The sequence below is a fragment of the Pogoniulus pusillus genome, chromosome 3 (assembly GCF_015220805.1).
Source record: "Pogoniulus pusillus isolate bPogPus1 chromosome 3, bPogPus1.pri, whole genome shotgun sequence".
Classification (NCBI taxonomy): Eukaryota; Metazoa; Chordata; class Aves; order Piciformes; family Lybiidae; genus Pogoniulus; species Pogoniulus pusillus.
This window is the reverse complement of record NC_087266.1, coordinates 11321856-11465411: the sequence shown is the minus strand read 5'-3', so window position 1 is coordinate 11465411 and position 143556 is coordinate 11321856. Positions and strand designations below refer to the sequence as shown.

Here is a 143556-nt window from a genome sequence, read left to right as displayed (position 1 = left end):
AAGAAACAATGCAAGTGGTTAAAACTCTTCCAAAGCCAGAATTGCCTCGCTGCTGGGTGAACCCTTTGCACACTGTGCTAGCTCAGTAGATAGAGGATAAATACATGTTCCTAAGAATAAACTAACTATGGAATAACAAAGGATAACTAAAGGTTATCACACTGGTTAAGAGAACTCACTGCTAGCTGCTAACAGCTAGAATCTTCGTAGGTAGAAAACTGTGATACACGCATACAAACAACATCTTTGGAGGAGGTGAGGACCAGAGCCAATGGCTGATCTCCTCTTTCATGAATTTAAGGACTGCTGGAAAGGAACCTGAATTGTGTTTTAACTTGTCAGGGTGACACTTAGCTGGTTAACTCTTCTTCTTACTCTCCTGGTTTGGAGACTCCAGATAAGTTATGAGAGTCTGTGTTTCCATGGTGGCTTCTCTATTCCATACAGCCCCATTTATATAAAAAAAAATTTAAGTGGCATCCCAAAGATTTGAGTAGGAGAAATTTTAAATCCAGAAGGATATCATCTAATCTAACCTCAAATTTGGAACAAAACTGCTTATGTTGTTTTACTTTGCACCTTCAACATCTTCTACCTGCCTTTATAGAGTATTAATGTAGCACAAGGAGGATTCTCTGACATTGCCCAAGACAAGTGAGTGAATCACACCACAGAGGAACCTGTCACTGTGCACTGAACAGAAAAGGAGCCTTAAATATTTGCTTGGAGCTCTGTAAGAGTTCTCCTCGAAGTTAAGGGAGAGTAGCACAACAGCTGAAGGCTGACTCAGACAGAAAGCACTAAAATATTAAAACTGATGGAAAAAACTTGGAGTGACATGGGTACCATCTTGCTGCTATTGCTCAGTTACAGCTGCAGCTTATTTTTACAGCATCAAGAACATTCTTCACTCCCTCCTGCCTGACTTGCTCACTATGGAATACTTCATTGGTTTCTTCATCCCACATCTACAAGGAGAAGCTGTGGGAAAACAAGCATGTCCAAAGCCAGAGCCACTGTGGTGTGTGCACAGCTGGCCCTTCCTTCTGTGTAACACCAGTGTTTCAGAGTCGGCATTGTGCTAATGAGACTCCTCCCAGCCAGCCCAAGTCATCAGCAGCCAGCAATAAGAAAGGGATAAAAATAGCCTTAGCTATTAGTAGAAATGTTTGTCTAATAAATAAAACAGAGGGACATTTTTTTGCTTAACAGTGGATGCAACCATAGACAGAGGTATGTCCTGGCTGCTCGCCTGAATGTAAATACTGCATGGCTAAAATCGTTTGCTTTGTCCAAGCTTAAAAAAAACCAACAACAAAACAACCCCAAACAATTCAGTAGAAACAAGAGAGCCTCCATGCAGCTGAGTGTGCATCCAAGACTGTGAGGCCAGGAAGCGTGAGCTGTGTGTGTCAGGGCATCACTCTTTCCTCCAGCACCCCCCCCCCCCCCCTCATGTCCCCGAGTGCCTTTCAGCTGACATCACATCTCATGTTGAAAGAGCACTGAGATCTCAGCGGCGAGCCACAAGCACAGGGAAGCAGAGAAAGACACAGCAAACAGAACATGCATTCAAAACCAGCATGTCAGACCTGCAGCACTGGTCCAGCTCGTTTAATGGTCGGTGAGGGATCCACAGTCTGCTGTGTACGACAAAGGTCATCACAGCCTTGGGTGGGATCCAGGTCCCTTACCCTGTGCCTTTTCTTGCAGGGAATTCCTGCAGACTCCTGGGATTTTTCCTTTATTACGAATGTGTTACAAGGTTTTTCCCTTGCTGCAAAGCCAACGTTCACAGCCGCTAAATCCACTTGGAATCGGAGCACCGAGAACATAAAGGGAGGCAGCAGCCCAGCAGATGGTGTGGAGCACAGAAGCAGAAAATTGGAAAGACAGTGCATTGAGAGGTGGCAGGGAAGAAGCTAAGGACTAGGATAACTATGTGAATAGTGAGAAGCAGCAGCACAAAGTTTTTGCTGCCCCATGGCAGCAGGGAGGGTGTGAAGGAGAGTTAAATAGTGCAGCGTGGCCTCATCAGAAAACAGCCCCTGCTGACTCACTGGCTGAGTCACAGCCTTGCCCAGCCTCTATTCTTTTCCCTATCAAGGAAACAGCAACTTCCCACTAACTTCTTTTAAGGTTGCTGTTCAGATGCTGAGCATTCCTGCACCAAACCTCTCCTCTTGACAATCCCCGGTGCCCTGCTCTGTCTGCAGCCTAGTGAGAGGCATGATCCTTCAAAGCACACAGTGTCCCGTGTGTGCTATGGCCTCTTCTAAGCACAAATGGAATTTACTGATTGGAATGGAATTCCAGTGGAATTCCATTTAGTGATGTTTGGCTCATGCAGGCTGTGCCCTGAACAGCAAAAGACACAAGTGTTGCTGGAATGGAGACAAAGGGGAAAATCAAGACAGAAGGTTTCCATTGTGACACTCAGTCACTGCCCTGCTGGAGGAAAATGCTGATTTTCCTGTACTAGTCTGTGTTAAAAGAGAGGATGCACACTGTGGTGCTGTACTGTAAGAGTGGGCAGAAGACAGCCCCAGAGTCTACAGTGGGAGACCCAAACATTCAGGAAAGGAAACTGCTTCCATTAACTTCCCATCTGGAGTCAGAAACCATTGGTGAAAAGCTCCAATTAAGAATAATGTTATAGATGGAAGTGAGGGGAACCAGATAGCAAAGAGCATACATGACAAGCTTTAAAGAACAGAGATTATTACACAGAAAATGGGGGGGGGGGGGGGGGGGGGGGGGGGGGGGAGAATTTTCTGCATTGGCAAGGCTATGAGGGAGCTTTTTAAAGTCCAGTAGGAACGTAAGCAATCTTCATAACACCACAGGCTAAGAAGTAGATGAGAAAAACATTAACAAGGTCTCAAATAGGCATGAGGGTTTTATAAATGTTTCTGTTCTCTCTCAGGACATGATGTCTTTTGCAGTCTTACAATAATCTGAGAGAAGGACCAGAATTTAGGAGAGATGTGCATCCAAAGAATGTTTGTCTCCTGGTATGATCCACAAGGCAAACATAAAACTGATAATAAGTATGGGTGCCACAAAGAATTTGGGGTGGTAACTAAGAGGCCATGCCAGTGACACCAGTGAAGGTTTTCTTTTTAAGAGTGATGCCTTTAACACAGCCAAATATGGAATTTTGTAATGCAGAAAGCAACAATCCTGAGAAGGATTCAAGAGTCATCATGCACTCAAGCCCAGTGCAATGATGTGAGGAAAATGCAAGCATGGTCCTTGGGTAGATTAAAAATGTGTAGAAAGCTGGGGGAGGAAAGTGATTTTACTTCTCACATTAGGGGAGCTGACACTGAAACTGTTATGATTGATGTTGATAAATGTAATATAGAGCAAGAAAAAGCCAAATAATTGGTAGGAGAGAGGAAACCATTCTAAGAGATTTAGCAGAGTTCAGTCTTCAACATCCAAAGGCAGCTGCAAGACTAGATTACAAAGAGTAAATATCTGGTGAGAAAATAAGCCTTTAAAATTACCAGAGAAAGGCACAACAGGCACTTGTGGTTGGGAATCAAGCCAACTGAAATTAAAAATAAGTGCAGCTTTAAATTGTGAGGATAATTAATCACTGGAGGGAACGACCAAGTGGTGACTTCTCCTGCTTTTCATGTTTTCCATACAGTACAAAATACTTTTATAAGGGCTGCCACAGCCAAATTGCTCAGCAGAGGAACATCTGAGGGTGCCAGTTACTGTGTACAGAGGTTTAAGGCTTAACATGCCATAGGAAGAAATAAGTCTTCAGCTTTGAGCTGATCTGTGATTGGAGCAGCGATGGAAAGGAGGAAGATCTGGGATTTTGTCATTGTCTAGTTGTTTACACTGTCTCATGACATTCTAATGCATACTCTGGAATCTAGAAATTCCCACTTGCTGCCTGTACCATTGAACTTGACTGGTGCTCCCTTCTGCACACATGCTCTTTTCCTCAATGAACCCTTAGTTTCTTCCCTTAGGCTCAGCTAGTCAGCATCAAAGACATGGGAAGAGTGTCCCTAAATATCAAAGCAGCGTAGAGCTGCCTGACTGATGTGGTAAGGATTCTCTACATGCAGTCAGCCCTGCTCATCAAAGGGCTATAGGATGTGGTCTGGAGAAGCTGAGGAGCTGACTGTGATATCCGTGAGTGCTGGACATGCTCTGACAATAATAACAGGATGACAGCTCTCTGAGCACTTGAGCTGGGGGATATATATTTATTAAGCCCTGGTGCAAACATGATGCTAAACTTTGTAGATCTAAACAAATCCAAACAAGTTCAAGACTGAAGAAAAGTCTCTATTTAGAGATCTTCAAACCCCAAAGTTGTGGACCTCTGCAGATTAGGTGGCTCTGCAACAATACCAAGTAAGGATTTTCAGGAAGCTGGACCTGGATACCTCTATTCCACCAATATTCTTCTTTAGTGCCCAAGTCTTCTAAGGAAACCAATGCTCTATCTGCAAAACACAATTGTAGCTGTTTGTACTTCACATTGGTACATACAAGATGTGGGAAAAGAAGTGCCTTGGGGTTATGGCAAATAATTTTGACCAAAGACTCTAAGCCGTTCCTTTGTTATTTGAAGAATCACTGTGTCTGTTCAGAGCAGGGACTGTGCTAGTTTTTTATCTCTCATCTTGTGGTGGTTTGGGTGTTCCCCGCCCCTGCACACTTTGGAAATCACCCAGACTAGACTCAGCCAGCTCTGGAAATTTGAGTGAAGCTTATATTTACAGCTTAGCTCAATATACAAGCAGATATTTACAGTATATACAGTTATATACAGAAATATACAAGGTAAAAGGTAATACAGAAACACAACTCCCCTCCCAGAAACCTGAGTCCCCAGGAGGGGCTCCCAACCACCCTTCCACCTTCTCCCACCCCTCTCATCCTTACCCCAGTCCCAAGGAAGAATGGAGGTTCGACCAGGGGGTTAGGAAGCAAAGTGGATTAGTCAGAGACAGCAGAGAGGCTAGAGAGAGAAAAATGCAGCTCAGAGCTCCCAAGCAGAAGTGCAACTCCCTTATCTGTGTTTGGATTCTTGTTCTTATACACCTCAGCAAGCCTATAAGTGAAGTAGACATCAGCACTGTTTCTCTTTCACAGCCTGTGATCTAATCCTTCTCACCAAAACATTCTAGCTAGCTTCAAACTAGCACACATCTTCAAGTAATGCTACACACAGGGAATGTTTGCCATTCCCTCTAACTCAACAGCAGCAGAAGTCTCTTCAGTTCATGAGGTCTTTAATCAAGACTTGATGATACTTTCTGCCAGACAGATACTACAACTAAGCAGCAGGCATTGCCTTCAGGACAGGACACTGAGCAAAACACAACACTCTGCTGCCCCACAAAAGTCAAATTAACATTAACAGTTTCTCCTGCTTTTAAAGTCCAGAGATTTATAATCTATGACTAGGATGCACTTTCACAGGGCAACACACTGATTTCATGCTGCTGTGATCTGCAAGCCCAACATCGCTGAATTCCCAGCCACCCAACTGGGAAGCCACACTCCTCTTCCAGGTCTGACCTTGTGTCTGAACGGCTTGCAGTGGAATCAATCATAAACCCATTTCACAGGGTGTGGACTGAGCCTTGCAGATAAGAAAATGCAGTGGTAGATGTTTAGTTACATACAGGTGTAGCTCCTAAGAGACGACACCGTAATTACTGTTGTTATTATTTAGCTGACTTCTAGACGAAGCCAAACATCGATGGCAAGACGCTTAAATAATTGGTTCCTCTGTATACCAAGGGCCCATTTCTGCCAAGTGCTGTCTCCGACGGCTCGCCGAGCCCAAGAGGGTAATTTCGGTTGCGCTGTAACTCTCTGGCTAGCAGCTATCTTTGGGGACCTCTTGTGGACTCTCTTTTGAATTGCACGTCGGGTGAAGTGCGTTCAGGAGTTTCTGTGGTAAAATCGTAGTAGGAACCCTAAACATCATCTAGTTCCGACCTCCTGCCATGGACAGGTGCACTTCCTACTAGACCAGGTTGCTCAGGACCTCGTTCAGGCTGGCTTGGAACATAACTCAAATGGTGGTGGAGTCACCGTCCCTGGAAGTAGAATCATAGAATCATAAAATCAACCCAGTTGGAAGAGACCTCCAAGACCTCCAACCTATCACCCAGCCCTGTCCAATCAACTAGACCATGGCACTAAGTGCCTCAGCCAGGCTTTTCTTGAACACCTCCAGGGACGGTGACTCCACCACCTCCCTGGGCAGCCCATTCCAATGGGAAATCACTCTCTCTGTGAAGAACTTCTTCCTAATATCCAGCCTATACTTTCCCCAGCACAACTTGAGACTGTGTCCCCTTGTTCTATTGCTGGTTACCTGGGAGAAGAGGCCACCCCCCACTTGGCCACAATGCCCCTTCAGGTAGTTGTAGACAGCAATGAGGTCACCCCTGAGCCTCCTCTTCTCCAGGCTAAACAACCCCAGCTCCCTCAGCCTCTCCTCATAGGGTTTGTGTTCCAGGCCCCTCATCAGCTTTGTTGCCCTTCTCTGGACACATTCCAGCACCTCAACATCTCTCTTGAATTGAGCCCAGAACTGGACACAGCACTCAAGGTGTGGTCTGACCAGTGCTGAGTACAGGGGAAGAACAACCTCCCTTGTCCTACTGGCTACACTGTTCCTGATGCAGGCCAGGATGCCATTGGCTCTCTTGGCCACCTGGGCACACTGCTGGCTCATCTTCAGCTTACTGTCTATCAGTACCCCCAGGTCCTTTTCTTCCTGGCTGCTCTCCAGCCACTCAGTCCCCAGCCTGTAGCGCTGCTTGGGGTTGTTGTGGCCAAAGTGCAGAACCCTGCACTTGGCCTTGTTCAGTCTCATCCCATTGGCCTCTGCCCACCCATCCAGCCTGGCCAGGTCCCTCTGCAGGGCTCTCCTACCTTCCAGGTGTTCAAGAAAAGACTGGATGAGGCATTTAGTGCCATGGTCTAGATGACTGGATAGGGCTGGGTGTTAGGTTGGACTGGATGATCTTGGAGGTCTCTTCCAACCTGGTCGATTCTATGATTCTATGGAATACTGCTATCAGAATACAACAAACTTCAGGGAAGGCAGTTTTCTTGAAGACCTCCAGGGACGGTGCCTCCACCACCTCCCTGGGCAGCCCATTCCAATGCCAATCACTCTCTCTGGGAAGAACTTCTTCCTAATATCCAGCCTATACCTACCCTGGCACAACTTGAGACTGTGTCCCCTTGTTCTATTGCTGGTTGCCTGGGAGAAGAGGCCACCCCCCACCTGGCTACAATGCCCCCTCAGGTAGTTGTAGACAGTAATAAGATCACCCCTGAGCCTCCTCTTCTCCAGGTTAAACAGGCCCAGCTCCCTCAGCCTCTCCTCATAGGATTTGTGCTCCAGGCCCCTCTTCTTCCAAGCTCAAATCAGAGCATCCCAGCAAGTAGGAAATAGAGGAAGTGGGCCAGGAGACCGGCACGTTTCAGTGAGGAACTGCTGAGCAAACGTCAGTGGAAGAAGGGAGTCTACAGCTCGGGAAGATGGGGCTGGCTGCTTGGGAGGAGTATAGAACTGTTTGTCAGAGGATGTAGGGAGGCAACTAGGAAGGCTAAGGCCTCGTTGGATCGCAACAGCACTGAAACAGGCTGCCCAGGGGGACTGTGGAGTCTCTGCGTCTGGAGAAAGTCAAAACCCGCCCGGACAGGTTCCTGTGTGAGCTGGTCTAGGTGATCCTGCTCTGGCATTTCTGAGTCTGTCATCTTGGAGCCAGCTCCCCTTTCAGAGAAACCCGGAGCCCGCAAGACCTCCAGGACTCCTGTTCTGAGCTGAGCTCACCCAGCCCGGCCTGAAGAGCGAACAAAGGTCAGGAGGAAGGCGCCGTTACTAAGCAGGCAGCGGCACTGCCACAGCGGCCGCGGCCGCCTCGGCAACCGCCGCTGCGGGCAGCGCTCCTCCCTCACTTGACACTGAGCTGCCCTCTCTATGGTAAATTCCCCGCCTCCGGCGCTCCCTCCCGTGTCTCTATGGTTCCCGCGCGGTGCTTTGTGGGAGCTTGGCGGAATCATGGTGGTGTAGGGGCTGGTTGCGCAGGGTGGGAAGAGCTTGAGCTGTAAGTAGCCCGGGGAGGTGGTGTGTGAGCGAGCCGACAGGCTTGGCTAGAGGAGAAGGGGGGAGCGCCAGAGAGGGCTGCAGTGCGGTCCGGGAAGGGGAAAGTGGCAGCCGTGGGGATGTTAACGGGGGAGGTCTGTATGAGGGGACGGGCTGTGGCGTGTCCGGAGGCCGGGACGCCAAGAGGGTCCTGGGGGGATACTGGTGCGGGCGGGAGGGAGCGTTTCTGTGAAGAGCGAAGGGTGGTTGGGCTGGGGAATAAGGGGGCAGCCAGCGAGCCTCACGGCTGGGCTCCGAGCCGCGCGGGGACAGTGGCGGAGCCCGGTGGGTCTTAGCGAGAGTAGCGCCGCGCCTGCTGTTGGCCGAGGTTTCTGTAGGGTGAAGCTGTCACGGGTTGTCGCCAGGTCCGGTGCTTAGGTTCAGGCTGCTCCGTGCAGACGGTCAGAAGGGGCCGGCCGTAGCGCAGCCGTGTGTAGTCAGGGCTCCAGACTGAGCTCAGTTACATTCTCTTGGCTGATTACCGTTGCGTGGCTTGTTCTACTTTCGTGTAGCACTTAAGAAGTTTCTCCAGGGCTATTCCTGAACCTGCAAAGGTTAGTCTGACGTTTTCTGAGTGGTTTCACATTGGGACCTTTAAGGTCAAGCCAAATACAAACTGGCTTAAGAGAAGCAGAGATCGTTTCCAGGGAATTAGTTAATGCTTCATGAAGCTGTGCAGCCACATTAGATCGAGTTCTTAACCTAAATTCATGGATCCTTCTATTACATATAATTAGCACAGAGGACTTAGGAGAGCAAATTACTGTCTTGGATCTCAGATCTGGCAAAGCTGTGCCAAGAGAGAGATGAAATGACTTGCTGAGCTCCAGTGGACTTGTACAGTGTCATTGAAAAACAATCCTTGGTCAATAAGCCAAGGCTAGCTACTGCCTCACTTCCTTATAAAGTGTTTCTGTCTGTTAATTTTGTTTTCTAAGTAATAATTCAAGTAGGAACTGAGTCCAGCCTCATGGGATGTCACTTTGACCAACAAATTATTTAGTAATTTTAGCAATGAAATCGTGTTTTGTGATTTCATTAAAAGTGGGGAAAAAATCCCAAATAATACAACTAGAGCGTAAGTAGAATCATAGAATCAACCAGGTTGGAAGAGACCTCCAAGATCATCCAGTCCAACCTAGCACCCAGCCCTAGCCAGTCAACTAGACCATGGCACCAAGTGCCTCATCCAGTCTTTTCAGTGCCTCCACCACCCCCCTGGGCAGCCCATTCCAATGGGAAATCACTCTCTCTGTGAAGAACTTCCTCCTAACATCCAGCCTATACTTTCCCCTGGCACAATTTGAGACTATGTCCCTTTGTCTTATTGCTGGTTGACTGGGAGAAGAGACCACTCCCCACCTGGCTACAGCCTCCCTTCAGGTAGTTGTAGACAGCAATGAGGTCCCCCCTGAGCCTCTTCTTCTCCAGGCTGCACACTCCCAGCTCTCTCAACCTCTCCTCATAGGGTTTGTGTTCCAGGTCTTTCACCAGCTTTGTCACCCTTCTCTGGACACGTTCATCACAAAAGCATATGAAGCAATACTGGCTTTTTTTCTCTGCTATTTAATGTATTTTTTAACATGTTATTTTGTTATCTTCTAACGTCCAACCTTCTGCTTGGTAGGACCAGTGTATTTATGAGTCTCTGCAGATGTATCTCTCTTCAGTCTTGCGTATCTGTGGTTAACGAATGTGTGTATCTCAGTGAAGCAAAAATGAACATAGTTTCAGATAGTAGCTTCAAGATGGTGCTGGTTGATCATGCGGGGGATCTTGGCACTAGTTAACTGCCTTAAACTCTTGGTAGAGTAGTTTGGGATTTCAAGATCTCTAGGTCCTGACCAGCAGTGCTGAGCACAGTACGTGCTGACAGGGTGTTGGTATGGCTAGGATGGTTGGAATCTTTCACTCTTTTGCTGCTAAGAGTTGACAATAGTGATGTTGGGATGTCAGCTACTGTCCTCTTCTTAGGACAGTTTCTAAGTGAGAGCTGATGAAAAATTCTGCATTTGTCTGAGCTTTTTAATTTCATTTTGCTTACATGAGGGTAAAGCTATCAGCCTTGTGCTACCATGGAGACATTAGCTCTTCAGAAGACTTCACTGACAGGCTGAAGCTCCACAGGTCAATCCCAAAGGATACTGACACTGCTGTAGTACAAGTTAAAGTGCTGTGTTGTGCTAGAGAACTTAACAGAGACATTATTAGGGCCAGAGTGTTCAATTCATGTGTTCTTCATCAGTGAGCAGTTATCATTGGCATCCTAGACATGTTATGGTCTGTGTTAGCCAGCATTTCTGGTGACGATGCCTAGATACAATTTGAGGACTAATGGAGGGGTCATTCTCCTTAGGCAGTCATTTTTGGCTGTCATTTTTGAAGAGTGGTAAGAGTTTAGTTACAAGACTATATGGTTTGCATTAAGGATAGGAGACCAGCTCCTGTCTGGTTTTATTTACTTCATAAGTGTGTAAAGACTCTTGTGAAAGTCTGGGTATTGTTTTCCAAGCATGTTGAGAGACTTCTGTTTTGGAAATCTGAATAGATTCTGTCAATAAAAAGCTCCTTAGATTTTAAGGATTGTGAGCTGAGTGATAGCTGGTATTTTGCAGTGGGACTTGGCATTGCTTCTACAGTTCTAGAGACAAAGTAGCTTTTGGTGAATTTCTTTTACTGTGAGCTGCAGTAACAACTGCTTTTATCTGTTGATTCTGCTGTAGTTAAAATGACGACAGCAGCACGGCCGACGTTTGAACCTGCGAGAGGAGGAAGAGGAAAAGGTGAAGGAGACTTAAGTCAACTATCCAAGCAGTACTCCAGCAGAGACCTTCCTTCTCATACTAAAATCAAATACAGGTTAGTATTGGAGGGTTTGTCTTACAACAGAACAGACTAGGAATTATTTTTTGTTATGAGAAGGACTCAGAAATTTTTGCAGGTGTTGATGTGCTTAACGCTGAGTGGGCTGAAAACCTGCATCTCAAAAGCAGACCTAGGAGACTGAACACGTTACAAGTAATTGGAGAGGTTTCATTTCAGTGATACTTGTTACTGCTTCTGAGAGCGAACTGTCAGAAAGTGGTGAGCTTTGGAGAGCAAGCATTTCAGGCAGAGCAGTGGAAAATAGGTTGGCATTGGGACTGAATCAGAGAATGCTGGTGCTAGCAGAGCAAGATGGGACAAGAGGACCAAAGTTAAGTGTGTCTTAAAAGCAGGAAGCCCACATCATGTATTTGATAAAAGAGCATTGGGAAGGGTATTAAGAGGAGGCAAGGAAATAATGGAACAGCACTCAGGCAGCAGTATGTGTTGAAAGAACTGCTGTTAAACACTGCAAGTTCATGCAGGCCTTGGCAGAGGAAAATGCTTTAATCAGTAGAAAAGATGATAGGTTCTTTGGAAGATTTTCCTCCGTTTGAAATTCATAACAAATGTTCATTATGCTTTAGAAAGATTACATGAGCTATGAAGTGAATATGATACTAGAATTTAAATAGAAGGTGTTACTCCTGTCAGGGAAGATTTTACATCTTAAGGTTTTACATTTGCACTTTCGTATGCAAATATTTACCCTTTCACCTCTTACCTCCTGTCCCTTTGTTTTTTAGGAATACTTGCAGATAAGGAAGTTGGAGTGTTTTGGAGAATACTAAAATTAGCAGCACAAGAAGTGCAGTCAAATGCCTTTTGGCATTATGGGGAAAGTTGCTGATGGTTTGTTTCTTTAAAAAAAAGTGGGATATGGAACCCCAACCTGTTGCTTTGAAAGAAGTGCTTGGGGACAAATATGTACAGGAGTATACAGTGTATGTTTTATTATATCCCTCTGTGTGCATGAGAAGGAGATGAAGAGAGCATTAAGTGTCTTCTGTGCTTTCTCCCAGATACCTAATACAGAGTTGTCTTTGTTTAATTGCCAAGGCTGCGTCGTTGCCTGAAACATTCAGTGTTTCAATCCCACTGATGTTTGCTTGAATGACATGGGGTTTGGGAGGGATTTTGAAGCTGTATCAGGGATTCCAAGTTCAGGTTTTTAATTACAAAAGCAAATGAAATACTTCATCATAAAGACAGGCTGTGCACACAATGTGTTTATAATGGCTCAAGTCTAGGTTTCTTCCAGACGCTCTTTATTTCCAGCTCTGGGTTCACAGAAAGGTGAAAGGAGTTGCTGCTTGTTTTTATTCATTAGTACTTTTCAAGATTTCCAGAGAAAATTCAGCATGCTTTAGAAGGAACTTAGTGTGACTCAGATATAAACAGTCTGTTACTTTTGGCCAGCATATATTACATAAAAGAGGGGAAAGCATGTATTTGCAATATGTTTCACTAAAGCTAGGGTCTTGACTGTTCTCCCAGCTTTTTTTTTTTTAATGGTCATGGGAGATTGTCTGGATTTCCCCTCTGGAAGAGGAAAAAGGTTATGGAAAGTGTGATCTAGTCTTGGTCTTATCTGTAAGCCTTAGATACTGGCTTTGCAGCGGTGACTTTGGACAATGAAACGGTGAGCAAAGTTGGCCATAATGCTTTTGGATGTCTAATACGACAGTAGACTTGAACTACTGGAGAACAGATGATTCAGACATAGCAGTGAAAGATAGATTTATTCATCCTGCTTTTGTAGGAATTTATGTAAGGTCTTAATTACTTTGAGAGCCACTGAAAGGAGCATGTGTGTGGCATTGTGTCTCTGTGTGTAATGCATACAGAAAGGAGGGCCAATGGAGAACAAACAAATGTGTCTACATAGTACCGAGTCATTACTCTCAGTAGGTTCCTGTTCACGGTAAGATTTATTGGCCTCCTTTAAAAAAAATGCTCCTAGCTGCAGACTCTCAATCTCAGCTTTTTTTCCTGCCCCCTCATGTTGTTTTAGACAGGCCACTCAGGATGCTCCTGAAGAGGTTCGTAACCGTGATTTCAGAAGGGAGCTCGAGGAGCGAGAACGAGTCGCTGCAAGAGAAAAGAATAGAGACAGACCAACCAGAGGTAAAACAAAGACAACTTTGTGTGACACTGCTCTTGCACAAAACTTGGTGTTGTAAGATGTTTGTATATTGCAGACAGTGCATCAAGAGAGTAGAATTCAGGGTATTGGTCAGAGAGATCAGAACTATTGACCTGCAAGGGAATGTCCCACTGGCTTTCATGCTAGCTTCATGCTAGGTGAAGTCTAGGCCAACCAGTAGAATGGTGTAGACCATCATGCAGGCCAGCTGATACAGTATGATTGTAATATATTTGCAACAGGTATGTACAACTAATAAAGGGGTAATAATGGGCTTTTTTTAAACTCAGGTTAAAAAAATCAGAAGGGAGGAGGATAAAAACTCATATTCTAGAGTTACAGCATTGGTGCAACAACAAATCCTTTTTTGAAGGATATAATTCTCTTCAGGTATAGTGAAGTAGTAGTGAAAATGGCAGTTAACAGCTTTTTTTGGTGAAATACTGGGGTTTAGTACTAAGCTTCACAGAATTTAAGTAATTTAGGTTTAGGCATGATGGTATTGTGAGACTCTTAAATTTGCAGATGAAAGCAGATGTGGTACAGACCAATCTTAGCTAACAGCAATGCTTTGGAACGGTCCTCAGCAGGAACCTTACAATAGTGTATATGCAAAAAAGATATTTCTCCACAGCATTTTCTTGGGAAAAGAAAAAACGGAATGACAACCCCAAAACTCAACAACTTCTGGAGGCCAAATTTTGATTTTTGACATGTTATTGTTTCCCTTGAGGATACTCACAGAGGAGGACTCAGCATGGGCATTAAGGTTGAAAAGTGAGGAAGAAGAAAGCATGAACTTGTATCTCTGATGCAAGATGTTGTCTGTGAACATTTTTGGTTTCTGACATTAGATGCTCTTCAGTGAATGAAGTGACTTAGATGCTTTTTTTTTAATCCTATGCTGTAGAACACACAACATCATCTTCTGTGTCGAAGAAGCCTCGCCTAGACCAGATTCCTGCAGCAAATCTTGATGCAGATGATCCTCTTACTGATGTATGTACCTTTTTCCTGTCTGTTCTTCTTTCATTGTCCTGCCTTCAAGATTTGCTGTTGACAGAATATGTACTTTCAGATCTACTAGAGATTTAAGATGAGTTCCAAGATACCTTCCTGCTGCAGTTGCTGTACTGTGGTGGAAGTCCAGTGGTTCAGAGGATTCTGGGCCGTGCCATAACCTTATTCTTTGAAAGCACACAAAAACCAGGGAACTGAAAATACCACTTCAAGTGTGGAGAATGGGTGACTTTTTAGGTTCAGTCAAGTACTGGATTCGTTAGAATTTCCCAAAGCTATAACTGTTGGGATGCACCAGCTGTCTTCATGAGCAGTGGATTCTTGCTCTTGGCTTTTCTCCTTGTGCTGACATCTAGGAGTTAGGTCTGAGATTTCACACTAAACTTATTTACATCCTGTAATATTTAGTCCCAGCAATATTGGATGAGGTATTCATGCATGCTGCTATCATAATGATTCCATGTTACAATGGTTAAAAGAATGATTGAGGACAGCCATTCTGTGGAATCTGTCTGCTATGTAGCATATGAATTACAACAATTGCACCCATCTAAAAGGCACAAACATTTTTGTCTTGACTTTACTGCACAAGAGCAAGTAAACCATTTGTATTGTATCTGCTACTGCTGCAATCACACAAGTACTTTTGTGGCTTTAGCGGGACAGACCAGGACTGGTTTTCTTAAATGTAATGAACAATCTGCTGCTTATTTTCCTGTGTTGCCATTAGGAAGATGATGAAGATGAGGACTTGGAAGACAGTGATGATGATGATACTGCAGCTCTTCTGGCTGAACTAGAAAAGATCAAGAAAGAGCGAGCTGAGGAGCAAGCTCGAAAGGTAAAATAAAATTTCTCCCATTAAAGAGCATCACTTTTTTTGCAGACTGATGTTTATTAGATCTGGTGTGCCTGAAGTGCTTGGGATGAGTAAGAACTGGTAAACAAAATGCCCTTCAAAATTCTTCTCAGAGTTGATGGGTTCTGTCTCATAATTGTTGTCAAGAGTATTTTTCTTCGGTAGATGTACTAAACACTTTATGCACTTTGTAGAGGCAATGAGTCAAGATAATCTTGCTTTTCATATGTAAATACTTCTGAAGACAGCTGTCATACCAAACTGTATGTCATTAGTGAGCTACATACTATCCAGTGTAATTTCATTTGTTAAATAGTTTTTATGAAACAAGAAATACAGCTTTTATTTATGAAATAAAAATGAGTGGGTTTTGATGCTTTTATTGTGACTTCAAGTTGTATGCAGTAACTGCTCTTTCACAGCGTTGGTGCTGTTGCCTTGGCAAGGAACACCAGCTGTAAGCATAAAAACAGAACTGTTTTGTGTGGTTATACACAAATGAGTAATCATGCATCAGTCTTTTTAGAACTTGGAAAGCCAGCTCACATGTAGCCTTCATACCTCCTTATAATCTCTTGCCTTACAGATAGAAACACCATGTTCTGCCCTTGAAAAGAGAGGGAACTCTCCCTGTAGTTGAAGATGTGTTTTCTTGTGAGTGAGATCAGATCCTATGCTGTTGGCTCCCATGCCTCCTTGGTCTAAGAGAGATTGTTGGGATGGAGTGCATTAGCAAAATCCTTGATTGGTGAATGGACTTCTAGGAATTGTTTCTGGGAGTAATTTGTGTGGTTAAACTAATCAGGACTTAGGCTGAACTTTGCTGGCTCTGATGTTGCATTGCAGCAGAATTTACTCTCAAGTATTTTTCTTTGGTACTACTGAAACACTCTGCCTTTGGTATAGTGGAAGTTGTGAATATGGGCAGCATTCCTTCCTCTGCTTTTATTAAGTGCTTTGGGTCATTTTTGAGAAGGGCTTAAATTGTTTTAGTGCTTTTGAAAAATACTGCAAACTTCAGTTTGAGCACATTCTTCATTAGTGTAAAAAACCAACCAACCAACCCCCCCCCTCAAAAACCCCCCAAACCACCCACAAAACCAAAACAAGCCCCCAAACCCAACACAAACAACTTAAAGCAATCAAACCCACATCTAACCCCCCGGCCAAGAAAAGCCACCTGTTACCTTTGTGTAAGGTAATCTGAGATGTTTTTTACAGCATGTTTTATATATATACTCACATACATATGTATGTTTTTACAGCATGTTTATATATATATATTTACATGTATATATATGTTAAATATTGATCAGGAAGCTAATTAAAAGCTGCTGTGACAATGTTTTGTTGCCTCCAAACTACTCATAAACTTTCCTGTAGTTAAAGTGTTTTTCATGAGTAACTCCAATACAGTCAACTAGCAGTGTGGCAGACACAAGAAACATTTGGGAGGAAACCCTGTTTTAACTGCCATAGGCAGTGGTGTAGTTCTTGACTGTTCTTGGTTAATAATACAGAATTTACCTTAAGAATCATCAGGGCCAGCAAAAACAGCGAGCTCTGTAGTTTTGGAGTTAAGTGTTTTGGAGGCTAAAAGCTGTACTGTGGTGTTCAATGCAGAAATACTGCGTGCAGAAGGCTATTGATACTGATTATCCCCCTGGTCAGTGACTGGTTTTTTACATTAAAATGTCTGAAAATGTCACTGGTCTGCTTAACTAGGCATTTGAAGCACATCACACAGCAGTGAAATTGTGTTCTGCAGTAATAACATGGTGAAAAGTATTTAAAATCACAGGTAGAAATTTCTTCATGAATAAGAACACGAAATGTAAAATACAAATTCAAGGTAGCAGTGTGTAGGAAAGATTTCTATCACAGAATTTTAGTTGGAAGGACCTCCAGAGAACATCAAGTCCAGCTATCTTGCCAAAAGCAGGATCACTTAGGGCAGCCTGCACAGGAGTGCATCCCAGGTGGGTTTTGAAGGTCTCCAGAGAAGGAGACTCCACAACCTCTCTGGGCAGCCTGTTCCAGGGCTCTGTCATCTGCACTGTAAAGAAGTTTTTCCTCCTGTTGAGCTGAAGCCTTCTATGTTCAAGTTTGTATCCGTTGTTCCTTGTCTTATTATTGTGCACTGCTGAAAAGAGATTGGCCCCTTCCACTTGACACTCGCCTTTCACATATTTATAGACATTGATCATCTCTCCTCTCAGTCTTCTCTTCTCAAGACTAGACAGTCTCAGGTCTCTCAGTCTCTTTTCACAGGGGAGATGCTCAAGATCCTCATGGCTCCTAGATCCTCATGGCTCTGTTCATCTGTCTTTGCACAGTGCTGAAGATGAGAGCTTAGGTTTTGCCGAACACTTTACCTAACAGTTGAAATTATACATTTGACTTAAACAGTGTAACTTGTCACATTTCAGTGTAGAAAACTTGCATTAGGAATAAAGGAAGTAAATTGCAACACAATCAATTAAGTGCATGCTTTTCTATTCACATGTATCTGTTGAGGTGTAGAAAGCAGAAATGACCAGCTGAAAGAATTGGTGCTGTTCTGCCTGGAGAGGAGACGGCTCTGGGCAGACCTTCTAGGTACATTTCAGTATCTGCAGGGGACCTGCAGGAAGGCTGGGGAAGGGCTGTTTAGAAGGGCTTGTAGCAACAGCAAGAGAGGTAATGCTTTTAAAGTGGAGCAGGGTAGATTTAGATCAGACAGAAGTTCTGTGCAATGAGTGGTAAAATACTGGAACAAGTTGCTCAGGGTTGTGATTGAGGTCCCATCCCTGGAGACATTCAAGACTATACTTGATGGGGCTCTGGGCAGCATTCTGTAGTTGGAGGTGTCCCTGCTGACTGCAAGGGGGTTTGGAGAAGATGATCTTTGAGGGTCCCTTCCAAGCCAACATAAGCTATGAATCTGTAAGTTGTTATTGTGTCACTAGAGGGTGCTAAAGGCTATAAAGTATTTATTTTGGTTTATTTACTGTCTCTTAGATGATCTTATTTTTTCATCTTCGTGGATATTCTTCCATATATTTGTTTCTTTCTAAAAATGAGTTGTTTACTTGCAACAGTGTGCACTACTGCACACTCACTGCCTGTTCTGTTCATTCTGGCACTGGTTGGTGGCAGATGGGCTGTCGTAAAGGCTGACCTCTTTGGTAAACAACTGGGGGCTCTACAGGTACTTGAAATTTTATTTTCTTGGAGTTTTTCTGAAAGAAGGAAGCTAAGACTATGGTTATGGAAAAACTGAAAAAACTAGATGGGCAGCAGCTTGGTAAAATAATCTTTAGGAGTAAGGATCTGCCCAGGGAAAATCACTTGCACATGTTGGCTTAGGACTGCAGTCAGTTTAGATTGTGCCTTGTTTTCCATGGCTTTGAAATACAGCATTACTGGCAAAGCATTTTGTACCCATTTTACATAAATCCTTTTTTCTTTCAGATTAAATACATGGGATTTTCATACTACTATGTATTGCAAACTGTAATTTAAAACGAGTTTTGTAAGTAACCTCATTTTAATCATCCAGCTGACTTCAGGATCGTGTTTTGTGTAAAGCCACAGTTGTGCAGTCACTCTTTGTCCTGATCCCTGTACAGGGATGGTTTACCTGTTGAAATGCTGCACTCCTAAGTAGACTGTGTGGGGAAACCAGCTGCAAGAGAAAGGGAAGCTGCAGTCAACACCTCTGCACTCTTCTGCACGTTGTCCCATTATCTCTTTGTTGTTCTGCAGACATATTGATGTATTTCTGCATGTTCTTGGAACGTGTCAGAGTCCTTAACAGGATGAAGTGGGTAAAATGCAGTAATGTGCTCCACAGATTTGTGCTATATATAGTTTTTTTTATGATACTTCAGTTACTTTGATTTATGGAAGTATTAGTCCAGTTTCTGAGAATTCATTCCAGGTGAACTGTATTTTTGTAATTTGTCTTCACTACTTGCTCTGATAGCCAATATTGTGACTGCCATGAAAGTAGGACTTTTAAAACTCATCTGTAGTGAGATGGCAGTTAAAATATGAGAATCTGCCTCTTTTTTTTAATTATTGAGATCATCATACTGTCTGTTAACATCCCTTAGGTGGCAATATCCATTTCCATTAAAATCCTCTACATCTAATTTTAACAAGTAATGGCATTGAAAGCTTCTGCCTTCCTTCATATTGATACTTCCCTGTAATCTGTGATGCAGATAGATTGTCAACTTAAAAAGCAATTTCTGTCTAATCTTGTCAACTTCTCCAAATGCTTAAATTCTCTTCTGTAAAAATACTGCAAGTGTTTTTAGAAAATGGTTGAGTGTGGGAGTGCCCTCAACTTTTCTCCTGCCCTCCACAATTTTACTCTCTCAGGCTGTTTCTAATAGACACCAAAGTGACCAGGAAATTTTAGTTTTGAAAACCATTTCTGTGTAACAGTTCTAGAACTGTACAAACTCTAGGTTTGCTGTCTCTGTGAACAGTCCATGGACAGGTTTCATGGAAGCATTTCAGTATTCAAATTCAGCATTACAGTGCTCTCAATTTTCAAGTACTTCCATAAAAGGTAAATCAAAATAATTAAAAGTAAGATTCACACTGGTGAGCAGCTGAATCTACATCTGCAGTTCCAGCTAAGCTATTTTAACATCCTGCCAAGTCATGCTTGCTTGAGAAAAGACTGGAAAGTTTTTTGTTTCTTTCCCTAACACTTTTATATCACAAAACATTAGTGATTGGAAGGGACCTTCAGATATCAAGTCCAGCCCCCTCCTGCCAAAGTAGGATCACCTAGGGCAGGCTGCACAGGAACACATCCAGGCGGGTTTGGAAGTCACTAGAGAAGGAGACTCTGCAACTTCTCTGGGCAGCCTTTTCCAGTGCTCTGTCACCCTCACCATAAAGAAGCATATCTTTGTGTTGAGCTGAGATCTCCTGTATGCTAGCTTGTACCTTGTCCTGTCACTGGGGACCATTGAAAATAGACTGGCACCATCATCTTGACACCCACCCCTCAGATATTTATAGATGTTAATAAGATCCTCTCTCAAGACTAAACAACCCCAGTTCTCTCAGTAGCTCTTCACAGGAGGGATGTTCTGGTCCCACAATCATCCTCATACCTCTTCAGTGGACTGTCTCCAGCAGATCCCTTTCTCACTTGAACTGGGGAGCCCAAAACTGGCTACAGCATTTGTGGTGTGGTCTCACCAGGGCAGAGTAGCAAGCAACCTCCCTAGACCTGCTGGACAGAGTTTTCTTAATGCACCTCAGGATGCCATTGGCCTTGTTGGCCAGTCGGGCGCATAGGTGTACTATGGATAACTTACTCACCACTAGGGCTCCAAGATCTTTCTCTGTGGAGCTGCATTCCAGCAGGATGACCCCTAGTCTGTACTGGTGCCTGATGCTGCTCCTCCCCAAAGCAGGGCTCTGCACTTGTGGTTACTGAATCTCATGAGGTTCACCTTTGCCCACCTCTCCAGCCTGTCCAGATCTTTTTGGATGACAGCACAGCCTTCCAGTGCATCAGCCCCCACCCCCCAGTTTTGTATCATCAGTGAACTTGCTGAGGTTACACAAAATCCTCTAATCCAGGTGTTTCTCTGTAACTGAATATGTTACTTTACCATGGTCAAAGTAGATCTTGGCTCTGTCCTGTGTTTTGGCCTTGTCACTGACTTTAAAACCTTTAGAAAATGGACCTTGATAGTAAACTTTTATTAAGAGTCAAACTAGAACTAGACTGTCAGATGAGTTATTAAGCAAATTTCATTGGAGAGGCAAAAGGTCATTGTAGAGAGGTTGGTGCTGGTCTCTTCTCAAGGTTAGTTAGGGATAGAGAATGGCCTCAACCTGCAACAGGGTAAGTTTAGACTGGACATTAGTCAGGGTCTTCTCCCAGGCAAATAGTGACAAGATAAGAGGGTGTGGTCTGAAGCTGCACCAAGAGAGGTTTAGGCTGGAATTAGGAAGTACTTCCTCACAGAAAGGATGATTAGGCACTGAAACAGACTGCCTGGGGAGGTGGTGGAGTCACCATCCCTGGAAGTCTTTAAGAAAAGATTGGATGGGGCACTTGGTGGCATGGTTTAGCTGATGTCATGGTGTTAGGTCATAGGCCAGTCTTGATCTCAGAGGTCTTTTCCAGCCTCTGTGATTAGGAAAAGTTTTTTTTTTCCACAGAAAGTGTAGTCAGGCATTGGAATGGACTGCCTGGGGAGGTGGTTAAGTCACCATCCCTGGATGTGTTTAAAGGTCATTTAGATGTGGTGCTTGGGGATATGGCTTAGGAGTGAACTAAGCAGACTAGGGTCAGTGGTTGGACTTGGTGATTCCAGGGGTCTTTTTCAACCTGCATGATTCTATGATTTCTTCATTAAATGTTTGAGATGTGCTAGCTGTGGTTATCCTTTCCAAGCACTAATGATAATGTCCCCTTCCCTGGGGGCAAAATGACAGCAAATCTGCAGATAGACAATACAGTTGTGATTTACTCTCTCCTCTTATTTTTCTGAACTTTAAATGAGTTATTTCAATTGTGTGGCACTTGGCATAGGAATAGCTGGGGTGGATCTTTGCATTATGATGTTTCGTTCACTGCTGCTAAAGGCAGTGCTGTCATTCAAGAATTAGCACTTAAGGCTATCTGCTGGTTTTTGGTTTTTTTTTCCCAACCTTCAATGAAATGTGGTTATTTCAGGTTTTCTTTCAGCTACTCAACATCTATAAAATCTGAGTGTGATAACTTAGTTTAATACAATGGAATTGTTTCAGGAATTTCAGCAGTTCCTGTAAAAAAAGTCCTGCTTTGTGCTAAAGTAAGAACTATACTGAAGGAGTAACCATGGTAACAGTAATGTTTTCCTTTGTGGCCAGAAACAAATACACCAAGGGATTGTTATTTTTATAGCAAGATAAGGAATAAATGTTCAGTTAAGATTAGTACAGTTTTGTCTGCTGCTTTTTTCCATTTTTATTTCTCTTCTGTCTTCCCTGTCTGTGATGCCACACGTTCAGTGAGGGCTTGCTGTAAAATCCAATTCACACAGCAGCATCTCCATCTGCTTTCCTGGGATGTGGAACTCCCTCTGCCAGTCTAGTCTTAATCTCCACACCATAATATTCCTGTTCTGTTGCCTCTGTCTCTAATGACGTAGGCGACATTGATTCATCTCTGCAGCTAGTTAGTGCAACACACTGTCCTTCAAAAGTACATCATTGCACTCTGTAGTGATGAAATGATCTGGAGAAGTGAAGCCTGAGGAAAGACCTCATCGTTCTCTACAACTGTCTGAATCATAGAATCAGAATCAACCATGTTGGAAGAGACCTCCAAGATCATCCAGTCCAACCTAGCACCCAGCTCTAGCCAGTCAACTAGACCATGGCACTAAGTGCCTCATCGAGTCTGAAGGGAGGTTGGAGTGAGGAGGAAGCCAGTCTCTTCTCCTTGGTGTCAAGCAGCATGAGGTTCAGGCTGGATATTAGGAAATATTTTCTCACAGAGAGGGTTATCAAACTCTGAAATGGTCTGCCCAAGGCACTAGTGGAATCACTGTCCCTGGAGGTGTTTAAGCAGTGTGTGGACCTGGCACGTAGGGACATGGTTTAGTGTTGACCCTTCAGTGCAGGGTCAAGGGTTGGACTGGATGATCTTTGAGGTCTCTTCTAACTGGATGTTTTCTGTGATCTGTGTTGTGGTGCTTTGTTGAAATGGCTGAGGGAAAAAAATAAGAGTTGTATACCTCATCTGGCAGAATGGAAGGCCAGGCAAAGAGGCATTATTTTAGAAAGGATGGAGTGTATATAGATGTATTATTTGCCCCTTTAGGCTTTTCTTCTGTGTTGTGGGTTTGCTGTATCCATAGTGTTTTAGCTTAATGAGCCTTTGTTCCTCCACACAAAAGAACAACCGGAGTCACTTATGTTGTGAACAGCTGTGCTTGATCGTGCCTCAGAGGTGTGAAGCTCAGACAGCTATGATGGTTATGTCTGGTCTGTTTGGTTTGATACAACCCATGCTCCATCCCCTGGAACGTCCTGGCTTTCAGTGGAGGAGTGGGCAGTGAGAGATTTATGTGGAAAATTCTGAAACATAATGGAAACTTCTTTTGGTTGGAAAATGGAGGATTCTGCAGCTCTAGCCAAAATGTAGAGCTTAGCTGAAGTGTAAATGTCAACTTTACACCACTGTGAGTTACAGTTAGTATTTCCTCCATGCCTTCTCTCTAAGATACAGAACTTGGTAACAATTATCTTCTTTTAAAATCTTTAATACTTTCTTTTGGAGGATTTAGTGAACCTAAATGATTTTTTTTAATGTTCAGAACAAATCTTCAGCATTAGGCTGCCTACTAAAATTTGCAGCAAATGTGTTGAAACGAAATCCAACCTAGAAGAGCTTTGAAAAACTGACTTGCATAAACAAGTTACCAGGTGTGCTGAGTCTTCTTTGTGAAGTGTCTAAAAGCAGCATTGCCTCATTCAACAGATGCGTTCCCTGTTTGCATTCAGACTTTAATCCATCACTCCTTAATGACAAAGACAAGGTTATGCAGTTTGCTACTATTTCTAGTTGTTCTGCCTCTGTGGGTCTAAAAAACAGCAAAGTTCTGTTTGTGAACAGAGCTGAGAAACAGTGAAGGGTCACACAAACTGGGGCTCTTACTGTGAGTATGGAAAATCAGCATTTGAAAACAGGATTCATTGAAGTGTTCTGTAACTGATGCACTATAATAGAGTGTCAGCCTCTGTTAGCATTGTGTCCATAACTGGTTTTAATAATTTAGTAGTTGCAAAAATGATCTTTTGAAATGCCCAATATTGCCCCTACGGCTTCTTTTAATTACTGTGCAGTTTTTGCTACCCGCCAGTCATCCAGAATTGTAGCTGACTTGAGTTAATGTAGTTTTTTGCAAGCAGATAGCAGTTTTGGACAGAATTCAGTTGAGTTGAAAATGCCAAGGCGTTAGGGGTCAATGCACCAATTGCATATCCTGGCATTCATACTGGTGCAATGGTGATGCAGTCAGTAGAACTTGAAGCATGGTTGGTCTTCTGTGAAGATGGCAGAAGAGCCATCTTGACTCCTTAGTGTATTTTCAAGATCTCTTCCAAGAAGATGAGCCAGCAGTGTGCCCAGGTGGCCAAGAGAGCCAATGGCATCCTGGCCTGCATCAGGAACAGTGTGGCCAGCATGACGAGGAAGGTTATTCTTCCCCTGTATTCAGTCCTGCTCAGGCCACACCTTGAGTACTGTGTCCAGTTCTGGGCCCCTCAATTCAAGAGAGATGTTGAGGTGCTGGAATGTGTCCAGAGAAGGGCAACAAAGCTGGTGAGAGGCCTGGAACACAAACCCTATGAGGAGATGCTGAGGGAGCTGGGGTTGTTTAGCCTGGGGAAGAGGAGGCTCAGGGGTGATCTCATTGCTGTCTACAGCTACCTGAAGGGAGGCTGTAGCCAGGTGGGGGGACAGTCTGTTCTCCCAGGTAACCAGCAACAGAACAAGGGGACACAGTCTCAAGTTGTGCCAGGGGACGTCTAGGCTGAATGTTAGGAGGAAGTTGTTGGCAGAGAGAGTGATTGGCATTGGAATGGGCTGCCCAGGGAGGTGGTGGAGTCACCGTCCCTGGAGGTGTTCAAGAAAAGACTGGATGAGGCACTTGGTGCCATGGTCTAATTGATTGGCTAGGGCTGGGTGCTAGGTTGGACTGGATGATGTTGGAGGTCTCTTCCAACCTGGTTGATTCTATGATTCTGAGTGAGCTCAGGTGCCTGAAAGCAGATCAGAGTCACAGAGTAGTAGGGGTCAGAAGGGACTTCTGGAGATCACCTAGTCCAGCCTCCCAGGTTCACCCAGATCAGCTTGCACATCTAGGCAGGTTTTGAAAGTCTTTAGACAAAGAGGCTTCACAGCCTTTCTGGGCAACCAGTTCCAGTGCTTTGTCACCTTCACAGTAAAGAAGTTTTTCCTTATGCTTAGATGTAGGTGTCTTAATCTTGAGCTGAGTCTTACTCTTAGTCGTATACTACTGTTTGTAGTGTAAAACCTCTTGAAAGTCTTATTGCAGTTTTTTTTTTCTTATCACCACATTCTATCACTTCAATCTGATAATGCTTTTTTTTTTCATTTTCAGAAAGTGAACTAGTGTCAGTCTGTGTCTGAAAGGTATTGCATTGGTTATGTAGATAATAGGATGATGCTTAGCATGTCTTAGAAAAAAATCGGTGTGCATCTGTGTGTAATAAAAACACAGGAGTACTGTAGGCATGTTTTTTTAAATGACTCTTAATACTGGTTCTATATTCCTCTGATGATTCTGAATGTTTACAATTCAAACAACTGTTTGAATGTTTTTCACTGTCCTACTCTTCATGCTGGAACTATTGAGATTAAATCTGAAATGGTGGAAGGGAGAGATGAACTGTAATTGCTACTGTGCCCCAGATAAAGCCATGCATGAAGCACAGGTTCAGTAACTTTGGATCACAGACAAGGCTAATGTCTTAGTAATTTGAGAGAGAGACTGTGCCGTGCTCTGGTGGCCACCTTGAGCAGGGTTCCCCTGGAGTTCAGCTCTCAAATGCAGTGCTGCTGTGTCTGTTTACATAGACAGGACTTGGAAGAAATCCTCCCTACAGAAGTGTTTGTCAAGAGGGGAGTATTCTTACAATGCCCTATTTAGTGCTACCTTCTCTGGAGTATAGCCCAGTAAGCATTTTTATATTGTAGCATTCTTACTTTTAAGATTTGTCCCAGACCTCTTGTTTTTTTCAGAGTTTTGCTTTTAATGGAGCATCAGACATTAAATATAAAGATGCAGAGCCCACCTAATTTTGGGCAATTCAGAGAGCACTTCACATGCTGGCATCCTGTTGTAAATTTGCCTGATGGGCTTAAAGAGACTCTGCTCACATCCCAGGAGTACCTGAAGATCAGTACTGATTTTGCTTGGTTTCAATGTAGTACTTTGAATGTGTGTGCTGTGGTCTGAGGGCTCCTTGACCTCTGGTGGGAGCATACAACACAAACTACAGTAACTCAGATTTCACTGTTGTTGGCTCCTCCATGTTACAGGGAAAGAAGAGGGTAAATCAAAGGTTGGCATGCTGTGCAGAAGGGGCTGCATACCTTTCTTGTCTGTAATCCACAGAGGAAAGATGTGCAATTTGAAATTGTATTTCTAATTTGGGGAAAATTGCTGTTCCATACCAAGTATTTTTTTGCTCTCTGTGTTTCTTTATTTACTGGGCTGATGATAACAACTGAAGTGGGAATGCAAACGTTGGATTAAAGCTATGCTTGAAAATGCAAAACTTTAGCTTGTGTTAATAGCTTTTAACTGCTGCTGTTTGTGTTTAAGGCTCCATGGATACAGCAGGAGTTCGTTTTGCCTGCACACATGTTTTAATCAAGCCATTACAGGGCTTGTCCTGAATATGTGCCATGCTTTTAAGCAGTGTGTCCTTATGGAGAGCTTTTCCCATCCCACTGGCAAATAATTGCAGCTGGTTCCTTAGTTCTGTTAATGAGAAGCAGTGTAGTAGTAAGTGAAGTTTTTTTCATAACTAGATTTTGAAAGGTAAAATCTTTACCAGTGGTCCTCCCTCATCTGGTATTTGTATGTATGTTAAGGTGGTACTGGTCTTAAAGAGAGCATCTAAAGTATTCAGTAGGAATATTCCACATACCTCATCAGTCAAATTGGAAAACACTGTATATTGTAGATAGTTTTAGTAGTCTATCACTTAGTATTAATCAAATACTGTGGACGGGGCCAATCTCTTTTCAATGGTGCACAGTAGTAAGACAAGAATGGATAAAAACTTGGATGTGTAAGGTTTCACCTCAACATGAGGAGAAACTTCTTTAGAGTGAGGGTGACAGAGCACTGGAATAGGCTGCCCAGAGAGATTGTGGAGTCTCCTTCTCCAGAAACTTTCAAAATCCACCTGAATGCATTCTTCTGCGGATTACCCTAAGTGATCCTGCTTTTGGCTGGGGGTGTGGTTTGGACTCAATGATCTCGGGGGGTCCCTTCTAACCTGAACATTCTGTGATTCTGTGAAATATTTGAAGATAGAGAACTTTAACTAGCATCAGCGTTCAAATTTAGTGCTTAGACCTTATAAATGCTATCAAGTAAAACATTTCTAAGATCCCACAGCAGCCCTCAGCCATGAATTTTCTGCAGTCTGGGGAAAAAATGTGATTTCTCTGTCTTTAGTTTATATAATTTTTAAAATCTATGTGTGCTGGTTTGAAGCTAGCTAGAATGTTTTGTTGAGAAGAATTAGGTTACAGGCTGTGAGAAGAAAACAGTGGTGATGTCTACTTCACTCACAGGCTTGCTGAGATGTATAAGAACAAGAACATAAATATAGATAACAGAGTTTCTCTCTGGGCTTTGTGGACTGCACTTCTCTCTCTAACCTAACCTGCCTTCTGTGTGACTAATCCATCTGCTTCCTAACCCAAATCTACCTTGGGCATAAGGCAAAGATCTAGGGTAAGGTAGAGGGGCAAGAAGGTGGAAGGGTGGTTGGGAGCCCCTCCTGGGAACTCAGGTTTCTGGGAGGGCTGTTGTGTTTCTGTATTGCTTTTTAACTTGTGTATTTCTGTCTATAACTTTATATATTGTAAATACCTGATTGTATACTGTGCTAAGCTGTAAATATAAAGCTTCATTCAATTTCCAGAGCTGCTGAGTCTACTCTGGGTGATTTTCCAAAGTGTGGGGGGGTGGGTGACACCCAAACCATCACACTATGGTATGAGTCTCAAGCAGCACTAACGAGGCTTGAGTGAAAAACTTAACTACAATGTCTTCAGACCACCCTTCAGCATACAGGGAGGGGGAGACCTGGTTAGTCATCCAATTTAGGGCTATCTGTTGTGGGTCTGGTGTGTTTTTTTTCCTTCTGGTACTCTCATTAAAGAGCAATCCTTAATACATTTGAAAGGTCATGAGTAGGTATGTTAATGTGACATCAATATGACATATTTATTTTGAAGTCTGTGAACACTGAAGTCACTAAATATATTAATACATCTTGGAAGCATGGGCAGTGAAGCCTGGTAGTGCAGTGCTTCACTTGGGTTTGAGTTACATGCTTTTGGCAGTATAAGACCATTTTTTTCCCTAATATTGGAAGTCTTAAATAGTCTAGGATATCTACTGCTCAGTTTCATCTTAAATTTCTCAATATTCTTTTTAATTTGTCCCTAGAGAAGTCATAGTTGTAAAACTCAACAAATTGCTGTAGATGATAGTTTCAGCATGCTATAAGGTTTCTTCCACCTAATGAATATTGTATAATGTGTTCTCTTTTCTCATGAGGATAAAGAAAATCTTCCTGTCTGTACAGACTTTTAATGTAATAAATATGCAAATGGTAAAACTAGAATTTAACTGAATATTTAATGCAGCTTCAGAGGTAAGAAGAGCAGATATGAGTGTTGCTGGATTGACAGTTTATTAGCAGTGTTAAGCTCTTTAGAATGTCTCTGCTTCCGCCCTTATTTTACTCATATGCAAGCATCAAGCAGTCTGAAAAGTCTGAACTAGGAAATAAAGCTATATTTGTGTGAGTGTTCACAACTAAGTAATGTTGATCTCTACCAACTAGAGGAGAAAAATGGCCCAGAAAAGTAATATATCCATTTCTGGTTCTCAGGAACAAGAGCAAAAAGCTGAAGAGGAAAGAATTCGGATGGAGAACATTCTGAGTGGTAATCCATTGCTGAACCTTACCGGCCCAGCACAGCCTCAAGCAAACTTCAAAGTGAAAAGGAGGTACAGTGAAATCCATACTGAGATATCCATTCTTGTTACTCAGAGTCTGAAAATGTCATCACTGCCATTGGCTTTTATTTCTTTCCTCAGATCTTGTCATAAGCACTGTAATGTGGAATTGGGGTGCTGATGCACACTGTGATAGCCTTGTGCATTGCTCTGAACAAAGCATCCTGCTAATTTCCTGCTTAAAAAAGAGACAGAGAGATTGAGAACTGTGTTTGTCTGAAATTGTTCATAATACAAAACAGGACCAAATATTCTCAAGGAGTGGGACATTATGCTCCTCTTTAAAATCTAGCTGGTCTGGGGAGTTTATTTGGGTTTTTCAGTATACCTAGAATTAATAAATAACAGCCTTTCCCAAATACAATCCTTGTTTAAAGGTATTCCAGTTACTGCTGTGTTTAGAATCATAGAATGAACCAGGTTGGAAGAGACCTCCAAGATCATCCAGGCCAACCTAGCACCCAGCCCTATCCAATCAACTAGACCATGGCACTAAGTGCCTCATCCAGGCTTTGCTTGAACACCTCCAGGGACAGAGACTCCACCACCTCACTGGGCAGCCCATTCCAATGCCAATCACTCTCTCTGGCAAGAACTTCCTCCTAACATCCAGCCTATACTTTCCCCAGCACAACTTGAGACTGTGTCCCCTTGTTCTGTTGCTGATTGCCTGGCAGAAGAGGCCAACCCCCACCTGGCTACAATGTCCCTTCAGGTAGTTTAGCAAAATTAGGGACATTACACTCAAGGGGTTTGTTCTTCTGTGTTCTGTAACAATAAAATAACCTGCTTGATACTCATCCTGCCTCTAATTCATAAGCATGTAGGAGGTGACCTGGATTAGAAAAATAGATCTGTTTAATCCTAAAGACATAGTCAATCTCAGTACATTTAAATAGGAGGCCAGGCTTAATGTACCTATATGCGTCAATTGCACCTAGTTTTCATCGAGGCTTACTGGAGTTCAAAACTTTTGTTTGCAGATGGGATGATGATGTTGTCTTCAAGAACTGTGCCAAGGGGATAGATGAAACCAAAAAGGACAAAAGATTTGTGAACGATACTCTGCGATCAGAATTTCACAAGAAGTTCATGGAAAAATACATCAAGTAGTACACTTCTGCCTGCAGTGCTGCTGAAGGACTTGCTTCTTCCCTCCCTGTCCCGCAGAATTCAAGTCCAAGTACTTGGTCATGAATTCCCAGATGCTTTTCCAAGATCATCATTAGGTTCATAATTAGTAATTGCTATGTTTCTGGAGTTTTTATTCCTGCAGTATGTTTTCCCTTTGAGTTTTAATTAAATCAGTTTGTGGTTCATGAATGTTTTCATAGTTCACATGTGTTGACTTACTGCTTACTGGCCGCCTTGTAGAAGAGAGAAGCTGGTTTGCAATAAATACTTATCATAGTTTAAACTGCTTTCCTGAGCAACCTGTATTTGTAGTGATGGTGGTTTGTAACTTAACCAACTACTTAAATGTCAGTGTTAATCAAAGACAGGAAATAGTTGAGTGTGATAAGCATGTGAACAGGGAGCTCTACTTGCCATAGCAAATTAGACTTCTGTCCTCTGAATAGCTACCTGGAAACGTAGGAATTTTCTTTTTTAGTTTTTTTTCTTGCTGTTAACCACCTTATGGTTTGGTGAGGTAGCTCCAGGTTCTTAACAGTGCTGCTTTCTGGGATGTCTTGGCTCAGCACTTGTGGGATGACACCATATAATGTGTGGTGAAACATGAGAGGGAAATGCTCTGTGGAGCTGTCAAGGTTTTTCTTCCGTAATAAACCACTGCAGTTCTTAGTCCCTTTGCCTCAGCCATGTGGCCAAAAGGTTCAGTCTGCAATGGTTCAATAGTAATAGTGTTGTCAAACTTGCAAGTGAGTGTTTTTATTAAATGAGTGATCTCAAGATACTGCAGTACACTTTGTTCACTTCTTAAATCTCCAATTTATTCTTCAGTCATTCATATTTTATACTGTCTGAATATCTTCATTATGAAAAGATACTATTTCTACACATACCCCCTCCCCCTGTCATCTTGGTTGCATTTAAAATCTTGGCCAAGTGATGCACTGGATATGTGCCTAATGTGAAAAATGTAGTTGCCTCTCTGTCTAGAAGGCTACAGTGGCAGAGCTTGGATGTGTTTATTCTTGCCCTTTTTCCTTGCCTATGTTACACTCAGCCTAGGTCATTCTTACAGGCACTGTTTCACAGTAACGTTATTTTCAAGTTCTTTGTTTGAAAATAGATCTGATTTTCTGAGAGTAAATACAGAGCACAATGTTTCATATTTCTGTTAGGCACGACTCTGGTATCCTGTACAAGTTTTCATTAGCTTTAGCTGTATTTTCCATCCTCTTGTTAAGCTCTGCATAGTGTACTAATGCCAGCAGCTAATGCCTATATTTACTTGGAAGCAAGATTTTCTGCATGCTCAAAGTCACGTGAACTACAGCTACTGGAGGAATATATGTTTGTGTTGCTTGTGCCTCATGACAGTAATGATTCTTGGGAAGCAGACAAGGGGGTGTTGTTTGTAACTCTCTTTCTTTAGATTAAAGCTACTGAAATCTTGGTGTGTGTGTAGGCAATGTATGTAGACAGAAGAAAATATCAAGAGCTGTACTTGTCAGAGTCTGACAGTGAAGAAGCCAGCTGCTGCTTTAGGTCTGACCTAACAGCATAGTTGTCATGGCAACAGCAAAAAATACCTTGGTCTCTCAGTATTACAAGATACAATCACTGTGCCAAGGCAGCAAGTGCGCCCACGGTTTTATTGGAGGGGGGAGGCATAGCTGAAACGCCAGTTCAATGCCTTCATGGAAATCAGAAGTGCATAATGCCATAATTTGTGTGCCTGAAGTAATGTAACTCTCTTCTTGCAGAAAATAGTACTTCTAGGAAGTCAGATGGCTTGGGTCAGATGGCTTGGGTGAGCTCTTCAGCTATGCAGGCAGTTGTTCTCCACACCCACAGAAGCATCCCTTCCGTAAACTTTTGCATAGCTCATAGGTGTACTCAAGTCTTTTTTTCCCTCTCTCCTTCCCTGGTTCTGGAGAAAGAGCTGTAGGGGCTGTGTGGTTCCAAGCTTCAGTTTTATTTGTTGGCATTGTTCAACTCCACCAAAGAATTTGCAGATCCTATCTGTAACCTCGCTCCCCTCAAAGATTTTGTATCTTAGCCTCCTGCAGTGTAAGCTGACCCACAATCTGACGACTCAGCATTGCACAAATGCAGTATGATAATTAAGGAATCTCAAGCCTTATCTCTTGGTGGGTTGGACATCATTAACTACTGACTTCTCATCAGTACTGGAAAACCAAAGCTGTATTTTTGACTGGGGAATAACCCTGTGCTTTCAGCATTAATGTGGGATTGATGTTTAATGTTCTACAGCGCTTCTTGTACTCATCTAGAAAGAGACAAGCAGGTCATTTGTTGTAAAACCGCAGTGTGACTGTGAGTTCTTCCAGCCACACTCTGATGTTCTACTCATCTGCTCCCAGCATAGCTCTTTTCCAGGAGCCTTTGTTCATTGTGACACATAATTTTCAACAAAGGCAGTGAAGCTGGCAGGGCAGCTGCCACAGGAGGGGAAGTGGAAGAAAGCTAACATTCGGCACTTCAAGGAATGCAATATTTTACAGCTTTGTTTAGTTTTACAGGATTGTTTAATCCTGTGCTTTTGTAAGCAACACCTGAACCCTCTGTAGCTTAAAACAAAGCCACTTAGTGTGGCCAGCAGGTCAAGGGAGATGATTCTTCCCCTCGACTCTGCTCTGGTGAGATCTCACTTGGAATACTGCATCCAGTTCTGGAGCCCCCATTACAAGAAGGATGTGGACCTGCTGGAGCATGTCCAGAGAAAGGCCATGAGGATGATGAGAGGGCTGGAGCACCTCTTCTGTGAGGACAGACTGAAAGAGTTGGGGCTGTTCAGGCTGGAGAAGAGGAGGCTCCCAGGTGACCTTCTTGTGGCCTTCCAGTATCCAAAGGGAGCCTACAAAAAAGCTGGGGAGGGACTTTTTAGTGTATCAGGTAGTGACAGGACTAGGGGGAATGGAGCAAAGCTGGGGAGATTCAGACTGGACGTGAGGATGGAGTTTTTCAGCATGCAAGTGGTGAGACCCTGGAATAAGTTGTCCAGGGAGGTGATTGAGGCCCTATGCCTGGAGGTGTTTAAGGCCAGTCTGGATGAGGCTGTGGGCAGCCTGCTCTAGGGTAGGGTGTCCCTGGGCACAGCAGGGGGGTTGGAAGTAGATGGTCCTTGTGGTCCCAACCCTGACTGGTTCTATGATTGTATATTAACAGTTCCCCCCATTTATGATTGTCTTTACTGTTGCATTGGACCTGAAAACCAGGATCTCTTTTTCCATGGGGACTAACAGTTAAACTGGCAGGGCATTTGTGTGTTTTTTAAGTCTTTGCCTTTCAAATTTTTGCTAGGAATATGTTTTATATTTCTAAAGGGATTAATAGTGCAAGGGATAAAGCTGAAGTCCCACAGCTGGAAATAATTGTGTGTAGACGAGGTTCTAAATGTTTAGCAGCTATTTGTCTTCTTTGAGTAGGTGGCTGACTATTAAAGGCTTCATGCTGAAAGTCACAAAATGGCTGTGTCTGTTTTCCAGGAATTCCATGTAGTCCTAGGTACCACATAGGCATCCTGTCCATGTCTGGAAGGAGAATTTTGGATTGCCCTGCTGCTCTCAACTTGGATGTTGTTTGAAACAAAACCCAGGGCAGAGATGATGTGGTAACTTGCTCTGGTCACCTATGAGTGCCTCCTGGGTAGCTCAGCTGGTGCCTGGGGTGTTGACAGCCTGGTGTCTTCTTTCAGCCACACGTGGGTCGATTCCCATTGAGCTGCTGAAATTTCTGTCTGCCTTTTTTTTTGTTCCTCCTTGCAACTGCAAATACCTTAAAGTGTCTCATACTGGAGGCGAGATCTGAGCACAGGGTCAAACCATCAAGTGGATGGGCGATGCTGCCTTGAAGTGCTTCACTTCAAAGGAAGATGTGTAGGATTCAAGCCTTGGAGGGACGTGCTGATGTTGAGATTTCTTCAGGCTTAAGTGTTTATTAATATCTGCAGTCATGGCTAGTTGGAGCCTGAAGCCTTAATTCTCTTCTAAGGAGAGTCAGAATCATATAGGGGCTTCTCTGATTTATTATTTCCTCAGTGCCTACTGCTCTGCAATGCAGATTCGTGAGGGGGGGAAAGAAAATACTCATCCATGGAAGTCCTTACATCTCCTTTAGACATTCAGGGTGAAATTTAGTTACTTGATGGTCAAGAACAAAACTTCTTGCTGATTTGGGAGAAAACTTTTGAATGCTTTTTCAAAGAAATGAATTCTTCATTTTGTATAAGTTCAGCTGCTTTTTTTCTTAGGCAGGCTGATAGATCATCATGTTTACTGATAAAAGCAAATACAACCTCATTGCCAGACTTCATGTCCCTCAGGATCTGTTTCAAGCAGAGCATAAATAGGCACATTTGGAAAAGTCACGTTGCCTAAGAAAGGCTCCTCTGAGCACTCTTTTTGAGCTGGAGGTAAGCAGAAAGTAGAATAATCATAGAATCAACCAGGTTGGAAGAGGCCTCCAAGATCATCCAGTTCAACCTATCCCCCAGCCCTGTCCAAGCAACTAGACCATGGCACTGAGTGCCTCATCCAGGCTTTTCCTGAACACCTCCAGTGACGGTGACTCCAAATCTCTCATTTGAAATGAATTAGCACTGAATTCTTATGTTGTTTAATCGTGGATACATTTTAACATGGTGCTGCTTTCCTCCTTTGAAATCATGCAGCTTAGCTTTTATGAATTTCAGACTTGACTCTTTTCTTGTCATAGGTGGGTGTATCATGGGATGTAATCAAAGCCATAATACTGTGTCTGGCAGGGAAATAGGATCGAAAATGAAATAGTGCCTGTGTCTAGCTTTTTAATTGCTTTGGTTCAAAGAGTTGGAATGCAACTAAAGGGTAAGATAAAAGTGTCTGTGAAGTGTGGGATTTCCCCCCTCTTTGTAGCATCTGAGCAGTGGTTCAGGAGCAGAAGCTTAGTGCCACTGATCTTAGCAAAATCATAGAATTCATAGAATGGTCTGTGTTGGATGCGACCTCCAAAAGTCACCTAGTCCAACCCCTCTGCAGTCAGCAGGGACATCTTCAACTCGACTGTGGCTTCAAACTAGAGAAGAGCAGATTTAAATTGGAACAGGTTCTTAACTATGAGGGTGATCGACCACTGGAACAGGTTGCCCCATCCCTGGAGATAAGGCGAGGCTTGACAGGGCTCTGGGCAACCTGATCTAGCTGAGGATGCCCCTGCAGACTGCAGGGCAGGTTGGACTAGATGACTTTTAGAGGTCCCTTCCAACCCAGACCATTCTATGATTTGGTGATTCTGTGACCTCCCTTAATGCATCTAATAGCCTCAGTGTTTGCAATGGAGGTGCAGAAGGTCTGTATTAATGTTGCTCTAAGTCCCTTTGGTAAATTCATGGGTTATGCACCTGTGAGTAGCTCAGGCTGGAGGCCACCCCTGGTCCTGAAGCAAGACCTGGGCAGTGATGTCTTCTGCCGGTATGTGTGGAACACTGAAGTGAGATGAAGTAAATACAGTCCCTGGTAGAGAAAAGTGCTTGTTGGCATCAACAGTAGCTGCACCACACTTCTGTGGTGGGCAGTGGTTACCCACTGGGACATGTCTGGGGTAGCACTAGCCCATCAACTAGTTATTGGAGATAAGAGGCTTTATGGATGAAACCTTTCCTTTTTGTACTACTGCAGCCTGCCTGCCTGGCTCCTCTACAGCATTTAATTGTTTGGAGTGGGTTTGTTATTTAATTTGTTTTTTTTTTTTCCCCAAGACCTCCTTGCAAGAATATCAGACCTGACAACTGGAATGAGCACATTGCAAGACAATGGACAGATGCTACGAGGCACCTTGGTGCAAGGGAATGCAAGGAGGGGCTTGACAGGAGACCTGGGGGGCTTTTGGGCCATACTCAATTAGAGACAGACACACTGCAGGACTAGCAGATGCAGAAAGAGAAAGAAGGAACATAACAAAACTGTGAAGTGCAACGAAGGGAAGAAACCAAGGGACAGGAAGGAGTGTGATGGATGAGCAGAAAGATGAGCAGAGTAATGTAGGCAGAAGAGAAGCTCTTCCCACTCCTGTGCCTTAGCTGAAGAGGTGATAACTCACTAACTAGGACCAGATGGACTCATTTGTCTGCTCTCACAGCTCAGCAGAACTTGTTTCAGCTGCCACCAAGGATGAGTTTAAGAGTCTCAGCACAGACCATTGCTCTTTTGACAACCAGTTCAGGGGCCTGTCAGCAGGTTTTCCAAAGCACTCAGCATCTGTGACAAAATGCTGGGCAATGTCTGAAATTGCAGTCAGTTAAGAAGGGAGCTGGAAGCTTTTGGAGATCTAATTTCTGTCCCAGGATGTTTGAAAACCAATGCTCTGAGCAATTAATCCTGTGACTGCCATGGCTCTGGCTTTATCCCAGCATTATGCTGCTGGCTGCCATGGAGTCATTCTTGGTCTTTGCTGTTGTAAATGGAAGAGCAAGACCAACATGTTTCTAAATACTTGGAATTCTTTTCTTAGTGAAGTGTGTTTTCTAAATGGAAATTAGAATAAACCAAAGACTATTTTGGAATATCCTAAGCATCCTAAAAGTCAGTTGTGTCTTTTCCTGGTCACGAAAACATTTTTCTCTTTTTTTTCCCCTTGCTTGGAAGCATTTGGATTCCAAATCCAAGCCTCAGGCCTGCTCAGTTGCATCTTTCTAATCCTTTAACGCTACCCCTGCAGGATGCAGAGACCACAGAGAAGACAGAACAGGCTCACTTGCCCATCAGGGATCTTTCTTGCAATGGCCTCTTTGTTGTTTCAGCCCAGGGAACTCTTTCACCTTAGAGGCTGCAAGACATAGCATGATGGGTCAAGGCAAGGCCAGAGAACCCAAGAGAAAGAAGCAAACCCAAGCTCCTCTCATATAAACTAGATCTGTTCTTGTGCCCACTCCATTTACACGCTGCATTTTTGACTCCTCTCTTGTGAGCAGTGTTTATCTGGCAAGGGACAGCTCTCATCAGCAATCAGAGGCAGCATCAGTTTTTTCTGTGCCTTGTCTAGAGAGTGTCTGTTGCTGGTGTTTTAAAATGGTTGAGCAAATGGCTCAAATGAGGCAAGACCACAGCACCCTGCTCCCTTTCCTGGTGCCTCCAACTACTCTAAAAGTTTGAGGGAAAATAAAACATGGAGTCAGGTGAAAGGTTTTAGCTTACTGATTCAGAAGGGTCAAAGCAAAACTATCTCCTGCAGACAAAAAAAGAAGCAACAAGCTTTCAGCTTCTCTTGACCCCCCTGGCTGTCCTTTGTGACAGATGCTGGGTTCTGGAAATGCAGACTGATATTTTAATAATATTTAGAATAATCTCTGTTTACAAAAGAGTTGTGTTTTATGTGAAGGTCACTTTCATTAAGTCAGTGTCTTTTCCAAGAATAGAACTCCCTTTCTTTGGAAAACCAGAGGAAGAGCTTATTTATACAAGGCTGAGCAGTTCTGGTACTCTTCTCAGCTCTGGGGTGGCTGAGGGCTGGAGGGGCAGCCAGCAGGATAATCGTTGCCCTGCTGGACTAGCCCACACAGTGCTAAGCCTTCCCATTATGTCCTTATGCCAAAGAAATCATTTTTTCCCAGTTCTTTTCTTCTCCCCACTCCCATTCGGTGATGTTCCAGAGACAAGCACCTCACTCTGGGCCATCCAGGCTGTAGGGAAGATTTGCTTTGCTGGCTTTCAGAAACAATGAGCTTGTTTTGGAGCTAAGGGCCTCTTGGCAGCCCTGGTATCTCACCCAGGAATCACTACAGTTCTGCTAGGGGCATCTCTCTCCCTGCTCAGACCCCATCCTGTGCCAAAGTCTTTCCCTGCCCATAGGTTATGTCTCCATCCCAGCTCTGTCCCCCTCTGCTGTAATGCTCTGGTTGAGTATCACTGACAGTAAGGCACAATCTTCCTCCCACACAACAGTGGCCACGCTCTCTGTCTGGGTCAAATCTTGAGGATCTTGGCTCAGTTTTTGCTGGCTTCTGGAACATCTCTGGGCCCCCCAGTTTAGGAAGGATATTCAGATGCTTGAGTGTGTCCAGAGAAGGGTGACGAGGCTGGTGAGAGGCCTTGAGCACAGCCCTACGAGGAGAGGCTGAGGGAGCTGGGATTGTTTAGCCTGGAGAAGAGGAGGCTCAGGGGAGACCTTATTGCTGTCTACAGCTACCTGAGGGGTGGTTGTGGCCAGGAGGAGGTTGCTCTCTTCTCTCAGGTGGCCAGCACCAGAACGAGAGGACACAGCCTCAGGCTGCGCCAGGGGAAATTTAGGCTGGAGGTGAGGAGAAAGTTCTTCACTGAGAGAGTCATTGGACACTGGAATGGGCTGCCCGGGGAGGTGGTGGAGTCGCCGTCCCTGGAGCTGTTCAAGGCAAGGTTGGATGTGGCACTTGGTGCCATGGTCTAGCCTTGAGCTCTGTGGTAAAGGGTTGGACTTGATGATCTGTGAGGTCTCTTCCAAACTTGGTGATACTGTGAAATCCTACTCCTATATTTGGTACTGCACTCCCAGCATCACTTTGTGCATCTAAAAGCTCAGTCATTAGCACCACGGCAGGCAGTGAGCAGGACAGCACTCTTGCACATAAGTGATTATGAACTAAGGGCTTGCCTCCAGTAAACTGAAGGCTCCATAGTGCTGCTCCTCCTGCATCTTCCTCTTCCTCTTTCTCATCCCCCAGCAGCCCCTGTGTGGGCCGGGGTCTCGGCTCCTCCCAAGCTCTCAGCCTCCTTCATCTCCTGCGGCTCTTGTGGCCAGTGGCTTTGCGCTGGCCCCTCTGCCAGTCCCCACCTCCTGCTCCTCCAAAGGACACTTCATCAGACCATTTTCATAGCCTGGGCAAATGCCCACATGTGCTGCTGCCCGTGGACCTAGGGAGCTGTGTCTTGGCAGTGCACCACCCAGGTAACATTCAGCACCTGCTTCCCACTATCTCCTGACCAAGACCATAAGGCTGGACCAGTGCTAGGGGATGGACGGATTCTGCCAGGCCAGCTTAGCAGGACACAACTCATCCACCTGTGTCTGTGCTGAGTGAAGATGTGTGGCTGGGCCACAGGGGCATGGCCGTGTGGCCCAGCAGAAGGGTGACAGGTGCTGTGAATGCCTCCACTCCCAGGGCTTGTTCTCTCCTATACGACCACTGCTCTCCCACCTGGACCTTCAGGTAACTGTCATCCACAGCACTCCTGGGGCTCACAGGCATTATTTTGACACTTTGATGGGGGGCTTTTTTAGTTTTTATTCAAGTTTCTACCATAAAGTAAGAGGTGTTCCTTAACCTCCTTGACTGGGGTTTTCCTAGCACAAGGCTGAGGAGCGCTGCATGTCTGGGTGGTGGGTCACAAGCACATGTGGGTGTTTGAGAGCATGAAGTCTGCTGTAATAGCAAGGAAGAAGAAGCCAGGCTGTGAAGATCTGGCCATGAGCCTTTTGTGTGTGGCCTCTGCAATGTACTCAGAGCTGGGCTGTGTTTTCAGCCTGGGCAGAGCAGGTTGAAGCTTGCCACAGTGGAGAGGGCCAGCAGGCAAATAATATTGCCTTGTGGACAGCTGGAGGTCCAAGGTTTGAGCTTCCCCTCTGCCTGCATTTTTTTGGGGTGTAACATCCAAGGTGGGGCTACTCTAGTGTTTACACTCAGGTGGCATTTAGGTACTTACCTTCCTGCTCCTTAGGTGCTCCTTCTACTTCCTACATCTGGTGTGGAGGTCTCCATGGGACGCAGGCTGGACCTGGTATGAGGTGCAGGAGACACGCCAAGGGGTGACATTGCTGAGAGTGAAAAGGAGGATCCCAAACTCAGGACCTCTCAGGAGTTCTCCATCTCCTCTTCAAGAGCTATTTTCATAGCTCTGTGGATGAAAAATAAAAGGTTTGTGATTTACCCACAGCCTAAGACAGGTGACATCCCTCAGGGGAACAGTGCTGCTTAACATCTTTGTCTGTGACATGGACAGAGGAATCGAGTGCATCCTCAGCAAGCTTGCAAATGGCACCAAGCTGTTTGGCACAGTCGACTTGCTAGAGGGCAGGGATGCCATCCAGAGGGACCTGGACAGGCTGAAGAGGTGGGCCCAGGACAACCTCATGAGCTTCAATAAGGCCAAGTGTAAGGTCCTGCACCTGGGTCAGCCCAAGCACAGGTACAGGCTGGGTGGTGAATGGCTGAGAGCAGCCCTGAGGAAAAGGACCTGGGGGTCTGGGTTGATGAAAAGCTCAACATGAGCTGGCAGTGTGCATGTGCAGCCCAGACAGCAGCTGTGTGCTGGGCTGCAGCAAGAGCAGTGTGGGCATCAGGGCAAGGGAGGGGATTCTCCCCCTTTACTCTGCTCTCCTCAGACCCCACCTGGAGCACTGTGTGCAGTTCTGGAGCCCCCAGCACAAGAAGGACATGGAACTGTTGGACTAAGTCCAGAGGAGGGCCAAGAAGATGCTCAGAGGGCTGAAGCACCTCCGCTATGAGGACAGGCTACAAGAGTTGAGGCTCTTCAGCCTAGAGAAGACTTCAAGGAGACTTTATCGTGGCCTTCCAGTATCTGAAGGGAGCCTACAGGAAGGCTGAGGAGGGACTATTTACAAGGTCTTGTAATGACAGGACAAGGGGTAATGGATTTAAACTGGCAGAAAGGAGGTTCAAACTAGATGTTAGGAAAGGGTTCTTCACAGAAGGAGGTTCAAACTAGATGTTAGGAAAGGGTTCTTCACAGTGAGGGTGGTGAAACACTGCAACAGGTTGCCCAGGGAGGTGTTCAAGGCCAGGCTGGATGAAGCCTTGAACAGCCTGTTCTAGTGGGAGGTGTCCTTGCCTATTGGGGGGGGTGGGGGGGTGGGGGGGGGTGTTGGAACTGGATGATCCTTGAGGTCCCTTCCAACCTAAACTATTCTATGATTCTATAAGGCAAGCTGGAGAGCTGATCCCTGTTCAGCTCCCAGGTGAGCTGGGACAGCTCTTTGCTTAGGTATCAAGGACAGCAAATACAACCACTTAAGTGGCAGGCTTGCTCCCAGCCTTGCTGGCTGCCCTGAGGTGTGCAGATGGTGCTAGCAGGAGCCAGGACAAATTTTGCACCTTCCAGAGGACAACACAGATTACAGGGCCTAGCTTTGAGCATTTTTCTTCCCAGGATGACAAGCAGCTGCCTCTTTAGGATGCCACGGAATTAGGTCCCTTTGCCTTGGGGAAGTGCTCAGTGATCCTTGGGTGGATTTTTGCAGTGGAAATGTTACACATCATGATACATTTGCACATCCCTCCTCAATTCTGCTCTGAGAGACAGCAGATCATGTTGCCACGTTGCCTATAGCAACATCTCTGGGTTGAAAATAAGTGAGCTGTGACAAATGGATGGATTTTCTGGTGGGTATGTAAGGATGGTTGATATCATTACTGTTATTATTGCTGCAAGTATTATTGCTGCCGCTGTTATTTACAGCTCTGGGGGCCTTGCAGCATCTGGTTTTGGTTAGGGGTGCAGCAGGGTGCAATTTAAAGACAGCATCACTCATATCACACCTCCACAAGCCTCAGGGTGCCCCAGACTGGGGTGAAGAGTCTGAAGTCACAGCAGATTTGATTCTCTTCTCTTGCTTTAGCAACTGCTTTGCTTGGCAGGACTCTGGTGGAAGAAGGTCTACAGCATGAGCAGGGAATCTTTTTTCCTGGGAAAAATGTCTATGTGTCAGTGTGTCCAGGGCAGTTGGATGCTGCAGTGAGCTCAGGCTGTGTGATGTGCTGCTGATCTCTAGGGATGGTGCTGCTCAGCAAGATGCCCACTCACCAGCTCAGGACCCTTGCTCTATGGCACACAACTCAGAGGGATGGGCTGAGCTACACAGAGAAAGTTCTTCACTGAGAGAGTCATTGGACACTGGAATGGGCTGCCCGGGGAGGTGGTGGAGTCGCCGTCCCTGGGGCAGTTCAAGGTAGGACTGGACGTGGCACTTGGTGCCATGGTCTAGCCTTGGGCTCTGTGGTAAAGGGTTGGACTTGATGATCTGTGAGGTCTCTTCCAACCTTGGTGATACTGTGATACTATGACTCACAGCTTAGGATGTCTTAGTGTCTGGGTGGCCCTTTTTGGGTTATTTCACTGTACTCTTGACTTTCATTGCTAATTCATGTTTCAGGGAGCTCACCAAATCCTGTGGTTCAGTGCTCCAGGGGGCAGAGATACCTTCTTGTGGGCTCTGCATCCAGACCACAGTGTGCTGGCAAGTAATAATTTGTTTCAGAAGAAGCTGTTTTTTGAGGAAGAGTCCATAGTCACTGCAGGGGAAACCCTTTGACCTCATAAACTTTAATTTTTGATCATTTTCCTGCTGACTACTGACCTTTAGGCCATTTACTTTGCTCTCTGAGGCTGAGGTTAAAAGAAGGATATGGCTGACATGTGGCTCTTGTGCTCCTCTCCAGTCACTCAGCACAATCAAACATCCTAGGTGGGGGTCAGAAGTCATTGCACCAGTCTACAGTTTTCCTGGGATTTCTTCTTTGCAGCATGTTTTTCCAAAAGTGCCAGAAAGCCTTCTGGAAGAAGTCTGGGAAAGCACCAAATCTTTGGTCAGCCTCTGCTCCACCACCCTGGGACCTGCTGACCTCTGCAGTGCTGTCCACTCAAGAGGATGGAAACAATCACCCTGTTCCCCAAGGAGGGCTTGTCCAAAACATTCTCACTTCAAGGTAAGGAGGAAAACCCAATGGCATTTAAATAGCCTTCATGTGGTTTCCATTAATCTGGGGCTGGTTTCCATCATCCTGGTTTGCTGCTGTGGATTGGTGCTCAGCCATTCACTGCCAGGTCACCTCCTGAGCCCAAGGACATCTTGGTGGGAGGTGGCCTCTTCTCCCAGGCAACCAGCAATAGAACAAGGGGACACAGTCTCAAGTTGTGCCAGGGTAGGTATAGGCTGGATGTTAGGAGGAAGTTCTTGCCAGAGAGAGTGATTGGCATTGGGATGGGCTGCCCAGGGAGGTGGTGGAGTCACCATCCCTGGAGGTGTTCAAGGAAAGCCTGGCTGAGGCACTTAGTGCCATGGTCTAGTTGAGTGGCTAGGGCTGGGTGCTAGGTTGGGCTGGATGATCTTGGAGGTCTCTTCCAACCTGGTTGATTCTATGATTCTATGATCTTGAGTTTGGTTTGAGCTTCAGCATCCACTTCTTCCCAAAGCCTGACAACAAAGAGTTACATTGTTTGAGGGATGTAACCTGGAACTGGTTCAACAGGGCCAAGTGCCAGGTCCTGCACTTGGGTCACAATAACCCCATGGTAAGCTACAGACTTGGAGATGTGTGGTTGGAAAGCTACAGGTTGGAGAGGGACCTGGGGGTACCAGTTGATAATTGACTGAACACAAGTCAGCAGTATGTGCAGGTGGCAAAGGAGGCAAATGGCAGCCTGGCTTGTATTAGAAACACTGTACCAGCAAGAACAGGGAGGTGATCATCCCCCTGTACTCAGCACTGCTGAGGCCACACCTTGAGTATTGTGTTCAGTTCTGGGCCCCTCACTACAGGAAGGACATCGAGATGCTGGAGCATGTCCAGAGAAGGGCAACAAGGCTTGTGAAGGGTGTGGAGCACATGGCCTATGAGGAGTGTTTGACAGAGCTGGGGTCATTCAGCCTGGAGAAGAGGAGGCTGAGGAGAGACCTCACTGCTCTGTACAACTACCTGAAGGGAAATGGGAGTCAGGGAGAGTCCAGACTCTTCTCCATGATGACAAATGACAGGACTAGAGGCAATGGTTTCAATCTGTGCCAGGGGAGGTTCAGCCTGGATGTTAGGAAATAATTCCTCATTGAAGGGGTTATCAAACACTGGAATGGTCTGCCCAGGGTAGTGGTGGAGTCACCACCCCTGGAGGTGTTTAAATAGATCTGGCACTTAGGGACATGGGTTTGATATGACCCTGCTGTGCTGGGTCAAAGGTTGGGCTGGATGATCTTGAAGGTCTCTTCCAACTAATTATATTCTGTGATTCTGCATCTGTAAGCTCTGCTACACTCCAGGTACACACAAAAGTCACATTTCTTTCTCATTTATGTCTCATGAACATTTTGCTAGTTTTAATTTCCTTTATAAGTTGTAACACAGCTTGACTTTGGCAATTCTCACGTTACCCTTGCACTGCTTGACCTTTAGAATAAAACTCTCTTTTTCCATCCATTGCAGGCTTGTGGTTATTCCTAATATTCTTTTTGTGGTAATTCTTCATCCAGTCCAGGCTTTGGCCATTCCCCTGAGATGATTCCTCTTTTGCCTGGGATTGCATTCCAGCTCGTTGCAAATTGAATTGATTTCCCTGATTAATTCACTTAATTTCTCAAAACTCCCCCCTCTGAAAAAAAAAAAAAATTAGCCTCAAGCCAATTTCTTTTTAATTTAAATTGAAATACCACAAGGGCATTCAATCCAAAATATTTTCTGTGACAGATTCCTTTAGGATGTCCTTATTTCTTTACAAAACCAAGCAAAAAATAACCAACCAAACAAACCCAAAACAAATCAAAAAACCCTCTTCCCACGTGTTGGAGTCATAGAACAAGGGGACACAGTCTCAAGTTGTGCCAGGGTAGGTATAGGCTGGATATTAGAAAGAAGTTCTTCACAGAGAGAGTGATTTCCCATTGGAATGGGCTGCCCAGGGAGGTGGTGGAGGCACCGTCCCTGGGGGTCTTCAAGAAAAGACTGGATGAGGCACTTGGTGACATGATCTAGTTGACTGGCTAGGGCTGGGTGCTAGGTTGGACTGGATGATCTTGGAGGTCTCTTCCAACCTGGTTGATTCTATGATTCTGTGACACTTCACTAAAGAAAGCAGGCTGTTGCATCCAGGAGTATCTGCATCCCACCATCATGGTGAGGAGAAAGTTCTTCACTGAGAGAGTCATTGGACACTGGAATGGGCTGCCCGGGGAGGTGGTGGAGTTGCCGTCCCTGGAGCTGTTCAAGGCAGGATTGGAGGTGGCACTTGGTGCCATGGTCTAGCCTTGAGCTCTGTGGTAAAGGGTTGGACTTGATGATCTATGAGTTCTCTTCCAACCTTGGTGATACTGTGATCACTAGCAGTGTGATAGGAAGTTAAGGTCTTCATAGAAGACAGCACCCCATGTATGACTGTATCAGTCCTATGGGAACAGCACAGAAATCCCTGTCCATATCCCCATGTGACCCTAATGATCTAGAGGATGATGTCAGTATGGCTCTTGAATCCTTCCTCTCACTGTTGACCTCTCCTAGGTCCTTCCTAGCCAAAGCACCAAGGGAAGCGATTCCCTCTCCCTAGTTAGTGCTCTCATCAGACCCCATTGCTGCAGAGCACTATGAGATCTGGTTACTCCTCTCCATCCCTGCTGCTGAGTCTGGGTCTCATGCAGCAGTTCCCAGGTGCACCTAATTGCCTGATCTGCAGACTCACCCTGGAAGCTGCCATGAGAAACACCTGGTTTGCTTGATATGAAGGCAACCTCTTTGAACACTGTTCTACTGCCTTTCCCTTCCCTTCAACAGGTCTCAGTCACAGAATATTAGAGGTTGAAGGAACCTCCAGAGATCAGAGTCCACCCACCCTGCCAAAGCAGCATTCCCTAAGGTAGTTCTCACAGGAATGCACCCAGGTGGGTTTGGAAATTCTCCAGAGGAGGAGATTCCACAGCCTCTCTGGGCAGCTTGTTCCAGTGCTCTGTCACCCTCACTGTAAAGAGGTGAATGTTGAGGTGAATCCTTCTCTGTTCCAGTTTGTAGCCATTGCTCCTTGACTTACTGCTGCTGACCAGAGAAAAGAGATTGGCCCCATCCACCTGACACCCACCCCTCAGATATTTGTAGACATTGATGAGATCTCTCAGTCTTTTCTTCTCAAGACTAAAATCTAGGTCAAACCTAATCTTATTACATCCTGCTTTACTTTAGGACCTTAACTAAGGTGTCATTTAGAAGTGCCTGTAGGCACTTGGTTGGAAATGAGGCCTCAGCTTCAAGGCCAAGGATGACCTCTGTCCACTTGCCTTCTAGCCTTGCTTTTCTCTTCTTTGCTGTCATCTTGTGCAGCTGTGCAGTCCTAATCCACAGGAATCCATGTTTGAGGAGCTTTGGAGTTTATGGGTCAGAGAATCATAGGCTCATAGAATCAGTCAGGGTTGGAAGAGACCACAAGGATATTCTAGTTCCAACCCCCTGCCATGGGCAAGGACACCCTACCCTAGAGCAGGCTGCCCACAGCCTCATCCAGCCTGGCCTTAAACACCTCCAGGCATGGGGCCTCAACCACCTCCCTGGGCAACCCATTCCAGGCTCTCACCACTCTCATGCTCAACAACTTCCTCCTCACGTCCAGTCTGAACCTTCCCATCTCCAGCTTTGCTCCATTCCCCTTAGTCCTGTCACCACCTGATAGCCTGAAAAGTTCCTCCCCAGCTTTTTTGTAGGTCCCCTTCAGATACTGGAAGGCCACAATAAGGTCACCTGGGAGCCTCCTCTTCTCCAGACTGCACAGCCCCAACTCTTTCAGTCTGTCCTCATAGCAGAGCTGCTCCAGACCTCTGAGCATCCTCACAGCCCTTCTCTGTACATGCTCCAGCACATCCACATCCTTCTTGTAATAGGGGCTCCAGAACTGGATGCAGTACTGCAGTTAGGGTCTCAGCAGAGCGGAGCAGAGGGGGAGAATCACCTCCCTGGCCCTGCTGGCCACACTTCTCCTGCTGCAGCCCAGGCTCTGGTTGGCTTTCTGGGCTGCAAGTGCACACTGCTGGCTCATGTTGAGCCTCTCATCCACCAGCACCCCCAGGTCCCTCTCCCCAGGGCTGCTCTCCAGCCACTCACTGCCCAGCCTGTATTTGTGTTTGGGATCACAAGGCTGAGTTCTTTGGGGCCTAGATAGAAATGGGATGTCAAGTAACTACTCCATTGCTGCAACAAGTTAGCATCTGCTTGTAATTTAGGAGGAGCTCTGCACAGTAACAGCCTGTCTCCCACGGTTTGCAGCACTGTGACTGCAAAAATCAATACACATTGTGTCCTTACACATTTTTGTCCTTTTTTCCACTTGTTGGTTTAGGACCTTCCAAGGACCCAGCTCTGTGCCTTCTATTGACTTTCTGGAGATAAGATCAAGATCTTAGATCATCTTTGCCCTGTGTCTTAAAACCAGCAGGAATGTGCTCTGCCTCCCATGCACCAAGACTGACTCCTCTGACCTTTTACCCAAACACATGAGCTAAGAGGCACATTCCTAACTTGGAGCCCAAACAGTGATATGACTGAGACCAAGTTGCTGCATTGGTCTAGAAAGAAAGGTTTAGAAGATGTTACAAAGGTCTGACACCTGAGGGTGGTTGTGGCCAGGAGGAGGTTGCTCTCTTCTCTCAGGTGGCCAGCACCAGAACAAGAGGACACAGCCTCAAGCTACGCCAGGGGAAATTTAGGCTGGAGTTGAGGAGAAAGTTCTTCCCTGAGAGAGTCATTGGACACTGGAATGGGCTGCCCGGGGAGGTGGTGGAGTCGCTGTCCCTGGAGCTGTTGAAGGCAGGATTGGACGTGGCACTTGGTGCCATAGTCTAGCCTTGAGCTCTGTGGTAAAGGGTTGGACTTGATGATCTATGAGATTTCTTCCAACCTTGGTGATACTGTGATACTGTGACAGAGATGTTTCACCAACACAAGCTGCTGTCCTAACTCTAGAAATGTCCCATACTGCCCAGAAAAAAAGTGTGTGGTCTTATATGTCCCTTTCACTTCTCCCTCTTTCTATGAAGATATGTTAAGGGCAAGGTTGATGCATGCTTCATCCAGCAAGAATGCATCTGGTGACGGGTGGACACTCCATGGTGCTTCCCTGATGGTTCCACAGGCTGGTATAGGGGACATATGGAGCTGGCAGGGTGAGGAGAAGAGTGGTAAGGGTCTCTCCCAGGTGCTAGTCAGTACCCAAGCAATGCTGGGCAGCTATGACTTTCCATGCCTCCTCTCCTGGGATCAGCCATGGGTCACAAATTTTGCACGTGATGAGAACAGCAGTGCCAAGAGGCTCTTAGGACTCCAGAGTGGGTCCCATCGATGGACGCCGAGTGAGGGGTGGGAACGGAGCTGTTCCCAGGGCAGGCCCTGAAATGGCATTCCCTTGCCTGGTGAGCTGGAGGTGAGTCTGGGTGTCCAAACCCATCTCTTCTACTTAGGACTTCAAGTGCATTTTTCACATGGGAAAAATCTTGCTGTTGAAGGATCCAAAGAGAGAGCCGACATGCCTTGTGGGATGAAAGCTGCCAAGTGCTGGGCAATGTTTGCTCTAAAGAGGTGTGTGAAATTCCTCTCTAAAACTGAAATGGCTTTGGTCTGGTTTGCACTTGAGCAGGTGGGTGATGAGGCAATAAGACTGAACGCACCCAGAGGCTATGTAATAACCCTAAAGTGTTTTTAAATGCAGCCCAGTTCTTAGGAGGGCATCATCCTGTTTTCTCCAGGCAGACCCAAACCCTGTGCTTGGGTTGAGACTTACATGAAAAGACCCAGGTCTGAGCTGGTCTGGCCATAGTCTGCGGTCACAGGATAATAACCATTTTCTTTCATGGACATGCAGCACACTCTGGTACCAAATTCTTCACCTTCAAACCCCGTTTTTGCCACCTGTGGTGAGCTAACTGCATTCTTATTCTTGTTCCTATTCTTTCTTATTCATTTTCTTTTATTCTCCTCCCTCAATCGCCTCCCCTTATTATTGCTATTAGTACTATTACTAGCATCACCATATTACTATTACACCATCAGCACCAACACAGGGTGGAGCAACACTGCACCAAAAATACACCCATGCTGTGTGGTGCACAAACACTAAATTCCCATGACTCCCATCCCAGAGCCTTCTCAGTTTAAGCGCTAGGGAAGAGCAGGCACAATGGGGCAGCAGGGACAGGCGGTTCCCATGCTGCTCTGGCACACAGGCAGACCCCTTGCTGCTGGTTGGCTTTCCTTAGGAGTCGGCATGTGGCTGCTGGAAACTGGCACTAAGGACCTGTTAATGGCAGCTGGGGACAGGGACACAAGAAGCTGGTAGTGAGCTCCAGCTGGGGTTGGGTGCAGTCAGGAGAAGAGACAGTGTGCACACACACACACACAGCCATCTGGGTAACTTGATAAGGAGGGCAGAGCATCTGAAAATAAAGGCTTCTCCATCTAAAAAAAGCCCTGTGATGGAAGGCAGTGCCAGGGGGAAGGGGGGAGTGGGGGGATGGGGATGGGATGGGGGATTATTGAGCATCTGAGTGAAAGGCCTCTTACTTCTGTGCCAGACCCTAGGGAACTTGTACAACAATTTCATTTCAAAAGCAGAAAGGCACTGAGCTGGTGCACAGATCATAACAACAATGATAACTATCATTATTATTCACAGCCTGAGACAGTACCATTGGGCTGCCACACACGGGCTCACCGCACGGCGCTGTACGAACACCGAAATGAGGGCAGCCCCTTCCTCCCAGCTGGTCAGTCACAGAACTAGACAGGGCAATGTGGAGGCATGGTGGCACACAAGGACCCCAACACCTGGGCTTTCCCTGCCTGTTTCTGGCAGAGCTGAGTCTGAAAAAGACAGAGGCAGCAGGGTGAGAAGGGTGGCATGACTCTGCCAGTCCACAGCAACAACGCAGGTGAGCAAACCAGGGGGCAAAAGGAGGTGGGGGAACAGGGCATGGAGAGGGATGTATCCCCGCAGGGAAACAAAAGGTGGGTGGAGATGTTTCTGAGCAGAGGAGAAAGGCATGGAGAGGTGTCTGTGCAGAGCAGCACAGGATGGCTGAAGATGTGTCTCTGTGAAGGAAACACATCTTCAGGGACAGCCCACCACAGCCCCCTCTGCCCACCCTGTTGCCCACCAAGGGAGCAGTCAGATTATTGCTGCCCCTGGTATCATGCCCACTCCAGACCTGAGTTTGTGCAGGTGGTAGCTTCAGCTCTTGAATCCACTTTAGCCCCAAACTTGACTGTGGTACACAATGCAGGCTCTCTTGCAGGAGTGAAGTGGCTATGTCCTATCTGTAGGCTCTTCTCCAACCTCTGTGAGAGGTGGCTGGGCCCACAGATCTTAGAGGTTCCCCATCCCTCCATCCTGCTTCTCCCAGCCATGAATAGAGGAGAGGCCTCCTGTTGCCAGGGTCTGCAGCTGGATGCTGCAGCTCCTTCATCAGTCCCAGGGCAGCTAGTTTGGGTACTCCACATTCCCCATGGGGTCATTAGGTCCCACCACTGATGGGCTCGGGGTGCAGACAGCAAAACACGGTGGCTACTGGTCCTCCAACAAGAGCAGGGTCCCACTGGATTGGGTGCTTGGCCTGGTGGTTTCTGGGTGTGCTATAAATGCAGGTGGAATCCATCCTCTGAGCATCCTTTTTGTACTGTTTTTGGTTGGTTGGTTTTGGGGGTTTTTTTGCAGTGTGATTTTAAGAGTGAGCCTACAGGAAAGGCTTGTCTTAAAAATACTCTGAATAAGCAAGTCAAGGGAGGAGACTTCCATCTCCTCATGCATGAGGAGATGGAAGTCTCCTTTCCCAGCTAGTGCTTCCTCCCAGTGGGATTTCTCCTGCTTAGGTTGACAAAGTCTCAACCCAGGAACTGGTGGGGCAATGTTGGCTGCTGCCACAGTCCTCCACCCTCACCCTGAGGCCAGCTGTTCTGTGGGAAGCTTCACATGCCTGCAGGGTCACTGCCTGCTCACCCTGCTTCTGCAGAAGCCCAAGAGGGAGGCCATGAATGGGGAGTCACTAAGCACCCAGGGAAACCACCACAATAGCCAGGCATGAGGAGAAAGTTCTTCACTGAGAGAGTCATTGGACACTGGAATGGGCTGCCTGGGGAGGTGGTGGAGTCGCCGTCCCTGGGGCACTTCAAGGCAAGGTTGGATGTGGCACTTGGTGCCATGGTCTAGCCTTGGGCTCTGTGGTAAAGGGTTGGACTTGATGAGACTTGATGATCTGTGAGGTCTCTTCCAACCTTGCTGATACTGTGATACTGTGATAGTGTGATCATTCCATTGCTGCCTCTTCCAGTAGTACCTGGGGAGACACAAAGCTACCATCCAGCACTGAGGCTTACTGTGGGCCCTCAGCTCCCCTCGAGAGGGGCCAACAGGGATCTGGATGGTATCTCTCATCATTGCCCTGCTCTGCATTAAAGCAGAGGGTGCTGGCTAAGGAAGTCTGCACTGCAGCAGGGCCACGCAGGGTTACCCTGGAAAATATGTGTGCTGATATTTTATTCATCCAGAGCTGTAGTGGTTGGTATGAAAGAAAATATCTTGTGGTCTTTCATACCTCGAGTCAATGAATTCCTGGGCCTTTTATAGCTCAGGAATGCTGGGCACTCTCAGCTGGTTTTACAAGGCCACGAAGCTACAGCTTAAGGTCTCGATGAACATTAATCATGGCAGGGACAATGACAGCTGCTCGTGTTTTACCCTGCTCTCAGTCAGGTACTGCACTTCTGCACGTGGTCCCCTGTTTTCCTCATTTGCTTTGGTCTACAGAGAGGGAGGATTACTACCTTTAGGCTTGTGAGACCACTGGGTTCATCAGTTTTAGTACTGGGAATCAAGGGCTGAGTCTCATGCCCTGCACCTTGGTGCAGTGCCAGCATGGGAGGCAGCTCAGCAGTGGCCTGCACCTCCTTGCTTTCACCCCAAGGCTGCTGTTTGAACAGCACTCTTGCAATTATGGGGGCAGCCAGGATGGATGTGGCTCTGGGCAACCTGATCTAGTGGAAAGTGTACCTGCCCATGGCAGGGAGGTTGGAAATAGATGATCCTCGAGGTCCTTTCCAACCCTGACTGACCTTAAATTTCCATGATCTCTGTAACAAAAGCTACAGACATAGAAGATGGAGTTTAGGGTCCACATGCAGTTTGTCTCTCAAGCATACGTACGGGCCAGGAAGGGCAGTCTAACACAAACCCCACCAGGTACCACAGAACTGCTGGGTCTCTCTCCCACCCCACTGCTGCCCACTTTTTGGGTGAGCAGAAGACTTAGGAGACACTAAGGGTGGTCTGGGAACACAGTTCAGACCCAGTTTGTTGGGCTGCATCCAAACCCAAGACTGAGAAATGTGGTGGCAAGCAAAGACCTGGCAGCACCCTTCCCATGGGCAGGAGAAGTGTGTATGCTTCACTGCAGCATGCCTTCAGTCCAGCCCAGAGAAACCTTTAATGATGGAAGAATCACAGCTTTCCCCCAGGGATGCATGTTTGTTCCCCTATAAGGCAGAGAGTGAGCCCTGGAGATGGCAACAAACCAGAGCAGAAGAGACATTGCAGCTGCACAGCGCACAGCACAGAAGTGACAGGTCTCATCTTTTTGGGTGGCACCAGACTTGTGATTTTTCAGTGCTTCTAAATGACCATTTTGTCAACACTTTTTACCTCTTCTGAGCTTTCTCTCTGCATGTGACAAGTAAGGATACCACTGCTCAGTATTTCTGGGACTGAGGATTTTGTAACACAGACAAATTGGCTCTGGACATTTGCTTCTTTGCATGTTGGTTTTTTTTTTCCTGAGGCTGATAGACAAAATGTACATCACCTGGAGACAGTGTTAAGAACAATATCCTATTTTTTTTTTGGCTGGGGCATCTATGGTGAAGAGAAAATCCAAAAATGGGATAAAATGCCTCCTTGTTATACATGAACACAGCTTGCCATGAGGTTTTTCCCACCCTAATACTCCGCTGGCCTCTTTTCTCCCATGCTCTTGAAAAAACAAGATAGGTCCCAAATTTTACTGTCAGACCTTGACTTGAAGAAAGTTAAGAAGCCAAAGTCTCAGCAACCCCCAGATTTTTGTTCTCAGTGGTAAAGAGCCAGGACACTACAAATACTGCTAACAGAGGATTCAGAGGGGTCAGGCTGACCTGTGCTCACATGTGGAACACAAGGTGCTGTGAGCTGACTCAAGACATCCAGCATGGCTTTACTAGGGGCAAATAGGAGGGACATTGAGATGCTTGAGCGTGTCCAGAGAAGGGCAACGAGGCTGGGGAGAGGCCTTGAGCACAGCCCTACGAGGAGAGGCTGAGGGAGCTGGGATTGGTTAGCCTGGAGAAGAGGAGGCTCAGGGGAGACCTCATTGCTGTCTACAACTACCTGAGGGGTGGTTGTGGCCAGGGGGAGGTTGCTCTCTTCTCTCAGGTGGCCAGCACCAGAACAAGAGGACACAGCCTCAAGCTGCGCCAGGGGAAATTTAGGCTGGAGGTGAGGAGAAAGTTCTTCACTGAGAGAGTCATTGGACACTGGAATGGGCTGCCCGGGGAGGTGGTGGAGTCGCCGTCCCTGGAGCTGTTCAAGGCAGGATTGGACGTGGCACTTGGTGCCATGGTCTAGCCTTGAGCTCTGTGGTAAAGGGTTGGACTTGATGATCTATGAGGTCTCTTCCAACCTTGCTGATACTGTGAAATCCTACCTGACCAGCATAGTGGCTTTCTGTGACAAAGTGACTATGTCAGTGGATAAGAGATGACCTATGGATGTGATCTGTCTGGACTTCTGCAAGGCCTTTAACATGGTCACCTATAACATCCTACTGGCCAAGTTGGGAGGTACAGATTTGATGGGTGGACTGTTCAGTGGATAAGGAATTGGCTGGATGGTTGCATCCAGAGGGCTCAGTGGTTTGAATCCAGATGGAGAGCAGTGACAGGTGGTGTCCCTCAAGGCTCCATACTAGGACCTGTGCTGTTTAACATTTTTATCAATGTTAGACAGGGGGATCAAGGGCACCATCAGCAAGTCTGCAGGTGACATCACACTGAGTGTCAATACAGCAGAGGGACAGGATGTCTTCCAGAGGGACCTGGAGAGGCTGGAGAGGTGTGCCCATGACGTTCAATAAGAGCACCTGCAGGGTTCTGCAGCTGGGCCAGAACAATCCTCACTATCAATACAGACTGGGGGATCAGGAAATAGAAAACAGCTCTGTGGAAAAGGACTTGGGAGAGCTGATGGACAAGAAGCTGGACATAGGCAGACAGTGTGAGCTTTCAGCCCAGAAAGTGAGTCATATCCTGGGCTGCATCAAAAGGTGCACTGCCAGCAGATACAGAGAGGTGATTCTGCCACTTTGCTCTGCTCTGGTGAAACCTCATTGGGAGTACTGCATCCAGATCTGGAGTCTTCAATACAGGAAGAACACCGACCTGATGAAGGGGGTCCAGAGGAGGCCATGAAAATGATCTCTCTGCTATGAGAGACAGGCTGAGGTAGCTGGGGTTGTTCAGCCTGCAGAAGCAGAGGCTCCAGAGAGACCTTCCAGTACCTGAGGGTGGCCTACAAGGGTAGAGACAGACTGTTTACACCAAGGCCTGTGGTGCTAGGACAAGTGGCAGTGGCTTCAAACTAGAGAAGAGCAGATTTGGATTGGCTATTAAGAATAGGTTCTTTACTACGAGGGTGATGGACCACTAGAACAGGTTGCCCAGGGAGGTGGTTGTGGCCCCATCCCTGGAGAAAATCAAGGTGAGGCTTGAGAGGGCTCTGGGAAACCTGATCTAGTTGAGGATGTCCCTGCTGATTCTACAGGAGTTGGCCTAGATGACCTTTGGAGGTCCCTTCCAGCCCAGACCATTCTATGATTCTATATGGGTAAAGCAAACTGCTGCTCAAGCTGCTGCAACCCCCCCATGATCTTGGCCAACACACTTCTGCCCAGCACAGGGTTGCAATTCTAATGTATGCAAGGATCTGGGGAGAGGAGGCTGGGACAGGCAAAGGAGAACCCATAAGAGAGAGTTGCCCTTCCTGGCTTTCAGGCTTTCATGACTTTCATACCTTTCATGCTTGCAGCTCCCTGGGACCCAACTCAGGAATTTTCTAACAGACACTGTGAAGAGCATGTGAGAGCCTGCTAAGCAAATGTCCCCTGCTCAAAGACAGACACTTAAGTAACTTCTGTTCCACTCCCCCCATTTATTTCAGCTGCAGGAGCATGCACATGAGCAATATTTCCACCAGAATGGAGCATTCCCCTTGCCCTTACAAGAGCTTGAAATGGGATCTGATCCTTGTTCCTCACTGAGGACATTATAGTAATTCAAGAATATCTACATCTACAAGGTGTTTAGGTATCTCACTCACACTGATCCAGTATCTGTCCGATAAAGGGTTGGACTTGATGATCTGTGAGGTCTCTTCCAACCCTGATGATACTGTGATACTGTGTGATACTGTGATAAAGAAGCCCCAGACCCTCAAGAACAACATCAACAAAAATCAATGGGAATGCTATGCTTAGCAGGAACATAGGGCTAAAGGATCTTCTGATCCTTACCAAAGTGTTTCACTAAGTTTCCACTCTCATTTCCCTCAGGTGAAGATGATCTCGCTAAATTACCACTGCTCTTGCTTGGCAAAGCTCTCAGTTTGATCCTCTGCTTTGCAGATTTTGTGCCCACATGCACCTACTGGTAGCACCTGCTGTGGGATCTTTTCATTAAGAGCTATGAAAACCAGAGAAGATGCAACCTTGAAGTCCTTGAGGTGTGACTTTTCAGTCTCAGCACATAGCACACAAAGCTTAGAGAACTGCTTAAAAAGTCCTTTCTTCTTGGGAACGGAATATATTCACACTGGAGAAGTGGGAAAATAAACATGTTTATACATTTATTATATACAATATTAAGGCACAAGTTTAAACAGCAAAGAAAAGGAAATCTTTGGCTGACCAACAATACCACTATTTGCTGTGGGTGACACATAACGTCCTCCATTCTTCCCTATGTACAAATAACCCTCCAGCTGTACACCACTGTACACCAACTTCTCTATACAACCAAGGACAATAACAAAAGACAATATTTTACAACTAGCTACCGACTCCACCTGGAATGGCTACAGCACAATTTCCCAAAACACAACAAAGTTCCAAGAGCTGTGAAAATCAGCACAAATGGAGCTGCTCCGCTCTGTTGAGAGGGGCTGATATACGGCAGTAGTACTCCATACAAGTCTTGCTAGCGCTCAGGCTGGAGGGTGACTCTATGGTCCTCCAGATCTTCCCTCCAGGAAAACTAACATCCCTTGAGCTCATCACAGTTGAGGAGAATGAACCTTTGGGTTTATTCAAATTGTTGCTCGCAACAAGAGCTGCCCACATCACAGTTTCTAACAAATAGTTTCCTCTATGTGCCCTCTATCTGGGGCAGCATCAGTTGCAAACATACCTTTGGATGCAAGAAATTGGATGGACTATGATCTCCATGAGAACGAGGAGTCCTTTACTCTAGCTGACTTGATGAAGCTTAGCTGAACCACTACCAAACACAACTGAAAGTCACATCACGCACACTGATCCAACACTTTTCCTTCTGGATGCCCAGGTGTCTGCCTGTACAATTTCATCAAACAGAACAACACAGCCAGTAATAAAATGCTTAGGGACTTCCATGCGCCTGGGTATCCTTATTCCTTGGAGAAAAAAGATTACATGAAATATTCATCATAGTTTTATTTGTATTCCCTTGCTTTTGTCTTCCCCCTGCCCCATTCCTACCACCAGCACCTGAGGAAGGGGCCACGGAGGTGGGGTGGCGCTGAAGCCAAGCACGGGCCCAGCTTTTATACAAACACGACATTTAAATTAACTGTAGAGAAAAAAAACCTCATTAAATTATTTTACAAGGCATATATTAAGCTACTTAACATCTTCCAAGGGTTTTACACATTTGGCTTCACACTCCAAAGCTGCTAATACTCGAAACACAGGGGTGCTTGCCTGCACAACCTACCTACCGCTACTTTAACAAGTGCAAAAATCAGAAAGAGGACGACACTGACGTAGGTCTAATTCTTTGCACACACAAAAATAAGTGCATAGATTGAACACAGCCATTTTGTTGCTTTTGTTGTTGTTGTTTTAATAAGGTATCAGTGAGGCAGTACTGAGTGCAAGACTCTGGCCTCTAAAGGCTTTGAGATTGCAAGGACTTGAGTCTTTAGTGAAAGTGGAGTTTAAAGTGCCTGGTTTTTCACAATCAATAGCTCCAATTTGATACCTATAGGAAGAGGCAGCCCTGAGCACACAATTACTTCCAGCATCCATTACTTTCCCACTCTAGGCAGCTTCACGTAAAACCCCATCACCCTTTGTCCCAGAGCCAAGTTCTCAACATCATTATGGTGCACCTCAAGGTTTAGGAACTGCAAGTCAATACAAAAGTACCTCACAGAGGAAAATTTCCCTGTCAGCATGTGCAATGCAGGAAGCAAATGGTATGCCACACATAACACAGCTGGTGGGCTGGCTGTCTTACAGACAGTTGCCACCCCTTAAAAGAAATCAAGAACTAAGCTGAAAATGAGAAATGTTCCCTACTGGATAAAACCAAAGTGAAAAGGAACTGCAGTATGGAAAACAGATGATGCTCACGTACTGCTTTACAACTAAACCCTTCCCAGTCTGATCCTGCACCCCTTAATGCTCAGCCCCAGGTCAACTTGAACAGCAGATCTGTGTGCTCAAGGAAGGTAGAATTTGGTTGTAGGCATTGAGAGTAAGGAAAAATACTGTTCTTACCACAAACACACTGATTTTGTGCGTTTCACTGCTGTGAACCAGTGCAAGGTAAGAGGCATCTTCTGACCTAACATACAAACCCATCTTAAACTCCTCTGAGAAAGCACCTACACAACCCCCATGTGAATGAGGTCTGCAGTACACAGGTCTTCGAGGAGCCACTGAGACCCTCCCCCAACTCTTCCTCCTGAAACCTTCCTATAGTTACAAAACGATTTGTTTCAACAGGGTCCTCCTCCCCCACTTCTACTTTCTTTCTCCACGGGAATTTCAGCCAACAACTGCTCCTACCAAAAAAAAGGAATCTCAGCAAGCTCTGAGATTACAAGACACGAATATTTGTACTGTAAAGCCAGCTCCAAGAGCAACACTTGTCCAGCCAGGAAAGAGGCACCTGACCTGCCTGCCCAGGAGAACCATACCACACCACTTCAAGCAAATACTTATGAGGACTTGCTGTTTATACATACAGACCAATTCTCACCAAAATTAAGCAGTGGATACTTCTCAGAAATGAAGTGATACTGAGGAAGATGCAAGTTTCTCCTGGATTATTCAGAAACTCCCTCTGTCCTCAGAAGAACCGGGATTTTGCTCCCTGCCCCAGCTGCAGAGGCAGGAAAACAGAGCAGCAGCGTGCACTCAGTCTGCAACTTCACTACCTTCTCTTTACACCTGAAAATGCAGTTTTATTTTCCCTCAAACATCCCTTCTCACACCACTTTCCATTTTCAAAGCCCATTTCTGCTCAGAAAACCCCAGATGTTCATTTCTTTGCTCCTCTTTAGTGCTCTTGATTTCTTGCCTGGTCCAAAGATTCAACATGTCAGACTGAAGCTTCATTTTGGGCACAAACTTTCTCTATCTTCAAACTCTCAGGGTTATTTTTTAAGGTTGGCACACCAAGGACCACGTTGGCTCTCGTAGTACACACAAGAAACCCCAGAGATGTTGTCCTCTACTCAGATGAGGACTTCCATCATGTCTGTATCTGGAAACTCAGGCTTGTGAAGCAAATTGCTCACTCTGCCTTTGCTGTCAGGCAGCTTCCCATGGCTGGAGTTCTCTGCAATGGAAAGAAGGGAAAGTTGGTCTTCAACTCAAATACAACAACAATTTGTTCAAAGCAAATATAAACCTGTTCTTTGGCAGGGGTGGGTGTGATAGTGGGGCTCATCTTGACTGTCCTACATACTGAAAGGTAGCTTTGATCAGGAGACAGAGAACCTGTAATGTTGAACTCCCTGCATGCTGACAGCAAGTGCGTGTTGGTGTGCACAGGCGCCAAAGGCAGGCACAAAGAATACTCAAGAGACATAGACCAAAGTACTTTTAGAGAGACAAGCATTTGCAAAAGGCCTTCCTCACTTTATCAAGTTCCTACTTCTCATCTGATCCACAGCAGCTCTCCACATGTGTATTCCTGCTCTGCACCAGGTACAAAACATGACTAGAACAGCATATACTGCTTTGTCGGTGGGAAGAGCTAAGAGGCCAATCCTCTTAGCTCATGGCCAATTATCACAACACATGATAGATGTCGTTAGGTGTTTTACCTTTGTTATTATAGTTCTTGACAGTTAAATTCAGGGAGAACTCCAATTTCATACAAACAAGAAAATCTGAAAAGGCTATTTTAACTGTACCTGGAAATAAATTCCAGTCTGGCTTGCCCAAAACACAGTAATCCAGAGTTTCAGGGAATACTCAGCCCCACTAATGGGGAAGTCTGGCTTTTGAGATGAGATGAATGTGTAGGAAAAGGACTTTTCCAGAATGATGCGTGTAAAATAAATGTCTTGCTTGCTAGCAGGCTGCAAACCAACAGTTTCCACCAATCAAAGAGAATTGCAACTGTATTTCTTTATCCTGTCCCCTAGAAGAACTGCAGCTTCTCCTCCCAGGTTTCCTTCAAAAAATTAGGGTGAAAATGGTGCTTTTACTAACCATGGTTTAAGCTGAAGGAAAAGAGAAAGGTCTGAGTAGGTAAGGGGATGTGGAGTGTTTCTAAGGTGTGGAACGCTGTCATTTTAACTTTGGCAGCATGAATCACGGCACCTGTAGGAGACTGCCTGCCATGGTCAAGTGGAGCTTTACAGAAGCTGCTGAGCACATGGTTCTGCAAAGCCAAGCTGGGCAGCCTCGGAAAGTTCTCTCCCTACAGCTCAGGAGCCCCTGAAGAAACCTCCCCATCAACTTACAAACTGAGAGGGCATCAGCCCGCTCCATCAATACTGGGGTGTCCCTGGGGATCTGCTGACAGCTCTGGGGTGCCTGCACTCAGCACCGAGGCGGGGATTTGGCCCAGCTCACCCAGTTTCTCGCCGGCCGCTCGTGTGCCCGGGGGCCGCGGGGCAGGGCTGTGTGCCGGGGTGGTGCCCAGCCGCCCCCGGCCCGGGAAGGAGGCGGCGGCAGGCCAGAAGAGCTCGGCGCCTTTGTCCGTCTGCGTGCTGCTGTCTTTGCTGCCCGTCTTGGCGTGGGAGGCTGCCGGCCCTGGGGCAGGCATGCAGGACAAGGAGGGCAGCGGAGGAGGCAGTGAGTGGCCCGATGGGTGGTCGTGGTGCTCCTTCCCCAAGAGCAGCCCTGGAAACACACAGTGGTCAGTCACATCCTAGTCTGAACATAAGCGCTGGTCCCACAAGGTGCTGGGCTGGGTATGTCTCCAGCTTGGCTTAGCTTCTCCCCTTGGCTTTCCTCAGATGGGCTTCTGACATTCAGATGGTGCTCTCCCAGAAAAGAGCCTTCTGAAAGCACCTGCCCCTCCCTGCGTTTCCTTCTGCACGCCCACCCCAGCAGTGCCCACTATTGGCACAGCCTTGCACACCTGCACACTCCTGTCCTGTGCAGCCCCAAACCACAGGCAGCCCCTCCACTCATTTTCCCATTTAGCTGCCACATCACTACATGCATCCCCCAGGTGGATGTTCACTTGATGAACTTCAATGAGGCTTTTTTTCCATCCCAGTTTTGTTATTTACTCACAAAAAGTTGCAAACACTTTCTGCTTGTGCCTGGATTTCTGCCAAAGATGGTTTTCTACAATCAGTGACTTAAGAGAATTATGTCACTGATTAGAGAAAGGCCTGCAGCAACAGGGTGAGGGGCAATGGGTTCAAGCTTGAGAAAAGCAGATGTAGATTGCATGTTCGGAATCAGTTCTTTACTGTGAAGGTGGTGGAGCACTGGAACAGGTTGCCCAGGGAGGTGGTTGAGGCCCCTTCCCTGAAAACATTCAGGGTGAGGCTTGTGGAGCCCTGGGTGACCTGGTCTAGTGGGGATGTCTCTGCTGACTGCCATTGGAATGGGCTGCCCAGGGAGGTGGTGGAGTCACCATCCCTGGAGGTGTTGAAGGAAAGCCTGGATGAGGCACTTAGTGCCATGGTCTAGTTGACTGGCTAGGGCTGGGTGCTAGGTTGGACTGGATGATCTTGGAGGTCTCTTCCAACCTGGCTGATTCTACAATTCTATGATTCTTAGAGGCCCCTTCTGGCCCAGACCATTCTACGATTCTGTGGTTTAAAATATAATTAAGATAGAAGGCAAGGTTAAAAAATGACTCAATTTTTACTTCAGCACAAGGACACATATCCTGGCCATGGAAAGCACTCTGGAAATGAGCTGTCAGGGAAATAAGTGACACGCATGTCTGAGGATCTTTGCTAAGCTCAAGCAGAAAGTGATGGGTGAGCCAAAAGTTAAGCAAAAACTACGCTCACCTATGCTTCCTTTCCAGATCTTCTCCTCCTTCTTCTCCTCAGCTATCTGGTTGCTGGTGAGCGAGGTCTGGCGCGAATGCACGCCTGTGGCAGCAGCGATGGAGGGAACAGACCGAGCTGGTCGCAGGCTGGCGCTGTCAGCTTTCCCAGGGTCCTTCCGTGACCGCTGCTGAAGGACCTTGATCATGGCATCCTTCTCAATTATTTTGGCATGCAGATTCTTTATTCTGCCAAAAGACAAATGCTTTGCTTACTAGAATGGAAAGGGTCTCCCCACTCTGGGGCAGCAGGATGGGTGCCGCAGTATGTGCCCTGCTGCTCTGTTCCCTCTAGTTTTGAGTGACTTGGACAAGGTAGCTCCCGTCAGTTCCTCTGAGAATAAGCACACGTTTTGAACCAGGCAGTGTTTCTGGCTGTTAAACAAAAATTGAGAGATCTCTTGTGCCAGGTTAACTGAACCCATCTACTGCTTCAGGAGCAAAGTAGGCAGTATCCTGACTGGGCCACAGATTGCTACCTTCACCGGAATACAAACACAATGGCAATTTCTAACCCTGATGCCAAACCTGGAAACCTTCCTTTGGCAGGCTGAACTAACCCCACAGTTCAGGCCTGTTGTCAGCTGGAGTCAAGACCTGCTGAAGCAAGTGGAAAGGTTCCCTTCAGCTTCTCTAACATCTGGGCTGGGCTCTTGATTCTCTCTCGACACTGCAGAAATGACCAGTGCATGGTATGCAGAGCCAAGCAAAGCTCAGTAGTTCTCTCATATAGACCCCAAGGACTCTCAAATCACAACAAAAAAAAAAATAGGATTATCAGAGACTTTTCTCCAGGAATGTTTAACACCAAATTATACTGAAAAAAAAAAGTGTACATGTACAATATGACTGCCAGGTGACTATGGCTTGACTGTGATGTACAAGATAGAGTCCAATGTGAAGGAGTGAAAGCTAAAATGCTGTATCTGGCAAACCTATATGTACAAGAGAGATAGCTGCTAACTTCATGTTGCTGTTAGTTTTTGTAATCAGATGTCTAACTTGCAATGAGAACACAAGATCTTAATCTATCTTTAATGAAGCTGATGGCAAAGCTCCATAGCTTCACTGGAAGCAGGATTACCTTGCAGCTGTAAGTGGAAAATAAGAACCAAACCCAGCAAAAACAATCACTGATACTTTCTACAAGAAACAAATAACACCTTCTTATGTAAGTGTCTGCAGACTGGCGGGTTTGTGGTAAAGCCAGCACCAAAGAACAGATTTTAAATAGTTTTTCAGTAAAAACCTAGAAGAATACACAAGCTTTCAAGGGATTTTTACTCACCAGAAGACCACTTTTTGCCAGGAAAAAAAAAATCTGAATTAGAAATACTGCCTAGGTCTAATGCTCACCAAACCACACAGCCACACGTTCACTTGTGTGCTGAGAATGGAGAAGGATCTGCCACAACAGCCACTACTCTTGCTGACTACCTGTGTTTAAAAGAGATTATTTTGTGTCTTCTGCTACTTGTAAATGCAAGTTTTTCAGTGGTCTTAAATTCTGCAGGTTTGTTCCTACATGCCAGTGTGACCATCACACAACTTGGATGTGGGAAACTTAGTGTTTATTAGACACTAAGTGTTTCTAACAAGCTAGGAACTTCGTGTTCTTGATCTCAGAAAGAGCAATGAGCAGCCGAGGAGTGGAGTGAGTCAAGGGCAAGACCTCCCTTGCTGATTACATAGCAGTGAGATAACAACTTCAGCTTTTACTACCAAATGCTCCTGTTTCCAGAGCAGGTTTTTCACCAAGACTACACAAGCATTCAGCTTCCTTGCGTGCCAACCTGCTTGTAACAGTGGAACAGTCTCTGGTTTGTAAGAAGGCTGGTTTTGTCACAGAGAAGGTTTAACAGGAAGGTAGGGACAGCAACTCCTCAATTCTTTAATGCTGAAGAGCAAAACTAAGTAAAAAAGAGCTAAGCTCATCCCTTCCAGCTACATGTGAAGGAACAGAAAGACATGCTGGTTTATTTGAATCCAGTCCAAACACCACAACAAGTAAGCATGGCACAACGACCCCTTACGTGTACTCCATGTCCTGGCAGCGGCGGTTGGCTTGCACAATCTCCTCCTCCTCCTGCCAGCTCCGCACGTCCAGCGCGCTCTCGCCGTAGCTGCCGTTGCGCGAGTGGCTCGGGGCTGAGGTGTCCCTGGCAAAGCAGTTCAACATGTAAATCAGGCTCCTGAGACCACCATCAGGGTGGCTTCTGCAAGAATGGCACTTGCAAAGAAAACCCCAGGCTCAGGTCAGAAGAGCAGGCTGCTGGTGACTGCCTGTCAAGTGGATGGCACTGGGTCATTTTGCTGTGGGCTGTTCCCTACTCTGGGTAGGAAGCTGCCTTACCAACAGCTATTGAGGTCATTGCTTGAGTTCGGTGCCTGGATTATCTAATAAACTTTTGAACCTGGTCAGAAGGGCAAATCACAGAACATTAGAGGAAGGGACCTCCAGAGATCATAGAGAGTCCAACCCCACTGCCAAAGCAGGATCACCTAGGGTAGTCCGCACAGGAATGCATCCAGGGGGGTTTTGAAAGTCTCCAGAGAAGGAGACTTCACAACCTCTCTGAGCAGCCCATCCCATCTTAGCCATCTATTGTACCATACTGCTATGACACCATGGAGAGATGCATTACACCTGGTGGTGCAACTCAGTGGAAAAAGGCAAGCACAGTCTGGCCTCTAGAAAATATCCATTCCTTATTATTTCCCCAAGTTTTACACAGTGAAGAGCTCCTGCTTGCTGCAAGGCCACCTTACCTCTCCGTTGCAGCTGTGGCTGCAGCATTCATGGCAAAGTGCCTGATTGTACTCTCCTCCAGGTACTTCTGCTCCCACTTGGTCATGTCAGCTTCCAGGGCCAGGATCCTCTCTTCCTTCTCCCGTACAAGCTCCATCAGGGCTGGGGCATTATGCTCTGGGAGGCTGCTCACCTGGTAGCTGCCCTGCCTCTGCCGGTGGAAGCAGAGATCGCTAATTAACCTTTTGCCAAGTACAGGAGCTGATGACTTCCACTTCTCTGGAATATGCAAAGACATCTCCATGTCTTTTGACAGAGGCATGTGGAAACCCCAGGCTAAACCCTTTAGGCTGCAAAACCATAGGCAAGTTGACTGTGTGTGTATACTTGCTTCTCTGGACCATGCAGACAGAAGCAAGGATCAGGCTGCTTCCCAGATGTGCAGCAAATTTCATGGGATATCTCCAGCCAGAGGAAAAAGATGGAAAAAAAGCTGGGAGGAAAAGGAAGCCATGAAGCTTTAAAAGATACTTTTCTTGCTGGGACTTCAGCACACAGCTGGGCACTGTTTGGTATGGACATAGAAAAGCAGAAAAGGAAGGGACACATAACCTAGCTGCATGCAACCTATCTAAAACAGCATCTGGGAAAATATCCTGAACATGGATTTATGACTGCCTCTTCTGGTGCATCAGTCCTCATGCACCCTCAACAGATGCTTTCTGTGATGCAACAGACTGGAGGGGCCCAAGATTCCCAAGCAGTAAAGTGTAGTTCCCATGAGATGCTGACAAGCAGCAGTAAGTAGGTAGCCGGGTAGAATTTATCCCACACAGGCACTTAATTAAAGCACCTAAGCAGCATGGGTAGCTGCCCCAGGCTCCTCTCACTGCTGGTGGAAAGCAGAGGAGGATGGAGATCCAGTCCTCATCCCAGCAGAGCTTGGGAGGCATGGAGCTCTGGGAAAACTCAGTAAAAACAGTTGTTTTCAATAAAAAATGCAGGGGATATGTTACACTCCACCATGCACAGTTTGTCTTAAAGGGCAAACTGCATCTTGGGAGCATCAACTGTGCTGCACCACAATCTTCCATCAGCAAAGCTGTACCTCACATAGCAGTAAGGGCTGCAGCAACTGTTTGCATTTTCCAAACCACACTTCCTTTTCCTAGGCACTTGGCTCCTGCTTATGGAGCACGAGAGATACCAGTGGAAGGCTGCAGCCTCTGCCTTTGCTGCAGAAACGTTTTTGAAAGATGCTTTCTGGAAAAGCATTATGGAGCAGCCCTTAGAAGCAACAGCTGCCACTCTGCTCCTGCAAAAACAGCACTCATGCTTCAAATACTGGCAAATCCCTGGCCAGAAGGCAGCATTTTGGAAGCACGGTCCTGGTGTGGAAATGGCATTTGAAATGGCATCTTGGGACATCATGGGTGCCTGTTGTCCTAAGAGTTAAAAGTTCTGCCAGTCCTCCATGCTCAGCCTGCCATGCTAGGCAAAAGTGACTTTTTTTCTGTCCTAGCTTATGTGTCATTAAGAAGGAGGATTTGTTGTTTGGACTCAGTTACCAACAAGCCAGAAACAGAAGAGTTTGGCTCACTGGATGCTGCATCTCTTTAGCTGACTCTGGCTTAAAGGGATAAAAAAGGCTCTTTTTTTCTCTGTGATGAGAAAATGTTCCAGTAGATACAACTTTGCTAGCTCTGAAGCAAGAAGTTTGGTCATTTTGATGCAACATAATTCACTGCAACATTGTGGTTCATAAAACTAAAAGTATAAATAACAATAGTGAAAAATACCCTCAAGTCTCCTCTCAAAGCTGACAGGTGAGACACAAAGTGTGAGTATCTTCCTTTTTGAAACTTGCCAGGGAGAACTGGGGTGCAGGCATTTGAGAACCACAGCAACCCAAAATTCAACTGCTATTTACAGTGATGAAAAAAAACCTCTGCAAGTTGCAGAGAAATTTTCTATCAAAATGAGCAGATGCAGCCTGAATTCCCAAGACAAGAACTTCAGTGACAGTCTGTTCCAGTTACTTAATATATCCATTTGTCCCTATACTCCAGCCTAAAAAGCCTTTCCTACTTCTATCTTCAGTTGAATTTTAATTGTATTTTTCCTCAAATTAGCATGTCACATCCCATGTAATTTCTTTGTTAAACTGGAGCAGAGCAACCTGAGGGGCAACTGAGATGAGCTACTAGAAGAAGACAACAGCAGCAAGCCCATGGTGGATAAAGCAAGAAAAGTTTAATGCCTTCACACAACAGCAAGGAAGAGGCAAGAGGGATGGTAGGAGTTTCCAGGAAGCAGCAGTGAGAGACATGCCTTGTAGAGGAGTTGGGCACCTGCCAGCAAGAAGGGGATCCTCTCCAGTCTGGCCACCTCATGACTCTGCAAGCCATTGACTATAGAGCTATTTCTCAACTGAATCTTGCAGGCAGGATCAACTCTTCTGCTTTCTGGCAGCACAAGCTCTAAGAGCTGCTTTGGTCTCTACCAAAGGCTCATAAATAAGCAAGGGTCATTGTACCAGATGCGTATACATTGACAGAGAAACAAACAAGCCCTTCAAGAATTACAAGAGCATCATCCTTTGCTATTGGTGCTGGTTTTTCCCCAAGCAGAAGTTTGATACACTTAGTACATCTGTTCACTCTCTTCTGGAACCAGTGCCCATGTATTTAGCACTTGGTGCCAGCTGTAGCCTGGAAATCATCCCTGCAACCTCCTCATGTCTTTTTTTGTTTTCCTTTTCACAGATGACTGAACTTTGGGACTTGGGGATGGAGAAAGAATAACAAAGGAATACCTGTGCTTAAAATATACACAGGGCTGCAGAAAAAACAAGAGGACATACACAGACCTACACTTCAAGCCCACTCTGGACTGGGCTGATATTTAAATGGTTTATTACCTGAAGATGACACCCATTTGTCTTTGGATGTGTCACAGTTTCTGTGAACTACATGCATTAGCTTTGCCTCTACCACTGCACCTTGCTTTTTCAATCAAAACCAAGCCCAAATCTGAGGCTACATCTCATGCCTCCATGTACTGCACCTTTCCACTCCTCCTTCAGTGTGGAGCTGATCTTGCACAACAAGTGATTGCTGGAGAGAAATCTGGAAGGATGTTTTCACCCAACAGGTGTGAGGTGACACAGCCCTGCCTACTCTTGGGCAGTAGCCAGAACCTCACAGCTCCACAGCAGGCAGGGTTTGGCTGTGTCCATCTGCCTCACTCCAAAGGTCCTCCAGCCTTCAATGAGAATCAGGGCTTAGAATCATAATTGGTTAGGGTTAGAAGAGATCATCTAAGTCTATCCCCTTTGTCATGGGCAGGGACAACTTCCACTAGATCAGGTGGCTCAAAGCCCTGTCCAACCTGACTTTGAATGCCTCCAAAGACGAGGCATCCACAACTCAATCCAAAGGAAAGGCTTAGGTGGACAGCCCAACAACCTGAATCCAAAAGGGAAGTGGCACCTGGAAGAGCTGCAAAAGACCATCGTTCTTTAAAAGCAACACTGAAAGCCCTGTGCTGGGGTCCTGCACAGACCACCCCTTCCTCACCTGCTGCATCCGCAGCGCGTCCAGCTCCCGCTCCAGGCGTGTGCGCAGCCGCCGCTCCATCTGCTCCCTCTTCTCGCAGGCTGCCTGCAGCTGTGTCAGTGCCTGCTGCAGCTTCTCCACCTTCTCCACGTAGGCCTGCTTCCTGCGCAGCTGTGGGGGACAGCGGGTCAGCAGCGCCGGGCGGCCAGCGCAGTCCCTACTCTGTCCCCGCACACTTGCGGGCACGCGTGGGCTCCAGCACGACTTTGGACACTCGCTTCAGAGAGTTTCCCTAAGGGAAGTATGGTGCCACTTTGATGGGCAAGGAAAGGGCACAGCAGGCATCCTTTTCAGAGGGAACGCTGCCCAGGTCTTCCACCTGTTGGCAATCCAGTAGCCATGAAATCTCTGGCCACTTCTAACTAAGAGACGCCATGGTGGAGCATGCTCTTTGGGCAAGTAGACAGGCTGGCCTCAGCTAAGAGGCATCCTGGTGTTTGCCAGCTGGCACACTGTCTGCATGCAGAGCCATTGGTGTATTTCAACCCCATACATCTGTCCAATGCAGGTAGAACAAGCAGTGTGCCAGCAGCCAGAAACACTCCACCTGCTCCACACTGCTCATGGGCTTGCCCATGCTGGCAGCTAAAGCCAGGCCCTCCTTATGCATATAATGCATTTGCTGGAAAGCTAAATGGGACACAAGGATTTTGCAATACAGCAAAAGGAATTTGCAAGTGGACTGTAGATGTTCAGGGTGCTTAGCAACTATACCCACTCATTCTGGTCTCCTGCCATGCCACCAGGCACTCAGTGACACCAGAGTGTCATGACAAGTGGTCACAGCACAATCTGGCATTCTGAAGAGCCCCTGGGGAGAGAAGGCTGTGGATACCAGACACCCGGGCAGCGAAGCCTGTGCTGAAAGCTGACCCCCAGCCAAAATGTGGAACAAAGAAGGGGTGAGCTTACAGGGGTCAGGCACACCTGGGTGTCTATGAGGAGTCCTTGTCCCCAGGGAGTGTGGACAGTGACCTGAAAACTCATCCATGGGGCTGCATCAGTGGGGTCTGCCTCTTCACCCCATGAGCTACAGTCTGAACTTGTTCCCCTCTTCTCCCTCAACCTTTCTGATTTTCTCTTCACAAGCACCAATAAATTTACCTTTCTAAAGCTACATGCCTTGTAGTCAGCAGGAGTTCTGAAAATACCCATCCTTGTAAAGCAACAGTGCACACAAACCGAAGCTGCAACCCCCAAGAGACCTTGATGAACCCCAGAAGACCCCAAAACACTCTCCACTTAACTCCTTGACTTGGAAAGGAATTGGTTTGAATGCTGGATCACACAAACGATGCCAAGCCCCATTCAGAACCTACCTGCAGCCTGGAGGTTAATGGGAAGCACTTGAGGTCACTGCCATGACCACCAAGATCCCCATTAGGATTTGTAGTCTCCCTCACTGATTTGTACCCTTGTTTGAGACAAAATTTTGCAGAAGCAAAACAGGGAGCAGAAAAATGCCAGCAGCCCCAGTCGACACTAGGCAACAAGATAAATATGAGAGGCTGGAGAGGTGCTGAGTTGGTGAGACCAGGGCCAAAATGATATCCTTGTGAATATCTTTTTTTGTTTAAATCACTAATAAAATTAACTGCAAAACAGGCTAAGATACAGGAGCTATAGCCAAAAAATATGTGTGTCAACATACCTAGGCAAAATAGTGAGAAGTTTGCTACCTTCTTCCTGGGCATGTGGATCAAATCAATAATAGCACTGGGTGCCCCCACCTCTCTGTAGGGCTCCCCTTCACCCAGAGTCTCCTGCCTAGCCCAGGACTCCCACGTGGCAAAGAAGGTTTTTTTTTTCCTTGTGTGTGATGCTGGATTCACTCAGGTCCTCTCCCCGTGAAAACAATAATAATAAAAAACTTTTTCTTGCAATTCCTTTTCTGCCAGGCTACCAGGATAAATCCATTTACACCACAGGTGAGGCGAAATACAGGCTTGTTCACAGCAAAAGCAAAGTTTGACCTAAATAAACCTCCCCAGGCAGAGCTAACAACTGGCAGCATGACCTCCTTAGTCCTGCTGTAATTTGGGCTAACACTTGCAGCTCCTGGGGCTTTCCATGAAAATTAATGAGATTATAATCCCCACAAGTCCCTGGCAGCAACATGAAGACTGCATTCCTCGGGAGCTCACCACTTGGCAAGAGACACAGTGGTGGCTTCTTCCTCAGTGTGCTATTTTAGTGGAAGGAAGGCACTTGTGCCACCTTCAAGACACAACAGTGTGGATCAGAGAGCAGAAAAGGGGCCCCCTGGGGTCTCATCCTGCTGGATGCTGGAGGGCCATCCATACCACAGCAGTCAGATTTTGGCTTTCCAGCTGCCCTTCAAGCCCCAGGGTTCACATGCTTGTGCTTGAGTGAACCTCTGCCTATGTGAGTGAGGCAATGCAGACACTTCAACCACCTTACAAAACAGTTTTGCTGGAGTGATGCAATAAAAGAGTTCTCACATTCATAAATTTATAAGGAGGTTCTTGAGCCAATTCTGACTTTTCTATCCTGCCTGTCGGTTCACACACACAAAAATGCACCCATTCATTTAAAACCCCAAATGTTGCCATTTAAATCAAGGGGCTTGTCAGTGCAGTATGCATTTGTATGAGAGGAGCCCCAAATATATGATACAAAGTTCCACTAACCCACAGACACACAGACTCAACTAAAAACACCCAGATGGGATCTTCAGAGGTACCAGACCATCTTCCCACTGCAAGGCAGGATCGACTCTACCCAAAACCTGGCACATGTCTGTATAATCTGTTTACAAAACCATCCAGAGTTAGGGACTCCACAACCTCCCCCAGTAAACTACTTCACAGTGCATTTTCCTTTACTGATAAAAAACTTTTAACCTAATGCTTAATCTGGCTTTCTCTTGTGCAATTTAAGCAAATTACTTCTTGTGTTGTTTCCAAATTGTGATCTACTAGAGCAAGAAGCATTTAATGAAATAACTCACATATTCACAAGATCAGCAAAGTTGCCTGAACATTGCCTTTGTCCCAGGGATTAGGAAAAAAAAGAGATGAAGAAGAGATAAAGCTAAAAGGGGATGACCCAAACAAATAAAGCTGAGTAAAGAAAAGCAAGTCTTGGAAAAATATCTGCACTAGGAAGATAACTCCCATTTTGAGCTATACAACATCTATTCAATAGGTATGAGATTTGAGTTACAGACTCTAAGAGATGGAGAACCTGCTATCACCTATCTAGGTTGCTTCACTGCTAATTACTTTAACTCTTTCTGGCTCCCAAACATTCCATCTTATTATTTCTTCTTATGTTAAAGAGCAACATTTAGTCTGGTTTACAGCAAGCCCTTCTTCATGTTCATGCATATGGGCTGGAGCTCAGCCCCCTCTTCAGTCTAATCGTTCCCAGCAAAGAACAGCTTCTGGGCCCCAATGAAATTCTACAGCTGTTCTCTGAACCCTCTCCAATTATTCAGTTTTCTATCCAAAGCGTGAAACAGACACAAGATTCCAGCAGCAGTCTCCTAAATGCCATGTGGTGGTAATACCACCTATGTATTTTTGAATCAAATCTTTCTACCAGCAGGCATTCAGGATAATGCAGATTTAGGTAGTGCACTATCTTATGTTAATTCAACTTAGTAGCTACTGCATATTTCTCAGGCCTTGATTTAAAAAGCTTTTAAACTTAATTACATTCTGATGCTAGAAGAAATCTGGGTGGGTTTATGAAGCAGTGCATGAGGTAGGGCTCTGTTAATAATAATAATAATAATAGTAGTTATTTTCATTTGAGTGATTTTGTGTTTCCTTTAATATATTCCAAATTACAGTAAAAAACTCTGGTTCAAAATCTCAACAATACTTGCTTCCTCTGTGCCTAACTGAGCTCCAGGAACACTGCAAACTGCTGAAAAGTGCTCTGGTTTACTGAAACAGGCAAAAAACAAGGGAAAGAGAGCACAGGAGCTTGGACACACACTGGCAGCCACTCATGGAATCACAGAATTCTTTTGTCTGGAAAAGACTTCTAAGATCATAAAGTCCAACCATTGGCCTAATACCACCATGGCCATTAAACTATGTCCCAAAGTGCCATGTCCACACATCTCTTGAACACTTCTTGGGATAGCAACTCCACTACCTCCCTGAGCAGCCTGTTCTAATGACTGAGTACTCTTTCAGGAAAGACATTTTTCCTAATATTCAACCTAAAGCTCCCCTGGCACAATTTCAGGCCATTCACTCTCAGTGTGTCACCTAATAACAGAGAAAGGAGACCAACCCCCATCTGGCTCCAACCTGGCTCCTTTCAGGGAGCCGTAGAGATCAGGAAGCTGCATGACACTGCCTTGAACAATTACAATACTGCAAATGGAATAAAATTAATCTGAACTCCCCTAGAATGAAAAAAATAAGTTAGGCACTACCAGGTCAATGTGAGTTTCCTCAAGCTGGGGGCTCTGGCAGACAAACCGGCAAAAATTGTTTTACCACCGTCATATGTGGTCACCCCACAATCTACCATGCCCTGGGCAGGTGTTTAGTAGCTTTTCAGAGGAGAACATTTGCCCTCTCTTCAGCTCCACCAGCCCACATTCCAGGATCCCAGCTCCAATCTCCATCACAGAATGGCAGGGATGTCTGAGGCACATTTCTGTTGAGTAACAACTAGAAAGTGGCAACGGCAAAGGTACAGACCCCTAAGACTGCAAATGTATTTGCTATAACCCAGCAAGCACAGACACAGCTTCTTACACTACTTGCCTGAAAATCTGCTTTTATGCTTCTGCTGCTTTCAACTATGTGCCCTCAGCAAGCCAGCGTTACCTGCCAATACCACACCAATGGCCTGTGGAGCAGCCTGAAGCTAAACATATTTCTTCCCATCTCCTGTAGGAACAGGTGTTGCCACCTAAAAAATGTTCTTTGCTCAGCCTCTTTGCAATGAAATGCAAATAGAAAACTTCTGGTTGCCTTTAAGACAAACAGCGAATTATGTACACATTAAAGGCACACTAGTTCCTGTGGCTATCCCAAAGGGACTGCCCTAAATACACTGGGAAGGTGAGCAGATATTATTCTAACTAACAAAAGAGTAGTTAAACTTCGTGTGGGCCTTTTCTTGCTGCTGAGTGCATGGAGTTTTGGAAATGTTTCTGAGCAGGAATTCAGAATGGTTTAGGTCAGGAACAAAACAGCAGTGCCTTCAGCACTTACATAGACTACCAAGCTAGGAGCAGGTGTTGATCTGTTGGAAGGTAGGAGAGCCCTGCAGAGGGACCTAGACAGGATGGATGGGTGGGCAGAGGCCAACATGGTGAGATTTAACAAGGCCAAGTGCAGAGTTCTGCACTTTGGCCACAACAACCCCAAGCAGTGCTACAGGCTGGGGACTGAGTGGCTGGAAAGCAGCCAGGAGGAAAGGGATCTGGGGGTACTGACAGACAGTAGGCTGAAGATGAGCCAGCAGTGTGCCCAGGTGGCCAAAAGAGCCAGGTGGGGGGTGGTCTCTTCTCTCAAGCAACCAGCAATAGAACAAGGGGACACAGTCTCAAATTGCACCAGGGAAAGTACAGGCTGGATGTTAGGAGGAAGTTCTTGCCAGAGAGAGTGATTGGCATTGGAATGGGCTGCCCAGGGAGGTGGTGGAGGCACCGTTCCTGGAGGTCTTCAAGAAAAGACTGGCTGAGGCACTTAGTGCCATGGTCTAGTTGACTGGCTAGGGCTGGGTGCTAGGTTGGACTGGATGATCTTGGAGGTCTCTTCCAACCTGGTTGATTCTATGATTCTAATATTCTGTACCTTCAATCTTCCAGACTCTTAAGTTAGCCTAACAGGCAATCTGTTATGCTGGATACCATGATAAAAAACATTCTACTATCACTGAGGTCAATTCAGCTTTATATTACAGAATCATAGAATGGTAGAGGTTGGAAAGGAACTCTGGAAATCATGTAGTCCAAAGTCCCTGCTAACACAGGTACACCTAGGTCAGGTTGCACAGGAACACATCCAGCTGGGTTTTGAAAGCCTCCAAAGAAGGAGGCTCCACAACCTCTCTTGGCAGCCTGTTCCAGTGCTCCATCACCCTCACAGTAAATAAACTTTTCCTTAAGTTAAGGTGAAACCTCCTGTGCTCTGGTTTGCACCCATTGCCTCCTATTACTGGCCACCCTGAGAAGAGCCTAGACCCATTCTCATGATCTCCACCTGTTAGACATTTATGTAAGATTTGTAAGATCTCCTCTCAGTCTTCTCTTTGCAAGACTGAAGAGCCTCACATCTCTCAGCTTCTCCTCACAAAACAGATCTTCCTCTTTCACCTTTCCAAGACAATGAAATGCACTTAAGTTACTTGCAGGTATTTGAGAAAAGACTTCCTTGCTCCTCACAGGACTCCCTGCATCCCTGCGCCCCACATACCCTTGTGGATTCACCCCCAGCCCAGCCCTGGAGAGGGCAGAAAATGAGGCATGAAAGGGAAAACAACCTGAACAAGATCATACCAGCAGCCTTTGCTAGAGCCTGAACCTCTACCAAGCCTGCTAGAGGAAAGGTTCACCAATAGTTTTCCACTCAAATACAATTTTCTTGCATTCCTCATAAAACATTGACCCTCTTTGCTGGTCCCATGGACAGAGATTTCTGGGCCAAAAAGGCCTGTTTTGACAGTCTTGCCTGATCTGTCAGAATGCACAGACCTTCAGCTATTCTTTAAATCCATGCTTCCCAACTGTAGGTTTTTAAGCACCATAATAAATTGAGACTTAGAAACCTCCAACAATACAGAACTAACAGCATCATTCTTAGTTACAGTTAAAAGTGAGCATTCTTTCTACTGTCAATTTGACAGGTTTCAGCTTCCAGATACCAAATGTTGTTCTGTATTAGTCAGTTTGAAAAGCATTGTTCCTGGGATTTCTCTTTCTTCTCTAAATACCTATTATCAGCCTTATAAGATCATTGCTTACAGACCTCTTGGAAGTTTTGCACAGACAGCACTTCTTGGGTCTCATGGTAAATGAGACATTTTATCAGCTCCCAAATAAAACCCATGACTCTTTGTACCTCTAAATCCTGGATGGGCTGCTTCCAGCCAGACTAGCCAGCTTTTTAGACTACTGTGTAGATGTGAAGTTACTTGAAAAGTCCCTTGGCATTCTTTGGAGCAAAATGGCACACACCAACATCACAAGTCCTACCATTACCTCAGTTAGCTGAGTTGGTGTTTCTCCTGGTTACATGTTGAAGGCTTTACTCTAAAACTGTCTATGGTTGTGGTCTCCTTTGCTTCCTTGTTTGGCTCAGTATTGTATAAATACACATTTTCACTGCAAAGGGAGCAGGATGACCTGGCACACCATGGCTAGATTCAGGACTTGGATGGAGAAAGTCCTAACCAGGAGCCACCACAAGCTTCAAAGCACAGGAATGTTGCCCATGTCTCACCTCCTCTTCCAGTTTGATGACCTTGGCTTGTGCATTGTTTAGGGCCTGGTCTAGAATTTCGATGTGCCTCCGCTGGTCCTCATTAGCAGAGCGCACAGCTGCCAACTCCATCTCCAACTTCTCCTTCTCCTTCAAGTGCTCTTTGTCTGGAAGAAAGACAAGAATAAGAGCTACTCCAGGACAGCGAACATGCCCTGGGCCATGCACCAGAGGTAAGCTGCCACCTCACTAGAAAAGCCAAAGTAATGAGAAGCAGCAGCAAGTGTGACCATTACAATACAGTGCTGAGAAAATAGCGGGCACGGAGTTTTCACTCAGGCACAGACCCTCAATGTCCAACCTTATGTAAGCACCAGCAGCAGAGATGAGTGGCACTCTGGGATGCACCTGCACTAGCAGAGCTTGTGAACCTGAATACAGCCTCCCAGTTGTCCATTCTGCTGACTTACTGGCATGCTCCTCAGCAAGCTTTTGGCTTGCACCAGCTACTCCTTTCCCATTAATGCCCAGGCCCTGCCTGAGAACAGCCTACATAAAGAGCATGGGCACTAGCTTAGATGCTGCTGTCTTTCTCTAATCATAAAGAAACCTCAAGTCCCAGGCTGTGCCGTGCCTGGATCATTTTATTTGCCAGGAGGGAGATTATTAGACACATAAGCCAGATAATAAACACAGACCTGCGCTGGACAGCCTGAACACAGAAAGGGGAGAAAGCAGTAAGGAAGAGTAAGGTAGGAGGCATCTGAACATGAGCTTTCTCTGGCCATGCAGAGATAAGATTTAAAATGATATTTCAGAACCCCAGATGGCTAAATTCAGTCAGCTTTGCTCACATCTTTTTCCTCAAAAGTTGCAGGCCCATGAATGACTTCACTGGCAAGCTGTCTGGTGGGGAAAGGCTTGGCTCCATCCACTCCTGCCCTGACAGTGCTGAGAAGCAATTTCAGAGGACACAAACAGCGGGGGCCAATTGCTGGATCCCCGGTGCTGGGTGGCAAACAGTTAATGACTGGACTGAGCAGGGATGGAGGTTTCATTCAGCGAAATCTGAGATTTCAAAATCTGGCCTTCATTCTGAATGACAAGGAAAATAGAGCACTTGGAATGGCTCCAGGAAGGAAAATTTCTTCCAAAGCTGAATTTGGCATCAATTAAACATCGTTTTGATTTTGCGCTTTTAAAACAGCATTACAGAATTTATCAGGTTTTAACTGAAGTGAAAAGTTGCTTCAAAAACATTGAAACGTGGAAAATCCACCCTCCTCCTTACATCCAGCCTATCTCACCCAACTGTGCCCACTCAAGTTAGAAGCCCCACCACCCACTTTCCCTCAGTAAGGGTCAGAAAACCTCACATGGTCAATGCCAGCCTGTTTCAGACCTGAATTACCTCCACAAGGGTCTTATGCTTCCTTAATTACTGGGAGGATAAAAAACAGATTTAATTTACACACTACTGCAGCGAGGTGAGGTGGATGAGCTGAGCCCTGGGGAATAAGGCACAAGTGGATGAGGTGAGCCCAAATCTAGCTTCCCATTTATCGCTAAAGGAAGATTTCAGCACCTCACAAAAAGAAACCCTGGCAGCAACACCAGCACGTTGGCCTCTGCTAAGCCTACAAGCAAAGCTCAAAGATTGCTGTGCACAACACACAGCTGCCACCACAAGCCATCTTGCTATGAGGTGGCTTTAATCTAAGGGACGTTGAGATGCTTGAGCGTGTCCAGAGAAGGGCGACGAGGCTGGGGAGAGGCCTTGAGCACAGCCCTACGAGGAGAGGCTGAGGGAGCTGGGATTGTTTAGCCTGGAGAAGAGGAGGCTCAGAGGTGACCTCATTGCTGTCTACAGCTACCTGAGGGGTGGTTGTGGCCAGGAGGAGGTTGCTCTCTTCTCTCAGGTGGCCAGCACCAGAACAAGAGGACACAGCCTCAGGCTGCACCAGGGGAGATTTAGGCTCGAGGTGAGGAGAAAGTTCTTCACTGAGAGAGTCATTGGACACTGGAATGGGCTGCCCAGGGAGGTGGTGGAGTCGCCATCCCTGGGGCACTTCAAGGCAAGGTTGGACATGGCACTTGGTGCCATGGTCTAGCCTTGAGCTCTGTGGTAAAGGGTTGGACTTGATGATCTGTGAGGTCTCTCCCAACCCTGATGATACTGTGATACCCATGCTGGCAAGGAATTTTATACTGGACATGCAGACCTCTTCATTCAATGCAATTATACTTATTTCAGTCAGACTGACCACAAGAATATTAATATCTATTGTACAAAAGTGTAAAGCTGGCAAATTACCAAGCATCTAATTTCACTAGAGGGTGAGGAAGCTGGAAGATGAATGCTCTTTCAGCCCTGTGGTGCTCCACCACCTCATGCTGCGAGCAGACATGCTCTGCTCCAGGTTTGAAACCAATGTTTCATGAGAACAGAACAAGAAAAACACAACTTGGTACCTTCACTTTGAACCTTCATCCAGGGAACTTTAAGCACTCACACTGTCCTGTCGCAGTACATTTTCCACTCCCCTCAAAATAGGACAATATTATGCTGTACACAAAAGAACCACTAAGCCCACTAGAAAGCTGGCAAGGAATACTTACTTAACAGCTCTCAACTCTTCTTCGTATCAGCTTCTCCCTGCAAAATGCTGGAGGCACATTTTGTACCTAGTTTACTATGTTGCATTAGTTTTTAGTAAAGGACTTTGTTGAACATACCTTCAATTCTCTTCAAGTACACACAAGGTATCTTTGAAGTCTAAAAATACTGGTTTACTCTGCTACCTTTGCATACACTTTCTGCCCAGGCCAAGTACTTCTTACATAATAGACTCCAACTACTAACTTCTTCTATTTTCTGGCAGGTGAATGCCACATCTCATAACTGAACAACAGTTGATTGCTGCCACGAAGGGACGGGGAGACAGCTTGATGCAAGCTAAGTTCCAATTTTATTAGGCAAAATACAGGGATATATATACTGTCAGAAGGCTTAAATTTTTTATCTATTGATTAGTCATTTTATCACATGCAAAATCATCTTTTCTTCCAATCTAAATTCTGTCTGCCATATCTGGTTCCCGTGGAGCAACAGTCTCAGCATATTCATCAGGTGGCAAGGACAGTCTTAGCATATTCATCAGAGGGCAGGGTCCTGTCTCCTTGCTTCTTCTGATCTGCAAATTCTCATTCTTCTTCTCTTGCACAATGTTAAGATCACTCTGACTCAGATAGTTTGGCCAAGGCTTGTGTTGCAGTTCTTCATTAACTACCTGTGATCCTACAGCTGATACTCTTTACAGTTGTAATCTCATAGCTTTTCACTCACTGCCTCCAACTGTTGCACCTCAGCACTGAGGACATTACCTCTATACTCTAACTGGATAGAAGAAAGAAGAAAAAGCAAAAAGCCTGCTTCAATACCTCACAAACAGCCTTTCTGGGTTGTCAAGATGGCTAGGTACAAAAGTAGACCAGCCTCGATCCTGCTTTGAAGTAGAAGCATTAGACAGAAAGATACATTCAATCTGTCACCTCTTCCCTATACTCAGATGTGACACCCAGTATTTCACACTTCATATCTAAGTATCAACCTATTTGATCAACTTAATGACCATCTCAATACATCCCAAGCTGCTTTTCTCCTAGTGATTTTGCAGAGAAGTAACATGGGACATACTTTAAAGACACTCCTTGTTTGTACAGAATGATCACTTTCAGCAGAAGAAAATACACCAAATGATGGCAGCAAGAGCCTAATTTGGCTGCAAGAGATACACTGGAAACAAGGCTGGCTCCCACACTGACCCTTTTGGAGTTTCTAGTTATTTTTCTTACACAGGTTTGCATTTTTCAGTGGTGGCTCTCTGTTCACAGCTGCTAATTCCACAGGTGCTCTCTGGTGACCATGCCCTTCCTAAGAAATACCTGCAGGACTTAATCAGCCTCTCCTCAGTCTTCTGGCTTCTGACATGGCAAGCATGTGGGGGAGCTGTGCCACCCATAGGCATGGGTTTGTGTCACAGCTGCTGCTGCTGGTCACCCTTGGACCAACTGATTCACTAAGATGGGGCATCAGAGTTAACCTCTTCTGTTCATCCAACTCAAGCTTGGACTTCGCCAACTCCCGAAAGTGCTTTCCGGGGCAATGAGGCAGGGGTCTGAGGAGCAGGACAGGTCCCTCGTGCCCTGCCACTCTGCCCAGTGATTGGCAGAAGGAATTTGAAATGAGGACAGGACCTTGTTGCCTTTTCCAAAGACCTTTCAACAACTGGTTCCCACCCCATAGTAACAAGCAGAACAAATGAATAATGAGAGCCAGCTCATTCCATGTAGTCAGCCAGGAGAGGTTTTCCACAGCTTTACTAAATTCTTTGCACATTAAACAGGGCCAGGCTGCCAGGGCCAGACATCAATGTTTCCTTCCAGAGAAGCAAAGCCACTCTACATCCATCTGTCCATCTATCTCTCTGCCCAAGCCTTACTACAGCCCCCTGCAGCTGTTGTTTGGAGCTGAGTAGCCTAGGCCAAGGCAGGCCTGAAGCAGCAATGCAGAACTGGGAATTTAAGCATTTATTTCCATCCCTGCTGGCATTTATTTCCATCCATGAGATTGAAATAAAAGAAAAACCAAACACACCAAGAGAACTTCCTGCAATCTTATCCTGCAATTCCACACACAAACAGCACACTCTCGATAACTCTTTGGGCCATACCAGTACCAAGAGAAGGCTGATAAGCTGTAGGACGTTGTGGTTGAGTTCCTCAGATCACTTTCATTAATAAGGATTCTGCACTGGAATAATTGTGACCAATTCTAATGTACTTAAATGGTTCAGGGTACTTGTGGTCACTGACCAAGCAGAGATGCAGAAAGGTTTGGTCATCCATTGTCAAAGGAAGTCACTGAAACTTGTCATGGTTTGCCTTAACCTATGAAGTACTGCAGGCAGCTTAAATGTAGTTTAATTTTCATCTTGTGCATTTCCATTTGCATGTGGTGAAGCATAGGTCAGAGAAGAATTTGACCTTGAAAAATGGAATTGAATTTCCCACTCCCCTTCCCTTTGGAGGGCAAGAAGAAGTCATGCAGACCCATTTTTCTACATGACACTTTCTCCAGGGTGCTGCTCCCTGCACAGGTGCCTTTGACATGGGGGCAGCAGCTTCCCCATCTCCCTAGTATGCAGCTCATGGCTGTGAAACAAGAGGGCAATGAGCCCTCTTTCACTCACCCCTGAAACTTCTGCTGCTGCCCCGATTATTTCCTGTCTCAATACCAAATGACCCTCAGTCTGCTCAAACCACCACTCGCAAAACCATCTATTGTGGGTGTTTTCTTTAGTTGGATTAATTCAACAGGAATATTCCTTTGCCTGAGATATGTGAGATAGAGATATATCCACAAATTGTATGCAATACATTGACTGAACACTCCCATGAAGCAGGAGGCCCTACCAATACACTGCCCAAACTATCTGTGCATCCCCAAAGAGGTTCAGAACCACATGGATGGGCACAGACACTGATTTACAGTATCACACAGTATCATCAACGTTGGAAGAGACCTCACAGATCATCAAGTCCAACCCTTTACCACAGAGCTCAAGGCTAGACCATGGCACCAAGTGCCACGTCCAACCTTGCCTTGAACTGCCCCAGGGACGACGACTCCACCTCCTCCCCAGGCAGCCCATTCCAGTGTCCAATGACTCTCTCAGGGAAGAACTTCCTCCTCACCTCGAGCCTAAATCTCCCCTGGCTTGCCTCAGACACCTGAAAAAACAGCCTGTTGAAGGACCTCTTGCTCTGACAGAGTGCCTCTTAAGTCCAGAAAACCCAGAAAAACACAAAATTCTCTGCATACTATAGCAAACATTTGTATCATAGAATAATAGAATTAGTCAGGGTTGGAAGGGACCACAAGGATCATCTAGTTACAGCTCATGGCAGGGACACCTCACACTAGATCAGGCTGTCTAGAGTCTCATCCAGCCTAGCCATAAACACCTCCAGGGATGGGGCTTCCACCACTTTCCTGGGCAACCTGTCCCAGTGTTTCACCAACCTCATGGTGAAGAACTTCTTCCTAACATCCAGTCTGAATCTACCCATTTCTAGCTTTGTTCCATTCCCCCTAGTTGTACCTGATATCCTAAAAAGTCCCTCCCCAGCTCTTTTTTGTAGGCCCTCTTAAGATAATGAAAGGTCACAAGAAGGTCACCTCACAGCCTTCTCTTCTCCAGTCTGAACCACCCCAATTCCCTCAGTCTCTCCTCACAGGAGAGGTGCTCCATCCCTCTGATTGTCCTCGTGGCCCTTCCCTGGACACATTCCAGCACATCCATATCCCTCTTGTATCGTAAGCTTTCTCTCTGCCCTTGAAACCATCCACAGTCTCCCTGCCTCTCCCTTCCTACAGCATCTCTCAGCCTCTTCCTGCTCAGCTCTTCATTTGTCTGTATGGGCCCATATGCCCTCACCAGTCACTGCTTCATGTCTTCCCTTAAAGGAAGGTTTTTCACTGACAAAACATCACGTAAGTATCATGAAACCAGTGGGTCGTGAGCTCTCTCCTACTTCCAATACAACAGCAGCATTTTTCTTAGCCACAAATGCCTAGCATTTAATACTTTGAGGCATGCAGCCTGGCTTTGCCTGCTGTTATTACAAAGAATAAGAGTTTTTGTCAGCTCTAGTCTCCACCTCAGAGCACACAGCAGCTCTGCACCGTTGCACTGCTAACGGAGAGCTCTATGAGGAGCTGAGAAACAATCCCTGCATATTCTGCCTTGCCAGATTTCTTTTGCAGGGAGTTTTTTCCTATTACTGGAGTTTAACACAGCATTAATTCTACATCTGCAGTATTTACAAGAATGAGCATTTAAAAAACTCTCAAGAGTTTTATCTTTCCTTCTTCATTTCATCAAAAGACAGGCTTAAAAATATTAACTTTTAGGAACCTGATGCTGTTGGAAGTCTTTTTTATATAACTTGGGTTGGAGATGTTAAGGGTCATGATTTCAGGCTGTTTTACATAAATGTAGGAAGTAGAAATCTGCTTTTGGTTTCCTAATGAAAACAAAGATTTGCATTTACTAATGTGATTTAATAAGCCACTATCCTTAAGGAAAAAACAAACATGAGCTTCTTGATAGAGTTGCAACAATAAGACAAGGAGCAATGGATATAAACTGTAACACAGGAGCTCACCATGAGGAGAGACTTCTTTCCAGTGGGGGTGATGGGGCCCTGGAGTGGGCTGTCCAGAGGGGTTGTGGGGTCCCCTTCTCTGGAGCCTTTCCAGGCCTGCCTGGGTGCATTCCTGTGCCAACTGCCCTGGGGGATTCTGCTTGGCATGGGAGTTGGACTCAATGATCTCTGGGGGTCCCTTCCAACCTCTAGGGTTCTGTGATTCTGAGATAGAAGCTTGGAAGTGCATTAGGTGCTGGCTGAGTACTCTGCCCAGCTCAGCTCAGAAAGTCAACCCTAGCCTGGCTGCATTAGAAGAAGCGCAGCCAGCAGGTCCAGGGAGGTGATTCTGCCACTCTGCTCTGTTCTGGTGAGACCTCACCTGGAGTGCTGTGTCCAGCTTTAGTACCCCAAGCACAGGGGGGACTTTCAAACCTGCCTGGTTGCATTCTGTCATTCTGCAGCAGCTGACTGGAGCACATGTAGGGCCCATTTCTTCTTCTAAAACTGATTATTTCAGTCTCTGTGGACAAGTGTACACATAGCAGCTAAAACAAGCTGCATCCTTTCTCCTCTCAGTTTTCTACTATCAAAAGATGCGAGGAGGTTACAGACCATGCCTGTAAAGCCTCCAGGTTGGCTGTGTGGTGCAACCCTCATTCACACTCTGCCCCCGGAGAAGATTCACAAACATCAGCACACAAATGCAGTCAACAACACAGGATTTCCAAGGAAAACCTTTTATGGGTTCTCAGAGGGGTGCTTTTGGCTGATACTCTGATATTGAGGTCATTACTCTGAGTGCTCCAGCAGATCAAAGAACATGACTGAAGAGGACCTGCTTTACATGTGCCCATTTTTCTATTCTTGGAAGCACTCTGCATTGCATTAGTAACATTTAGCTCTCTAGTCCAGACAGGAGACACTCCAAGCATTCAGCCCATCTTATGTGATAGGATCCAAAAAGCTATATTTGTTCATAAGCTGTGAATTGATAGCAGTAATATGCCGAGTGCACGGTGCAAAGTTTTATTGCTAGGTATTTATCAGTAGAATCACAAAGCATGTTTATGTGCTGGAAAATGACTCAAATTGAGCCCATCCTGGGGATTTAACTCCCCCTTGTAGCTATCAGCAGATGGGAACACTGCCAGGCTGTCTCTATACAAAGACAGCAGATTCGTGTGCGGTTTGCACAGTGCAACTTACCCCATTTGAACTCTTCCCAAAGATGACAAGACTTATATTTCAACCCTATTTTTCTAACAGATCATCCCTCTGGAATTGCCACAGTATCTACATGCCCTTGTAGCATCTGCCAATACGGCAAAGATAACAGAGTCATGGAAAAGAGCCTTAGATTCTCTTCTGGTTTGTACACACACACACACACACACACACATAATTATCAGTGAAGCTGCTGTGCAGGCATCACTGCTGCTGCTGGAATCCAGAAGGCAGTTCCCCTGCATTTGCAGCAGCTGGTGGACATTGTAGGACCAGCAGTGAGGCATATCAAGTGGTTGCAATGCTGCCCTGCTAATGGAGGTGGCTAGTTTTCCACCCAAGGATTTGCAGCCACAGCTCATCTTCCAAGGAAGCTCTCGGTGCAGTAAACAAAAGAGAAGGATCAGTTGTACACAGCATTTATCTTCAATGGGATTTAAGCCCACAAGGTACTGCACAGCTTCCAGGTGGTCAAGTTGTTCTGAAAGCATGCCAAAGATGTCATGGATACACAAAAAGCTAGGATACACTGTCATCTAGCATCCAGCTGCTTGGGTTTGGTTTGACTGGTCACATGAAACCATCAGCACATGGCAGGGAAATGCTGCAGCACAGTGCTCAATTATAGGAGCCTACAACTTGACAGGAACGGCTGTTTATCACAGCAGCAGAAGTTGTAATCTTTTTCTCTTCCATCTTTTATGAAAGGAGGGTCCAGCTCTGCTCTGCTTTCTATTAATCCCTGACACTGACAGCAAACCTGCAAGGGTTAATCTGGGTTTATCCCAGCCAAGAGAAGAACCTGGCTTCTCTAAAAAGCATGGATCTGCAGAGGTGGTCCCCACAAGCAACACTCCACAATTTCAGATAAATATTTATCAAGAATAAGCCAAGCTTCACTGCCTGATTCTGGTGCTCAGAGAGAAAAAAATCCCAAAAGCCTGAAGAATAGAGTTTGTGGCTTAAACAAGGGTATGTGACAAATTAGCTGGGTAAAACCAAGCCACAAAGACTGTAACAAGGAACAGAGAGGTACTCCCCTCCAGCACAGCACATACACATGTTTGCATAGATACATATGCACCTTCATAAGAGATTAGTTAGGAACAGTACTCACTCTGAGTGACATAAAGGCCCTCTGTTGACTTCTCCTCATGCCCGTCGAAGTCTCTGCTGGCTAACTGCCTATTGGCTGTCTCCAGTCGCTCTGCAAAAAACAGGAAATACTTTCAGTATAAATATATGTATATAAAATTGTAGGCCAACCAAGAAAGCAAGATGCATGCCAGCAGAGCAGTATAAATAGACTCTCTGAAGGAGGACATTAAAATGTAGGCTGACACATACATAAAAGATGAGGCCTTTGACCTCTTCCATGAAGCTGTCTTGTTCAGATTTACAGAAACTGGGGGAAAAGCCTCTGCCATTCATGGCTGATGTGGACAGTGTGAGAAATGAAGCGCCTGGGCAAAATGCACAAAGCATTTGCAATCTGAATTATTCAGTTTTGCAAGGAGATGGCTGCCTTCCCACAGTAGATTGATGCCCCTAGTGAAGCAAGGCATCCTTGGGGAAGGCAGCCCCCAGTCCAGTGACACCAGTTCTTGAGAATGCTATGGGAAAGGAGCAAACAGTTTTCTGCAGCCAGGGACAGCTCTCCCTGAGATCTTGCTTTCTCTCCTCTGAAAAAATGATGCAAACCTCCTTGCACCCTTGCAAAAAGTGTGAGCCTGCAGAGGGCATGAGGAGGTACCAATGTACTGGCATCCAACCTGGGCAGGCTATAGCTCCAAAATATATCCTCCCTTTGATTTCTCAGAAGGACACATCCTCAGTGTTACATTTTTAAGATAAAAAGATATCTTCTCCTACTTGCTACCAGTCCATGAAAGCGCTGAACTTGGAGATTTATGGGCTGCACAGCATAGCTCTGTATTGCAACTCACTCTCCAGCTTAAGAGCTGGACAAGATTTTAGGTGGCCTTGCTGGCAAGCGCTAAACATAAAAGCACTATACGAAGCTGACTCACATTTTGCCAGAAGGTTTCCTTGCCACCAGGGAGGTGACAGCAGTTTTGTCTCACGCCAATGAGCTGGCTCTGATTTTTCAAGACATTTATCTAAAATACATGTGAAGCTGCTCTTCTAAAGCCTGCTGCTCTGGAGCTTGTGAGAAACTGAACACCAACTCGGGAACAAACCACCACCACACGAGCAAGTGTAACATACCACGGAGATCCCTGTTGAAGTCATGAAGTCTCCTAATTTCTCCTTCGAGTTTGTTTCTCATTGCTTTGTCCAGAGACTCCCTCTTAGTGGTGGTCTTGACCAAGCCTTCATAAGCTTCTGAAATCCTCTGAATCTCGATTTCAAACTGAAAGGAGAGACAGCTCTTGATAAAGCCCAGCAAGAACAGATCCCATCGCAGTGTCTATCCAGCATGTATCGAAAGGCACGATGTTCACGATGAGTCACACCAGCCACCAGCTCTGCAATGACCAACCTCCCCGGCAGAGCATGGCACGAAGTTCCAGTGATGCTGGAGGTTCCTGCAGGGGGGACCCTTGCAGATGCCCTATGGGGCAGCTTGCCATGCCACACCACCTCTTGACATCCCACTAACAGCTCCCAAAAAGTCTTGGGCTGGATTTAACTGTTCAGTTGCCTTTACTCTGCAACCAAGGTGACTGTATTAACACCATCCAAGAGGAGAAACTAAGGAAAGAGTGTACCTGCATGGGCTGTAGTCTTTCCTATAAAAGCTTGTAGAAGGCAAGATCTTTTACTCTGTCAGATCTATAATCCAGAACTTAGCTCTGAGCTTTCTATGCCAGGAGAAGTTTAGCTCAAGTGGGATTTGCCATTAGAATGGGCTGCCCAGGGAGGTGGAGGCACCGTCCCAGGAGGTGTTCAGGAAAAGACTGGATGAGGCACTTAGTGCCATGATCTAGTTGACTGGATAGGACTGGGGGATAGGTTAGACTGGATGAACTTTGAGGTCTCTTCCAACCTGGTTGATTCTATGTCTAACTACTGTGGTCCACTCCTTTCTGTCCTTCTCTGAAGAAGAAACTGTCTATACAAGAAGAAACTCTCTATAAACCGACCAAACAAATTGTTTTGAGTTTTCAAGCTTCTTAACTTCACTCCTTGAAATCTAGTAAATTGCAAGCAGAGCATGCAGAGGAAGCTATCAGCAGCAAACTTGCATCTTAAGACCTAAGACCAAAGGACTGACAGGAGGATAGTCCCAGGCATAGTTTTGCTGTTCAGGTTCATTCATCCAACCCTTTATTAATAAACTAAAGTCCTGTTAAGTATTGTATCTTTGCCAAAATCACTGCTGTAGGAATGATCAACACTGATGGGGGAATCTGTTTGTGCATGCTTGGCCGTTGTTTGTGGAAAAAAGCTTGATAATGTTCACAGGCTGGAAAACCAGGAGGTGTATATATATATAGCCTCCCACATACCTTTCTATATCTGGTGCTTTTTTAGTCTCCTGAATCGTGGGTGGGACACATTTGCCATTTGTGAAGCCAGGGTGCAAACCCATGGTTCCTCTCCAGGGCTCATTAAGCTTTAGGTACAATTTGCCAGCTGTCATACTTGCAGAGCAGAACCTCCAGGAGTGTTACAGCTGTCACCCCACTGTCTAGAAACCTGCAGTCAGGCTCCAGCAGCCTCAACCTGCACTTCTCACGACACCAGGGCCACTCTGTCTGGATACAACGCATGGCCACATGGCACCTCTGAATCACACACTGAGGAAAAATAGGAAGAGTCATGATGAGGAAGTTGTTACCTTCCCTAAATACTGCTCTCACCTCACTTAGACACAAAAGGAGAAACAGGTGGTGATGTGCAAAGCCCACTGAATGACTCCCATGACCAGCAGTTTTGGATTAGTACCTGGCTGGGTATCACATCACCTGTGTTACACTAGTGAGGATTTAACAGCTTGCAAGTATTTCACACATATAGAAGCTTCTTCCCTATGTGTATGACATTAAAAGGATCATTATGTAGATTAGCTCTCAGGTGACAATTCTCCACAGCTCCTGGAAGAGGTCATCACCTGTTCAACCAGATGCATCCCATGCATTGACACCTATTCTTGAGTGATGTACAAACTTAGGTACTGCATCCAGACCCCACACTTTATAAAGGTCGTGAAGGTCCTTGAACGTGTCCAGAGGAGGCCAACAAAGCTGACGAAAAGGCTGGAAGGAATGTCCTGTGAGGAGCAGCTGAAAACATTGGTTTTATCTAGTTTGGAGAAAAGAAGGCCAAGGGAACCCCTCACTGCTCTCTAGAGCTTCCTGAGGAGAGGAAGTAGAGAGGGAGGTGATGATCTATTCTCTTTGGTATCCGGTGATAGGATGCATGATGATAGCTCAAAGCGGCACCAGGGGAAGTTTAGATTGGACATTAGGAAGCATTTCTTTACTGAGAAGCTGGACAAGCATTGTAACAGGCTTCCTAAAGAGTGCTTGATGCCCCAAGCCATTTGGACCTTTAATAACATGCTTTAAGTTTTGGACAGCCCTGAAGTGGTCAGGTAGCTGGAAAACATGGTCCATTCCAACTGCCATAGCCTATTCTATTCCAGGCCTATGATCTACAACAAAAAAATGTGCCTCATGTGAATTTTTCAGAATTGAAATGGCATGTCAATTAGTTACTGCAATAATAGCATAGTTTCAGCTACTTAGTTCTGTTAATGCTTTTTCTTTAGATGACTGTGACCTCAGCATATCAGAAGTCTTCTCTTCCTACAAGTAGTCAGCATCTCCATTCAACCTACCTCGTACTGCTTTCCTTGACCATTTAAGCAGATTGAGCTGCTCTCATCTTGAGAGGAATGTTTGGCTTAGAAAAAAAAAATTAAGTGCTTTCCTGAATCCTTAACTACATGATTCCAACCAGACAGTGTGATCAGATGGATAGTCAACACCAGCCACTTCCTGTACTTTCCTTCTCCCAGGCGTAGCTGCTATCTTCAGAAGATGCCTGCTCCAGAACGTTCTTAACTACCATGAAGAAGATTTGCCAGCACAGCCCAACAGCTCTGCCCAATGCTGCTGGTTACCACAAGGGCTCTGCTCTGCTTATTATCTGCTATGAACATGCAAGGACCTCCACCAGCACTGAACAAAAATTAACAGAGAGCAGAAGAGCAGTCATAAATTGTGTTGGTGTTTCTCAGCAGCTCTGGGATTTCCTTCCTCTTCAACAGAGGGGAAAAAACAGCTCAGCTCCTTCTTGCCTGGTAGGTCATAGAGCCAACCCACCCCAACAACCCACACACAACTGGATGGGGAACAGCCAGCCCAGTCTGGCAATTACACTTCAGCACAGTAATGCCACTCAACAAAACAAAACAGAAAAAAGAAAGATAAATTAATGCTTTGCTTTTGATAAAACAGCTCAAAATTAAATGTGCACCACCCCTCTTTCCCCCAACTCTTTTTAGATGACAAAACCTGACAACTCATCAAACAGCACAGGGATTAATCACCACCTTGTACCTCTCTGCAAAGTTTGCTCAGACACGACTGAGAATTTGACAACCCTCAGGGCTGATCTGTTCACACAAACACCCAGGAAGCCCTCCCTGACAAGCTCATTTCCTCTGATTTCTTCTACTCTGAAATGAATAAAAGTGATGGGAGGGTGACCCTACCTAGACTAAAACGGTTATGAGCAGGCAAACAATAAGTACTCCTCATAACCCTTCCACTTCCAACAAGAGGGAAGAGTGTTTTAGACCCAGAGTATGTAATTTAACTCACTGTCACGTTTTCAGAGGCGACATTCAATTGAGGTAACAGAATGACAGAATTATTCAGGTTGGAAAAGACTTTTGAGACTGTAGAAAACAGAGTAGGACTTACCCTATCAATTCAAGAAAGATGTTGAGATGCTGGAACATGTCCAGAGAAGGGCAACAAAGCTGGTGAGAAGCCTGGAACACAAACCCTATGAGGAGAGGCTAAGGAAGCTGGGCTTGTTTAGCCTGGAGAAGAGGAGATTCAGGGGTGAACTGTCTACAACTACCTGAAAGAAGGCTGTAGCCAGGTTGGTCTCTCCTCCCAGGCAACCAGCAACAGAACAAGGGGACAGGACACAGTCTCAAGTTGTGCCAGGGTAGGTATAGGCTGGATGTTAGGAAGAAGTTCTTCACAGAGAGAGTGATTGGCATTGGAATGGGCTGCCCAGGGAGGTGGTGGAGGCACCGTCCCTGGAGGTGCTCAGGAAAAGACTGGCTGAGGCACTTAGTGCCATGGTCTAATTGACTGGCTAGGGCTGGGTGCTAGGTTGGCCTGGATGATCTTGGAGGTCTCCTCCAACCAGGTTAATTCTATGATTCTATTCTTGTGTTCACACAGGAAAAAAAAACAGCATGGGAGGGATACTGTGCATTAAGGCTTTGGTTTAGGACATTTTCCTGAAGCAAGAATGCACTTGAGCATGTGTTTCACTTTAATGCTCTGCTTACATTCCCCCAAAGTCAATGGGACTCAAGTCCATGCTCTGTTGACTGAAGTAAGACTTCAGTCCATGCTTGAATACCTTTCTGTTAGCGTCTGATGCAATCGACTGGTGGGGCATCCAAGATAAAGAGAGAGCAGTTTCCAAGAGTGTAAAAGGAAATTGGAATATTTTTAGGGCATTGCACTCAAATACCTTTTACTGAACAACGCAGCTTTTGTCAAATTAATAGCTGCAATATTTCTTTTTGCCCATGAAGGCCACAGGGAAGTCAGCCTCAAAATCTTTGCAAAGATCTTCACAAACAGTTAACATTGCTGCAAAAAAAAATCTCAACTAAGCTTAAGAAATTCTGTGAGTAAACACAACTCATCTGGTTGCAGAAGGGGAGGCTGAGAAGGCAAATGCAGCAACTGGTCTTTTTTCAAACCTGTTTGAACAAACTGTCAGAGATTTTTGCCAAAACTGAGACATGGTCTCTCAGAGCTGCCTCTTCTCCTGTGAATGGTGCCTCCAAGAACACCCTGATCCCATACAGCATAGACAAAAATTCTATTTAGACTCATAAATTCAACTAAAAAGACCTTCAACATAAGCCTATCATATGTAAGTGGTGGAAAGACATAAATTAAATAGCTGTATAGGAACTCACTTGGTTTGGGCCCTTGGGAACCAAAGACAGCAGATCTGGGGAGCATCTCTGCTTTGCCTTCAGTGAGCTCTCGGTTTTAAGTTGCTCCTACTTCATTTGATTTGACCTTTCACCTTTCCCAGGCAGTACACAAGACATCACACTTCTCCACTGAAAATGCCAGCTTGCATGCAGAAGAGAGGGTGCAGGATCATTCTTCTAAAAGGGGTTTTGAGCAAAATCTGTCAAATAGTTCCTGCAGATAAGGAGGCAGTGCTTTTTGAACCAGTATGTTCAAAGGTGGGCATCTAACACTGGGTTTTGGAAACCCACAGAGCAGTCACAAAAAGCCATGAACACATTTCCTAATAATGGACAACATCCCTGATGGCTGCTACACTTCCAAAGGGTGGAGAGTGCCACGTAAGTGTACCTCAGCAAACAAGACCACTCAGGGCAGATGTGGCCACCCTCTTCAAAAGCTGCTCACCTGCAGTTCTACTCACTATGCAGATGATGCAGAACCCAACTGCACCAAGAGCAGCCTGCCCACGAGAGATTTGCAGGGAAAGGTCCAGTGAGGCTAGCACTGAATGATGGAATAGAGAAAGTCCCCAACTGAGAGACATGTGATGGGCTGCCCCATTTCATCCTAAAGGCTGGAGCCCACAGGCCTTTTGGCACAGGATTACACTTCTGGGAGACCACCGTGGAAAGGCAATGTTTAGGCATAGCCATCTAATAATACACCGCTACTGCAGTGACATGACTTACCAAGAACAGCTTGGAGAATGCAGAAGCAAAAACATGGCTGCCCTGCCCAGGCCCCATCCCCAACTTTCCACTCACCTTCTGCAGTTTGTCTGCCTTCTCGTAATACCCCTCCAGCTCCTGCCGCAGCATGTGGTTCTCCTCAGAGAGCATCTCCACCATCTGCTGTGCCCGCTCCACAATGGCAAACGCATCGGGTGTCAGCTGCTGGCCTGGCAGCGTTGGTGTCAGCGACTGGGCAGCAGCAGGGGCTGGCAGTGGGGACATGGTGCCAGGGAGCAGAGGGCCAGTGGCGGTGGTGGCCTGTGAAGACATCGGGCTGTGCTGCTGGACTGGTGGTGGCGGGAAGGGCGGCTGGCATTGTCGGCTGCAGGGAAGCACACACAGGGGAGGCGTTAGAGCCATGTGCCCTTGAAACGCGCAAAGGAGCTTTCACATAATGACTTCACGGCTTGTTAATAAGGTTATAACTGCACAGTGGTGGTTCTGGTTCTTAGTCACTCCTAAAGACCAACAATCGTTAACACTGGCTGGGTAAAGCATCTCCTCGCCTGCTCTTGACAGTGATGTATACATCTGGCACGAATGGATAAAGGAAGCATTGACTCGAAAATGGTTGGTTTTGCCCAAGTGCACAGCTAGTATTTGAGCAGCCAGTTAGCCTCAAATGGTCCCCCCCCTTGCCACAAACCCCACGTCTGGGAAGTATAAGCCGGCAAGCTTGAGGGAAACACAAGGATGCATTACTCACCCTTCAAACCCCACTCTCTGCCTGGAGCGAGACTGGCTGAGCGGCAGAGCTGGGAGGCAAAGGGAAGTGATGTGACTGAAGCAGCGTCCCCGAGCGGCTGCAGCGAGTGGCAAGGGAAGGGCTGCTGCAGAGCTGCTGGAGGCACAGCCCTGGCCAGGCATGGCGAGTCACAAAAGCCATCTTCCAGTGTGAGACCTCATTCTGTCACTCCCTGACTAACGGCATCCATCACCCACCAGCCTTGTGTCGGGCAAGGATAAGAAGCGAGCTGGCAGCAGACCTGCTTATGGGTTAGGCTTTCAGAGGGTGTGTGGCTCCTTCTTAATCCACCTTAAGCCACAACTGGCAATGGCTGAAGAATAACCCAAAAGGATGTTTGAGCAGTGGAGGGAATCCCTGCAGCTGGTGGTCAGGCAGGAACTGGAGTCACTCACCTCTGTCCTGCATTTCAGCTGTGCAAACTGGGAAAGAGAGGCTGCCCCTGTTTCAAAGGGGGAAATTCAGGCAGGGAGCAGGTCAAAGCTTGTCTGCACCAGACCCACCTTCATCCTTCCACCCACTACACAGGTAGCCTCAGAGCCTTGGCCAGGGTGAGCAACCCCACGCAGAGCCTCGCTGTGTATAGGCTGAGTCACTCCTCAGCCCAGATGCCAAAGTTGTGAAATTTCTACACCATACTTGTCTAAGAGACTCAACCCAGACCACATGGGACATCTGTGTCAGCGCCTAGTTTGGCTGGAAAATAAGCTGGCTACAGGGCTCCATCTGAAGTCTGCAATCAAGCACCTTCTGGAAGCTGTATTTTAGCTTAACCACAAGCTATTGGGCTTGCTGTAGCTACCGTTGCCTTTATGTCTGCACCCTACATGAGGCAGGAATCTTAGCAAACAGACATATTTACCCCATTTGGCCTCAAAGATCCACAAATACTACTTTTCAGACATAATTTTGTGCTATATAAATACATAATAAATACAATTACTATTATCTCCAGCACCTACACAACTTGTCAAAATAGGGCTTTAAAAAGCTCTCGGCACCAGGCTAGTTCTACTGACAACTCATCACTGCCTTCAGCTGCAGCAGAACGAAATGAAAAGTGAAGGTAATCTGAAAGTCTTATCCCAGAAGCAAACAGCACTGCTCTAACAAGCTTGCTGCTACCAAGCCACACAACGGCACAGACAGTCAGCACTCCAGTCTTATCTGTAAGTCTCTGCAGCTCTCAAGATGCAGCACACACAGCCTCCTGTTGCCATCCCAGCTCTGGTGCTCTGCCCAGTGATTCCACTCATGGCACAGAAAAGTACTGAAATGGAGCAAAGCCCAACAATGAGCCCATTCCTTAACAGAAAGCACACTGCTAACCTGCCCAGCAGCACAAATCCTGGTCCTGACTCCATGTCCTTGGAGGAAGATCCCAACCAAGCCGTGTGCACTCAGCATGGAGAAAACCTGTGCTGAGCTCACCCTGGCTTCAAGATAGCTTACACTTGCACAAAGTAGATATGCCCTAAGGCTGTGTCTCCCCTGGTAAACTAAACATCCACGGAGGCAGCTCAGGAGCACAGGAGAGAGGCCATTCCTACTGGGCAGCTCCCAGGGACAGGAGGTTTTTCTAAACTCAGCTCCCTGACATGGGTAAGGATTTATTTCACTAGATCAGACTGTCCAAAGCCCCATCCAACCTGATACTGGAATGGGCTGCCCGGGGAGGTGGTGGAGTCGCCGTCCCTGGAGCTGTTCAAGGCAGGACTGGACATGGCACTTGGTGCCATGGTCTAGCCTTGAGCTGTGGTAAAGGGTTGGACTTGATGATCTATGAGGTCTCTTGCAACCTTGATGATACTGTGATACTGTGATACTTCACAGCTTCTCTGGGAAACCTGATACACTGTCTCATCACCCTCATCATAAAAGAGTTTATTGGATATATCCAATCTAAATCTACCCCTTTTTAGGTTAAAGCCTTTATACCTTGTCCTATCACCACAGACCCTGGTAAAAAGCCTACCTCTCTTTCTTATAAATCCTCTTCAAGTACTACTGAAAGGCTGCAATAAGGTTGTCCTGAAGTCTTCTCTCATCTTCAGGTTGAACATCCCCAATTCTCTCAGCCCTTCCTCATAGCTATGGGAGGTGTTCCAGCCCTCTGACCATTTTCATGTCCTTCCTCTGCATCTGCTCCAACAGGTCCATGTCCTTCTTTAGCTTAGGTGGTCAAGAAGGCTAACAGCATCCTGGCCTTTATCTCAGGGCAACAAAGCTGCTGAAGGGTCTAGATAACAAGTCTTATGAAGGGCAGCTGAGGGAACCAGGATTGTTTAGTCCAGAGAAGAGAAGGCTGACGCAGAGACCTCATTGCTCTCTATTAGAAAGGAGGTTACAGTGAGGTGAGGAGCAGTCTCTCTAGTATAAGGTGATAGGATGAGAGGAAATAGCCTGAAACTGTGCCAGGAGAGGTTTGGATTGGGTATTAGAAAAAATTCCTTTACCAAAAAAGCGGTCAGACATGAGAATACATTGCCCAGGGAGGTGGCTGAGTCACTGCTCCTGAAGGTATTCAACAAACATGTGGACGTGGCATGATGGCTCACGGTTTAATGGCCACAATGGTCTTAGGTTAACAGCTGGACTCAATGATCTTAGAGGTCTTTTCCAACCAAAACAATTCTATGATTCTTGTGCTGGGAACTCCAGAGCTGGACACACTACATCGGGTGGTGCTTTGCCCAAGCAGAAGAGAGAAGGAGAATCACCTCCTCTGACGTGTAGCCCAGGATACAACTGGCCCTCTGGGCTGCAAGCACACACTGTTGGCTCGTGTCCATATTCTTGTCTGTCACTATCTCCAAGTCCTTCTCTACAGGGCTGCGCTCAATCTGTTTATTCCCCAGCCTGTACTGACAATGGAGGCTCAGGGGTGACCTCATTGCTGTCTACAACTACCTGAAGGGACATTGTAGTCAGGTGGGGTTGGTCTCTTCTGCCAAGCAACCAGCAACAGAACAAGGGGACACAGTCTCAAGTTGTGCTGGGGGAAGTATAGGCTGGATGTTAGGAGGAAGTTGTTGCCAGAGTGATTGGCATTGGAATGGGCTGCCCAGGGAGGTGGAGTCGCCGTTTCTGGAAGTGTTCAAGAAAAGACTGTCTGAGGCACTTAGTGCCATGGTCTAGTTGATTGGATAGGGCTGTGTGATAGGTTGGACTGGATATCTTGGAGGTCTCTTCCAAACTGGTTGATTCTATGATTCTATGGAGATTACTCTCATCCAGGCGCATGGACTTCTCCAACTTCACAGCATTTGCATGGACCTGCCTCTTTAGCCTCTCCTCCCTCAAGCTTGGTGCTGTCTGCAAACTTGCTGAGGGTGCACTTGATCCCACTGCCTGACACTGATAAAGAATGAAATAGTATTGGTCCCAGTAAGGACCCTTGAGAGACACCATTCATTACTGCTTTTTACTTGGACGTTGAGCCATTGACTGTTAACTCTTCGGACACAGCTATGCAGCCAAGTCCTTACCCATCTAACAGTCCCTCCATAAACCCCATATTTTTCCAATTTAGAGACAAGGGGTTTGTTGAGGATCACATCGAAGTCCTTACAGAAGTCTAGCCAGATGACAGCTGCATCCCCCTTCCTTACCCACTGACACAGTTACTCCATTATAGAAGGCCACTAACCCTGATTTCATAGAATCACAGAATTGTTTCAGTTGGAGAAGACCTCTAAAATTGAGTTCAACTATCAACCTAACACAACTATGACCTTACTAAATCACGCCCTGAAATGCCATGTCTACACATAGTTTGAAGACTCCAGGGACAGTGACTCCACCACTTCCCTGAGAAGCCTATTCCAATGACTGACTACTCTTTCAGTGAATATTATTTTCTCAATACCCAATCAAAACCTCCCCCAGATGCAACTGACCTTGTTGGAGCCATGTTGGTTGTCTCAAATGATGTCACTGTCTTCCATATGTTTTGACACAGCTCCCAAGGGGAGTTTTGCAAAGTTTTATCTGCCACAGATGGTGAAGGTTCTGCCCATGCTGGCTTCACTCACCCACCTCTGTGCCTGCACAGTGCACACCACAGCAGAAATGTGACAGCACAGAGAAACAGGAAAAAGGAAACTGCAGCAGCAGCTACACACAATCATTCCTCATCCAACACTGCTGCAGCTGGAGACAAAACCCAAACCACTCCACAGCTCTTCCCCCCGTGCTGACTGTAGAGATTTACTGTGGTGCTCCACACACCTGGTGTGTGCTCAACACCTTAGCAGGAGGCAGGGGAAGGAATTCCAGTGGGGAGTATAGCATTTTAATTCAGGATGTTAGGCTGCCTTAGCCCTCTTGCACGTGTGATTAGAAAGGAAAGAAGCATGTACTCCCTACCCTAAGGTGATTTTCTGACTGCTGTATCTGCTTTGTGGCCTTCAGAAGCCTAAGACTGCAAAACTAGCCACAACTTCCCCTGAAATTCTCTTAAACTGGTGGTCCCAAGGTAGCTCCCAGTGACTACCACTGGGTTAAGATGCTACTCCCTGCCCATGTGCCTTTGGAGTTTACTGCCTCTCCAACGTTGCCACGTCTGCCTGCTGCTGGGATGTCACAGCAGCATGCCCTGAGTGGTCACACTGGCCTGGGGGACTCATTTCACCTTCCTGAGACCAAAATCACATCTCCTAGCAGTACCTGGCAACCTGAAAGCCATGTGAGCCAGTAAGCTCTGTGCCAAGTTGCTTGGCAAATCACAAGGACAGCCTGCCATTGGCACAGCTCTCAACAAGGCACTCCGTGCCCATCACAAGACTGGATTTTTTCCCCTAAAAAAAACAACAATAAAAAAACATAATGAGGGGCAGAGCAACAGCTGTCACACAATGCAGAAGATGCTCCACAACTGAGTGTAAATGTAGCACCTCCTCAGAGCAGCTCACAGCCAGTCTACACCTGGATGTTTTACCACAACGATTAATTGAGCTACATAGAGTCCACAGCTGACTTGATGCAAGAAAAGCCCAGCTGCCTGGACACAGCTATACATATGAAGATACAGATTTGCTGCAGGTACAGGTTTTCTCACTTGCTCATGGGAATAGCTTAGAATGATACAAATTAAATTGATCTCTGAATGTAAACTTGTGGAGATACAGAAAGTTTCTTTTTCCATAATAAAATATAACATTCTTTGGCCATAGATACATCCTTTAAACACTTGTAGGAATACCTGACACTACTTTTAGGAAATCTTGGCTTCCCATCAACTTAACCTTTCCACATGCACTTTAGTCTGTCTACCTTTACACTATGGAGTGAGAAGAGCTCCTCATAATCTCCATTTTCTTGAACTACAAACCATTTGTGGAGATAGGGAGGTTGTAGCCAGATGGAGGTTGGTCTCTTCTCCCAGGCAACCAGCAATAGAACAAGGGGACACAGTCTTAAGTTGTGCCGGGGGAAGTATAGGCTGGATGTTAGGAGGAAGTTCTTCCCAGAGAGAGTGATTGGCATTGGAATGGGCTGCCCAGGGAGGTGGTGGAGTCACCATCCCTGGAGGTCTTCAAGAAAAGACTGGCTGAGGCACTTAGTGCCATGGTCTGGTTGACTGGATAGGGCTGGGTGCTAGGTTGGACTGGATGATCTTGGAGATCTCTTCCAATCTGGTTGATTCTATGATTCTATACTAAAGATTTATGCCCTGTAGCAGCAGCCACACACCAGTCTCAATAACTCAGGCCACAGCAGAGATTGTCTAAAGTGCTTTCCAGCTTGCAAATCCAACATCACATCTCTAAAAGTGCATCTGTTCAACAAAATGAACACGTTTTTGACTTTCCTTTTACTTGCTTCATCTGTCCCAATTTAATTGTGATTAAGCCTACTGCAATATCTCCAAGTGTATATGCAATAAAACCAGCATGGCAAGTTGTACTAATGAATCCACATTCATCGAAATAGGAGAGTTAGAACATCAGCTTAGCTCACATCCAACTGCTCACATAATGCTCCACAGAAACACAGCAATCAGGATTACCCTGAGCTCCTTCAGACTTAGTAAAGAATGACATTCTCAAAATGCTTCTAGCGTATTTTAAACGTTGATCATACTCTGCATGAAAGCAGGTTAAAAATCTTCCAGCCATACAGATTTTCATCAAAAAATATCCTTCTTAAAAGCTTGAAATTGAGGATCATTAAGAGTTTTGGACATCTTTGCAACATTGCAGCTACATTTCTCTTGATGTGATTTTTTTTGTTGACATTATTGTAGAAGTAGGGCTCTTAAATACTTCTGTCATGCACTGCAAATTAAAACTAAGGAGATCAGGTTTTGGAATGGGGAGCCCCAGAGAGGCAGTGAGCCTTTCATGGTCCACCATGCTAGGGTCACCAGACTGCAGAAACAATGTACAGATTGTGATACATGTAATAATTAGAATCATAGAATCAACCCCATTGGAAGAGACCTCCAAGATCATCCAGTCCAACCTAGCACCCAGCCCTACCCAGTCAACTAGACCTTGGCACTAATTGCCTCATCCAGTGTCTTCAGAAAAATATATGACCATGGATCTCACCTTCATGAGAAACCCTTCAAAATTCAACCAGTCTCCTTCTCTGGAGACTTTCAAAAGCCACCTGGATGCGTTCCTGTGTGAACTGCCCTAGGTGATGCTGCTATGGCAGGGTGGTTGGACTCGATGACCTCTGGAGGTCCTTTCCAACCTCTAATACTCTGTAATTCTGTGAAGGCAATCCAAGCCCACACACTTCAGCATAGTCTTAACGAGCCTGTTCTACTGGAACCCTTGGAAGTAAGAATGACCACAAGAACTGGAGGGGGAATTAGTAGATGTATGGAAGAATAATAAATTCTGAAAGGACAATTAATGATGAAGTTGACTGTCAGGAAATACTGAATACAGAAGTGCTATTGCTCAATAAACCAGGGCAGTATAAGAAAGCAGGGAAATGAAAATGTCTGTAAATATTCTGGAAAGTTCACCATTGCCCTTCTAGAGGTACAGTGCAGCTCTCCTCTACGTAAGGATAAAGAGTAGCCAGTGAAGGAGACTTTTGTTTCCAACATACCATGGCACTTATACATTCATAATTAAAATGCCCTCCTCTAATCCACTTAGCTCATCCTTCTTTTGCCTCTAGGGCAGACTGGCCTAGTTCATCTCTTGAAGACTCTCCTGGGGGACCTCATCTCACAACTTGACAAATCTGCTGTGGATGCTCCAGGTGAGTCATCATAGAATAGAATCATGGAATCATAGAATCAACCAGGTTGGAAGAGACCTCCAAGATCAGCCAGTCCAACCTAGCACCCAGCCCTAGCCAGTCAACTAGACCATGGCACTAAGTGCCTCAGCCAGTCTTTTCTTGAACACCTCCAGGGACGGTGCCTCCACCACCTCCCTGGGCAGCCCATTTCAATGCCAATCACTCTCTCTGGGAAGAACTTCCTCGTAACATCCAGCCTATACCTACCCTGGCACAACTTGAGACTGTCAGAGAAAGAGGCATTTATGGGGTGCGGCCTTAGACTTTTACCTTACAATGAGAGTAAAATGTGTGTAAAAGGTGATTATTCCTGCCCATTGACCAGGAACCTTGAGTCTGGATACTAACCTCAAGACTCAGGCACCTGCCTGATTTCAGATATAGTGTCTTGCAGTCATGAAGCAGACTTCACACTTTGTAGCTGTGAATGACATAGGGAAACCAGCACTGTCACCATGATGGAAAAGGACAAGACTGGGAAAGTCAGTAATCCCAGTCTGATGGTCATGGTGCAAAGAAACACAGCTCTAGATCAATCACAGAATGATGACATGGTCAGAGATGGAAGAAGACTTTTCACAGCCAAGATGCAGTCCTTGTGGTATCTTTTGACTTACAAACAACAGTTGCAGCACCTTGTAAACACAAGAGTTTACTTCAAAAGCCATTTTGCAAGCTCATCTCCAGAAGTCACTGTTTCGTTAGTGATACTCAATAGTGCTGGGAAGACTTGGCCCAGCCTCTTTGGGGGTGATTACATGAAGATTTGCAGGGCAAAATAATCATCTGCAAACACCCATGCCATATTAAACATGTCCTCTGCAGACAAATGAAGGACAGGATATTCTATTTCTTCACAGGGATACGCACTCAAAATAAGTACTCTCTAAAGTCCATAAGGTTTTCAGCAAAGAAAAAAGTGCCTTGCTCAACCTCTGCACTTCTAGAGGAACCAGCTGGGATAACACAGAAGGGTAAGGAGAAATGACATGGGCTTCACTCAAAATGTGGGAGTAGCTTCATTTCTCTTTCCTTTATTTTAATGAAAGCAGAAGGAGAGGACTCAAAGCTCTTCTGCAGAGCTGCCAGCATCCACATCAGCTGGAAGTACAGCCCACGCTCATGCTGAGGCTATCCTCACAGAGAAATGTCAGGAGTCAGTTTGGGTGTGACATCCCTTGGCTTGGCCACTGCTGCCAGTGTGCCTGCCTGCCTGCCTGGAGTGTCTTAGGGAGGAAAAGGAGCTCCTTGTAGTCCCCTCTGTGGCCACAGACTTGTGGTTGATAGAGTAAATATCAACAGGTTGTCTGAAAACAGTGGTAGTGGTGGGAGCAGTTAATACACAAATAACCAGAGAAGCCACATACTATTCCAGCAGTTAAATATAGGCTTCTACATCCACACAGGGTAGAATTTTACAAGGCACAGGGAAAAAAAGGGCTATCTTTTAAAACAGTCTAGATTCATTCTTCATTTGCATGTTGTCTTTCAAAATACGTGGGTTAAATGAGAATCAAAAGGTGTCTGCATGATTGGCCATGAATTAATTCTCTTCAATTAGCAGTGCTGTTTCAGGTCAAGGTTTCATTTGCATTATATATATATTTTTTTTTTTAATTAATGGTGCAGAGAAAGAAATCATTCTGAATAAAAGATACCAGGATTAGACATGGGCCACGGGGAGCAAAGAAGATTCATTACATTGAGCAATCTGGATCACTGCTTAAGCAGGGCACAGAGAAACAATCCAGACTGGAGCAGGTCCAAGTTCATCCACCTAGGAATAAACACAGCAAACTACAGTAAAAGGGTGGGAAATCATACCCTGGGCTGATAACTACCCTCACATGCCTGACTGGGTAATGAGCTGGGTGGTGAGCTCCTGGGGTGCCAATACCTGAAACTGCAAGCGTTAATGAGCTACGCAAACGAGGAATATTGAGTTGCATTGCAGAGGTGGTATCTGATTAGCCTCTGTTCAGCTGGCATCCAGGTCAGCTTTCCACGGTGAAAAAGGGGGGTTTGACAACAGTGAAATAATTACAGGGCATCTGCTAAATGCATTAAAGGTACAACAGCACAGGGCTCCTCACTGTAGCTGACAGAAGTATTTCCAAATCCCAGTTGGTAACTAGAAAATACCAGCTAAAACTAAGATGCAGATCTGTGCCAGAAAATGGCAATTACCTAGTGGAACAAGTCTGAAAAGGCCATGATGGATTCTCCAGACAGAGAATGCTATAATCACCAGGACTGAACGTTTCACAAATTGGAATTAATACACAGCACTGTGTAAAAGACTAAATTAGATTATTTCCAAGGAAAGTTAGCAATGACAACATTCAGGAATAGCTGCACATCTAGGAAAGGAAAGATTTTCTAGAGGCTACTACACTTGGCCAACTTAAAGCATGTAGAAGTCATGAGTCAGGACCCCAAGCATCATGCAATTGACTGGTATTTTAAAACAGGAACAAATATTGGTTCCTTTTTATTTGCCTTCTAGCTCTTTTGGCCTTTTAAGCTTCAGAGTTCAAGCTCTGCTCTGCAACCATCATGTCCATAAAGCAGAAGTCACTAAGACTAATTTACAACATATGACTCTAGGAGATCTTCAGAACAGTATCAAATGTCTGGGATTTACAGTAAAGCTGTGAGATTTCACCACAGTGATTATAAAGGCAACACTCCCTTTAAAACCAGCCATGAGCCAAAGAAAAGTTAAACCACAAAAGCAAGTTAAGCAGCAGCTGCAGTTATCCCACCTCTTTCAACAGCTCCCTGCAAGCATTTGTGGGTTTCCAATCATATTTCCCTCATCACAGAAGGACTAAGGTGTGGGGACTGGGGGACTGGTAATCCTACAGGTCTATTCCATCCCTGGTATGCAAGGGTGTTTCCTCTGGACCAGTGCAGCCTTGTGTTTCTCTCTTCTAGAAGAGAGAAGCCTTTGCACAGTTCCTGTCAAAAGGACACCAGAATGGAAGAGCTGAGGAACAGATGTGGCCAAGACAGAGAGAAGGAGATATTAGGATACAGGAGATTCCCTTCTGACCGTGGGCAAAGCTCCGTTTCCATTGGTTTCTTTTGCAAAGCCTCATAAAGAGATGAAAGCTGGAATTTCTCACCTCACTTGCTCCTCTAACAGAAAAAAACAGGCTCTCCAAACCGTATTCTTCCATTAATCTTATGAAATTAGCTAATCCCCTACCTCAATTTCATTTATCAAGTTCCTCCATCCCAGGCAGATGGCTGGCTGTGAGCTCCCACTGAGGGAGAGGAAAAAGCAGCAAACAAGAGCAGATGCACAGGAGGGTTTGTGCTTGGGAGAAACCCATCAGTATAAGTCAACAGTGCTCAGGAGCTGCTGCCCAGACAAGCCATCTAGCAGAGATCAAGCTGGTGTCCCCAGCCAGGCAACCTGCCTTATCCTCTTCCATAGAGAGAAATGTCTGGGGCAGAAGCCATTTTGTGAAATTGCATTTTAACTGTGTTCATTCCACATCTGGGGAAGCAGATCTTGCAATGCAGTCCAAGATGTGCACAGAGATGTACTGCAGTACAGCTGCTAGAGACCTAGAAATAGCAAGTGATGAGCACAACAGGACTGCTTCCACTTCCTAAACACTTCTGTCACCCAAATCTTCCCAGGTAATAGGACTGTAAAGGTATCTTGCAGCCCATGGGGTCAACTACAAGCTGGGATATGGCACAGGAGAAGAAACCAAGCCAGTTTATACCAATCAAGAACAAGTCTTGGTAATGCCAGCAGTGAATATGTCACTGCACCCAAGCAACACAAGCAGTGGACATTCCTGTATTGAAAAATACCACAGAAAAAAGCCTGAGGTGAGGATGAAGTCTGCTGCTTGCTAATATCTCTTGTGCAGCCCCTGGTGCTGTGCAAAGCAAGGACACAAGATACTCTACAAGTGGACAACAGTCCTGCTAGCACTAATTATCACCTAAAGTATAGCCAGCAAGAACATGTAGACAGGAAACATCCCAAAAAATCTGTGCACCGTGTGAAGGGAGCTAAGAAGGAGCTGAAAATCCCTGTCTGCCCACCAGGACCCAAAAATACTTTAGGGAAAGCAAAAAAGAGACCATATACCTTAGACCAAACCTAGGTTGGGTGAAACACTCCCTGGCTATGCCAACCTCCTAACCTATCCCTGCAACGCATGCTGGAGCAGCCACCAGGAATATATGCAGGCTCAGGTCCTTGTTCAGCTGCAAGAGAGACACCACCCAAGATTTTTCACTAAGTCTGCAAACCACAATGATTCTGCTTTGCAATGCTGCCAGAACTCTGCTGCACAACACATCCTCTTGGGTGTCTTTGAACCTGTCAGGAGGGACATTTTTCCATTATCATGCAAAGAAAACAGCACACAGAGGCTGCAGGCATGCCCTCTGCATTGTGTTTTGGAGGTTAAACTGTGCTGCTTTCCCAGGAAACAGCAGTAATCACCATTCCAAGCTGGGGTGTTTCTCCCCATAGTTTGGAATAAGACTATGGATTGGCCCATGCTGCCAGCATGCAAAGCTGCACTAAAACCAGTATTAAGCTTGCTGACCAGGCACCTGGACTAGGTTTTTAAATCAGTTCCAAAGGGCTTCCCACTTAACATCAGTGCCATTTTTGGTTAGCTGCAGCAGTGCTGCAGTGCCCAGGTCTGCTCACTTCGGCAGACTCAGGAGAACAGTCTGTGGGTATTGAATCAGCATTTTCTAAGAGTAAGACAAAACCCCATAACCACCTCCTTTTCTGTGAGGGTGGATCTGCTTGGTGCCAGAGCTGTTTGTCAGCATCATGAACGACTGTGATAGAGCATGGCCTCCAGCTCAATCACCTTGCCCTTGAGTTCCTATAGCTGTTTCTTAGCATAAAGAGATTTTCACTGAGCTCTTAAAAATAGCATTTTGCTCTCAAACAATTGCACAAACCCCACACAGTGACAGACTGGTAACCAAAACATAAACGTAGCTGGAGGAAGACCAGCAACACCCAGACCAGGTCCCTCTGCCTGCCACAAGTGTCTCGCAAGCTCATCAGAACCACACTTGGAGTTGTCCCTGTCTTGACATGAAACCTCTCACTACCAGCAATAGAACAAGGGGACACAGTCTCAAGTTGTGCCAGGGTAGGTATAGGCTGGATATTAGGAAGAAGTTCTTCACAGAGAGAGTGATTTCCCATTGGAATGGGCTGCCCAGGGAGGTGGTGGAGGCACCGTCCCTGGGGGTCTTCAAGAAAAGACTGGATGAGGCACTTAGTGCCATGGTCTAGTTGATTGGTTAGGGCTGGGTGCTAGGTTGGACTGGATGATCTTGGAGGTCTCTTCCAACCTGGTTGATTCTATGATTCTAATTCATGCCTTACAAAGCTCAGAAAGAGACGGGTGAGCTGCACTACCTTTTTTCTACGCAAGTGCTGTGGCAGAGTAAGTGCACCTAACTTAAGTCAACATTTTGGGGTCAGAAAAGACCTACTGAGGCAGCCTGCAACATGAAAACCACCCACAATCACACTAGACACCACTAGCCTTCCAAATCCAGCAAAACACTATGCAGGCAGGCAGAGAGACAGGGATGAGACAGAGAAATACATGTATGACACTAAGCTGGGGGCAGATGTGGCTGGGTTGGAGGGCAGAAGGGCTCTGCAACGGGACCTTGACCGCCTGCACAGATGGGCAGAGTCCAATGGGATGGGGTTCAATGGCTCCAAGTGCAGGGTGCTGCACTTTGGCCACAACAACCCCATGCAGAGATACAGGCTGGGCTCGGGAGTGGCTGGAGAGCAGCCAGACAGAGAGGGATCTGGGGGTGCTGATTGATACCCGCCTGAACATGAGCCAGCAGTGTGCCCAGGTGGCCAAGAGAGCCAGTGGCATCCTGGCCTGCATCAGGAATGGTGTGGTCAGCAGGAGCAGGGAGGTCATTCTGCCCCTGTACTCTGCACTGGTTAGACCACACCTTGAGTATTGTGTTCAGTTCTGGGCCCCCCAGTTTAGGAGGGACATTGAGATGCTTGAGCGTGTCCAGAGAAGGGCAACAAGGCTGGTGAGAGGCCTTGAGCACAGCCCTACGAGGAGAGGCTGAGGAAGCTGGGATTGTTTAGCCTGGAGAAGAGGAGGCTCAGGGGTAACCTTATTGCTGTCTACAACTACCTGAGGGGTGGTTGTGGCCAGGAGGAGGTTGCTCTCTTCTCTCAGGTGGCCAGCACCAGAACGAGAGGACACAGCCTCAGGCTGAGCCAGGGGAGATTTAGGCTGGAGGTGAGGAGAAAGTTCTTCACTGAGAGAGTCATTGGACACTGGAATGGGCTGCCCGGGGAGGTGGTGGAGTCGCCGTCCCTGGGGCAGTTCAAGGCAAGGTTGGACGTGGCACTTGGTGCCATGGTCTAGCCTTGAGCTCTGTAGTAAAGGGTTGGACTTGATGATCTATGAGGTCTCTTCCAACCTTGGTGATACTGTGATACTGTGATATTTAGGTACAGCAAGGAAAAGGGAGCACTCAACACGTGGGCTCAGCTCCAAAGGGAGCAAACCTGCCCACTCTCAGGGATCAGCTCTCAATGAGTAAAGGCTGTGGATTACTTCTAATGTGCTTGGAATAAGCCTGTGCTCGCAGAGAGGCCCAGCATGAGGGGCCCAGGACTGTGCAAACCCCATGTGAGCTCTGCTGGCAGGACCTGAGCAGGGCATAAGGGGCATAGATGCTTTACACAGCCTTCCTGGAGATGCAAGCGTGGCCACCAGCTGGCCCATACGAGCCCACCCACGGCGGCCTGATGTCCCTACCCCGTGCCTGAGGCTGAAGCTCACAGGGTCCACATCTACTGCAGAAACCATCCCTTCCAGTAAGGGCAGGACTGGGCCCCTGCAGCAGACCCATTCCCTCTTGGCAGCCATTACCTGCTGACCCCGTACTCTGGGGGTGGCTGGTAGCGGACGAGGGCCGCCTCTGCCCGCGCAGGCTGTGGAGCGGCATAGGAGGCCTTGAGGACATCCTGTGCCGGCTGCTCGCCGTAGAAGAGCCCATGGTCCTGTGCCTTGCTGCCCGCGGCTGCCGTCTTCCCTTTGTAGGGGTACTCAGGTGGTGGGCCCCGCGGGTCTGCAGCCTTGCTGGCTGCTGGGGTTGCCTTGAAGACCTTCCCGACCCCTGGGGCTGGGGGGTGCTGCTTGGCCCCGTTCCTTTCTAGTGAGAGCTGCATGATCCTCTCGCTTAGCGAGCGGACATGGCCCTGCTTCAGCTCCTTCAGTGCCTCGTCCTTATGCGCCTGCCCGCTGTTGGCCCGGTTCACTGTCGGCCTCCCCTCCGTCCTGGACTTCTGGCCAGATGTGCCATAGAAACCTGGTGCAGCAGTGGTGGCTGGCGGGGGCTGGCCTCGGAAAAACTGAGACTGGGCCTTGGCCTCCTCGTAGGTGGGCAGCTCCTCAGTGCCATGTGGGGGCTGTGGGGCCCGGGGCTGCTTCTCCATCACAGCACCGTCCCCCTGGTGCTCCTGCCCCTGTGGTTCCTGCCGCCCCGACGGCTGGACCATTGGCGGCTCTTCGGGCACCAGGTTTTCTGCGGAAGAGAGAGTGCTGGCGGTGCTGTTGGAGGGTCCGGCGCTGCCCGTCGCCTGGTGCTGTATGGCCAACAGGTTCATGTTCTCGCTGGGGTTGCCATACCTCAGCCGCTCCTGGATCAGGCGCTGCAAGACGGTGCCGGCTGCCACCTCCTCTGCACCTCGCATCTCCGCCTCTGGGACCCTGCGGAAGCTGGATGGGTGCAAGGTGCAGAGGGCCTCCTCAGCTGGGCAGGGAGAGAGAGAAGTGGCCGTTAGCTCTGCTGTTCTAGGGGTCTGATTCCTTCCCCCCTCAGCATCCCACATCTGCGGCGTTGTGCCCACTTCAAGGGCAGTGCCCTGCCAGGGTCCCCGTGCGAGCAGAAGGCATACGGCTGGAAGTCGCCAAAGGCAACAGGGCATTGCTCCCTAGAGCCCACCCTAGAATGCTCCCACCCCACCCTAGATAACGCCTAATTCTGTTTGCAGTGACTCCCAAAAACATACACCTGTCCCCTCCCCAGCACTCCCCTTCACAATACTCCATGAGCCCCGCACCACTCTGAACCCCCTCCAAGTCCGTGGAGTGACAGGAGAAACTGAGTCTTTTCTAAAATTAGAATAGAGTATTTCAGTTGGAAGAGACCTAAATCAACCATCTAGTCCAACTGCTGCACTACTTCAGGGATGACCAAGCTCAAGCATGTAATTAGGGCACTGTTCAAATGCCTCTTAAAAACTGTCAGGCTTGAGGTATCAAGCACCTCTCTAGGAAGCATGTTCCAGTGTTTGATGTCCCCCCAGAGATGCCTTGCATAGCTTACAGGGGCAGCCTGCATGGCAAGTTACAATTTTGAAGGCCAAAGTCAGAGGTGTGACATCCCCTCCTAAGTGCACTTGTCTGCCACAACAAAATAAAAGGCAGAACACATCACAGAAAACCTGGGAACTGATACTGAAAATGAAAGGATAATGAAAGAATAATCTGTGTTCTAGCATCTTCCTGTAAAACTGCAATTTTCTTTCTGGTCAGTAACACTGCTCCTACAAGAGCCAATACTAACTGTTGTAGTTCTGCTGGGTTAGTGCAAGGAAGGTGTTAATGCTCACAGATGTAATGCTAGCATTTTGCAAAGATCACAGACAGATTAACTACACAACCCTAACGCAGTAAGAGGCAATGGCACCATTTGTGCACTGTGAATGCAGTGGAGCTTGCCTAGAGCTAAGCAGCTAAATGACAAATAACCATGGCTGGGAGGCTAGAATCCCTCCCTCCTGGAGAGTTCCTCCAGTGGTGCAAGACATTTGTCTGAGTGATGTCTGAGCCCAGAGGGATGCTCCTGTAAGACCCCAATGTGGACAAAAATGAGAAGTCAACATCTCTGGACAGAGTCCTCCCACGTCCCTAGGCAAGGAGAGAATGCCATTTTCAGTTCAGGTGTTTTTAGGTCATTCTTGGCAACTTTCTCTCCTTCTCCTTCAAATTCTCAGAGGAGTTGACCAGACAGACTTATGTTTGTGTTTTTGGTATTTGAAAGTAGTTAAAAAGCAAACTTTCTCTTGAGGTCTGGTGTTTCCCTAAGGTTTCATCAGTTAGTGCACATGCTGTGGGATAAACTTACACATAACCCTCATGCCAGAAGGGAAGAAAAGCCTTTGACTCTTCAAAGTGAGGACATGTCATTTTCACTAACATTTACAGTATCACAGTATCACAGTATCATCAGGGTTGGAAGAGACCTCATAGATCATCAAGTCCAACCCTTTACCACAGAGCTCAAGGCTAGACCATGGCACCAAGTGCCACCTCCAATCCTGCCTTGAACAGCTCCAGGGACGGCGACTCCACCACCTCCCTGGGCAGCCCATTCCAGTGTCCAATGACTCTCTCAGTGAAGAACTTTCTCCTCACCTCCAGCCTAAATCTCCCCTGGCTCAGCCTGAGGCTGTGTCCTCTCGTTCTGGTGCTGGCCACCTGAGAGAAGAGAGCAACCTCCTCCTGGCCACAACCACCCCTCAGGTAGTTGTAGACAGCAATAAGGTCACCCCTGAGCCTCCTCTTCTCCAGGCTAACCAATCCCAGCTCCCTCAGCCTCTCCTCATAGGGCTGTGCTCAAGGCCTCTCACCAGCCTCGTCGCCCTTCTCTGGACACACTCAAGCATCTCACTGTCCCTCCTAAAGTGGGGAGCCCAGAACTGAACACAGTACTCAAGGTGTGGTCTAACCAGTGCAGAGTACAGGGGCAGAATGACCTCCCTGCTCCTGCTGACCACACCATTCCTGATGCAGGCCAGGATGCCACTGGCTCTCTTGGCCACCTGGGCACACTGCTGGCTCATGTTCAGGCGGGTATCAATCAGCACCCCCAGATCCCTCTCTGTTTGGCTGCTCTCCAGCCACTCCGACCCCAGCCTGTATCTCTGCATGGGGTTGTTGTGGCCAAAGTGCAGCACCCTGCACTTGGAGCTATTGAACCCCATCCCATTGGACTCTGCCCATCTGTCCAGGTGACAAAGCCTTAATGATGATGTTTGGGCTCGAGGGAGAGAGAACGTTCCCAGGCTGTTTCACTCTATGCCTTCCCTACAGGACTCACCTCTCCTGCTTTCCTTGAGACAATGTTATCTGCCTGTCAGCATGACTTGCTGGGCTTGCAGCCTGGCCACCAGGTTTCAGAGAGGCTGCTGTTTGAGCCAGCAAGATACACACATACACCTCAGCTTAACGGGTTGCAAAACAGCCAAGTATCAAACTGTTTACTACGTCACTGCAATCAGAGCAAGCCTGGTGCTTCATTCATGTTATCACTGCACTCAGAAGACTCACCACACCTGACACTTTCACAGGCATGCAACAAAATTCTCCCCAACATACCAGAAACCTCACAGTGTAAGCTGCTAGACTACACCTGAGACAAGTCTGAGGAAAATGGATACAGCCAACGCCACACAAGGCAGATTTCCACCTTGTGCTACTCATCAATTAGCATTTTTTTATTTGGGAGAGGTATTTTAGTTGCCTACTAGTGAGGTCCAAAAGGACTGACCACAATGAGCTTTCCACAAAATGCCTGCAGTACTGCTTCATCAGCAAAAAGCTACGGACCTCAGCTGTGTAGTAACAAGCAGGCATGTCCCAAACGACAAGCAGGAAGAGTGCATCCTCCACAAACACAGGTGGCAAGCTGCAGTGGGGCATAACACTCATGTCAAAAATAACTCCCTTTGACTTTACTGAGGATGAGAATTTGTCCTTCAAGTCCACGAATATGATTTGTAACTGGCCTAAACCGATCAATTTATGCTCTGGGAAAAGAATAAAGTAAATGTGGTGAGTCTGTACAGAAGTGTAGCCACACACTTACCAGCTTTTTCTTTGGCACTGATCACTTCTGCTGTTAGAGAAGAAGCTTCATGCCTGCCAGCAAACAATTGGTGATCCTGGTAAAGAAAGCCTGTGTCTTCCAGTACTTGCACTGGGCTAGTAGGCTTGTAACAAACAGATGTGGAGCCTGTAAGAAAGAAGTGCAGGGTGTTAGTAAAGAAACTTCTTGAATGACAAAATACAAATCTAAGACTTATGACACAGTCCGAAAAATTTTCTTGAGCATATCTAAATGCCCAAGAAGCCCTGCTGAGGCCACCAAGAAAGACAGTTCTTCTGCCCTCACTACTCAAATAACATACTAGCTCTGATGAACAAGAGGCAGTCACCAAGTCGTTAGTGTTTCATGTACTGACCCAGCCTGGCCTTAAAGGTCTCCAGTACAGGTACAAAGCAAGGCTTACAGGAACTAACAGTGACAAGCTCACAAATCAAGGAATGGCCTCAGGACTTGCAGGCAACAGAGCCAGCACAAAACAGAGAGTGGTGATAAAGAAGGAAAGGAGGCCAGGTGAGGAGACAGTCACACATTCACTAGAGCTGAAGTCTGGGAAAGACTTTACCACAAAAATCTGCTCATGAATAACGGTTCAGCAATACAGAAAATTGCTGAGATGTAAAATACAGCCCATCTAGGGAAAGAGTTTATAAATCACTTTGTCCAGATGTTCTTAATATGCTAAGGAGAGGATGTAGCTGGAGGGCCATGGGAATGCGTCTGGCAGACCAACCGCACAGGAGCTGCACGCCCAAGCTACGGCACCCCACAGACATCAACAGCTGGACCAGTCCCCCAGCCCCTTTCACAATCAGTGAGCTAGAACAAGCTCTCCTGGCAAGCAACAAGGCTCATCCTAAATCTGCTCTCAGTAGTGGCTTTCTCCAGCAGAGCTTCTTTTAACCAGCTTATACAAAATGCATCACAGCAGTGTTAAATCAGGAGTGACACTGGCTTGATGCCATAGTTCAAGATGCAGGCAGACCTGAGAGGGTCCAAACAACGAAGACTGGACACTGGGAAGAAGTTTTTTTACTGTGAGGGTGGTAGAACACTGGAACAGCTTGCCCAGAGACGTGATAAAGCCTCTATCCCTGGACACATTCAAGGACAGACTTGATGGGGCTTTGAGGAACCTTATCTAGCTGGCAATGTCCCTGCTTACTGCAGGGGTGGTGAACTAAATGACTTTTAAAGACCCCTTCCAACCCAGTGCATTCCATGATGCTATGAAGATGATTAAAGGTCTGCAGAACCTGTCCTGTGAGGAAAGGCTGAAGGAGTTGTGTCTTTTTTCCCTGGAGAAAGCTGGGGGTGGACAGTGCTTCAGTACTTAAAGGGCAGCTACAAAAAGGACAGAAACTCTCTTCACAAGGAGCTACAAAGGGAAGACAAAGGGCAATGGGTACAAGTTGCAAAAAAAAAAAAGAACTTCTATTTTGGCATAAGAAAGAATTTTTTTACAGCAAAAACAATCATTCACTGGAACGACCTCCCCAGGAACAAGGCAGAGTCCCCATCAGCAGAGATTTTCCAGATGAAACTGGGCAGAATGTTAGATAATCTCATCTAGATTCCCCTTCCCACAAAATGTCAAACCAGATTATCTTTTGAAGTCCCTCCCAACCGGTTTTATGATTCTCCACTTATTTTTCTAAGCATCTCATTTTTGTAAAGAGAAGGCTCTTTCAGGTCCAAACCTTGGAAGTGGGCCATCTCCTTGCCCCAAGTACCTTGGTGGAGCAGGGACAGGAACACAGCAGAATCATTCTTCACTTACACCACCAGCTGCCCTAGGTTTTAGACTAGGGGAACAGCCACCAACCTCCAGCACTGGTCACTTCCAAGGGACTTGCTTGAATAGCAAGGTGGACAGCCTGAAGTGACATCAGTGGGATATCCATTCATCCCAGGGGGACACTGTTCCTGCAGTGGGGCAGTTCCTGCAGTGCTGTAACACCCTGCTCTGTGGGATAAACCATCAGGCACGGATGACCTGAACTTATTAATCCTGACTGCTTGGTTTGCGCTTGGCTGTGTGCTCACTGGCACATATAACACAGGGAAGCTGCTTTGCTCTCCTCCTTACATAGAGGTCATCACTAACCCCACATCCCTGCCTGGATCAGGGCAGCAAGGGGGTAGAGAGGGGCAAGGTCCAGCCTATCTTATCTAGAGACAAGAAAATACTGTTTTCTTCTGCACCCAGAGAAAGGAAATCAGCCTTTCTACAAAATGTTAATGAATTCATCACTTTACCATTCATATTATGCATGAATGTGTACGGCAGGGATCTATAATCAGAAAGCAAGAAGGAAAGATTGCTCACTTGAGTAGATTAAAGTCAAATATGTTTGTGAAAATGAGCACAGTAGACTGGGCTGGAATTTGTGCTGATGCTGACTTAAGAAACCCCTGATTTCCAAAATTACCAATCTATTCTGGTACAGAACAGCATTAAAGGCACCCTTCACTACTCCACTGTACACACAGTCCTGCCTTGGAATCAGGAATCCTCTATGAAACAAGAAAGTTTTGAGCTTGGGCTTGTTTTATGAAGAAAAAGCAGATCGAGGTGAAACAATGAAAACCTGCAGACTGAGGAACATGAACATGAGGGGCTCCAAACACTACAGGCAACCTGACCAGCCAGCAACTACCAGCTTGATCTCATGACTCAGAGTCAAAACCAAGTAGCTCCAACTCAGGCAGAAACCACTGCACTTTGCTGTGCCCATGTTGATCTAACAATGGTTTATGGTTTTGAATGATGCAATGATATTTTATATTCATTCACAGCAGGTTTCAGTAAAATGTCAGCTGTAACTGGCACAGAAGCCCAGTTCACGTGTAAAAGAGATAACAGTTCCGAAAGATCAGCGCTTGGCTTGTAGCCATGAGCCAGATCATGGGAAGTAGCACACCACCTGAAAGCTCAGTGAAGCCTCATGAGCCTTACAGTGCAAGGCGTGAGCCTTTCTTCTTTTCCCTCATCCTGTCACTGAAGCCTCCCAAAATCCAGCTCCTCTGTTTGCTATACACCCAGATCTGCTGAGGTGCAAGGTGCTGATCTAACGCTCAGGCACTTGCTCCTTTCCCAAACCACCCTACTCTACTATGGTGCTCAGCAAAAAAGGTGATTTTCATCCTTATAACTGAATCCTGGTGCCAGAGCAGCAGTGCTCAGCAAGGAACCACAGGTAAGCAACCAGCAGAGAATAATCTAGGATGGAGATTATCACCCATTGAAGGACCTGTCCACAGAGAAGGTTTTTCTATCCATATCTAGCCCAAAGATCCTAAGCCACAAACTGTAGCTGCTCCCCCATGTTTTGTCACTAATGCTGGCAAGAAGAATGAACTCTTATCACCTCTGTCAGTGCCCACAGGCATCTGCCAATTGTGCTTTGCCTTCTCCCATTCTCAAAAGCCATCTCAGTCCATTTGAACCCAGCATGCCAGGATATCGCCTAGTTCATAGACATCATCTCTCATGCCAGGATATAGCCTAGTTCATAGACATCATCTCTTCCACTGCCATATATCCAGTGTTTCTTACAGCCACCCTTGTAAGAAATGACCATACTTCTGGCTCAGTTCAGTCCTTGTTGAATTGGACAGCTGCTCCAGGCCTTCACTTCTGCATCTCTACCAACTCTCCCAACTGAAGTGACTGTCTCACACCAATTCATTTGTTTTCCTCTTTTTTCTTTGTAAGATAAACATGCATTATGCCTTACAGAAGTAGGCATATTCTCCTGGAGGGTTACTACACAGCAGTGCAATCCATTTGAAGATTCAGAGCTATTTCAATGAATCATCTGTTGAGATTAACATCAGATAGTCAGCAAGGGCCCAGAGATGGAAGAAGCAATGCTTATATGTTTCTTGTTTATGATGTGGTTTCATTATGGTTTTGAAAAGCATCTAAAGCAAAACCTCCCAGGAAGCTCATTGCTGTGACATTACAGGAAAGTCATGTTTTCAGAAGATTACCAGCATCCTCAAGAAAGAAATTGCCTCCAATTACTTTTATGGGAAGACAGCTTTCCTACAGCCAAACTGCACTACTACTCTCATCTTCAGTAAAACACCAAAAAATGCTTGTTATACTGAGATACTGCTATTTAGAGGCAACACCTGGGTGATGAGTTTCTGCATCCACCCACTGCCCCCCACCCAGGTAATGCTCTGCAGCTGCCTGCAGCCTTGCCAGTACATACAGCTCCTCCTCTGCCACGCTAAAGCCACCCAGGCAAATAAAAACACAGAACTGTCCTTCAAAAAAATTCTCTTCCAATTTGTACCCTACTGACTGAGAGGCTCCAAAGAGACTGAGGCATTTCAAAAACCATCCAAAGCAATCATCTGAAATTAAAAGGTAAGATGGCTTTACGCTTTCCTGTAAACTCTGCCATGGTTTGTAAAGAAGGTCCAAAAACGACAGGATAAAAATGACATTGTTTCCAAGCTCACATCTGTCCTTCCGCCTCATAGCCAAGCCAGAAATGAGTATAAATACCTTACTCCACATTTAAAACGTTTTTTTTTCCCTGCCCTGTCATTGCATAAATAAACCTCATGTCAACATGTAAGCAAAACAATTAAGGGAAAAAACAAAAGGGCAGTTAAAGCACTCCAGGGTCTCAGGAGCTGCCTTAAAGTCTGTGCCATAAATTCCCCAGGGTGGACCAATCAGTCCCTCTATAACAGGTTGCAGGGACTCTTTGCTGAGGCTGGACACTCCTTCATGGGCACCCAGGCCTGTGAATATTACTTCTTCTCCTAAGCATCGCTCTAATTTTGAGAGGGGGGGTCAGTGTACCCAGTGATGCAGCCACACAGCCATGCCACGCTCCAAAGGCTGGGAGGCAGATCTGAGACTCCTTCAACTCAGAAAAAAATTAACTCATATGTTCCATTTCTTTGTTGACCTACAAAAAAAGGAGACACTGCTTCCAACAGCACTGCAAGGGAACCTCTTTGTATCACTGGCAACTCTTCTCCAGCAGCCCTGGGAATCCTGTGCACCCCCAAGTCCAAAGAGCAGGGATTCAGACATGCATTAGTGATTGTTTCCCATCAGCAGCTCCCCTGTTGATGTGCACGTTTTCTAAGTCACTTCTAGGGTGGCTGACTGACTCCTACACCCTGAAATTCTGCTTGGGAACCTCAGATCCGCTGCCACATGTGTTAGTTTGAAGCCTGTATATAACTGTATATAGTGTAAATACCTGCTTGTATATTGTGCTAGCTGTAAATAAATAGCTTCATTTATATTCCCAGAGCCGACTGAGACTAGTCTGGGTGATTTCTAAAGTGGGGAGGGGACGGGTAACACCCAAACCATCACACCACAGCTCCTGAGCCCCTTGAGGACTGAACAAGCACCACCAATATTATTTTCATGGGAGAAGAGAAACATCTTGCAGAACAGAAATCCAACTCGCTTAACGCACACCAGATGTGAGCAAGTATCACCTCTTGTTTCCCACATGAAAGCTGAAGATCTACCACATCTGAGCCAGGAGATGCCTCACCCCACTGCCTGGCAGTATTCAGGCTGAGACCCTCCTCTGCAGCACCCTGCTCCAAGGAAAGAAATCCTCATCTCAGTATTAGCTCCAGGATCCACGTTGTGCTGTTCTCTTGCTCAAGAAGAGTTCCTGGAGTCTCCCAGCTCAGGTACCACTGTGTCACTCTCCAAAAAGTGCCTTGTCCAAGAAAGACCAAAGAGAAAAGATGATGTAGGCAGCCAAATCACCTATCTCCCAAAGAATCGTGCTAACACACCCAACTTGAACTGCCTACAAGGACAAACGCTTTCTGTGAAGCTTCTGCCTCATGCTTATTTTCATACTTGCTTCCCCTCAGCAAAAAACAAAGTGGATGAGAAAAAAGCTACAAGCAAAGCAAAGGCGTCTTGAAAGCGGCTCTTGAACTTGGCATGAGATCAGATGGATACTGGAAAGAGCAGAGCCAAGTCTGCTCGCCCGGGAGATCCCCCACGGATGCCCGTGCCTCCCCGCCTTCCCGATGGAAATCAGGTGTGTGGGCGTGTGGGGGCGAATGGTGCCCATCACAGCTCTTTCATCTCAGGTGGTTACAGGTTTTATAATGTTAGAATAATCTGCTGGGTTTTTTACCCCTGTCCCAGGCTCACCCCCAGAAGAGAGGCAAGATGCAGGCAAAGCATTTTCATTGCAGCTGCCAAGCAGTTACCCGCACATCAAGCTGATGAAGGAAGGGATGCACGTTCCTGAGGTGGCTGTGCTGGGCTTTGCACAAACACGTGCACTTTGAAGGTATTGCAAGATCTGAAATTGCCTCTGCAGCTGTAAAACTGAGTCTACAATACACAGCCCACCTAAATTTATTCAAAGAATTGAATCAATAATTGAAATTTCTACTTTGATCAAAGTGCCAGTGGCACAATGATGACTCGAGTCAGCATTGCTGCTCTCAGATAAAAGGCTAAGTATTACTCAGAGCTGAAAGTGGAAGAAGAAAGTCTCAGCAAGAGAGTGAAATACAAAGGCTGACTTTGAGCTTAAGACAACACTTCTGCTACAGCCATGCCACTCATCAGTACAGCAAAGAGTCTTCAGATATTTTCACTACACCATAAATTTTGGTTTCCAAGACATAAAAAACTTCCAAGATAAATATTCATCATGAAAATTCTTAGGGAAGGAACTTTTCTTTTTCCACTGGGGAAAAAATGATAATCATAAATCAGCCAGCTACAACATACAGACGAGACACTTACAAAGCAGGAGTTTAAGTTATGATTAACTGTACTTACTGCCTTTAAAAATGATCATGTTACAGAAAAGCACTGGCATGATCTGTGTCACTTGGATATTTAAGCCCTTCCATTAATTAACCAGAAGTGAAATAGGACCTAGGACTGTGGATCATTCAGTCTAGCTCCTTGTTACTTTAAGCAAGCCTACTACAAAGCTCTCTTCTTGAATCAAACAAACAGCATTGAGGAAGAGGAATTTTTTTTTTCTCATCCCATTTGGAAGAGGTTTCAGGATCCTCTTCCCCAGATACACATAAATATTCTCCTCAGTTCCCACTCAGTCACTGACATCACTCTTTATCATTCTATGCTTTTTGCCAGTGGTGTCCTTTAGGTTAAATAGCTTTCTCTCTGAGTCATTCCCACAAACTTGCAGGGCACAAAGGAGCCTGGGATAAGGACAGAACTAAAATAGTACAAAGACTGCACAGTACTCTCTAACTGAAAATGCAGGCATTGAACTCTATCATATGGATCTTCAGACTTCTAGAGGTCTTCCTCTTTTTTTTTCCTAAGCCAGGCAACAAACTGTAGGCTAAGGACCTACAGTTCTTCATTTGATCCATGTGAAGAACTGCTCATGATAACCCTACACTGAGCAGAGCCTTTGCATTATTAAGTATCGTGTCTACAGGAAAAAGAAATGAAACCTTCCCACCAGAATATATATTAAAATGATGTGCTTTCCGTTATTAAATCATTACATGCAATTTATATTCAGCCACTTTAAAAATGCAGAAATGTAATAAAGGTATTGCACACAGAAGTGCTAACAAGATAACAGCCTTTAGTTCCCGCTCTGAGATGGCTGTGCATGGATTTGGAACAGGGAAGATCATAGTAATGGCTGACAGTGTGGAGCCATCACCTCAAAACCAGCTCAGAAACAACACACGACAGGCAAGGGGACCTGTCCCAGGGGATGGGTGCATCCTCCTGCATCACTCACTCCTTCCTGCCATATACCAAGCACTTTCCAATTTCCTCAGGCAACCCAATGCTTTTAGCCCAACAGCACAGCCTCTTTGCTCCTTAAAAGCAGATGCTTGCTGCTATTTGTCCCCTGAAGGGAGGCTGTAGCCAGGTGGGGGTTGGTCTCTTCTCCTGGACAACCAGCAATAGAACAAGGGGACACAGTCTCAGGTTGTGCCAGGAGAGGCATAGGCTGGCTGTTAGGAGGAAGTTGTTCACAGAGAGAGTGATTTGCCATTGGAATGGGCTGCCCAGGGAGGTGGTGGAGTCACCATCCCTGAAGGTATTTAAAAAACGCCTGGATAAGGCACTTAGTGCCATGGTCTAATTAACTGGCTAGGGCTGGGTGATAGGTTGGCCTAGATGACCTTGGAGGTCTCTTCCAACCTGGTTTATTCTGTGATTCTATCCCAGGCAGCCAACCTGGGGAGAGTCCCCCTGAGAAGTATGTCCCCATCTCTGCATAATGCAGAAGCCTAGGCTAGATTCGTGGGGTGACCTGGGTGCCTCCTGCCTTCCAAGTACCTCGAGGAGACCTGTGTGTTGTTCCCTGACCTGATCTGCCCACAGCACACACACTGAGGAGGAAAGACTGAGTTTTTTAACTATGTCCATTGGTTTAGGTCTTTAATATACACTGATTTTCATTTTAAGGATTTTAATTCATTACTCACTAAGTTAATAAAATAATGTCATTATTTTTCCAGCCTGAGCCTTGATCACTGCAGTTACTGTTGTCTAAAGCACATTCACAGTTGTGCTAACAAATATGGTCCGTGCAGATAAGCCCAAGCATTGCTCAGTTGTTTAATCCCACACTGTTTTCTTGAGATGTGGCACTCCCCTATAGACCATCCCTACTTCTTGAGAGGTGCTGCCTCGACATGTGCTGGCCATCATTGCCTGGCTTGTGCAAGAAGAACCCCATGCAATTTCAAAATGTGGTAGAGATATAAGATAGAGAAATGATGTATGATAGAGAGAAGGCAGAGCCCAGCACCACACACAATGGGGCTAAGACCACTGAGAGCCAGAAAACACTGTAGGATATGCTGTCACACATGGGATACACCTTACTGTGAGGCAGAACTCTGCTCTCACATGCTCTGACCCTAATCTGGAGCAATTTCACCAGCTTTTACAGATTTACTCCAGATTTACACCCACAGAAGTACCCTGCCTACTGAAAAAGCCACTTAAAGGATCAAAAAAAAACACAACCAACCAAACCCAGATACACTTCCTAAATGCAACATTTCCATGCAAAAGTTGCCCTAACCATTTTTTTTATATACACAGATGTGATGTTGTTCTTGTTGTTATAATTACTCCTCTTTATCTCCTTCCATCTATTTGTACTTCTGCCCTGGGTCAAAGGCAGGCTGTTCCATGTAAAAATTCAGGACATAAATGGGAACCAGATCACATCTATCTCAAAGCTGCCAAAAAGCAATTGCTATATGAAACCAAAAATCCTCCTGGGATTTTTCCCAAATCCGCAAAATATTCCTGTGCACTGAAGTTTCCACTGGGACTATTACATTAGCAGATAGTCTCTGTGTGAAAACCAGAGTATGCAGCTATCCTCATAATGGTTTCCAGGACTAGGAGGCTGCACAAGTCACGTACTCCTACCTTAGCACCAAATAACGTTTGTACCAGATCTGACCTCTAACACAAGTTATAAACCCATCGGCGTTAAAAAGAATGGCACTGGGGACCATCAAGCTTTCATTTCCCCAAAAGGAAAGCTGCAATGGTCAGTAATAACATCTCCACATTGTCCTGAAACCTCCACATGCATCCCTAAAGTCCACCTCCCGGGCAGCTTCAAGCATATTCCTCCTTTGACTGCTGCTGGGATGCCTACAAACTCCCCTTCGGCATCTCTTCACTGGAGAAATGCAATGCTCTGTAGCAGCACTTCCTCACACAGGGGCTTCTGCAAGGAGGACCAGAGCTGTCTCCATTCAGGATGCTGATGTGTGGAGTATTTGGTCCAGGTCACCGTGCAGGACTAGAACCCTGGAAACTGCCCCTGCTCTCGTTGCCAGCGCCACAGGCACATGGAATGAAAAGTGAGAGTGGCCACTGATCCTGAGAGCAGCCATGAATCCTGCAGGCACTGAGGGCTTCGGAGCAGCAGTATCTGCCTGTTTGGGTCAAAGCTGCCCTCCTCCAGCAGCTGAGTGCTTTCCGAAAGCAAAGCTCCCTCTGCCAAATGCTGGCAGAGAGTAAAGGGGTGCAATGGACATCTGGATAGGGGACAGACATGCAGGTGATGGGCAGGCTCCCACCAGCCTCATACAGCCTGGGGAAACTGAGGGGCACAGGCTCAGCAACACGATGGGCACACGCCTTCCTACTTGACAATGTGAAACCAGCTCATGCAATCATCCGCTCAGAGCACTGCTCCAGTCGAAGCTGGCGATGAGGAAGGCAAAGCAGGATACGACCCCCCAACATGAGGCCACAGCAAGCACCCAGTGCAGCCTCAGAGAGAGTTTTACTGTGAGCTCTCCCTCACCCACTATTCCCTGCCCTGACCACTTGGCATTTCTTGAGAAGGTATTTCCAGCACCCTTTTAAGAGCTTTTCCTGGCCATTAGCAATGACTACATATACACATACATATTATATATCCATATAAATATAAGTGTATGTGTAACACATATGTTCATTTATATACTTGTAGTAATAGATGACTCTTTATAAAAGTATATCTACTTATATTTTATACATCTCTACATACATGTAAATGTACACACCCTAAATACACATCTGCATGCACACCTGGGAGCGGGACGGCCCTGACAGCTACCTGTGCACAGGAAAAATCAAGGGACTCCCCATCTTCACAGCCATACCTCCTTCAGAAAGCTTTTTTGGCTTGTTTTTATACCAAAACCCAAAGTCTGGAACCAGTAGATGCCCGGTAAGGGCCTTGCAGATGCCTCGGCAGGCAGAACTGGGTTTGCAGCGGGTGTGCAGCAGCCGGCGGCTCCGCCGCTCCCCGCTCCTGGGACACTTGCACAGCACCAGGAAAGAGAAGGGGAAAACCCAACCTCTTTCCATCGAAAGTGGAAAAAGTACACGGAGTGGCTTTCCGACACTTAAAATTATGAATCACAAAACCTGGCAGGATGATTCGAGCCAAATTCACGTTTGTCTTTTCTTTTTTTTTAACCTCCTGTTTCAATGCTCCGTTTTTACTCTGTGCAGGAGTTTATCTTTGTTCTCCCTGCAGGGGTAGGAAGGTTAAACACAAAAGTTCCCTCTCACCATCCCCCTACAACAACAACGACAGAAAACGCTCTCCCGGCGTGGGAGGCCCTTCCTGCCTCTAGCCCAGCCGCCGGCCCTGCCCGCCCCACGCACCCCGCGGCGGGACGGGACGGGATGGGAGACGCCGTCAGTCACCCCGAGGGGCCTCTCTGAAGTCTCCCTCGGATCACCGGGCTGGGCCGAGAGGTGACCGCCTGGCGCTGAGGGACCCACGGAGCTGCCGCGAGTGCTGCTGCGGAAACACGAGCGGCCGCTCCGGGTCTAGCTGGAGACGCTGCCCTTGCCGCTCGCCTCGCTCCTCCCGTGAATGCCGGAGGCAGCTCCCCCTCCACGCCTGACACATTCCTCTGCCCAAATGAACGGCAAACATCCCAACCAGACTGCTGGCTGCTCCGGCGCTCACCCCGGGCTCGCACACCCGGCTGCTTTTGCCTTTCCAAGAGGAGAAAATTCGCTGAAGTACTGGACGAGGGTTCAGAGAGCGGCGAAACATGGAGCCGCGGTGGGCGGCTCGACCCTAACGGTGCAGCGGCGCGGGGGAAGGAAAAATTCGCCCCCTGCTCCCACACCGCCAAGGTTTTCCGAGCAGCTCGGGAGGCAGCTGGATGCGCTGGCTCCAGGAGCCTGGCCAGGCCTCCCCAGGGAACTGTAGGACAGGTCCTGGCAAAGAAGCGGGGCACGGTCCAGGGGGAGCTGAGGATCGGGCTCCCGGGTTAGCGACGGGACACCTCCGCGGGGTACAGCAAGCCCTGCCAGCTCCCCACGCAGTACCCGCTTCATGCATGGGAAGGCATGAGAAGAGACAGCCCATAGTGCCGCTCCCGTATACCCCGATACACCACCCCGGTGCGCTTCTCGGTACACCAGTGGACAAAGACACAGGCTCTCCCGCGGGCGCACGCACGGACACGCACTCACACACACCGCTGTTACCTCCAGCCCCGTGCCCCGCCGTCGCCGGCAGCACCTTGGCCATCCGCACTGCTCCCGCCGCCCCCGGGCGCGCACCCGCCGCCCGCCGCGGGCAGGGGCGGGGCGGGGCCGGGCGGGGCCGGCACCACGACGGGGGCGGGGCCGAGAGAGGGGCGGGACCAGCACCGGGGGCGGAGCGGGACAGGGGCAGGGGGCGTGGCGGTGTCCGCCCCCTCGGAGTGCCGGGTGGGTCCCGAGTGTGGCGGGTTGCTGCTGCTTTCTGTCAGTGCGGTGAGGGCAGCAGGTCCTGGAGGAGGCCGAGGCCCCCAGGCTGGGCCACAGGTTCCCCTGAAGCTTCTCAGCCCCGACCGGAGCCACCGCAGCCAGCCGGAGGCTGCCGGGGTGAGGCTGTGTGTCAGCACGGCCTCCCCACCTCCAACTATGGTCGTCTCGGAACCTGAATCCCGTCCCAGGTGTCAACGCAGACGCCCTGAATCCCAGCCCAAGCCTCGCAGGGCAGCTGATAGGAGCAACCCTGTGTCCCAAGCCCGTACACTGACCCCAGGCATCCTCCCTGAATTCCATGCCTTGAGCTGCTTTCCATGCTCCTGGAGACGAGTGGCTGTTTGGGGAGCAACTAGGCTGTATCTAGCCGACGTGGAGCTGGGGTAGCCCCTCGTTCTTAAACACAGCTCTCCATTCCTTAATGCAACGACTTTCCTCTGCTGCCCCCCTGCTCCCAGACACATTTTCGCGTGAGCAGTAGATGCACGCATCCCTTGACATCGGGGGATTTGCTGACATGAGCACCCCAGTAACAAGAACACATCCGTTATCTTGGGGTTTCTTTTGCAGTTCAGCAGACCAACTCCATGGGATGCACTTTCAGTAGGGCTGGGGAACAGTGCTTCATGTCCCCAGCCCACCTCAGCCCTGCTGCTGAGGTTCTGGCACAGGACCTCTGGTGTTTGCACCAAACTTCATTCCCCTCCTCAGGGCCTTATGGGCAGAAATTGGGTTCAGTAGTCCCTCTGCATCATTTTTCCTGCACTTCCCCCCCTCTTTTCAGATGAGTTGTGCTATTAGCATGCTGCCTGAGTTTCCTCATCCCGTTGCTTCAACCTTCTTCGGTTCAGAAAAATGTCTAGTGATGCCAGGATTATCCATTTGACTTTCCTCCAGCTTTTAACATACGGACAAGATTTTGAGCCACCAAAGGAACTAGCAGTGAGTGGCCTTTGCCTCCTAAATGCTGTGCCAATGAGACAAAAGCAAGCAGAAAGCAACAGAATGAGAAGGAATGTGCCACCATAGCCATGCAAAGGTGCGCCTTTAAGTCTCTATTGCCTTAGGGCAAGACAGCAGCTGGCCTGGGGCCATTGCTGCAGGGATGGATGGATGTAACAGGGACCATCAGCAGCTCCAGGCACCAGGACCATACTGTGAATCACAGGAGTCTGAGACATTGCTTTTCTGAATCACAAAGCTGAGCTCTGTTCATAATATGAGTGTTGTTTAGGTGCAAGACACAGGGAAACTACAGGATAGGGGAAACCAGCAAAGGAGGAAAAAATATCGATGTTGAAATTGGCTTCCTCATTTCCTACATTCACACATCTCCCACGGCAGCAGTTACCTCAGAACTGTATTTCCCATGAGAGCTGAGCATCCTCTGGGGTGCCCTTCCCTTCACACCAGCACACAAAGTAAGCTAACAGTTGAGTGCTGTCTCTGTGAGTTTCTTTCCAAAGCTTTGAAACTGAGGCAGCTATTAGTTGTCTCCCTGAGGTCACATAACACAGACTGTGGTTACCCTCAAGCAGGAGAGCAGAGAATTGCAATCACTCTGCAGTTGCAGGGGCAGGCAAGGGAACCATCACACCCTCGGCACACAGTTTAGCCTCCTCAGGGGAGAAAACACAGGTTAGTGGTTAGGATATCAGGCTTAGACACGAGAAAGATGTTCAGTTCACTTGCCTTCTGAAGATGCTCTGAGTATCTCACGGGAAGTCAGGCCTGAGTTAAGGCTTTAAAATGCTACATCCTCTGCAAAGTCTTGGGGACGGTGGTGGAGGCACCGTCCCTGGAGGTGTTCAAGAAAAGACTGGATGAGGCACTTAGTGCCATGGTCTAGTTGACTGGATAGGGCTGGGGGATAAGTTAGACTGGATGATCTTGGAGGTCTCTTCCAACCTGGTTGATTCTATGATTCTATGAACCTTGACAGTAGAGTTAGACACCTCAGTCCCCTGGAGGAAGTGGCCTTTGGTTTTAGAGATTGTACTGCTGCCCTCTCCAGAGATAAATGTTGGCTTTGCTTATGTTTATGTCATACTCCAATTTGATCCTTTGGTTGGGGAAAAATGAGGCACATTATTCTGGCTATTCTACTATTGTCACAATCTATGTCATGGGAGACTAGGAAATTTCAATGGCATCTGGCTGTATTACCTGCAGCCAAACAGACCCAGCCTGTTCAAGGGTGGGTTTTCTCGTTCTAATCCTGTGGTTTATGGTGCTTTTACCTATAGCTGTGTGATAATCAGTGATGATTTTGGTGCTAGAAGAACGAATATGTCAAGAAAAAGTATTATCTGCTGCCTTATCTTTCAGTAGCACCACAAGGACCTTGTGAACTCTGCTGTTATGTTTACAAGGAAAAAAGCCTTTTTGTCTGCCTAACTCAAAGTGTGATTTCTCTTTCCCCCCACATTACTAATTTTCTGGTGCAAGTATCCAAGTGATTTAAAAATATTTTCTCTGTTCAATGCTTTTTTGGTTTGATAAAGGTTGGTAGATTGTAGAGGGAGTTTTCTCATCTCTCTGCAGGTTAATCTCTGGGGAGCTGTGTCTGTCCTAGAAGGTAAGGCAGCCACCACCCAAGCTTCTCCACTTTGCAGCCCCAGTGATTACACATCTGTATTTTATACATATATGTATGTATATAAACATTAAATATATTGTTCCTTCAAATAATTTTAGTAGTGCCACAATTTTATATATTCTTTAAAATATGTCCATATTTATATTGTTTATGTCATTCTTTCACTGAATTTGGAGAGGGAAAGAAGTTTATCCTTCCCCCATTTTGGTCCTAAACTACTTAATTGAGGCCAAGTGCCACCACAACTCCAGCTGTCATCAGAGGAGAGCTGACAGTGCCACTTCACTGCACATCTCTCCTGTAACAAAAGATGCACACAGAGAGTGATTTGCCATTGGAATGGGCTGCCAGGGGAGGTGGTGGAGTCGCTGTCCCTGGAGGTGCTCAAAAACAGACTGGCACTTAGTGCCATAGTCTAGTTGATTGGACAGGGCTGGGAGATAGGTTAGACTGGATGATCTTGGAGGTCTCTTCCAACCTGGTTGAGTCTATGATTCTATGTCTCAGGAGACACACTTGCCCTGCAGGCTGGCAGCATGTTTGTTATACTCTGCCATGGAAAATAAGAGCCTGTTGTGGATTTTCCAAGCATTTAATGAGCTGCATCGGAAAGGAGAAGCATTTCCAGATACCTCCCTGACTGGTGCATTAACAACCTGTGGATCACTTGACACCCCTGCACCATCCCAAATTTCCTGTCTGGGGAGCTCTGAGCAGTTGCTCAGACCCTGGGTTGGACCACCAAGGCCTTGTAGAAGGAACATGGCCATCCCAAGCTGCAAGTGCACCCTGGTGTTGATGCTTGTTACATTTGCACCCACCCATCCATGTAATCCCACACATTTCTAATGCTGCAAGCAAACAAATAATCGCCCTGCTCTGCCTGACACTGCAGCAACCTCAAATGCTTGCACACAGTTTCGGTTCTTGCTGTCGCTGCTGCTTTTAATGACAGCCGACAGGCTGCTGGGGAATCACAGCCCCGTTAACACCACCACTGAGGACAGCACCAACAGCCACCCTGTGGTGAAGACACCACAGCAGAGCTGAATCAAGGAATCAGAATACACTGTCTAGAAAGCTTCACCCAGGTAAGTTTAGTCAATAACCCCCCACAGAGCTGCCCCATGGAGATCCTTCTTCACCATCTCAAACTACTGAGCAGTGATGAATCCTCTTGCAGCGCTGGAGCAGCATTTTCTAAACCACATCTGCAGAAGGTTTTTAAGTAATTTTGCTACCAGGCAGCCAGTGAGCTCAGCAGCTCAGAGAGGCCCAAAGAAACTTACTCTGATAAATTAATTGTCTCTGTTAGGATTTTCACAGTGACAACTGAGCGTATTTGTCAGGTCCCCTCTGATAGGCACTTAAGGGGCAGAGTTGTAATTGGAGGCAGCAGAAATATCTCTGCACATCTGTTTTTCCAGTTCTGCCAGAGAGCTTTCATTTTTCTCTAATAACTTGACCTGTTTGGTTTCTGGCAGCAGACTGCTAAGCAGAGCACTCGCTCTCTGGATTTGTTCCAGTATGGGATGAGGTCAGGATAACAAAGAAAGAGAAACAGCTGGATAGCTATGAAGCAGTGGGAACAAACAGGGCAGGGACCAGGGCTCTCTTCCCTTCCCTTTTTATTTATCCAATGGGAATGAAATATTCCTGGGTGTATTTATTCCCTGGGCAGACAGTATCACAAAGCAGTGTTTCCTGCAAGCTGCAGAAGCAGCAGGCTGACTAAACCCAGGCTGCAGGTATAAATAGCACAGCCAGCTAATCCCTCCTCTGGTTGGCTGTTGGGAAATATGAGGCACAGGTCCTAGGGGTTTCCACTAAGATATTGTGTCTCCTACACAAGCACTTTCATCTTGGTTTTGGAAGGGTGAGCTTCGTACCCCCTGCTCCCATTTTACTTTGCATTTCATCACATTTTCCTTAGTCCACCCAAGACTTTCTGGACTGGAGATTTTCACCTTGCATTTTCCTGTCTTTCTTTTTCTTTTTTTTTTTCTGGTATTCCTCTAAGTCACCTTAAAGCAGTGAGTAGAAAATTGACAGTGGGGCACAAAGGATGTGGAAAAGTGGGGAGGGATGAGGGAATGGAAGACAGAGAGAAAACATGGGAGAGAGACAGAAACAGTCTGCACATGTTCCCCAGTTGGGAGAATTTCTCTCTCCCTGACCTCACTTTCTCCATATCCAGAAATTCCACCTCAGGACTTGCCAAGGAGACAATGAAACATTCCTCTACTAGGCCACAAAGCAAGTGTGAAATGTTCTGTTTTAATCGTTTACAGAAAAAAAAGGAACACTACATTCACCATCTGATTCATATCTGCTGAAATCCAGCAGCCAAAGCTGTGGGAGAGGAAAGGCAGATGAAGAAAAGAAAGGAAGAGGAGGTGTGAGCTTGTGATTTGGGGCTTTTTTGCCTTCTGGTTAGTCACTGTGGACCTAAGGAAAGACAAGAAGGATCCTGTTGGGTTATATCAAAGTTTAAGAGCCCCTGGTGTTTTCTGATGTGGTCTCTGGTAGATAGGAACAACGGTGCAAGTACAAAATCTTCCTCTACTATATGATCCCGTTCCCCTTCTTGAGCCTTGTAGCTGCATCATCAGTTTTGAGAGCCTTTCACAGACCTTCCTTCCATGATGTTTTCTAATCATTTTTTTAGCCCATTCATATTTCTGGCCCTCTGGGCATTCTGTGGCAGTGAGCTACACAATGTAATTGTACACTGTGTGAAGACATGCTTCCGTTGCATTGTTTCAAGCCTGCTTCGCAGATCTCTAATTGAGGTCAGAAAGGACCTCTGAATGTCATCTGATCCAACCCACCTGCTCAAGCAGGGCCACTTAGAGCCAGTTGCCCAGGACCACGTTCAGACAGCTTTTGAGTATCTGCAAGAATGGAGAGCCAACCACCTTCCCTGGGCAGCTTTTCTTGGGGGTTAGTTAGTCATGGCAGGAGGTGATGCAAAAACCTCCTTTAAATCTGGTACTGATCAGCATTTCCACGAATGACTCAGAATTCAAGCTCAGCTTTTTATGTTTGCAGTTGACAGCAGGCTGGGACAAGCTGCCAGGAAGCTGGACACAGGACTAGAAGTCAAAGCAGACTTGATAAAAGAGTGCAATTCAGCGATAGGCTGTCGGGATCCTCTTTTGGCACCCACACAGAGGACAGGAAGCTCCCAGTCTGCCCCATGGAAGGGATGTTTCCTGCTTATGTCTGCCTTAGGCACCACAGTGTGTAACTGCCTGAAATTATAGACATTTAATTAGGCATTAAGAAAACCCTTCCAGCATCACAAAGCTCTGGGTTGAATTGCCTGGGAAGGGTGCTAGGACAGGTTGATCCTCCATGTGGGGTGATAGGTGAGCAGCAGGCACTAGTCCTGATCTCTTGAAGCCCTGCTCTGACCTGCCTTTGTGTAATTTGTATGGCACTTTGTTTCAGTATTAATGTTTTGTCTCAGGATGTTACTATTACAATGTCACTTATTCTCTGCTGTTCAGGTGGCTGGTTTAACCAGGGCTAACTATTTTTGACCTACTATTCTGAAGTCCTGGCTACAGTCACTCCAACACAGCAAAAATTCAAGCTGCTACTGGGATGGTATGATCCTCTTCCCCTCCAGCATGTACTTGCTCTTACACCCTCGTTTGCCTGGCACCACAGACTGTGCAGCTGTGCATGACTCAGGTCAGGAGACTGATCCAGCTGAAAATTCAGCAGACAGGAGGGAGAGATCATTTTTCCATTACTTGTTCTGCTATCTTGCATCCTTTGTCTGTCTTGTCTACCTTGGATGGAGTAATGACGTCTTGTGCTGTGTTTGGAAAGCAGAGTGGAGCTGTAAGATGATACAAGCATTGGTTTGAATAATCTTTTCCAGACTGAGGGGTGTCTAATGCTGCTGTTCAGAGGAAAGTGGCGTTTGAGGAATTGCTGCTGTCCCTTGGCTGAGAGCAGGGCAGTGCATAATCCCTAGCTGATGCCAGCCACCACTGCAGGATCACCCTGTGTGACACAGACTATTTTCCCATCAGCTTGAGGAGCGCCAGGAAGCAGGTTGTCCCATGTTACAGCCCAAATTCCTGCCCCTCTTGGGTCTTTCCACTTGACCAGGGGTCACCACAAGCCTTATTTTGCACATCTAAAATATCCATCTAGCTGGTAATGCATTTTTTTACTACTCAGCTAAAACCAACCTAATCTTGTTGTCTGGGAGAGAGGGATTGCTTTTTTGTCACTAAATATGTTTGCTAAGACTTGGGGAGTTTGCCAAGGATAGCAGAAATGGGCATGTGTCGCTGAGTGAAGGCATAGGTCGAGTGATAAGATGAGGAATACCAAGCAGAAAATGAGTTGGTAGAAGCTGTCTCACTGAAAATGCATTTTAAAGTTACTTGACTTACTTTAATAGCAATCAGATAGTGCATGAGGCAGCCAAGGGAAGGCTCTTGGCTTTATTCCCATTCCCTCTTAGGCACTCCTCTGGGTGAACACACATCAGAGCAGTCTCTATCCTGACACCAAGTGGAGAGAAATCACAAGGACTTTAAAATACCGTCAAGTCCACTTGGATAAACTGCCACTGAGGACAGCTGCCAGCCGTGCCAGCCCTTCTATCAGCAGCAAAGCATCACATAGTTCATCAGAATTTTTTGTATTTGTAGGATTTTTTTCAAGAACCTGTCTCTTAGCAGCAGAGGTTTGTAGCAGAGGTAGTTACACATTACAAAAATCACTGTTCTGAGCTCCTGGAATTTTACTTTTCTATGCCAAGTCTCCACCAGTGAGCAGCTCAGTGAGTGTATGTGGACCATCCTCACTGGATACAAGGTAGGGTTCAGAAATGGCAGGCAAGTCATGAAATCACAGACTGTTTGAAGACAGCAGGGACCTCTGGAGGTCATCTGGTCCAACCCTTCTGCTCAAGCAGGGCCACCTAAAGCTCATTGCCCAGAACTATGTCCAGACAGCTTTTGAATGTCTTCAAAGAGGGAGAATGCATTGCCCTGAAAGCAAAGAGTACCTTTCCCTGGGAGGAAGAGACAGAGCTCAGTCACTTAAAATGACAGGCATTGTGGTGTGCCAGGGCAGATCCAGTAAGCTGAAAAAGAGCAAGATGGAGTGCACAGACCTGAGCCCAGCATCTCTCCCAACATGTCTCATTAGCACTTTGCTTCATGCTCCATTTCCATCTTTCCTCCGTTTTCTTGGGTGTGATTGGAGCTTGTGATCTGCTCTAGGTTATCCTGCCCTGGCAGTGGGGCTGGACCAGATGATCTTTTGAGGTCCCTTCCAGCCCCTGACATTCTATGATTCTATGATTTCCCCCTTCTCTGTGTCCTAGACCTCCTGCAGGAGCTTCTCAGTGCACAGCTCAGGTCCTCACCCCTGCCTAACCTTGAGTACCTCTAATTCATCCTGAGTAACACATCTTTTTTTGATCTTGGCACTGGGATTAGGGGAAGATCACTGCCTATGGGGCCCTCTGCTGGGTTAGGAACTTCCTCCCCCTCCACTATTGAAATTTACCAGACCAGCTCAGAGGGCTTGGAAGTAAGATAAAGCTATATATATACAGCAAGCAAAATATGCAAGCATACATATATGCACAATATATTTACAAGTATTTACACTTATATGCAAATTAGAAATAATACAGACCTCCAGACTCCTTCCCAGACTAACAAAAGAAGGCCAGGAGGGGCTTAAAGCCACCCTCTCTCTCTCAGACAGCAAAGCTTACTTGTTATCTGTTAGCCGAATTAGTGGAGAGATCAGAAAGCACTAAATAGATCCAATGCTTAAGAGTGAAGAAGGCAAAAGAGGGAAAAACATTTACATTTTGGCTTTTTATCCCTTTTAGTCTATGAATGACATAGACTTCATTATTTTCTTTTCACAAGAGGAGGCTCAGGGGGGACCTCATTGCTGTCTACAACTATGTGAAGGGAGGCTGTAGCCAGGTGGGGGTTGATCTCTTCTCCCAGGCAACCAGCAACAGAACAAGGGGACACAGTCTCAAGTTGTGCCAGGGGAGGTATGGGCTGGATGTTAGGAGGAAGTTGTTGCCAGAGAGAGTGATTTGCCATTGGAATGGGCTGCCCAGGGAGGTGGTGGAGGCACCGTCCCTGGAGGTGTTCAAGAAAAGCCTGGATGAGGCACTTAGTGCCATGGTCTGGTTGACTGGATAGGACTGGGTGCTAGGTTGGACTGGATGATCTTGGAGAACTCTTCCAACCTGGTTGATTCTATGATTCTATAAATTAGCCTCAAACCAGCACAGGCCCCATCATAGATTCAACCTCTGATACCTTCAGTTTTCAATGCCCATTTGAGGTAGTTTTCACTCTAAGTGTCTTACTCTTCATTCCTGCTTTATACACTTCTGCCTCACAGGAGTGAAAAAAAACCTTCTGGTCATGTTGTAAGACATCAGAAAGTCACCAAAGCTCCACCCTCTAAGCCTCAAAACCTCAGCCAAGAAGCAGCTCCAAATCAGATAGTGGTCTGCACAAGAAAGGTGACAGCTCTCCCGGGGGAGTGGGGTGGAATCTGCACCAATTAAACTCAGAAAGGTACTAAACACCTCTGGCATTGAGCTTCCCCCTCTCTCTGATGGGTGACATTCAAAAGCAATACAGAAAGGAGGCACCAGGGGTGATGAATTTATGCAGGAGGCATTCAGAGGCTCCCCTGTGTTTTAAGTAATCTCCTAATAGGAATAAAAGCAGAGGAAAACATATCAGACATGAACTTACCCAGCTGATCCAGAGCAAAGAGGGCTGGGGCACCTTCGGAGAGCTCATTGTCTGAGGGAAGAAGAACAAATGCTTGGAGAGGTCAGCTGGAGAGAGGGGAACAGACAGCTGGGGTGACAATGCTCTTTCAGTCACTTTGCAGGTAAGCCCCAGCTTAGCTGGCTTCCAGTTCGCTCCTGGCAGCTTTTGTATGTGTGTGTCTTTTATTCTAGCTGTTGCTGAAGACCTCAGAGACTTGTCAGGATGAAGCCTTATCTCTGCCCAGCAGTGGCAAAGAGCAAGAGCTCTGTTGCCCCATCTCTACCCATGCTGGGTCTTCAGCTGTGCTCCCTTTTTTTCTGCCATTCCGTAGCTCTCCACTCTCTTTCACTGGATCATTCAGATCTCAGGGCATGGCTAGGAGCATCCTGTCCACAGGAAAGCTTTCCTGATCTCTGTGATCTTCTCCAACAGCAGCAGCTGTCATAGGTTTAACCAGTGGGAGCAGGAAAATGCTTTGACTGGGATGCTGCATATGCTGAGCAAATTCTTCAGTCATTTAATAATATTTCTGCAACTCAATGCCTGTGGCAAGTTAGACCATGAACTCTGGAAACCTCTGAGCCAAGGGCATCTCTCACCAGAAGGGAGGGTGTTTTGGATCCCAAGCCAAATCCCACCATGAGCCCAGCCATTCTTGCCTGCTCCCAGCTGCAGACACAGGGATCCCTCATGGCCAGACGAACTTGCAGCCACATAGGAGCATACAGCCAAGTAAGTGTTCAATGCCATTTGTGCCTTGAAGTTGGTGAGTATCTCTTTATTTTCAACATGTGTTTCAATGTCAAAATGCTGCTGAATTGCAAAAACTAAATGCAATTAAAAAACCCAAGCAAACCCAAACAACATCAGTAAAATCCAAACCAAAAAAGCCCAAACCAACCAAAACACTCAAGTCAAAAAGCATAATCATGCCAGTTTGGGGTTTTTAACTTTCAGGTTCATAGTATTTGTTCAATGCTTAGGTTAGAGTTAAAAAAAACCCTCAAGTTTTGGTCTGGATTCTGCTCCTAGAGGGCTCAGGGAGGATGATGTTTAAGAAGAGTGTGTGTATGATGCCATGTAGTGGGTGCCATGCATAGCTGTGACATTTGTAAGAGATAAGAGATCTTGTCCCCACTATAAAATGCTTTTAGGGCCTTCAGTTAGAAAAAGCTGTGAGCCATTAGTTTGGGATAGCAATGGGCTGTATACGAAACCAAAGGTCAGAGTAGGTCAACATTTGACTGATTGGGATTTTTATAAGCTCCTGATGGAAGCAACTCAGCCTTCCTCTGCCTTACAGACCCAAGCACAGCAGGATCTCAAGGCCAACCTATAAACAGCCACATAGACCACACACATGGTGAAGATTTTTGTGCTAGTTTGAAGCTAGCTAGAATGAGAAGAACTAGATTACAGGCTGTAAAAGGGAAACAATGGTGATGTCTGCTTCACTCATAGGCTTGCTGAGATGTATAAGAGCAAGAATCCAAACATAGATAAGGGAGTTGCTTTTTGTCTGGGCTCTGGGCTGCATTTCTCTCTAACCTCACCCTCCATCTCTCTGATTAATCCACTTTGCTTCATAACCCTCCCTGACTGACCCTCCATTCTTCCTTGGGGCACAAGGCAACATCTGGGGTAAGGTAGGGGAGTGGGAGAAGGTAGAAGGGCAGTTGGGAGCCCCTCCTGGGGACTCAGGTTTCTGGGAGGGCTGTTGTGTTTCTGTATTACCTTTTACCTTGTGTATTTCTGTCTATAACTGCATATACTGTAAATATCTGCTTGTTTATTGTGCTAGCTGTAAATAGAAGCTTCATTCAATTTCCAGAGCAGGCTGAGTCTAGTCTGGGTGATTTCCAAAGTGTGGGGGAAGTGGGGAACACCTAAACCACCACAATTTTAGAAAGATAACAGAAACAGAGATTGTCCTAATGGGCCAAAAGGATGACCTGCAGCAACCATCCTAGTGCTGGTGCCTTGGAGCCACCCCAGGTTAGGGACCTGCAGAGGCAGCAGATGTGCTGTCATATGAATGTCACTCTGCAGTGCTTGGCTGGGGAGACTGAACCCTGAGCTGCTTGGTTTGAAAATATAAACCACCTTATCTAATTCAGCTCTTACAGAAAAGGAGTCTGTGCCACCTCTCATACTGTCCCCTTCCCCTTCCCAAGGCATCTGGTCTATCAGCAGGAAGCTGTGGGAAACAGATGGAGATAAGTGAAGCATTTTACCAAAGCAAAATGTTTCCGTTCCCAAGGTGGCTGTGATCTGGCAGGCTGGGGGTTTGTTTTGGTTTTAGTCTGGGGCACAATGCATCCCAGACAAACAAAGAGCTTTGCCCAAGAAGGCACAGCTTGTGCTGGCCCAGGGGATGGGGACCTCCAATGACAAGGATGAGCTGAGGCTGAGCAGTGAGCACGTGTGGCTGCTTCAGCCAAGTGTTGGAACGGGGATTAAAAAACCAATTACAACAGATGTATGGAAATCAGACAGAGAGGAGGTGATAGAGGAAATAGTTCTCCTGGCTATCTCTTGTGTATCTGCCCTGAGTGGTTTCCCAAGAGTGGCAATTTCTGGAGAGCATGGACACCAGCCTTATGTTGGGAAATCTTGTGTCATTCTGTGGTGGGCTGAAACCTTCAATGGTCCTGCACAAGGAGCCACAGCATCCCCCAGCTCTCCTGTCAGTGCTAGAACAGCATGTCTCCTCAGAGCTGTCCTAAATTGTCCCATGCAAATACAACTGAAAAGGGAATGAGGTGTTTTACTAGCTCTGCTCCTCACTCCTACCCACCATCACCTGCAGAGCTTGTGAAGAATGAGCATGGTCACACCTGGCACAACGTGCATATTGACTTGCCAAAAGGTGAGTGCTGGAGAGCTGTTTTGGTAAAAGGCTACTCCAGAAAAGTACACAGATCAATTGCCTGTGTCAGTGTGCCAGCTCCTGGCAAGATGCTGCAGCTTGGATCAAACCCTTCCCACCTTCATGATGAATACTGCTTCGCTCTGGACATGGCTTAGCCAAACCCCTGGGACCACTGCAAGCACAGCGATAGGCTGCAGCACATGGGGAGGGCTTCCAGCACATTCACTGGGTAGATTGAAAAGCATCAGTCGTGTCCTACCTCCTTTCACACTGGCAAAGGAATGGATTCCACCGTGAGACAACCAGTTGGTTTCATCCAGCTTCCAGTTCTCACCAGGGTCCATCTCTGATCTGCAGCATCAAAAGTGCTGGCAACACCTCCTGCCGCTCTCTCTGGGGAATAACCAGAAGATACTCTGAGTGCCTGTTGTTGTTCACACCACAGCCAGCTTCTGAGGACCTTCCCTCAGTGGAGGAAAAGATCTTGTCAATATTTCAGGAAAAAATGGAAAAGGAAAAAAACCTCACTGCTCACAGGGGACTTGTTGGACTGAGGAGTAGCTGACTGCCAAGGCTCAGCACATCAACAAGTCTCCCTGCTGTGCCTAAAGGTCACCAATGCTTGGACCTTCCTCCATCTTCTGTTGTCCACCTAACTTACACTGAGAAATTCCTAAAGCCTTACCATATTTACAGGGATGGGTTTTACTTCTGAGCAGGGTGTTCACTGGGGGTATCTGCCCAGCCTGATTGCACCCCGGGGGTCCAGCTGGTGAGAGGAGCAGGCAAGAGTTACTAGCTGGGAGTTACCAGTTACGCATTACAATCCGATGCAGCCACCAGCTGCTTGGCTCTTGCAATAGCTTCACTCCCAGCCCTCAGGCACCAGGGAAGGATGGAGATTACTGAGCAGTTAAAAGCTGGAGCTCTTAACACCAAAATCTCCCTTTCTGGTGTATATATTGAATTATTTTTCTGCTTAGCCACCATTCAGTGCGACCTACAGGTTTGCTGCAGCGGAGAAGCTGTGAGAATCTGCAGAGCCATTTTCCATCCCTGCCCCCTTGGACCTGTGCATCTCTGGTAGGGTAAGCACAGAAGGGCATTTCATCCATCCCTAAGTTTTCAGGATTACATGGATTTGGGAGGGAATAGAGTTCTTCCAGCATCAATGGCCTCTAATTTATTAAGGATGCACACACCAATGTTGAGATGCAACAAAAAAGTTACTGTAGAGGTTTTTTGCCTCTGTGAGAAGATGCTGAAGAGGAGGTGACAACAGGGGCTTTCTGTAACATGTATGAGCCAAAACCAGGCCCCAAATGGCATTGTTAAAGTTTGCTTCATGGTGAATGGAGTGCCTGGGACCTGCCACACTGAAAGCTGGCCATCTCTACCTAGTCCCTGATTTTCATTGTTACTGTTGGTAGGAATCTGTTGTAATTTAATCCTGTCAGGGCCTTCAACTCAGGGTTCTGCACTTTGGCCACAACAACCCCAAGCAGCGCTATAGGCTGGGGACTGAGTGGCTGGAGAGCAGCCAGGAGGAAAGGGACCTGGGGGTACTGATAGATAGTAAGCTGAAGGTGAGCCAGCAGTGTGCCCAGGTGGCCAAGAGAGCCAATGGCATCCTGGCCTGCATCAGGAACAGTGTGGCCAGCAGGACAAAGGAGGTTATTCTGCCCCTGTACTCAGCACTGGTCAGACCACACCTTGAGTGCTGTGTCCAGTTCTGGGCTCCTCAATTCAAGAGAGATGTTGAGATGCTGGAACATGTCCAGAGAAGGGCAACAAAGCTGGTGAAGGGCCTGGAGCACAAATTCTATGAGGAGAGGCTGAGGGAGCTGGGCCTGTTTAGCCTGGAGAAGAGGAGGCTCAGGGGTGATCTTATTACTGTCTACAACTACCTGAAGGGGCATTGTAGCCAGGTGGGGGTTGGCCTCTTCTCCCAGGCAACCAGCAATAGAACAAGGGGACACAGTCTCAAGTTGTGCCAGGGTAGGTATAGGCTGGATATTAGGAAGAAGTTCTTGCCAGAGAGAGTGATTGGCATTGGAATGGGCTGCCCAGGGAGGTGGTGGAGGCACCGTCCCTGGGGGTGTTCAAGAAAAGCCTGGATGAGGCACTTAGTGCCATGGTCTAGTTGATTGGATAGGGCTGGGTGATAGGTTGGACTGGATGATCTTGGAGGTCTCTTCCAACCTGGTTGATTCTATGATTCTATGATTCCTAGGAGAAATGGGCAGGGAGTGATGGAGGGAACCCATCACAGCCATCACTGCTACCTTAGGAAACCAAGCAAAGAAAGCCAGATGGGCCCTGTCCCCATAGGGAAGCAAAGCATGGCTAAACTACACCAATGGACTTTCCAAGCACTGGTGCATCAAAGCCACCATCCTATCAGAGGGCATGCTGGAGCTGGGACTTCTGCAGGAAGGGGCAGCAGTCCCATATTGATGTCTCATCCCCATGGCTCCTGGCTCAAGCCTTTGCCCCAGCATGCTGCTGGGCCTTACCAAGGTGAATCATGGCTGTGCCAGTGCTTGCCTGGCTGGGCAGACCTGTGAGTGGTCTTTTGGTATGGTCTCTTGCTCAACATCTTAATTAAGAAGCATTAAATACTTGCTCATATGCATTTGCTGAGCGGCCAACAGGACCAGGATGCGGGTGGAGCTTCGCTGGGGTTTTTTGATCTTGCATATTCACCTGAAGGGCAGTACTGAAACTCTGGGTGGATTTGGGCTGACTGTGTAATGAGTTTTAGCTGAATGAGAAGGAAAAAAAGGTCTGAACAAAAAAAAAAAAAGATGCAAGGCTGAATTTTGACATTTAAAAACCTAAACTTTTATTTTTGTTCTTTCAAACTATGTTTTTTAGTCTGAAAGTGACCTACTTTGCCTTTTCTTTTAGTTTTTCTTTTTTCTCCAAGTTATGAAAAGCACTACATGATCTCAAACCAGAATGTTTGTCCTGCAATGCTTCTGAAAAGAAAATCCAGAAAGAAAAGAAACATTCTCCTGTAGGAGGTGACCCAAAACAAAAAACAGGGGGACAGTTTGCTTTGCTGCTGAATGAGTTGGCCAAACCAGTGACAAAGGGCATGGAAAAAGCTGAGGGCTCTTTGCTCTCATCATTGCTGGCAAGCTCTGCTCTCTAGCTCCTTAGCTCTGTGTCTAGTAGCAGACTTTAGGGGGTATAGGTGCTGCCTGTATTAGCAGAGGGTCACTTTAGGAATTACTGAAGTAAAATGGGCATGCACAAGGATGTGTTTGAGGGTGCTAAGGAAGCTGGTTTGGGTTGCAAAACTGTCATCTTTGAAAGGTGGTGATGATGATGGAAGGTCCCCAATGACTTCCTTACAGAGAGAGTGATTTGCCATTGGAATGGGCTGCCTGGGGAGGTAGTGGAGTCACTGGGCCTGGAGGTGTTCAAGAAAAGACTGCATGAGGCATTTAGTGCCATGATCTAGATGACTGACTAGGGCTGGGTGATAGGTTGGACTGGATGATCTTGGAGGTCTCTTCCAACCTGGTTGATTCTATGACATTATGACTCTATGACTCTATTTTGAGTTTTTCCATTCAGCCACTGAAATGAAAAACCTATTTATTTGTACAGATCCACTACTGAAAGACACCTTGTCAGTGTGTACTGCTGGCAATTTATTCTTTTCACCTGCCAAGGGAGAGGTTTGTCTGTGAGCTCAGTAAAAGTATAAGAAAGAAAGAACAAAAGGGCAGTTTATCAACCTAGCACAGAAGATAAAATGGCTTTTCTATATTCATTCATTGATCTGAAAGAAGGAAAAGGCAAGCATTCAGACCTCAGCTCTATGCCCCCTGTTCCTCTCTGCTCAGAATCATATAGACATGAAATAGTAGAGATGTGACTCCTGAACTCCTTTCATAAAAGAAGATTAATTGCAATTGTAAAAGTTTTGCCTTTGCCAATGCACAAGTTCCAGCCAGTAATAAAGCAAGCAAAGGCCAAACTTATTTGGGACAAAAACACTAACAAGGAGAAACACCTAAAAGGTGTCGGAACTTAAACAGAACATTACATGAACTGTTACAGATGAATATTGTCCCTATAATTAACACTAATGATGCTGTTGTTCCACCTCCAGAGCCCAACAGTGATCTGCAGGGGGTAAATGTGGGTAAAGTATTCTAAGGGAGTGGATCCCGCTTATAGGTGGTAGAGCACTAAATGTATGCTTCACTAATGCTATAATCAGGGACTTCTGAAGCCTGCAACAAAAAATAAAACAAAATAATGTGGGCAGAGAGTACCTCTCTGTTTCTGACATGAGACAGTGCTGTAGGGTGAAAGTGGGGCAAATGATGTCTGCTGTGCCAAAAGCAAGCATGCCCAGTTTGGTTTTCGTCTGAAGTTGTAAGAGATGCATCACAAAAGCATTTTACATAAAGATCACCTCTGAATTTCCAGTGAGTGTGAGCAGATGAGTCACTTAGTGCCATGGTCTAGTTGATTGGACGGGGCTGGGTGATAGTTTGGGCTGGATGATCTTGAAGGTCTCTTCCAGCCTGGTTGATTCTATTCTATGATAAACCTCAGTTGTTGTTGTAGCCATGGGGCATCCATCCCTTCCCTTCACATCAGAGCTTGGTGCTACTGGTGGTGGTGTCAGATGCTAGTGGGGCTGGTGGTGTCAGGTCTTCATGGCCATTGACACACAGCATCCCTGATGCCCATTCTCTGTTGCAACCACTGTGGTGGAAGGTGGTGGGAGAGATGAGTATGAGCATGAACATGGGCTGGTTATTTGTGTTGACCTTCATGCAATAAACTTCTCACTAAACATGCAAAGCCAAAAGAAAGAGATATTGCTGCTCAGCTTGGTGACTCATGAGGGCTGGGATTGCTGCAGCTGCAAGAACCACAGTTCAGTCATCACTTATTACCTCCATCTTCTAAGAGGAAGGCAAATGGAATGTCAAATTTTCCAAAGTGCCTATACTCAGAGCTTGTATTCAGTCTTCACTTTGGACATGGGAAACTCATTTTGCACACCAGTCCTCTAAGACTCACATTTCTGCTGTAGGTCAAATCATGATACAATATAAAAAAATAGCAGGGGCTGGATTAATTAAGACCCCTTTCACTTCACAGCTTTCACTGCACCTGAATAACACCCACATGGATGACAAACCACTGTCCATTTCTGGCCTAACCTGCTAATCTCTTCCAAACTGAAGAATAAAATAGCATAACATTGGAAGTATCATTTCAGTGGTATTTTACAACCCCTCCAACCATAGAATCGACCAGGTTGGAAGAGACCTCCAAGATCATCCAGTCCAACCTAGCACCCAGCCCTATCCAATCAATTAGACCATGGCACTAAGTGCCTCATCTAGGCTTTTCTTGAACACCTCCAGGGACAGAGACTCCACCACCTCCCTGGGCAGCCCATTCCAATGCCAATCACTCTCTCTGGCAAGAACTTCCTCCTAACATCCAGCCTATAGCTCCCCCAGCACAACTTGAGACTGTGTTCCCTTGTTCTGTTGCTGGTTGCCTGGTGGAAGAGACCAACCCACACCTGTAAAAAGCGGTTGTTGGAGGACAAGCCTCAGTTAAGCTCCTCTTCTGGAACATTTCTAATTTAAGACAATCTGCCATGCAGTCTCTCTGGGCATTCAGTGGTTGCATGGGGATGGATTTTAATTTTTTTTTAAGTACCATAACCTGCAGAATTCACAGAGCCAGAACAGCAGGAAAATAAAAGTTAATGACCTGAGACTAACCCAGACAGACAAGAGATTAAAGAGTCAAATCCTAAATACTCCAGCATACAGGGGCCTGATCTGGAAGACAAGAAGAATCTGGCAGTGTTTGCCCAAATGATGTCCTCAAAGTTGGCCCCATCAACACGGCTCACCTAAACCAGATGCTGCTGAGCAGAGATGCAGACTCTGCATGAAGGATCTTCCATTTCTCTGAGCTATCTTATCTCACTGCATACAGCTGAGCCTCTGAGCTCTAGCTGCATCCACCTACTTGACTGATGGTAAAAAACAGTGGGGTCTTCCAGAAGACATAGACTCAACTATTTCTCTCATCCACAAAGAATGGAGTAGGACACAGCTTCATAGAATCATAGAATCAACCAGGTTGGAAGAGACCTCCAAGATCATCCAGTCCAACCTATCACACAGCCCTAGCCAGTCAACTACACCATGGCACTAAGTGCCTCAGCCAGGCTTTTCTTGAACACCTCCAGGGACGGTGCCTCCACCACCTCCCTGGGCAGCCCATTCCAATGCCAATCACTCTCTCTGGCAACAACTTCCTCCTAACATCCAGCCTATACTTTCCCCAGCACAACTTGAGACTGTGTCCCCCTGTTCTATTGCTGGTTGCCTGGGAGAAGAGGCCAACCCCCACCTGGCTACAACGTCCCTTCAGGTAGTTGTAGACAGCAACGAGGTCACCCCTGAGCCTCCTCTTCTCTAGGCCAAACAACCCCAGCTCCCTCAGCCTCTCCTCATAGGGTTTGTGTTCCAGGCCCTTCACAAGCTTTGTCACCCTTCTCTGGACACGGTTCCAGTGTCATGAGATACTCAGTCAAATCTGACCTGGGTGTTGCACCTAGGGCTGGTGATACCCTCACACCATCTTGCTGGTCCAGGTCCCAAAAGTAGGACACACAAGCTCTTTGTGCTTAATGATTTGTTTGTTTAGATGAACAACCTTTGCAATCCTTGTAGAATCTAAGAAGAGCTCACAAATGAATGCCTCTGATCAGGATCTGGCCCAGAGGAGTCAGCCAGTGTGAAGTGCACATGGTTTCTGGGCAGCAGAGCAGTCCCAAGCCATACCTTCACAGATCTTGGTTACCAGGCCAGAGAAGGTGACTTCAGAGCCACCACCAGTACGTTACAACCCTGTGTAAAAAAGGAGTGACCATCAGCAGGACTGGAGCAAGAAAAAGGTCTACACAACAGCTGATGTGGCCACCAGCTGCAGGAGTTCTGGTAGATTGAACAACAGGAAGGACCCCAAAGAGAGTGGGGTTGGGTATCAGTTTGGTTAGGGAGCGTGGGACAGGGGAGAAAAGTCTTTCATTCTGCTCCCATTGTTAACCCTTTGGTGAGGGTCAGCCACTGCTAGTGTGTTATCCAGCAGGAGAGGGCACTGATCCTAACCTGTGCATCCAAGCAATTTGTGGGGTCTGGGACATCAAAGGGATAAGATGGGCATCCAAGCTGGGGCAGAGCCTAAAGCAGGAAAAAGGAACTGAAGGGGAGCTTGATTCAGATGGAGAAGAGCAAGAGAACTCAGGCACTTTTGTGGATAAAGGTCTTGGGCAGCAGTCTTGCAGCAGTCACATTATGGCTTTAAATGCTACAAGACAGATTCCTTTCCCTGGGATGTTTCCCAGTGCCCTGCTAAAACACTGAGACAGTGATACAGCCTTTCTGTCATCAGGCACAGGCTGGTGCCCCACACTCACCAGAATGCTGTGTACACCCTTAGGATGCCTGTTCAGGCTCAGTGCTCACCAAAATGGTGTGTACAACCTTATGGTGCCTACACAGTAACCCAGATTCTGCTCAGCCACAAAGAGCTCAGAGAAGATAAAGTATCCCCTGACCCCCCATTTCACTCAGAGCAGAAATGTTATGTGTCCAAGAGGCTACGTATACCAACTGTGAGAGCAGTGCCGAGGTGAAGTCACTCTGCCTGGGCAAGCAGCAGCTGCTGTTGGGCAGGCACCGGTGCCCTGCGAAGGCGTCGCCTTTCGGCACCTGCCTCTCCGCAGCTATTCATCCGCCCAAGGGCAACATAAGCGGGAGTGAGAAGGTCTGGCCAAGCCTCGCAGAGCTGAGCAGGGCAGCATCAGGCTTTCGAGAAGAACAACACACACCCGTGTCACTGGGAGCAGGATGACCACAGCAAAGGTGATAAGGTGATAAACTACCTCCCCCATGCAGCAGAGCTCAGCCTGAGAGAGGCCTTTAATCATCCACTGCTCTCTTGGATGTACTTTCCCTTAATTAGCCCAAAAGGTGACTAATGAGCTATTTGTTAATGCCATCATTCAAAAAGCTCTATTTGTAGCTAGTCTGAGAGAGGTGGGGTGTTTTTTATAGCAGCAAGTTTCAGCCAACTGGCACAGAACATGATCACAAGTTAATTACATGATCTCATGGCAGTTATCTCGAACTAATACATCATTAATCTGATCTTACGACAGCTAAAGGAGAAGCCCAGAGCCAAGAAGCCCTTGAAGGCTCCGCAGTCCCCAGGACAGAAGCCTTTTCTATAAAAGCTACAGGTTTACACACAGCAGGTACATGTCAGGACAAGCAGCAAATTGTAATTCTCCCCTCACCCTGATGAACGAAAATGTTCAGGAGCCAGGAAACACATGGTCTGCTCCGAAGGGAGCCTTCCCAAGAACACACTGTTGTCCCCCTGCCTCTGTTCCAGCGGACAGCAAGAGCAGGAGAGGGCTCAGTGACAGGCTCCCAGAATTGCTCTGGGACCTCAAGACGTTTCTGATGAGCCCTCGGTAAGACAAAGCCCTTTTGGAGCATCTGTTCTCAGGGGAGACAGTAGCAAGTTGGTAGTTTCAGGGCACCTCACTGATGAGTACAGGTACTA

At 46.6% G+C, this 143556-nt stretch overlaps 2 protein-coding genes across 3 annotated transcripts; one reads left to right on the top strand and one right to left on the bottom strand.

Moving 5' to 3' along the window:
* The first annotated feature begins 8021 nt into the window (after positions 1-8021).
* CWC15 (CWC15 spliceosome associated protein homolog) lies at positions 8022-31421 on the top strand. 2 transcript variants are annotated; one of them, XM_064170181.1, is made up of 7 exons: positions 8022-8111; positions 10873-11008; positions 13029-13141; positions 14071-14159; positions 14911-15021; positions 28714-28832; positions 29825-31421. In XM_064170181.1, the coding sequence occupies exons 2-7, from the start codon at positions 10878-10880 to the stop codon at positions 29952-29954; spliced, it is 693 nt and encodes a 230-aa protein (XP_064026251.1). In that variant the 5' UTR covers positions 8022-8111; positions 10873-10877; the 3' UTR covers positions 29955-31421. The 2 variants fall into 2 exon arrangements, with proteins under 2 accessions (XP_064026251.1, XP_064026260.1); XM_064170190.1 differs by lacking the exon at positions 8022-8111 and adding an exon at positions 8683-8703.
* A 24175-nt stretch (positions 31422-55596) lies between these two features.
* On the bottom strand, positions 55597-122478 carry AMOTL1 (angiomotin like 1). The gene is made up of 13 exons (XM_064170168.1): positions 122397-122478; positions 110381-110527; positions 106378-107260; positions 91477-91765; positions 85731-85875; positions 84619-84708; positions 75087-75232; positions 67612-67761; positions 64054-64244; positions 63318-63443; positions 61247-61473; positions 59844-60113; positions 55597-58596 (listed from the first exon to the last, which is right to left on the bottom strand). The coding sequence occupies exons 1-13, from the start codon at positions 122437-122439 to the stop codon at positions 58493-58495; spliced, it is 2811 nt and encodes a 936-aa protein (XP_064026238.1). The 5' UTR covers positions 122440-122478; the 3' UTR covers positions 55597-58492.
* Positions 122479-143556: the final 21078 nt, after the last annotated feature.

What these genes read in the sequence shown, in the direction of transcription:
- CWC15 (XM_064170181.1), top strand. Translation starts at nt 10,878, where the DNA reads ATGACGACAGCAGCACGGCCGACGTTTGAACCTGCGAGAGGAGGAAGA. An exon ending in CATACTAAAATCAAATACAG is followed by an intron (nt 11,009 to 13,028) that starts GTTAGTATTGGA and finishes ATGTTGTTTTAG; the next exon opens with ACAGGCCACTCAGGATGCTC. An exon ending in AACTTCAAAGTGAAAAGGAG is followed by an intron (nt 28,833 to 29,824) that starts GTACAGTGAAAT and finishes TTTTGTTTGCAG; the next exon opens with ATGGGATGATGATGTTGTCT.
- AMOTL1 (XM_064170168.1), bottom strand. Translation starts at nt 122,439, where the DNA reads ATGGCCAAGGTGCTGCCGGCGACGGCGGGGCACGGGGCTGGAG. An exon ending in ACGCGCTGCGGATGCAGCAG is followed by an intron (nt 64,245 to 67,611) that starts GTGAGGAAGGGG and finishes TTCCACCGGCAG; the next exon opens with AGGCAGGGCAGCTACCAGGT. An exon ending in GCCACAGCTGCAACGGAGAG is followed by an intron (nt 63,444 to 64,053) that starts GTAAGGTGGCCT and finishes CTGCTTTGCCAG; the next exon opens with GGACACCTCAGCCCCGAGCC.